This window comes from Coptis chinensis, chromosome 9, assembly GCF_015680905.1.
Source record: "Coptis chinensis isolate HL-2020 chromosome 9, ASM1568090v1, whole genome shotgun sequence".
Lineage (NCBI taxonomy): Eukaryota > Viridiplantae > Streptophyta > Magnoliopsida > Ranunculales > Ranunculaceae > Coptis > Coptis chinensis.
Genome location: NC_141464.1, coordinates 48,873,483 through 49,002,500, shown reverse-complemented (window position 1 = coordinate 49,002,500; position 129,018 = coordinate 48,873,483). Strand labels below are relative to the sequence as shown.

At 37.2% G+C, this 129,018-nt stretch overlaps 5 protein-coding genes, 3 long non-coding RNA genes and 1 pseudogene across 9 annotated transcripts in view; 4 read left to right on the top strand and 5 right to left on the bottom strand.

Moving 5' to 3' along the window:
* LOC147476446 (uncharacterized) overlaps positions 1 to 7,051 on the bottom strand; it is a 10,256-nt gene extending 3,205 nt beyond the window's left edge. For both annotated transcript variants that reach the window (XR_015207888.1, XR_015207889.1), the window contains exons 1-2: positions 6,752 to 7,051; positions 3,807 to 3,888 (exon numbers count right to left, since the gene is read on the bottom strand). This is a non-coding gene — a long non-coding RNA (uncharacterized LOC147476446). The remainder of the gene's footprint in view (positions 1 to 3,806; positions 3,889 to 6,751) is intronic.
* Positions 7,052 to 13,820: 6,769 nt separating this feature from the next.
* On the bottom strand, positions 13,821 to 15,606 carry LOC147476445 (uncharacterized). Its single transcript, XR_015207928.1, has 2 exons — positions 14,303 to 15,606; positions 13,821 to 14,169 (listed from the first exon to the last, which is right to left on the bottom strand). It is a non-coding gene; the product is annotated as an uncharacterized LOC147476445 (long non-coding RNA).
* Positions 15,607 to 29,996: 14,390 nt separating this feature from the next.
* LOC147476444 (major latex protein 146-like) lies at positions 29,997 to 30,969 on the bottom strand. The gene is made up of 3 exons (XM_086585733.1): positions 30,849 to 30,969; positions 30,569 to 30,646; positions 29,997 to 30,277 (listed from the first exon to the last, which is right to left on the bottom strand). Exons 1-3 carry the CDS (start codon positions 30,967 to 30,969, stop codon positions 29,997 to 29,999), a joined length of 480 nt encoding a protein of 159 aa, XP_086441859.1.
* A 3,172-nt stretch (positions 30,970 to 34,141) lies between these two features.
* On the top strand, positions 34,142 to 34,684 carry LOC147476443 (uncharacterized). Its single transcript, XM_086585732.1, has one exon. The coding sequence runs from the start codon at positions 34,142 to 34,144 to the stop codon at positions 34,682 to 34,684; it is 543 nt and encodes a 180-aa protein (XP_086441858.1).
* A 10-nt stretch (positions 34,685 to 34,694) lies between these two features.
* Positions 34,695 to 36,467, top strand: LOC147476442 (uncharacterized). Its single transcript, XM_086585730.1, has 5 exons — positions 34,695 to 34,781; positions 34,882 to 34,959; positions 35,622 to 35,768; positions 35,812 to 36,198; positions 36,378 to 36,467. The coding sequence occupies exons 1-5, from the start codon at positions 34,695 to 34,697 to the stop codon at positions 36,465 to 36,467; spliced, it is 789 nt and encodes a 262-aa protein (XP_086441856.1).
* Positions 36,468 to 57,847: 21,380 nt separating this feature from the next.
* Positions 57,848 to 66,056, bottom strand: LOC147476441 (geraniol 8-hydroxylase-like; annotated as a pseudogene).
* A 1,336-nt stretch (positions 66,057 to 67,392) lies between these two features.
* Positions 67,393 to 68,407, bottom strand: LOC147476440 (uncharacterized). Its single transcript, XR_015208393.1, has 2 exons — positions 67,973 to 68,407; positions 67,393 to 67,618 (listed from the first exon to the last, which is right to left on the bottom strand). It is a non-coding gene; the product is annotated as an uncharacterized LOC147476440 (long non-coding RNA).
* Positions 68,408 to 91,221: 22,814 nt separating this feature from the next.
* LOC147476439 (trans-ocimene synthase, chloroplastic-like) lies at positions 91,222 to 95,469 on the top strand. Its single transcript, XM_086584677.1, has 8 exons — positions 91,222 to 91,489; positions 91,563 to 91,715; positions 92,417 to 92,678; positions 93,190 to 93,568; positions 93,690 to 93,908; positions 94,025 to 94,163; positions 94,271 to 94,519; positions 94,819 to 95,469. The coding sequence occupies exons 1-8, from the start codon at positions 91,340 to 91,342 to the stop codon at positions 95,122 to 95,124; spliced, it is 1,857 nt and encodes a 618-aa protein (XP_086440803.1). The 5' UTR covers positions 91,222 to 91,339; the 3' UTR covers positions 95,125 to 95,469.
* Positions 95,470 to 104,838: 9,369 nt separating this feature from the next.
* On the top strand, positions 104,839 to 107,405 carry LOC147476438 (uncharacterized). The gene is made up of 7 exons (XM_086585729.1): positions 104,839 to 104,961; positions 105,050 to 105,192; positions 105,255 to 105,411; positions 105,494 to 105,631; positions 105,715 to 106,190; positions 106,233 to 106,429; positions 106,924 to 107,405. The coding sequence occupies exons 1-7, from the start codon at positions 104,839 to 104,841 to the stop codon at positions 107,403 to 107,405; spliced, it is 1,716 nt and encodes a 571-aa protein (XP_086441855.1).
* The last annotated feature ends 21,613 nt before the right edge of the window (positions 107,406 to 129,018 follow it).

Here is a 129,018-nt window from a genome sequence, read left to right as displayed (position 1 = left end):
CTACTCGACTCGAACCACTACCATCTCCATGATCACCACCACCTCCTCGACTTTGACCACTAGCACGAACCTGAGCATGATCATCATCAAAACCAGGAGGACCACCACCACCTACTCGACTCGGACCACTACCATCTCCACGACCACCACCACCTCCTCGACAAGGACCACTGGCACGAACTTGAGCATGATCATCATCATCGCTATCGTTATCGTCATCAACAACATTGTAAGCATTATCGTGCTCCCCATCACTAGGCATTCTCCATGCATCAGGATCATAATATGTTTCACCATCAAGTTGAGTGTCATTAAGAGATTGAGCTGCTTCAAAGTTATCCTCAGGATTGGGATTCGGAACAGGTTCCCAATTTCCATCTATTGGCACACCAGATTGCTCTGCAATGTATGAATTAGGACTACCGCTTTCATCTAATAATGCCTCAGGGGTTCTCTCTCTGTCATCAATCCAATCAAAAATAGGACAGTCTGAGTCATTATCGACTGGGTACAATGATGTGAGGTCCAAGATCTTCTTCTCTTCTTCGAATTGGTTATTTAGTTAGACATGCTTGCTTTTCATTCGAAGGTTGTAGTGGACAAAAACTCAATCCTCCAGTGACTCGGTTCTCGAGCTACAACGTTTTGCCGAGTGTATTAATCCAAACGTGCTCCAATTCCTCTCACATCCAGATGATGAGGTAGTTTGTGAGAGGATCCGTATAGCTAACGTTTTCAAGTGGTCGACATAACCGTCTTCAACATTCATCCACCAATCAGCTGCGTCAATGACAAACAATATAGACCATATTATATAATTTTGTATGGACTAAAACTAAAATAGGCCAGTTACAAGTTCGTAGTAGGTTAACAATGAAACTAACCCGGCATGACTTTGGTTCTTCCATATACAAGAATTGGCGCAGAGAATACCCCAGAAGCCTCTCGATAAGCTTTACATTCATTTAAGCAAGCCAATTGATCTGATAGGTCTGGGATCAATTGGTTAATGACTGTCTGCATTGCTGAGAGGAACTCCCCATTGTATGCAACATTTTCACTATCAGGGCCGTAAATTACGGCAGGATTAAGGTAGTGTGCTACAAGTAAATTTGTAGCATATTAGCTTACAATAGTTATGGTACAATTAAATAAACCTCGAGTTAACAAAAATATTACCAGCTTTGTGTAATGGGTGCCCCAATTGGTTGTTCCACCTCCTCTTAATGATTCCAACAATCCATTCAGGCAAGCGAATCTTCCTCCGAACTTGCTCAATTGTTATTTCTACCCATCTGTGTAAAAATGGCATGGTCGGTTTATCATCCCTATCCACCTTCTGCAATAAAATAACAATGGGTTCTAATACAGCTACAATCCCCTTCACATTCTACCAAAATTCTCGGCCGTTTATAATATCCTCAACCATCATCATCTAGACCGTAGGATTATCATTCTTGATTTCAAGATATCCTTCAGAAGTAAACATTGACCGGAGCTTGTTCTTTTTCTTCAGCAAACTTTTCAATGCCATGTAATTACTGGCAAATCTAGTTGGACCAGCTCGAACTAAGTCTCCACCACACACTTCCCTCATAAGGGAAACAACTCGAGAGTGGTTATAAATGAAAGACGTGATATCCTTCGCCTGATCAAGGATTGCTTTCATCAACGGGGCTCGAGAAAATTCTTTCAAGATAAGGTCTATAGAATGAGCCGCGCATGGGGTCCAGAAAAGGTTATACCCTATTGTACATGAAGTAGTTTAGTAGACAGTTCATACAAAAAACCTATTTGCAAAAGGAATCTAAAATGGGAGAATAAAATTTATTTGTAAGTATACCATTTTCTCTTGCAAGCATCTCTCCAGCTTTCTTAAAATTCGCCCCGTTGTCCGTTACAATCTGAACAACATTATCCTTGCCAACCTTGTCAACAACACGTCTCATGTGTTTCAGTAAGTGGCGGTGATCTTTCTTATGTTTCGATAGATTAACAGACGAATCAAAAGTCATGAGCCCATCACAATACACCATGAAGTTCATCAAGACCGCGTTGGACCACCCGGGAATCACACATAACGGTGACACCATATGTAGACCATTTTATTTTCATATGGTCAATATACAATTTGCACTCTGCCTTAAGCCTCTGCAACTCTGAATTTAGTAGTTGATAGGCTGAAGGAGGGGTCACTCCAAGACTGACGCGACATGCCTCATCGAACATCATCTTGTAATACGGGTTGTTGGCCACTGCATTTGGAGATAAGTTTCCCCAAAGTACAAATCTAGCCACAGCTGTTCTAAACACCCCATCTTTTGACTTACCAGCTGGCGTCATCTGGTGGACAGATGGTTGATTAACATCAAGACTTCTCGGCGAATTGACATCAATAAGCTCGGGATGCCTAGTGCTTTTCGAACGAGAGAAGAGAGACATAAGACCTTTGCCTTTTCGAGAGCTTGTGCTTGCAACATTGGTGTTCTCTCTGGTTGGAGCCCTCTTATCCCACAAGCCCGTCTCGCAGAACCTCTGGTACTCATCCCTAGATTGTTGTCGTGCCATCTCGAACTCGTTGTCATCCTCGTCTGAGTCTTCTCCAGGAGGGTGTGCATGCATGGCAGCTCTATAATGTTCTTCAGCTATCTTTTTTACATTTCTCTTCTCAATTCCAGACTCAATTATTTGTCGGAACATATCTCGAATTTCTTTTCCACACTTCAAACATTTCTCAACATTTTTGTTCCCTCCACGAAGATGTACTTTCAGCCTTGTAATGCCACCTCCAGCTAAAATATTATCACAGTATTTGCACTGTGCCCCGTTTTTATTTCCAGGGATACGAATAGCTTGGTCCCACCCGATATCAAATCCCTTTGGCATTTCTATCCTCATTTATCACAAACGAGAATAATTTAATATATACATCAAACCAAAATATAATTAAATTTGATGATTTCTATTTAAAAATACATGGATCAAGTACGTGGTACGGTCCTATAACTCAAATTCCAATGTTGCCTTAATTGTGTCTGGCGCTTTTTCTACATTTAGTTCTAATAGTCAAGCATCAAAATATTAACAATATCAAACAATTACAGTCAAGTTCGAAACCGGCATCCAGGCTTGTGATCGAATTAACCAATCTTTAAATAAGTAGGAACTCTCAGATCACCCGTAGGTGCACCGTGTTCTGGAACCAAAGTGTACTTTGAGTGATATCAAGAATATTCCAATGTTGCCTTAACTGTGTCGGGCGCTTTTCCTACATCTAATTCTAATATTCATGCCTATACCAATGCTAATTAATCGTATCTTCCCTGTACTTAGAAATAACTGTATAAATTATTTAGACAATTTTACCATTGCATTATATTTTTAACACTTACTTGCTTGTTTATAAAAAAAATGATCTAAAAATATTTTGACAGAGTTTCCTTTGTTTATTCATCTTTTTGACCACCTGTATTATGCCTAAAATACTCATTAAAAAAAAAAAAACATAAATTCTATAACACTATCAGTTCATCCATAGAATCTGAATACCAAGTTAAATTACATTAGCCATTCAAATTAATTTAAAATCATGCACAAATAAAATATAAAAAACATATAACCTACACACTTGATAACTAAACCAAGAATAAATCCTAATACTACCTAATATACAAACCAAATGACTTTACCATGGCACACAACCAAAACATATCTCTTATATGCATACAAACACCCACAATTTCAGTTATTGCAAAAAACAACAAGCAACAAATAAAACTAGTATACGAAATGGGTAGAAGTTTTACCTTAAGAGAATCAGAAGCCAACTTCACTGAGACAACACGACGTACCTAGAGCGCAACAACTAAGTTTTCAACTGTGCTTATGCTGCAAAATAGAAAAACAAGCAACCATTGAGAACATACTTGTACAAAAGACAAGGAAGAGTTCATGGAAGAGTTTGCTCTACCCTCAAAGACAAGGACCAAAGATGGGTACAATCCTCTTCTAGATGACTTCAAGAATACAAAATATCTTATGATATACATAACTCAAATATAAAACCATCACTTCACATCACATTCTAAAAAAAAATCGGCAGAGTTTCATTTGTATTTTCAACATTTCATAAATTTAAAACCTGTCATAACCTGAAAATCAAATAATATACTTCCATAACATATATTAAAACCTCATACCTCATAAACCCAAGTACCCAACTACTCAAATATATATTGATTCGTGGAAAAAAAAACCAAACAAAAAGTAGATGATCCCTGCTGCATTTCGACATAAAAACATTATATATGGTGGAGCTTGATATCCAGGGTCGTCATGGTGCAAGCTGGCTATGACTGTCCTGGTACGTAGCCTGACTTGACTCACTTGAGAAGCTTTTTAGTAGAGGATTGTAAGTATTTAAATAAAAAGACAACTTGCAATTTAAAAGAATGAAGGAGACCCTAATCGTAATGTCTTCAAATGAAAATTATCCCTTTCAGTTTAACTCTATACAACTTGCATTTTTTTATGTTACAGTCTTGACCAAACACAAAAAATGGAGAAATATTATCTAAAGACAAAATTTCTTCCACCACTATGTCTATTTCTAATATTCCATCACTGTCTTTGACAAAACATATCAGGAATGATGAAATCTTCAAATGCGCTAAACTGGTACGTACTAGGTATTGGTCCTTAAAAGATGTTCACTGGACAGACCCGAAACCCGAACTCAATTTAATTCCCACTTGGAATTGAATAGAGAATATTTGAACCTTATTTCTTACCCTTGTCAAATGACTAGATTACACTTGCCGGCAACATCTATTGAAATAGTCTAGTTCCATTACATTCCCTTGCTACAATCAAAACCCCTCTCTTACAAACATATATCGTCAGTGTCATACCTATATTCCATCATAAATACCCCTACGTAAGGCTGGTCATCGAGTCGAGCTATTCGTGAGTAACTCGAGCTCGGCTCGTCGAAGGCTCGACTCAAACTAGTTCGCACAAAAGTATGAGTCGAGCTTGAGCTTAATTTAAAGCTCATTCTAGATAGCGAGTAGTTCGAGTTCGAGTAGCTCACGAGTTACTCGTTTTATAAGCCAATACGTAGTATATAATTTATAATTTATACCCAACTATAATTTACAATTTATACTAGTTTTAATGTTTTATATACATTTTTTTCGAGTTTGAACTCGAGTTCGAGTTCAAACAAGCATAACTGAACTCGAGTTCGAACCTGAGCTCGAGCTCGAGCTATTAGTATAACTAGGCGAGTCGAGCTTGAGCTTCAATATTAAGCTCGAATCGCGAAGTTCGAAATTCGAAGCTTCGCAAGTCGCGAAGTCGAGCTCGAGTATAACAAAACTCGACTCGGGTAGCTCGATGACTAGCCCTACCCCTATGAAAACTACAGTTAAAATAGAGGTCAATCGGCCACAACTGTAAAGATCTAAAGCTAGAACATAAAACGGAAGGTCAGAATTCAGAAATACCACTTCTGGCTGAGTGCTTCTTCGCCGAGATATATAATAGGATAGAACTACTTTCTAACTGATAAAGATTATAGAAACCCCTTCCTAGAAGAAAATCGTCAGTTTTCCCTCGCAAACATGTCTCACACGCCGCATTCTAGCTAGTAGGAAAAACTTGCGCCTCAAAGTACTTCAGACATTGTCACACCATTTTGTAACTAATGCCAAAAGTGAATGTATTGGAACTAATGCCGAAAACATCTAGAATGCATCAACATAAGCATGCTGAAGTAAGTGTGCTATTTATTTTCATCCAGTTGAAACCGATACCTTAATAGATTTTTAAAGCTTTTGCAAGCTCAAGTTAGAGAACTGAATTTTGACCAGTTCAAGTTACTATCACGGTAGTGCTTGTTGAAATTCTTATTGTTGGTAAGGTGCCCTTGCCAACTTTTTGTATCAGATTGGGCAAATAGGTGCTGCAGGTATTACACAGTATAAATATTTCATTTAGAGATGTGAACATTATGGATCAAGTTTGACTAGTCGCAATAGATAAGTTTATAATCTTTTTAACTGGACTAATTTCAATCCGAAGAGAAAGGAAAGTTGAAGCATGCCTCGACCTTCACCTTGCTAAGTTGCTTCTTCCTCTCTATTCTCTACCATGGCTCCCTTCTTTCTCTTGTTCACCACTTTTCAAACTTGTTTTTATTTGTACAGTTGTTTTATTATCTTTTCTTACATTCTGTGAGGTTTCGAGAAAGTGAATACAATAAGCATGCTGAAGTACTAATGCCGAAAACAACATAAGTGTGCTGTTTCGAGAAAGTTTGAATGATGCTAAATGAATACAATAACAGTACATTGTTTTCAATTTTCTTTCCTTCTTTATCTTGAGTGCAGAACAAAAGCTTCACTACTAGCTTGGTAGCTAAACTAAAATAGTTTTCAACTTCTTTCATGATATGTTTAAACAATGTTAACATGTCAAACTAGGTTCACTAATTACTAAACTAATTCTTTTAACAAAATTCATATGCATTTTCTCTTACTTTAAAATATTAACAATTCAATTTTGTCAAGCAACAGTTGAAAAGAAACAAAAACGACAACAATAAATATAGCAAGATTAATTAAAAATCTCAATTTCATTTCTACAAAACAACACATTCTAGCTGATGACTAATCAAATATCAGATATTTAGATCATACAACATAAATAGCCATGTTTAACTGTTAAAAAACAATACAATTAAACTCACTTGTTAAGTTTGAGAGGTGTGTGAGAGACCGAGAGTGGAGAAGAATGAGCTTTTATAGCCGTCTTCATTTCGCGTGGGAGAGGGTAGGACTGTAGGAGTAGCCTATTTTGATTTTCCTTCGTCGGTTTGCAATCACCAGCACCAATTATCTCCAACAATATCGGGTACAAAACATATCATTGAAATATCACGATATATCAAAAAATATCGTCGATATTTGCACTGGTATGTATCCAAATTAGTATCGTGATATTTCGATGCCCTTCTCTGAAATCTCGATATATATCGCGATATTTTGTACTATGGCTCCATTCTGGAATTTTGACAGCTTGAGAAAAAGATGCAGGGAACAACTGAATAAGACACTTTAGACAAAAAAGCTTTATGACAAATAGAAAAAATAGTGTCAGAAACATAAAAAACCATAGGATATGGAGTGGAAAACCGTATTACCTGAGAGTTCGATTGGAGGAGGTTGGCCAAACGAGGGACTGTAGGTGCCCTAGTGAGACTAGGACAATGATAATCTTTGATGAGAAGTGGTGAGGGGTGTCGCACTCTAGTAGATCAAGATGAGGTAGGAGGATTGGGGTGTGGTGGCTGAGGGAGTTCCAAAATTGCGGGTGACGGAGCTGTGGGAGTTGGAAGATTGTCAGGAGGGAGGGCGTGTGTGCGCTCGATTTGTGCTGGATCAGGGCACGGGCGCGCTCCGTCCTATGGAATTACAAGAGAGGAAGGAATGTCGAAAGTTTTATTGTCTGGGATGGGTAAGGGATAAACTGGCAAATGTGATGGTGGGGAAAATAAATGTAGGTAGGGAAATACATTCTCATGGAAAATCACGTCACGGGAAGTATAAATTTTCTTGGAAGATAAATCATAAATGCGATAGCCTTTCTGAGCATAAGAATAACCAATGAAGAAGCCAGGTTTCCCGCGGTGATCAAACTTATTTTTAATGGAAGTGTTGTGAGCAAAACATAAACAACTAAAAACACGAAGATGGGCAAGAGTGGGAGGTGTCGTAAACAAAAGCTCATGTGGTGATTTGCCATTTAACAAGGTGCTAGGAATTTTGTTAATGAGATAGCCTGCGGTGAGAATTTATTCACCCCAGAAGGATAATGGGAGTTGAGCTTGAAAACGTAACGCTCGTGCAGCGTTGAGTAAGTGATGATGTTTTCTTTCAACAACAGCGTTTTGTTGGGGAGTAGCAACGCAACTACGTTGGTGGATAACCCCATGTTTGGAAAAAAATTGTTGCATGTTATGGGACATAAATTCGGATCCATTGTCGGATCGAAGGACTTGAATTTCATGAAAATGGTCATCAATGTTGCTATGGCCAGATATTAGTGAATGTATTGTAGAATGAAATTGAGTATGAACCATGGCAATAAAAGATTGTAAATGCATGGCAGTTTCAGATTTGACAGTCATAAGATAAATCCATGTAGCACGACTAAAATCATCGACAATAGTTAAGAAAAAACGAGCATTGGAATAGGATGATAAATGAAAAGGACCCCAAATGTCATAATGAATCATTTGGAAAGGTCTAATAGTTTTTATTTAACTATGAGAAAAAAAAAAATGTGTTTGCTTAGCTTGCGGACATACATTGCAAGTAGCATTATTGGAACTATAAATGAAAGGAAACTGCTTAGCTAAAATCTGCAAAGGCGTGGAAGAGAGATGTCCTAAGCGATAATGTCATAAATTATTGGTGGTAGAGTTGTGGGATGAGCAAACGGAAGCTAGTTGGAGATGGTAGAGTCCCCCATTAAGCCATCCCAATCCAATCTTCTTCTTCAATAACTGGTCTTGAAAAAGGCAAGAATCATTAGTGAACATGACAGAGATAGGGTGAGATTTGACTAGTTCACTAATGGAAAGCAAGTTAAAATGAAAGGTGGGAACAAACAGAACGTTGTCAAGATGCAAAAGAAGAGAGCGAATAACACTACCAACATGAGTAATTAAATGGTCTGTTCCATCTAGAAGCTTTAGAGTAGAATGTGTTAAACAAGTATGATAATGAGAAAACATATGTAATAATGAACATACATGATTGGTAGCACTAGAGTCAATGATCCATATGGATTTAGAAAAACATGAGAGAGATATACCTATCAGGTTTGCTTTGTGAAGTGGTACTACCTGAATCAAGCAAACTGAGAAGTTGGTTGTATTGTTCTATGGAGAAAACAGGAGAATGGGAGTCTGTAGCAACCGAATTGGCTTGATCAGGCTTAGGTGGATAACTGTGCAGTTTGTAACATGTACCAATATGATGTCCAACTCGATTCTGATGGTTCGCGAGAATGAACGAAGTGTGCGCTCTCGGTTGCCCCCAGATCGGAGGGCTGGCGGCGAGGAAGGCTGTTCGAACGAAAGTGTTTTGCTGCGGAGGCTTAGATGGGCCTGATTTCAAAGAAGAAGCCCAGTTGGTCTTTTGAAAGTGGGTACTCAAGGCAGCAACGTCTAGAGCAGAAGGAAAAGAGAGTGCATGGATCTCTTGTTCCTTCTCTTCCTGTCGGATTAAAGAATAAATCTTGGACTTACGAGGAAAAGGATCCATTAAGAGAATTTGACGTACTATGAATGGATTGAAAATGAGCATCTAGGCCTTGCATGAATTTTATAAAACGTCCGTCTTTAACCTCTTTGGCAAAAATAGATGCATGACCACAAGTACAAATAGGCATAGTAGACAAAGAACTTAATTTATCCCATAAAGATTTATGTAAAGTGAAGTCAACAGATACCGGACGATTGTCTTGTTTGAGAAGAGTGATAGAATCCTTCAGTTGAAAGACCATGGGTGCATTAGTTTGTGAAAAAAGGTCACCTAGATCGTTCCAGATTTCGAATGCAGAGTCGGCATAGAGGATGCTTCCACGGATATCTAGAGTAACAGAATTGAGAATCCATGAAGCAACGAGATCATCACATAGCGACCACTTGGATTTTTCTTTGGGAGTAGTGGGAGAGGTGACAGAGCCATAAACAAAACCAAACTTATTATTTGCTCGAAGGGCACTAGAAATAGATTGTAACCAAGTCGGATCATTGTCACCGGATAATAGAGGAGAGACGAGAATAGCCGTGGGACTATCTGAGTGGTGTACAAAGAAAGGATCATCGGAACCTGGAGGAGAGTCATTATTGATGTTTGAGGCGTCGACTATTGAGAATTGAGAGGAGGCGGAAGCTTAGAGCGGTTAGAGTTAGGGTTTGGACCGAAATTAGACTGATACAATGATAAATTAGAGAGAGAGATTTAAGAATATTTACTTGATTGATTTCTATAGAGATTACAATGGTTTATAATGAGATTACAAGTTCCTAAAATAGGAATAAAGACAAATGGTGCGAGTCTGTACAAACACAAGCGTTGGGTTTCTAAACAGGACGCGAGGCACGGGCGCGCTCTAATTATGCTTTGAATAGAGCGCGTGCGCGCTCTGCACTCTGTCGTGAAGAACAACTTCTAATAGTTTCCCCTGCTTCACTCAAAATCACTACACCGCGGTTTACTAATTAATATATATCATATCGAGCTGAGTAATTGTGCTTTTTGTGAAAAAATGCTACTGAGTTGAATACCTAAATAATAGTGGTTGGATTTTAACCTCAAACGAGAGGAATGTGGGAATTAAAGAGTAAAAATACAAATGAGATAAACTATCAAACTAAAAGGAGCGTCTCTAATGTGAAACTACTCATAAATCATAATATACCTGGGAGGACATAGTTCCAGAACTTAACAGAACCAGCACTTAAACCATCGCCTTTGAGTACTTCAGCACTCTTGTATGTCTGAGGGAAGATAATTGGGTATTCATGATGCATATACTTCATCACTTCATAAAACTTTTGTGGATTACATTTTACTTCCTTCGTGATCTAGAGTGATCTCGAGCTTACGAATTTCATATGTCATTTTATTCTCGAAAGAAATCAAAATTATTAGAATTTAGATCCTTCCCAACTGTTTTAACTGTGGTTTACAAGTCTTCCATATATAAAAGCTTATGGAACATGTTACAATGATTCTCGTGTGGGCGGTAGTCAGTAGACCATTAAAACTAGCAAAACTAAGAGAATTAGGGTGCACCATCACCCTCAGTCCCTCCCATAAAAAAGCTCGTGGAACATGATGTTACAATGATTCTCATGTAGGCGGTGGACCATCAAAACTAAAATAATTTGAATGGGCATCATATCGCCCTCACAAGTTGTCACTTTTACATTCAAGAAACATTATAGCTTGCAATTACCACTCAGCACTTCAATTTTGGTAATTCGGTAAAATCTTAACTTGGTATAATGTCCTAATAATCCATCACAGTCGACAACACCTCCGAACGCGTACTCTACGCCCGCACCTTACTAGCTACTTTTTTTTCACGAGCTGCAACTGACCCAAGTTCTTTAAAATACTCAGCAATCAACAACAACAACACCCTATTTTGATCTCTACCGAGTGCCGCAAAACCCGAAATCTTCCCACAACGCTCTACCTAAGGTACTGTATATTTTGGTATCTTTGCAAAAGAAAAAACAAACATCAAAAACTCAAGACAAACCAGACCAAAATAACAATAATCTTTCCTTACCATCATTATTACAGGCCCTGTTCTATAACAAACCCCCTGCCTCAAAAACCAAACCAGTAATCAACACTGAATGCTCCCACCATGACTCCCGGTTAGGCAAATCCAAAATATCCACCATACCCGCCTTCAAACTCAACACGCACGTCAAAACTTTCCTACACTTTGACCATGTCGACCTCACATACATATATTCCAACACATCCTTCAACACTATCCAATATCCTTATTTCGCATTTAGCAAATCAAAGATTCTCATATACTGCCAGTTGTTCACAGAGAACTGGTATGGTGCCTTAGGACAAAAGTTCATAAAAGACAACATTAATTTCGAAAATGGGAATCGCAACCCAATTCAAATATGCCCTGTGCGTATCACAACAGCTTGCAACAACGATTTATAAGTAGGAGTCCTCACAAAGAACACATTCGACTTCAAATCCGCAATCGCTCTGAAACCAAGTTTTTTCACACAAAGTAACTCCCTCAACAATCCCTCAACAATCCCAACAATCCAGCGGCTCACACACTCGGTGAACTTCAATCAACCGATACAACACAAGCCACCCCAGATGACTCATCCCCCATACTAGAATAGTTATCGCCATCATTCGACTCATCACCCAACCCATGATTACTACTACCACTACCCTCCTCCCGATTAGAAGTCAACTCGTCCATACTGACAATCTCCTTACAGACACGACCTCTCCCATAAAAATTCACTACAAACATTATCTCTTCAAAACAAACACTTTTTCTTCACTAAGAGATTTTTCCTCTTATACATAAGTATTATCAGAACTACCACTATTTATAGCACAACCAAAAATCGAATCATATCTCATAATCACATTTACACTATAAAGCCACAAAAACTCATATTTTACAAAACCCTAACCCAGGCTTTCCTAGTGAAAACAAAATAGACAAAATTTAAAGCAAGCAACCTATGACGGAGATCAAGAAACACACCTTTCTTATTAAAGCAGACTTCACTCCTTCTCGCAAGCTTCCTTTAGACCAAATTGAAAGCACAATCCCTTTTACAGCGCTTAAAAACTCCTGCTAGTTCCAAAATAAACCCTTTTCCCGTAAACTTCTTTGCTTTATATATTATTTATATACTATACCAAATGAACCCCAACTGTTAGATGGAAAATCGTCATTTCCATCATCAACGACTCACATACACGACCTTTCGTATAACCGTTTTAAGTGCGCACTCTCAAATCAAATGATGCATATCTACAGCCTAGAAACCTTTCATCCAACGATTCAACATCAGTATGGCCCATGCAAAACTACACCAGCGCTTTGACCACCACGTACCCATCTCCAGCTCCACAACCTTCTTTTCAAATGAAAAAAACAATCATAACCGCAACAATTATTGATCCAGCCATTCACCACTAATCCACATAACCGTCCCATCATGCGACCACGATTTTCAAATTTCTCGTCAGCACACCCTTTTCATTGAAGTACTAACGAGAGAGAGCTATGTAAGGGACACCCCATCTCTCAAGCACGTGACACGCACACAATCCACATACAACGACTCCGCCAACTCAACTCGACTCTAAACATACAAGCACTCGCCCACTTGCCAAAATCAGTTCGGCACCAATGACTCGTCACCCGACCTTATCTCGTGACATCATCACCTGCCACTCTCATCATTGCTATCATTAGTGTCAGGCATTTACTCACTGCAACATTCAAATCATTGTCATTATCACCTCCTTAACCACTCTATTTCTATATAAGCTCAAACAACATAATATCAATAATCGCCATACAAATACATGTGTAGCTTGTGAGGATGTGTCGCTCATCTTGATAGCACACCTATCCATACCACTACACGTGTCCTACTTGCTACTTGCTCACATCGCCTATAAAAACCAACCCCATAACTATGTTGGCTTGATTCCAGTCTCACTCTAAAAGTGCTGGATACGTTGACATTCTCTTACTCATAAAGAACAACTATTTCCATCCACCAAAACACTCCCCTTTCTCCGTTCAGATTAGAGCTAAGTCATAAATACTTGGTGTAATGTCTCGTTAATCCCCTAGGATAAAAATAGACATTTACACTCGCCTATTAGTTTTGAACCTGGGACTTGTCTCGTTGATATGCGTGTGTTTTCTCTTATCTTTACATTAAGAGATTGCAGGTTCTTAAGTCGTCCACATTGAATTTACTCATCTATTTTAGCTAAATCAATAAAGTGGCATTATCCGGCCAGCTCGATTAAACTTGGAAATATAATCCAAATCAAAACATTTGTAATATTCGCATAGCACCCATTCATGCATTCCCATTCATGCATTCCGGTAGAACATGGTCATTTCTAATTCCAACATGAACTTAGTTAGTGTTCTCAAGTTTCTCCTTTGTTTCAAGCATAAGCTTCTTGTATTCAATCGGAGTAATAACTACATTACAAAGAAATTAAATGACATTAATAGAACAACAAAATTATGGGATTTCAAAGTTAAACAACTTTTACTGAACCATATATAGATAGATGCAATTCACACGCGCAGAATTTGAAATGAGATGCAGCATTCGTCGTGCAATACAAATAGAATCCTAGATTTAGAAACAAGTGAAACACGTGTGTCAATGGTGTAATATTCATTACAATCACATTGAAATGTAAGTTTATGCTTGGATGGGGATAGCATAAAGTGGCTTGGCTTTCTGCAAGGTAAGCCCGAACTTTTCTTCTATGTCGATATCCTTAGGCTTCACCCCATCTTGGAGCTCCCAATGAAATGAATGTAGAACTGGAAAAGTTGCTTGATCAAAAAATGCCTTTTCAAATATCTCTTTCATTCTACCGTACTCTTTTTTTCTATTAATGATGAATAAAGTAAGCATATATACACTAGTAGACAGTAAAAGATCAAATGTTCAAACCTTAAGTAAGGCTCTGATATCAAGAGGACCAAGTTTGAAGCCATTTTCTTCTGTGTAGTGGAGAAGTATATCTAATAAGTCACGTGAGGCATCCTGCTTCTTGGACTGTAATCTCTGATCAATAATTGTATCAAAAAGTTTGTCTAATTTTCGAAAATATACTGACATACGCCGCTTTATGCCTTGGGGATCAAAGGGCCTTAGCAATGGGAAGTAATTATCAGCAAAACTCCCCATACAATTGCCTTGAATTCTCGACTTTGATTGATAAGGAGTCAAGTCAATAGAGAACAGAGCGTTTAATATCATGTTAAGAATGGTAGAGAAAACAGTTTGGCCGATATTAATTGTGTGCTTGGATTTGAACTCTTCTCTAATGTGATCAATGAGATCTTTCACCTTAGTGAGTCGAGTTCCTTCATTGTCATTGAGTCTTTGAGCAGTGAAAATCTGAGTGGCACATATCTTTCGAAGAGTACGCCATTGGAGGGAGGATGGTAACCATGTCATTGAGACCTCATGGTGATTAATTGCCTGTGCCACATGTGGAATGGTTCGCCACAAAAAGGTTTGGTCATGCTTTTGTAGAACTTCTTTAGCCATATTTGCTGAAGAAACAACCATAGCGGTTACACTGCCAAGTTTAAGAGTCATAAGAGGGTCGTACGTCGCGGCTAACTCAGCAAGTGACTCATGTGGTTTGTTGCCAAGTTCAAAGAGATTTCCAAAGATAGGGAGAGGAAAGGACCTGGTGGAAAGTTGCAAGGAAAAACTCTCCTTGTGAAAACAAGAAGGCATGCCTGGGCCCATGTAGAGAAAAAACACAAAATAGCAGTTGAGATATCCATATTGCTTACAGCAGTAATGTCCATGTACAGAATGAGCTAAGGAAATTTAAATGAGGTGTCACCTCAGAGGTGAAGTGCGAACAAGAAGCTAGAGATCAGAGATGGGTGGGCTGTGGGCAAGAGAGAAAACTAACATAGTCAGATGAGTTTTTTTTTTTTTTTTTTTTTTTGAGCTTGAAACTTTGTTAATAAGAACGAGAAAAGTTTCGTGATTGGTGAAGGAGAAAGTAAGATGAGAAAACAAGATAAAAGGGAAAAACCTACATAGAGGGGACTACATCATTGTAATGGATATGACTTCCCTACTAGATAGATCCTCCATACCATTACCAATCATGTGCACTACCTCTAGTTCACAAATTGAAAATGTGCACTACATAGTGAGCTGAGCTAGGCAGGGACAGATCTAGGGGGGGACGAGGGTGTGCTGCAGCACACCCAACTTTTCCGTTGAAAAAAAAAATAGTAATTATAATAGTGTGTATAATTCCCCCAAAAAAATATTTGTAGTGTATGTTAGCTGTAGCAGCCCCCTTGAGTAGCAATCCTAGATATTTGTGGTGTATGTTAGTTATAGCAGCCCCCTTGAGTGGCAATCCGGGATCCGGAGCCCTCATGGTAGGTATGGTATATATGTGGATGTGACTGCTGACTACTGACCCAAAAGAAATTGAAGAGCAAGAGGTCCCGGTCCCCACACTCGTTAGTTAGTTGGGTTTAATCAAGGACGGAGACGTGACTCTAGGTTTAGGGGTCCAAGGTGGGGGCAGTAGTACATTAGTCCAAAAAAATTTGGAAGGACGAATTTGGAGTCCAATCCTTATAGTTTCAAGTGTTTTTCTACTGATTGTAGTATAACGTATGGGTGTTTTCCAAATGTTGGGTGGGTCCTCCATCCTTGCTACACTGCCTGCATGTACATGCTCATGCAATATATGTTATTCCGATCTTGTTCAAGAATTATTTCCTGGTGGTCTTTGCTCCTTATATATTCCATTTCTCGCCAGGTCCTTACAGTTTTAAGTACAAGTAATTGGGCTGAGAGCCTAATTTTCTAAAAAAATTTGCCTCAAATCCACTTCAATTTTAATTTTACCGTAAGTCCAAAACCGGGCTGATGTCATTATATGTAAATTTAAATTTACATATGCAAAATTGAATTGACACATGTAAATTGAAATTTGCATATGAAAATTTGAATTTATACAGCTTTATTTTCATATGTAAATTCAAATTTGAAATTTGCATATGTAAATAAAGTTGTCTAAATTCAAATTTTCATATCTTTATATATATATATATACTAGCTCTACCCTTTTCAATTGAGAAAACGTTTCTAGGATGTCCACGTGTCATGGTTAATTAAGAAAAAGTATGAGATAAAATAGAAAACAAATATTTATCTTTATCCTTAAATATATATTATAGCTATATATATCCTCACCAATTTATTTTTTGGAGCACTCCAGAGACTCCAGTTTTTTCTAAACTCTATTATTATTATAAAAAAGTAGGATATAAATAAGGAAACAATCCCATCTAGAGTTTCACAGAGTCTCCATTTTTTCTAAACATTATAGCTAATTACGAAAAAAAAACAACCTCATCTAGAGTTTCACAGAGTCTCCATTTTTTCTAAATAATATAGCTAATTAATGAAAAAAATATGAGACAAAAAACTAAATTGCTAAAAACAATAGTTTCCACCAAATACGATTTTTCTAAAACCATTTCGATTTGATGCTCCATCCACTGTGGGATTTAGACATTTATTCATAGTTAAGGATTTCAAAAACCACAATTTCAACCACAATAATTACAACATATTCCAATTCTTTAGATATATATATATTATAGCTATACCCTTACCAATCTATTTTTTGGAGCACTCGAAGAGACTTTAACTTTTCTAAACTCTATTACTAATTATAAAAAAAAAATATGATATAAATAATGAAACAATCTCATTTAGAGTTTCACAGAGTCTCTAACTTTTCCTAAACGTTATAGCTAAATATGAAAAAACAATCTCATCTATATAGTTTCACAAAGTCTCCAACTTTTCCTAAACAATATAGCTAATTACGAAAAAAAAAATGAGACAAAAAACTAAATTGCTAAAAACAATAGTTTCTACCGAAAATGATTTTCCTAAAACCCTTTCGATTTGATGCGCTATCCACTGTGAGATTTAGACATTTATTCATAGCTAAGAATTCCAAAAATCATAATTTTGGCACAATAATTATGACATATTCCGAATTTATAAGTTTTCAACACTATAATATAATTTTTCAACTCTATAATGTTATATATTCAGCGAAATAACGAGATTTAGTTAAAGTGGACATTGGACTTAAATAAATTATGTACCAAATCAAAACAAATTACATGTGGAAAATTAAATTATACAAAAAATAACATCAAAAAATATATAATAGAAAATGAAAAAAAAATAAAGGCAAAACAATAATGACAAATATTTTAAAATATATATAATACTGAATGAAACTAACGTCAAAAAACAATTAATGGGGAACCGAAAACTGGATACAAATGCATCGAACTAACCTCAAATAATATTTAACGGGAAATTGAAAACTGGATGCAAATGCAAGCATTAAACTAATCTTAAAAAATAATTAATAAAAAATCGGAATATAGATACAACTGCATTAAACTAACATCAAAGAATAATTAACGGAAAATCAAAACTTGGATGCAAATACATCAAACTAACATAAAAAAAATAATTGTCGGGAAATCAGAAATTGGATGCAAATGTATTGAACTAACCCTCAAAGATTTAATTAATGGGAAATCGAAAATTGGATGCAACTCCATTCAACTAACCTCAAAGAAAAATTAATTGTAAATTGGAAACATGATGCAAATGCGTGGAATTAATCTTAAAGAATAATTAATGGAAAATCAGAAACCGGATGCAACAACACTGAACTAATCTCAAAAAATAAACTAGATGCAAATAAATTGAACTAATCTCAAGAAATAATTAACAGGAAATCGGAAACTGGATACAAATGCATTGAACTAACCTTAAACAATAGTTAACGGGAGATTGAAAACTAGATGCTAATGCAACCTTATCAAATAATAAACGGAAATCAAAAATAAAAAACTAGATGCAAATGCATTAAACTAATCTCACATAATAATTAACGGGAAATCAGAAATTGGATGCAAATGCATTGAACTGACCTCAAAGAAATAATTAACAGAAAATTGGAAATTGGATCCATATATATTGAACTAACCCCAAAGAATAATTAACGAGAAATTGGAAACTGGATGTAACTGCATTGAACTAACATAAAAAAACGGGAATCGAAAATCGGATGCAACGGCATTGAACTAACCTCAAAATATAAATAACGAAAAATCAGAAACTGGATGCAAATGCATTGAACTAACCTCAAAACATAGTTGGGTTATATGTTGTGGGAATGTCTCGATAAGTACATTTTTTAATTTAAAATAGTGTTTATCTTATCTCTTTCCGTATGATTGGAAAATCCTTGCTATTCAAGTAGCTTCAATATATATGAACTTCGTCTTACCACTACAACATCAATATTGCACCAAGAATTACCACTACAACCAGGGGCTGATGCAGGATTCAACAATAAGGGGGCTACTAGCACTAATTCTCACTACTATATATATATCAGTCATTCTCTAAAAAGTAGCTACTTAAGTTAACTTAAAATAAGTACGTAAGTAAAACTTCACCTACAAAATGAACTCAAACCCAATTTTTTGTGGATATGATATAAATAATATTAAAATCATCTCCATAAAATTTCAGCTCATTTGTAAACCTCTAACATTGGCAAAAAACGATTACAAAAAGTCGACATTTCTAGACAATTAGATTTTTTTTTAAAGATGACAACAATTTTTATCTATGTTAGAGGTTTCCAAATAAGTTGAAATTTTGTGAGATGATCTTTATGGTGAGTGTTTCATCAAAGACCATTAATACTGAGTAGTTGAGAATGCTCCCAGTGACCCACGTCAGCTCCCTTTTTTGCTCTGAGACTGACACATCAGATTTTTCATAAAAAAAGTAATTCTATGCTCCTTTTCTGGCGATTTCAATTGTTCTTAACCCAAAATAGATAAAAACCTCTTTATATACTTTTTTTTCAATTCTACAAAAACACTCTAATCTCTTAAAAAAAAATTCATCTCTTTAAATCCTCTCTCTTATTCTTCTCTTCTTCCAAAATTAAACTAAGAGAAATTGTTCTAACACCCAATATCCCCAATATCCTGTAACAAACTTCTATTCACAACCAAACCGATCCTTTAGATCAATCAACCTTGCAACAAGAATGCGCATAACTCAAAAACTTGGAGCTTCATAATCCACCGGTTCAAAGGATCCAAGATTCTCAATTGGATGGTCGAGTTCTTGGTTATCTAAGAAGAAGCATTAATTTGACTTTCCAGCTGTACTAGAAGGTTATTCCAATGCGAGTTGGATAACTAAAGCTACCCACATTAATAAATCCCCATCTGGGTGGATATCCACACTCGCAAGAGGAGCGGTTTCGTGGGCATCCAAGAAACAGACATCCATGTATCTCTCATTCAACTATAGAATCCGAGTTTATTTTGCTAGCAGCGGCTACAGAAGATGCTGGCTGATTAAAGCTGCCTACCACTATTTGCGGCTAAGATTGAAGCATTGAAACAGTGCAAACGATGGAGAAGAACAGGGCAAACGATGATCTCCCTAATGAGATAATTGAGAAGATACTCTCAAGGTTACCGGTCAAGTCTATTATGTGATTCAGGTGCGTATGAAAATCATGGTGTTTTTTACGATCCCAATTTTGTTGATAGGCACTTTAGGGGTAGGCAAGTTCAGAAACCAAAGCCTGGAAATAGTTTAGTTGATCCCCAGCCTGCCATGATGAAGATGCAGGAATCCTCCAAACCATGTGACGAAATTATTACTAAATCTAGGACTGCTTGAACACCTCGAAACTGCAATGCCACTGTAGGAGGTAATTTTGGAGTGCAAACCAGATTCACTGGAATTATTAACCGGGAGCAACCGTGAATCTGGAAATGCACATTTGTAATGTTGCAATGGATGGTGGGTGTTAATGACTGAGAATAGTCCAACTGGGGAAACATTGCAAGTGAAATCAACAGAAGATACTTGAAGCATTGAGTGAAAATGCAAACTGTGCAAGGCTTTATGGTTAGCCATTGGTTTGCAATAACTACTATTTCGAATTCAAGTTCAAGGTATGTAGGAGCATAGGCGCAAGTAATTTGCTAACTTCAAATTTCATAGAATAGTATAATATGAGATTTGTCTGGAAAAATATTTAATTAGTTTCTCTTTTTTTCTACTTTTTCTTAAAAGATACTGAAAATATACAATCAAAATTATAGTTTGGTTCATTTTCTTGAACCAAATGTTGCCAACGTTTTGTTGGGTTCTTAGGAGTGATTGTACTGTTTATTGTTCTTAATAACTATTTTTGACAGAGTTTAATTACAACTTTGAGTGGAGAGTTTAGTCAGGATCGGCCCCTTTAAACTAGAACATAAGCTTTGCTTTCCTATAGTACTCACATATCTGGACCACTCCTACGCCGTCTTGAATCTCTAAATCCTACTTTTATCCTTTTGAGTCTTACCACTGATCCATCTCAACATGATAACATTCTCATACCAAGTCTTTCAAGACCTTGGAGATCACATATTGCCCGCCATCTAGAGTATTTTAATTATTTATTTTTGAAATACTTAAAGGTTTGGAAGACCCTAACCTATATTAATAAAAATCCTAAGTACATGTGTAATTGTGTATGCTCTGAGAAATATTTTGAAAGATCCTTCTAGAGGAGCAGTAAAGTAGAGATATCAAATTCAAAAGGGTCATTTTGTTTCCTTTTTGCCAAGCGATCCTGCAGGCAGCAGCTCTATTACACTCTCTGATGGTGTGTGGGACTGTGGGTGATATAGATCTATTAATATCACATAAGTTTAGCCTTTTGCACTTTTATATGCATTGACCAACACCGAAACCAACACCAGTTGAGCAACTATTATCAGATCATCGGATGTACCAGAAGCCATTATGAGTTCATCAAAAACACTTAGAAAATTTGAAGTTGTATCTCCAGTTCCAGCAGATATCGATATTGCCAACTCAATTGCACCTTTTCACATCTCTGAAATTGCCAATGAACTTAATCTGAAGTCTCAACACTATGATCTATATGGTAAATATAAGGCTAAGGTATTTAACTTTATATCAAGAACACACCCCATTTTGTTTTGTTTTGTTTTTCATTAGATGGGATGGTTTTTCATTTTTGAAGTTTTTGGTGCATGTGCAGGTGTTGTTATCTGTGATTGATGAGTTGAAAGAGTCGGGAGATGGGTATTATGTGGTTGTTGGTGGGATTACTCCAACCCCACTTGGAGAAGGGAAGTCTACTACTACTGTTGGTCTTTGTCAAGCTTTGGGAGCTTTTCTTGATAAAAAGGGTACTTCCTTTTATTTCTAATTTTGTTTTATTTTTGTTTCTGTAATAGTGTTCATTCTTATTTGTGATAAATTCTTACTACAATAGTTGGAGTTGTGTGTTTGTGCAATCATAATTTAAAAAGCATTTATTTGATTGGGCGTTTTCATTCCTTATGCATTGTGTTGTGCTAGATATTATTCTGTAAGACTATATGACAAAGAAGCTCAAAATTCCTAAGCCCATGTCTGTAAGGCTATAAGCAATAGATACTTAACATGTTGAGATTGATAGGCACCCACGTCAGCCCCCCTTTTTTCTCTAAGACTGACACATCAGATTTTGCAAAAAAAAAGTAATTCTACGCTCTTTTTTTGCCAATTTCAATTGTTCGTTGTTCAAAATAGCTAAAAACCTCCTTCCATATTCTACAAAACACCTCCAACTCTACAAAAAAAATTCATCTCTTCAAACCCTCATAATAACAAAAGAGAAATCATCTTCTCCATAAAAACATCAACAGAGTCTCATTAAACTAAGAAATTGTTCAAGATATGCGAAATTAGATAATCCCACTGGAGTTCATGAGAAGAAATTGCTTGAAGAGATGGGGCAGTCCAAGGAGAGAAAAAGAAGAGAAACGGTTTTAAAAAGAGAAACAGGTTCTACTTCCTATTGTCTCCCCTTACTTTCATCAGTCGACAACAACAAAGTTGTGTGACCAAGAGGTACAGGTAAGCCCCCCTTTTTTCTCTGAGATCGACACATCAGATTTTAAAATAATTAGACATAAAAAAAGCAAATCTACGCTCTTTTTTGCCGATTTCTAAAAAACAAAACCCCTTTTTCCATACTCTCTTTTCAATTCTACGAAACACCCCAACTCTGGAAAAAAAAAATCATCTCTTCAAACCCTCTCTCTTGCCAACATTATTGAAGTTTCGAGTCTCTCTCACACAAAAAAAAAAGATGCAAAAAGTCAACCGTTGTTCGCCCTCCCAACCTCTCTTCCTCTTATCTAACCTCTTCAAACTTCACCAGACTTAATTTAAACTAGAAGCTTTTCGAATCAATCATCGAGTCGAGAAAATGGGAAGTCAACATATAATGATAAGATATGAGTTCATGTTGCTCTATAGACACATTGAGCTCCCAAAATACGAGGTTACTGCTACTTTACAGGTAAGTTGCAAAATGCTTATAAAAGTGCTTCCTTCTTTGGTTGAATAAGCTGGGTTTAACTCCTTGAGTATATATCTTTTGTATTTTCTGAATGCCAGCAAAGCAATTTTATGTTATACAGTGTGCATGTAACAAAAGGGCCTTATGAGTAAAAACGAAAACAAATTGAAAGGTGTTGGTAGGGTGTATCTCGCTATTGAACCGGTGTGTATATTTACTTTGGATTCCCACTTACTTTTCTAACATCATGATGAAGTGAAGAATTTCTTTTATTAGAAGAAAATGAATGCAACTAACAGTCTTGCATTAGCTTTTGGTAGCCATTTCATTGCATAATTTGCTTTAATAATATACAAGACGCCTTGGAGCAAGTCCTAAATTATAGTAAGCCCCTTGTATGGAAATTTGGGTTTTTCATAAAAGTGGTGAGGTAGACGCTGCATACAAAAATATGTTGCAAATCTATCCTTTCTTAAGCCCTTTGGTGTCTAGGCCGTAGTCCCAATATCCAGTGTTTTTTTGTGTAAATATGAAAACTTACATGATCAGGGTGGCATTGGTTTATTGATCAATGAATCCGGAAAAATAACTATCTTTTGTAAGTTAATAATATAAGGAATTAAGCTTAGCACCAGTTTCTCAATTATGATTATGTTGTGACTGCATAACGCACAAAATTGAATGAAATTATAGAATATTTAATTATGCTTTATTTATTACTTAATCTAGGTTGCTACAGTTTCTTTCCTTTTTTGGATTTCTGGGCTCCTTCCAACTGAACCCTTGCTGAATTTAACTTGATTACTACTCTGTACCTTTTTGGCAAGTCCTTGACGCTTTTCATGTGTACAGTTAATTTGTTTATTCTCCAGACACGTTCATCTTATTTGTGAAGCCCAGTACAAGTGTACAACAGTCTACAAGGCTCAGCTTCATCCTCTGTTTTTTTTTTATAAATATTTTAGGGTTAGGCTTAACCCTTGCCCGCATTAATTTCCAGAACAAACGTTCCCATTTTGAGGTCTAATGTTATTAGCTGTTTTATGGGGGAAGTTGGTAGAATTTAGGGAAAGTGTAAAGGAAGCTCTTGAGGCTTCTGGAAGTCCTGCGGCCCTAATTGGAGCTAATCCTATGATTCCTGTCCATCAACATTTACGCAAAAAGGTGGTAAAGGATTAATGCAAACACACTCTCGAGAAGGAGTCAACAGCAACAAGGTAAGCATGGTTGATTTGGTTGGGGAAGTAGGTGTGAGGTTCATATTGGTTATTGAGGAAGTGAGGTGACAACCAAAAGACTGGGTGGCTCTGTTCATGGCGACGTATTATGGGGAAATGGTGTTGAGCTATCTAACAGTATTGCACCTGCACCTGTAGAGGCTGGCTCTTTTGACAATACCGTGTTGGGAACGAGGGCATTAATGAAGAAAATGTTAGTGAAATTGCAAAGAGAATGTACAATTGCCAAAACACTAAAGACACTCGCGATTGGATCAAATACATGGTGGTGCCATTAGCAGCCAACTTGGGGATATCATCTGGTTTGGGAAGAAGGGGCCTTGAGAAACTCTTCGGGGAAATACATGGAAATAACAACAAGGAGTGCGGGATCGAGCAAAATATGGCGCTCAATTTGGACGAAAATCAGCCTATCATGGAGGCGTATGAAGATAATCATGTAAACTAACTTAATGTATCACTAGCGATGGTGTAGTTGCTAATGATAGGGAAGAAATGTGGGATCTCTTTTTTTTACTCCTATTGATCTGTACACTTCTTCCTTGAGTGTTCTATTTTGTTTCCGTTCATTTTAACAAAGGATTGTTTTTTGGCGTTGCTCAAAGTTTCAATTAATCACTTTTGAACAAACCTCTTGCAAACTCTGAAATAATATTATTTTTTACAACTATGACGCAAAGCCTTTGTTGCACTTAGAATTGTGTCGATTTCCTTAGACTCGTCTTTTTACAGAAAACATGATATCGCATAATTGACCATATCGATTTGTCGATTATAAGTGTGTTATTCTCCATGAATGGAAAGATCATTTGATTTATGGGTTGAACAGACATTACTACTCAATCAATATAATTTCGGGAAGAATTAATGAATTTGAGGGTAAGATGCCAAACCTACATAAGAAGAAGTGGACTGATGGGCTGGCCTTCCGACGATTTGATACCCACTCAAGGTATGTATAATTCACCTTCTCTTTTTACTGAATTTGTTCCATTCGTTTGTCGGTTTATATTTTAATAATCGTTACCTTGAAGCAATACCAAGATGATGTGTCTTGCAATTTTATTTTAGTAAACTCAAGATAGAGTTGTAAGTTTGCATAATAATGGATTGTCTATACTCTATAGTGATATTAGGATGTTATCTTATAGGTAAAAATCAAACACATATGAACCCTTATTGAAGCGTGCTGTTGTTAGTGAACTTCTAGCTACTAACTTTCATTTTGAAGCATCTACTTAGTAATTGAAGTGCTAGATTTATGTTAGTGTCAAATTGATGTAATCAAGTGGCATGGGTTTTTATCCATAAGTGAATCAGATTAATATATTGGGTTCGGCCTTCAGTATACGAATTCAGTTGAATGATTGGCAATGCCCAATAGCAAGATATTAGAATGTCCAGTGCCTAAGTCTACATGATGGACTGATAGGTAGCATTGAGATTGGATGTCCAAGCCAATCATTTCCGATAGGTTACCGTCAAGGCGTCAATAGCCTACATGGAATATGATAATGTCAACGTGGATTTGTTCATGTTACTATTCTCTCTTTCTATTTGTCGAATGCATTGCATAAATTTCTCCAGTAAACTTAAAATTTTATATTAATCCAATGGTGACGGACTATTTTGATTTCTCGAGAAGAACACGTTTAGCTACAAACCAGTGTAGATGATTTTCGTAGCTTCAGAACGGCATCTATGCATGATTAACCAATGTATCCATTATCTTTTACTGTTTTAGCTAAATAGGAGTATCAGTTGTGTTGCATCTTTCTTGACTGGTACTTTGCAATTACTTATATTAGATTCAACGTTAGTAGTTACTGGATCAAACCAATTAAGGCTCACAATAAGAATCCCTGGATGATTTGATTGTCTCTTTAAGGCGTCATGAACCCATAATTTCAGTATTTAACTTTCACCTGTTGTGACTTGCTTGCAGCAGGTTCACATAGCTCTGGAACCACCACTCTTCAGTTTTCCAATGGATTAGAAGTGATATGATGGTAGATAATTCACCAGCCAGACATCGCGATTCAACCTTAATCGCCTATTAACACAGTGATTGATGATTACCTCTTGTCGCCTTCGAAGAACCAGCCTCTACCAGCCCATGGATGACAAGGAGGATGTTCTTGAGGAAAACACGAAAAAGATGGCATTGAAACAGTTTCCTAAAAGAAGAATCGAAGACAAAATCCTGCGCAGAACCAAGTTCGAGCACAAAAAGAAGTAGGCAAATCCACTTTTGATAAACTGAGTTGTTGCTCATCATTCGCCAACCCAAAATAAAGAGGCGGAATAGATCTAAAAACGAATGTTAGGGTTCGCGACACGGAAACCTTAACTTCGGTTACCGCGAGTGCTATAATTTGCTTTTGCCTCTCCCCCCGCTCAGGCGTCTCATAAAAGCAAAGAAACATATCAAGAAGAAGGGACTACAATGTTTGTGGTAGAGCAAGAGCTGGCAAGTACTAGACTCGAGGAACTCCATATATCATGGAAATATGCCACCGAACCAGCATTTAAGTCACAATCAATGTTCATTGACACTCCATGAAACAAAAAAATGGAGACAGAGAAATAATAAACAAAAGTTAGTCATTTGAAGCCAACACTAGGACTTGTTGCTCTTCAGGCATTTCATACAAGGAATTGGGAATGTGCCAAGGCAGGCCTGACCCACAAGTGTCAAGAATATCTGAAGACAAACTCCAAACTTATAACCGCAGGATTTGGGTGTTCAAGCTTTACTGAAGCAAACGGGAGAGCAACAACACTTGAGCTAAAGAACTCTGGTATTTCACCACAACTTTCTATAGATTCTTTGTTACTTCAAGTAAATGTTGGAAACATGAATGCGAGAAAGAAAAGTCCTACATTGTTAGAGGTCGACAGAGCATTGGAAAATGTAAGTTCATCCGAAAACACCAACAATATTTCCAAGATTCAACAGGAGCTTAAGGCTTTAAAGAAGGAACTAAATGAGAAAGCAGAAGAAATAGAAGACTTGATTAACCTGAACCAAACTCTTATAGTCAAAGAGTGTCAGAGTAACCAACAACTGCAAAGCGCACAAATCATTAATTGAAGTAAGATTGTTAAGATTGATTGAACACGCTCATATGTATAATATTCGAATACTTTTATCAGAACTCATAAAACTATTCATCAATTTGTTTATACTTACTACTCCTTGAAATAATCATTATACTTCTCAAAAGAATTAGTATAAAGGAAAATTAATTTCATATGGCAAGTTTGCTATTAATTTTTGATGCTACTGATGCATCAATTATATTTCAGTGGAGGAAGGTTAGTCAATACTCTGCCAATAGTAGGTAATGTATCTAAATGTTGTATTGCAGTTGTTAATAGTTTGACAAAAGTAAAAACACGTAATCGTGAACTATCAATGTAGTAGGCCCAGCCGTAGGCGGTCACCTCGAAGTTTTAAGTCATTTGTTAAAGGAACAAGTTGAAAGAGTCCCAATAAAACATGGGAAACTATAATTTATTTTAAATTAGTAACAAATTTTCTTTTTCCACATTGTTTGCATAATGAAATTATTGGGTCAAAGGTCTAAGAATAGGTGCTTCTTTTTTCTATTTTTTTTTTGTTTCCACATGTTGAGATATGCTCTTAAGCTCTCCCAGTGAAGTTGACCACTAACTTAGGGAGCAGCTGTTGTTGGCACCATTAAACAAAATGTATTCGCAGCAGGAAAACTCTATGAAGCTATTTCCTACCGATGCAAGCATGAAGATGAGATCTCAGTTCTTGGGGCATTAGTTCTAGATATGATCAGCCCAAACCACCTTTTCAGGGAACTTGACTACCTTCCACAACCCAACAAGTAAAGATAAATACTTATGGTTGCAGGGAAAGGACTAGGCTATGGAAATTTGTAACAAATCACGGGGCAGAATGTGTTGCTATTTTGAAAAGTGTTGAACATGCAGTGACTCATAGGTGGAGCCCAATGCTGCACAGCAGTCACTACTTTCAAAACATAATCAGTACCTTGGAAGCTACAGGGCAGATGGAATTTTATCCAACAAAAGATGCAAACTATTTGTATTACCCACATTTGGAGGGAAGCAAATGTATCTGCAGAGTTTATCGTTAATATGAGTTACAAACTGTAATGATACTCCACCCAGAAAAATAATAATAACTTATTGTATCTTATTTTATAAATATGGGCAACTGTGCACATTTAGTATATAAGGTACAATACTGATTTGCAGATATAGATTTAGAACAAAAGAAACAGTAAAACGACACCTAAGCAAAAGTTTCAAAGACAAAAACATGCTAGGTTACCTTAGTGAAATAGATAAATTTTGTATTCAAACAATTTGTTTCATTCAATTTGAGCCCTCTTTTTAGTTCTTACTTTTGTTATTTGCCTACTTTTTATTCTATTGAGAGCGGGTCAATGTTTGGTTGCTGATTATATTATTCCCAAGATGCAAATATGTTGGATAACACGTTCAAGTGTTGTTATTGGGGGGACATTGTGCATTAAGGATTCGAAAAGAGAACAACATTATGTTGCCTTAAGTAATTATGTGTATAGGTAGTGGATTCACTTAAGTTGCTTGCATCCATATCCAATATATTTATTGGGTTGAACTTGGAATTGAAATAAAATTGCTTGGAATTTTGTCTAACAGATAAATTTTGGCCATTTGATTTATTTGATATTCTAATATATATTTCAAATGCTTATATATTACAATAATAGTTCAAAAAAAAATTAGAAAAACATAAACCTATCAAACAAAGTATATATATATTATAAGTAGTGAATGATCTATCAATATACATATGTTATTTATTCAAGTGGATTTTAGGTTTTTGAGTCATTAATTATCTATGTAAGAGTCGGCCAAGTCGGCCATAAATGGCTAATGCCAAAAAATTAGGTTTTAATTAAGTTTTACTTTTACTTAAGTTTAATTTAAGTGTATATATACATATATATATTTTTTTTTATTTTTTTTATTTTTTGGAGGTGAATAGTTACCATTGTATTTATGATTTTTGAGGAAAATTAAGGGGGGGGGGGGGGGGGAGGTGGGGGCTACAGCCCAGGTCAGCCAACTCATAGATCCGCCCCTTACTGTAACGTCAATATTATACCATGAAAATCACTATAAAATCAATGTTGCATCATAAAAAATCAATGAAATTGATGGTTTGCTATGACGAAAATATGATAATGGGAAGAGAATAAGTGCTTTGAGTGAGAGAAGAGATTTTTGGCTTTCATTTTCACTACCGCACCATCGATGTTGCAACATGCCACGTCACTAACTGTTTCATTTTTCTTATGTCAGTGTAGTATTATTTGTGAAAATATCTAGATCATCTACTAGTTTACTAGACGTCAAAATGGACTCAACAGACTTAAATTGGTAGTTTACTAGTTTACTAGACGTCACATTCACTAATATGAAACATACTTAATTGGTATTCGCAAAAAATACAAAATAAATTAAATGAGTTAGACTTGTATCAACGCGAAAGCCATAGATGATCTTCCACTAGTATTCAGTTGGCGTGTAATATTTTGACCATGTTTTATATCTAGCTTGGCACATGTGAAATTTCAGCTTGTTATTAACCGGCCATGGCAAATAGCTAAGCTATGCGAATCCTACTCTAAGAAACAGACCAAATTCATAGCAAATTGATCAAAAGAAGTATGTCTTAGAATTTCGAACAACCCAATACATTGAGGTCCCTGGTACAGTGGATGCTATCACAGATCAGGATCATACACAAACTTAAAAAAAATTGACGCCAAACAAACAAGCAAATACGAATTGAAATGAAGTAGATAGGTCCAGCAGGGTGCCTAAAGGTACTGCCACTCCTTGAGAAATAAGCGATCCAACAAAACTAGTTAAGGCGTTTGGAAACAAGGTAGGCATCCAACTTGTTATTCTCCACAGAATACAGGTCCATATAATCATGTGGATCAGGCATGTCCTCATTTTCCTTCTCATACTCCACTGTCCATTTAACCATGTTCCTCTCCTCCCCTGGAGTAACTTGAACCTTAAAAATGAAAAGTTTATAATAATTCCTCACATTTCCTTCATATACGTTGAGAACTAGCAACATCTTTTCATCGTCGACTTCTTCTATCTTTTCCGTGCAAGTAAAAACTTCAGAATTCCCTGTCGTGATTATCAAGCATAAGTAAATTTTTATTATTACGATAAACAAAAACAGTATCATTACAAATTTATAATAGACTGACACTATGAGGGCTTTTGGTTCTGTGTGTTCCTCCCCCTTTCTTCAATTCTCAATCTGTTTCTCCTTAAGACAATCTCTCCTTTTTCGATCTTCCCCTACGAGGGTCGATCGTTTCACGCTATACTTGTTATTTGTTAATATTGGATAATTCTAATCCATAGCCAGAACACACACAGACACACTCTTTTAGTCTCCCTCGCAAAACTCACCATCACGAATCTTTCTGGCAACAGCCCAACCATCACCCGTTTCCCCTGCTTCACTCAAAATCACTACACCGCAGTTTACTAGTTAATATATATCATATAGAGCTGAGTAATTGTACTTTTTGTGAAAAAATGCTACTGAGCTGAATGCCTGAATAATAGTGGTTGGATTTTAACCTTAAACGAGAGGAATGTGGGAATTAAAGAGTAAAAATACATATGAGATAAACTATCAAACTGAAAGGAACGTCTAATGTGAAACTACTCATAAATCATAATATACCTGGGAGGACATAATTCCAGAACTTAACAGAACCAGCGCTTACACCGTGGCCTTTGAGTACTTCAGCACTCTTGTATGTCTGAGGGAAGATAATTGGGTATTCATGTTGCATATACTTCATCACTTCATAAAACTTTTGTGGATTACATTTTACTTCCTTCGTGATCTAGAGTGATCTCGAGCTTACGAATTTCAGATGTCATTTTATTCTCGAAAGAAATCAAAATGATTAGGATTTAGATCTTTCCCAACTGTTTTAACTGTGGTTTACAAGTCTTCCATATATAAAAGCTTATGGAACATGTTACAATGATTTTCGTGTGGGCGGTAGTCGGTAGACCATTAAAACTATCAAAACTAAGAGAATTAGGGTGCGCCATCACCCTCAGTCCCTCCCATATAAAAGCTCGTGGAACATGATGTTACAATGAGCGCTCAGATTGGCCTTGCCTAAAGCGCGCCTGTGCCCTTGCTTGGAAAAAGAAGATAGTTTTTTTTTCAGCCTCTCACAAAACATGTCTATTGGAAGTTGGGAAAAGTGGAAATAAAGGGACACGTGATATAGTTGGCCTTGCCCAAAGCACACCCGCGCTTATGCCTATACATATCGGGTTTCGATATTTCGCCAGAAAATCGAGATCGCATTTTTACACTGGAATTTGACCACAATATAAATAGAAGAGTTTCGGATTTTGGAAAACCAAGTCTTGAATAGAAACCCAATTTTGAGAACAATTAAAATTGAGCGGAAACCATTGCAAAGAGAAAAAACTTGTAAGGAGAGAAGAGTGATTTAGTAAGTTTGGAGAGACTTGAGAAGAGTGATTGTAGTCTTCTTTCCCACACTTATAAAATGATTTGCTCTTGTGGAAGTAGGCATCATTAGCCGGACCACATTACATCTTGTGTTTTCATTGTGGTAAGTTACTTTATATTACTATTGCTTATTTGTGATAGTTTTATCCATAGCTTAGGTTGTGGTTGTTAGTTGTAGTTAAAATTTAGATTTTTTTAATTGGAGTAGTAGATTGTCCAAGTACAAACTATCTCAGTGGGGATCGATTAGTATCGCTTTCCCCAACATCATCAAGATCAGTTCGACATCAATGACTCGTCACTCGACCTTATCTTGTGACATCGTCATCTCCCACCCTCATTATTGATATCATTAGCATTGAGCCTTTATCCACTACAACACTCAAATCATTGTCATCATCACCTCCTTAACCACACTATTTCTATATGAGCCTAAAGTTCATAATAATATTAGGAATCACCGCACATGTGCATACTGAAGACGACTCACTCATCTTGATAGCACACTTGTCCATACTACCACACGTGTCCTACTAACTGTTTGCTCACAACACCTATAAAAACAAGCCCCAGAACTAGGTTGGTTTGATTCCAGTCTCACCCTAAAAGTGCTGGATACGTAAGCATTTTTTTACTCATGAAGAACAACCATTTACATCAACCAAAACACTCCCTTTTCTCCGTCCATATTAGAGCTAAGTCATAAACACTTGGTCTACGTAATGTCATGTTAATTCCCTAATAAAAATAGGCATTTACGTCTTAACATTTAGAAAAGTTTGATATCTTGACTTTTTTTGCTTTGGACCTTTTTAATTATTTGTTTGATATCTGGGGGACCAAAAAAAACACAACAACAAATAACTTCCAACAAGGGAATGCCGTTAAGTATGTATCATGCATTCATGCTCACCCTCAAAAAAATTCTGGCTCCGAGCCTGTTACCCAACATTGTTGGCTTTTCAAAAATCAAATATATGAAAAAACCCAAATTAGTTAGGTACGTGTGCATGAGAAAACCCCATACAATCTTCCATTAGTACTAAATTACAAAACATTGGAGTGTACTAAACAAATTAAGCGCCACATAATACAAAACTAGAAATTATTCACGTCACGTAACTTATTTTTGCTTTACTTTGTCTAATTTTGCTTTACTTTTATGATAGTTTAGTAATAGGGCCCAAACAAAAAGTAAAATGTTAAAAAGTCAGACACTCATAACAGAAAAATAGAACAAAACAAAAAATCAAAATTCCAGATGGCTAACATTAGACACATGTCAATAAAACAACACTTGTTAGAACCAAGTTATAGCTCAAACGGCTCACTTGCCCACGACCCTTATAAGTAGTAGAGATATACTTTGCAGCTAACACATGCAAATAAACAAGCCAAGTAAGACGCATATACTCATGAAAATCCTAGTTCCAGGGGTGGCTCTAACCCATAGTCAGCATAGGCCACTGCCTAGGGCCCCCACTTGTTGCAAAAAATTAAGGGCCCCAAATTGGATCTTGCCCACTACCCACTACCCACTAACCCACTATTTTATTTTTATTTTTTGTTTACAACATAACATGTTCGGCCCAATTAGCACTCAAGCCCACCAACTAAGCCTCAACACTTAACATAAACATAAAACACTCGTCTCCTTCAATTCTTTTTGTGACTATTCGTTGGGGTTTGCTCAAAAAAAAAAAAAAAAAAAAAAATACCACTATAATTATTTAGCTTGGCCAAAAATCGAAATAGGACGTTTACATACACCACTCACCACAGTTTGCATTGTTAGATATTTTCAAGATATTATCTCAAATGCAAAATTACTTGAATTATTTATTCAATTATTTTATTCAAAATATATATTGAGTGTGGAGTGATAACTGATAAAATCTATTCTTTCTTTTTCATAACATTCTTAGACTCTTAGTTGATTGGGTATCGTCATGAAGAATACTAGAAAATATTTCTTTGGCAGTAATAAGAGAAAAAATAAGCAAAGCCTAGACCAACTCACTCAATCTCAGGTTGGAAATATTCGAAAGTTTTTTTCTAGCAATAGACAAGCAGAAAGTTCTAATGAAAATTTGGTCAATAACGAAAGTGAAGATATTTTACTTGGAGAACTTGATGATACAATGAATGTTGAACATGATGAGAGAGTAAATATTGAAACTAAAATGGAAGTAAATGTTGAACACGAAGAGTAGGTTGATGTTGAAAATATAGAGAGGGATGACGCTGAAAATGAAGAGGGAGTTGATGCTGAAATTGAAGAGAGATTGGTATTGAAAATGAAGTTGAACGTGATCATTTTCTTAACGAAGAAATCGATCAAGCTTTGAATGAGAATAAAGAATATGGTCCGATAAACTTATTTGATCCGGGGAATTGGAATAATATTGATCAGAAGTGTAGAGATTTATTGGTTGAGAAAGGTCCAGTAAGATATGATGCTATTAAATTTCCTAGAAATGGTGAAGGCAGGAATTTTTCCATTGTCCATTATGTTCGGCATATGGATTGGTTTGAAGCAGGATAGAGACTGGCTTGTCTATTCACATTCGTTGGATAGGGTGTTTTGCTTTTGTTGCAAGTTGTTCAAGCAAACTGTAAAAATTTCTCACCTAGATAGAGGATGCTCTACATGGCACAACCTTAGTCGGAAGCTTAAAGATCATGAGAAAAGTGATGACCACAAAAGAACATGGAATACATGGTATGAATTGAAGAATAGATTAGAAAGGAATGAAACAGTTGATAAGAGTGTGCACGACCAAATAAATAAAGATAAAGAACATTGGAGGCAACTATTACTGAGGATACTTCCTATTATGAAAACTCTTGCTAAAAAGAATATAGCATTTCGTGGAAAAAATGAGAAGATTTATGAAGAAAACAATGGTATTTTTTTGGGTATTATTGAAATGATTGCGGAGTTTGATCCAATATTGCAAGAGCACATGTGGCATATTAAGAGTTCTGAAGTTCATTATCATTACCTTGATTCAGAATGAACTAATTGAAATGTTAGCAGCCAAGGTTAAAAAAGTGATTCTTCAGAAAATCCGAGAGGCAAAATACTTTTCAGTTATTCTTGATTACACTCCAAATGTAAGCCATGAAGAAAAGATGTCGCTTATAATACGATGCTTGCGTAGATATTTCGATGAATTCAATTAAGATTGAAGAGTTCTTTCTAGAATTTATGAAGGTGGACGACACATCAGGGTTGGGACTCTTTAGTGTGATGAAAGCTGTTTTGAGTACTCTTCAACTAGACATTGGTGATGTAAGAGGACAGGGCTATGACAACAATTCTAATATGAAAGGCAAACACAAAGGTGTTCATAAAAGATTACTCGAAATAAATCTTAGAGCTTTCTATACTCCATGCTATTGGCATAGTCTTAATCTTGCATTGTGTGATTGGCCAATTTTTGTTCCAAGGCTGTCTTTTTTTGGAGTGGTGCAACGTGTATATACACTATTTTCTTCTTCTACAAAGCTTTGACAAGTTTTCAAAGGCCATATGAAAAGGGTTCCAAATCTTACTCTAAAGTCATTGTCGCCAACACGTTGGGAAAGTCTCGTGGACAGTGTTAAAGCTATTAGAAGTCAAGCTCGAGAGATAAGAGATGTTTTAATTCACTTGGCTGATACTAGTGATGATCCGAAGACAAAGAGTGAAGCTGAGTCCCTAGCCACATATGAAATTGAGAATTTTGAGTTCTTGGTCGGCATGATAGTTTGGCACACTATACTGAGTGTTGTTAACTCTGTTAGCAAACTGATGCAAGCAAAAGATATGTAGATAGATGTTGCTATTAGTGAGCTTAAAAAGCTCATTTCTTTTTTTTTGAAAAGTATAGAGAAACTGGATTTGAAGAAGCCAGGATAGAAGCTAAAGAAGTTGCAACTGCTATGCAAATTGAACCTGTTTTCCATTAAAAGCGTATAATTCATAGAAAGAGACAATTTGATGAGAATGTCAATGAAGAGGTTCCACAGTCAGCTAAAGATTCCTTCAGAGTCAATTACTTCATTTTCACTGTAGACCAAGCTTTTTCTTCACTTAAGATCATGCTTGAACAATTTCAAGTATATATATGAGAAAACTTTTGGGGTTTTGTTTGATATATAGAAGTTAAAGTCTGCATATAGTAATAGTTTAAAGGCTTTTTGTCGCAACCTAGCAAAGTTTCTAAAACATGATGGCATCTCTGATATTGATGGGACAGAGTTACTTTTGGAGTTGCAAATCTTGAGAGAAGTTTTACTAGATGACACAAAGAAGGCAGTTGATGTGCTAACTCATTTGAACTCGAGGGCTAGTTGTTTTCCAAATGCATGGGTTGCTTATAGAATTTTGTTGACTACACCGATTACAGTTGCCTCTGCAGAGAGAAGCTTTTCTAAGTTGAAAATGATCAAGTCTTACCTTCGGTCAACCATGTCGCAAAAAAGACTAAATGGATTGGCTATGTTATCCATTGAAAAAGAGTTGGTAGAGAAGTTGGATTATACAAATGTAATTAGTGATTTTACAGCTAAAACTGCGAGACGGGCGAGCATATTTTAGGTGATAATTTGCTTTTGTAAATAATTGGGCACTAGTTTTGTTTTACTTTATCTTGCTAGTGGGTTAAGTTCCATGGTTTTTGTCTTTGATTTTTCTTAATGTTTGAATTTTCTTTTGTTATTTTTCAGGTTTCGGATGGAAGTGGTTATTTACCTGGATCTTTCTGCAACATGTACCCACCTAGTGTAGCAGGGTACATTCTCCATTTCTCCATTTAGTTTCACTTTCTTGGAGTCACTACTCAGTACTCCACTAACAGAAATGCTCAAACAAATAGAAGGTACATTTTCCACCTAGTTTCACTTTTTTTTTTCCTTGTTTTGTAACTGAATTAGTTAAAATTTTCACTTGTTAAATAGCTTTATATATAAGTATATGTCTTTGGCATAAATGTTTAAAGTAGACTTGTAGTGATTACAAATTTAAAAAATGGCGTGTTTTGTTTTTTTTTTGGGATACAAGGGCCCATTTTTAGGAGCTCGCCTAGGGCCACCCAAAACTCAGAGTCGGCCCTGCCTAGTTCAAAATATACTTCGCACCTAACACGTGCAAATAAACAAGCCAAGTAAGACGCATATACACGTGAAAATCCTAGTTCCTCTTCCACTAGTACTCAAAATTGGTGAATATGTATTGGCAGTTTGCAGTAAGGTGAAAGTCCAACTTGTCATTATTCATAGCAAATAGTTTTCACTGCTGCCAGATCATATATTTCAATAGTTTATAGCTTGAGGTATATACTAAAGGCTCTCACTACGGGCACCTTCCATTTCGTGTTGGGCAGACAAAAAAAAAGATTTATTACAAGTTTGTCATTGACCTAAAAAACATGTTTTGTTTGGGCACTCCTCCTAATACATCAAGGGGACCTATTGCAACCTTCTATTTCCCTTACCTTTTTCCCCATCATCATCATACACCCCTTAAAACCCAATTCTCTTTCCCTCCATCTCTCAAAGCTCAACCCGTTTACTCACTCTTTCTATCAACCCTAAAAAATAAAAATTCATCTACTAGTTCATGATGAAGAACATTTTGAAGTAATTTTATTGTATTTCTTTAAAATAAAAATAAAAATAGTTAGTTGAAGTAATGAAATTGATGAACAAAGTAATGATTATCCCATTGACGTAATTGTGTTTTTTTAGTTGTATGTGCTTTTCAATTAATGTCATTTTTATTAAATTTTATGTGTGGATGAATTTGGATTTGAAGTTTATACATCGGTTTAATTGAATTTGAATTTGGATTTGAAGAAAAAAAATCACATGATTTCAGGAAAATTTTGGGCCAAACGACCAAGATGGGTCGCATAAATCACTACCAAACGACCCCGGCCAACATGCTGCAAAAATTGCTATAAATCGATGCGACAATGGTCACCCCAATATCGACACCATAAGATCATTTGGAATTGGGTTATGCGACCTCATTTGGGTCATCGGCATATAACTAATTAAATCGCCCAATCAAGTCGCTCGAAATGGTTTTGTGGTGCTGCCTCCACAAGTTGTCTAGGAATACTAATGCCGACTTCCATAACTCGATTGTGAGCCTTCCTCTCGATTTTTTTGGGAATAATTTGTGCATTCAACAAAATGGCTATGCTTAAATCTGAATTCAACAAAAATGGCAAACACTTCTCAAAACGATCTTGTCTCTTCATTAATCTCATAGACAATATAAAACAGTACAATGGCAAACACCTACTTCTTACATGGCTTCAGTAAGCAAATACCCATTTATTCATTTCCCGAATTTCTTCTTTCTTGTACTTGATTGTTTTATAATGGCTTGTAAATATTAGCATATTAGAACTTCAGTGGTAGGAATGCAGGATTTGATTTGTGAATTATTGACTTAAGCATGCATGCTAACACTGAAGATTATATTCTTGTGTTTACGTTTTGAAACTGTTAGTCCTTGGCACGTCCATTCTATATATGATTGTCCTATGTGATTTGAAGCTTTGTGTGGTCTGTCCAGTACAAGTATTTGGATGGTGGCTGGTGGATGGAGACGAAGGGTGGAAAATTGTATGTAACCGGGAGTAACCGGCTTCGTTTCTTTTTCTGGTCGGGCCATTTTTGGTGGGGGTGTATATATAGATCGACTTTATGTTGTGCCCAACATAAGTACATACCCCAAGTTGGGTCGGGGTCTGCCCAACGCAATTTGGGTTCTGTCAATAATAGGACCCATACAAAATAATCGAGTGATCGAGCGGAGTGAATGATTCTTGGGCCTAGGGGGGTCCAGAATGTTACTTGACCCCGACTATCTTCCATTAGTGCTAAATTACAAAATATTGGAGTGTACTCAACAAATTAAGAGCCACATAATACAAAATATACTTCACATCTAACACATGCAAATAAACAAGCCAAGTAAGACGCATCTACACGTGAAAATCCTAGTTCCTCTTCTACTAGTAGTCTAGTACTCAAAATTGGTGAATATGAATATGTACATATTGGCAGTTGGCAGCAAGGTGAAAGTCCAACTTGTCATTACTCATAGCAAATAGTTTTCACTACCAGATCATTTCAGTAGTTTATATGTCCAATTGTTTGAGGTGAGTGCCTCCCCCAAAAAAATAAAAAAAATAAAAACCTTTCCTCCTTCCCTTAATCAAGATAACAGTATTGTAGTACCTAGACAAAGGCTAGCTATTGTTACCAGCCTAATGATTAAATGAATGACAACTCCAAAGACAAAGTTAATGAGTTTTAAACCCACAACCTCGCTATAAGGGACATCCCATCTCTCACCTGACACGCACACAGTCCAAATACAATGACTCCACCAACTCAACTCGACTCCAAACATACGAGCACTTACCAAGATCAGTTCGGCACCAATGACTCATCACTCGACCTTATCTCGTGACATCATCACATGCCACTCTCATCATTGCTATCATTAGCAACATGCCTTTACTCACTGCAACACTCAAATCATTGTCATTATCACCTCCTTAACCACACTATTTTTATATCATCTAAAACAACATAATACCAGGAATCATCATACACATGCAGCTTGTGAGGACGTGTCAATCATCTTGATAGCACACCTATCCATACCACCACACGTGTCCTACCTGCTACTTGCTCACATCGCCTATAAAAGCCAACCCCAGAACTACGTTGGCTTGATTCAATTCTCACTCTAAAAGTGTTGGATACATATATAGGCATCTTCTTACTCCATTTTCTATGTTCATAATAGAGCTAAGTCAGAAACACTTGGTGTAATTTCATGTTAATCCCCTAGGATAAAAATAGACATTTACATTTGGCGTCATTTGTGATAGATTTCTTGAAAATCTGATCACTCACACAACTCTCTTCTCTAGTAATCAACCTTCCTTTCCACTCAAGCTTTCATAATAGATGTTGATCTACCTACCCCACCTACCATCACTAAACTTGATGCTCAGCTACAATCACTTCAAGAGTAGTACGATGCATTTCGAGCTACAGATCCCGATCCACCAATCAACGGTTCTGAAGCAGAAAACCATGGTTATCCAATTAACATCCAAGCAAACATTGAAGGTGCCACTCAGCAATAGCACAGCACCTCCCTACTATCACAAAAATCCACAGAAGCAATGACATGTCTCAAGCGATCCTCCATATACTACAGAAATTCAATGACTCTCCCCTTACCAAAGAAATACAAGAAACTGTCACACCTCTACATTTCCAGCAACCAAATTTTTTTATGTACGACAACTCGACCTGCCCTTTCGAGCACATCAAAAGCTTCCTGCAATGTTTGACAATGTACACTCACCTCGACGGGCTGTTATGCCGTCTCTTCCCATCAACTTTAAAGGGACCTACTCTTAAATGGTTCTTCTACTAGCCCGTCGCTTCCATTGCAAATTTCTACACATTCAAAACCATCTTCGCACAAGAATTTTTTCACAATCGACACTACAACAGAAAGGCTCATCTGCAGCGCCATATACCGTTGCAGAAAATCATGAAAAGTGTTGCAATAGACCAATTGCAATGCCAAACAAGGCGTCGCAAAGGCACTGCTAAAAAGTGGGTCACAAAAGCTAAATTGTGACGCAAAATAGGGCATTGCAAAAGCTTTCAATTTTTTTTTGCAATGCCATTAGTCGTTGCTACTACTTTATCCTCGTCACTACTTATTTTTTTTCAAATTTAATTGGTTTATTTGAAAATATTTCAACTTTTTAGCAACGACTGGCGTTACAAAAGATAACTTGTAACAACACATCAAGCGTGGCAAAAGGTGTACCTTTAGCTACAATTTGAGGCGTTGCAAATAGGAACCATTTAGCAACACTTTGTTCGTTGCAAAAGGTTTAAGTCATTATTTGAATCTAGAGCGTTGCAAAAAAAAAGTGTTTATAGCTGCAAAAGAGTGTTTTTAGCCGCATTAGACATCTCACATTTTTTGCACAATTTTGATTTTTTTTATTTGCAAATTATGCCAAATGCAACTTACGTAGATAAATATAACAACCCCATATCAATTCACAATTATCATAACAAAATATATTAATTTCAGTAACTAAGATCATCAACTACAAAAGTATTTCACACAACCACACATGTCTTTGCCAATACACCATCTTACAAAATTTCCACAACTATCAAATTATTTGGGCAAATTTCTTCAAAACGTACTAGAACTTAGCAAAATCAACAAATGTATATATTCCACGAATTTGATCCAACCTATCCAAGCTAGTGTTCTTCATTAATTATATGGCGCGCATCCGATCGACAATCTAGCACCTAAGAAAAAGAAAATAATTAAAGAGAGACATTAGAAAGTAATTAAAGACAGTAAAGCTAAAAAGCACTAAAGTATGCAATGCAAAAATATTTTCAACAAGTCAAACCTATGGACAGCAACCCATCACAATTGGCCTACCCATGTGCTCAACTATATTAATGCCATAAAAATACCAAGCAAATACCAACTTAGAAATTTAAAAGTATCACGAGAAGTCAAAACAAAACTGCACCGTACCATGTGAATCCAATGTATATGTCAGAGGAAGAGAAAGCTCGCCAGCGACATTCCAAAACACTCGAGTCGTACCTCCAACGCTTCAAAAAAGTTGTTTTATCACTCGACAATACTGTCCCCAAATCGGTCATCATCATTGCCTTCCACAATGGCCTAACACCCACATTTAACCTCAGTCGATCACTATTAAGAGGTGATCCCGTCCTGGATAACTTGTACAAAAAAGTGGACAAATACATCAAAGAAGAAAGTGGACTCGTCGCACTAGTAGAGAGAAACGAATTAGTAGCAGCAACATCCACTCACAATCCATGCTCCAAATGCCCTAGAGAACTCGATGATAAACCCTTTAGTAACCACATCAAACAACTGCAATTCGACAATCGGTCCCAACCTCGAGTATTCACACCTCTAGCTCGATCCCTGTCCCATATTTATAATCAAATCAAGAATGACTGCGTCAACCACACTATCATCCAAGCGGACGAGCCAATAGCAAACCATTCTCATCGCGACAAGCGTCACCAGATCGGTGATAAGAATTATTGTTTCAAACTCACCCACACTAGAGCTTCAGTTATCGCCCCCCCCTGTCAAAGGCCTCAATCCGGCAATACTCTACTTCACATATGCCAATCTCAACAAAATCTACACACCACACAATGATACACTCGTAGTCTAACTCCATATCAAAGGCGTTTGAGTCCAGAGAATCTTAGTCGACCCTAGAAGTTCTTGCGACATCCTTTACTACAACACCTTCAAGCAACTCAGATTACTTGACTCTATCCTAATTTCAACAGTTGTTCCAATCTATGGCTTCAACGGACTACGCACCGACCCCAAATGCAATATCTTCTTACTACAAGTGTCCATCAAAGATAACACAGGTATTGAAGTTACAATGAGGACCCACTTTAACATCATCGATATCCCATCTTCATACAATTCCATCTTAGGGTGTCACTAGATCCACAACAAGAGCGTCGTTCCATCAACTTTACACCAAGTCATTAGATTCCCTAGCACGAATGACATCATGGAACTACAAGCACAACAGTGCAGTCGGATCAACACTGACACCCCCACCGAAGAAACTTTTTATCAAATAGTGTTTACTCATCCTCCACTCCTTACCACTCCCGCTGACTCAACTCCAGAACAAGGTCAAACTTCAACACCCCAATCCCTAAGTTAAGCACCGATGTTCTAGGCGTCCAAGTCAACATAGGCACAAAAATAAACCTTCAACATGATATTTATCGGATGTGACCTAGGACAAACCGTCCATGACCAGCCTGTAAAACTTCTAAGTGATAATAAAGATGTTTTTGTTTTCTCGTATACCGATATGCCTGGTATAGATCCTTCAATCGCATGTTATCGACACAATGACAATTCTAAATATCGACCTATCACATAGCAACCCCGCACTTTGTCACTTAGATACAAACACAATATAATGTCAATGAAGAGATAGAACGACTGAAAAAAGTAGGGTTCATTAAACCCGCCGTTATGCCCCAATAGGTAGCCAACATTGTTCTTGTTCCAAGAAAAAACAGATCCCACTCCACCCAGACGACCAAGAAAAAATCGCCTTCATCACTGAAGAAGGTTTATACTACTACATCATCCTTCCATTCGACCTCAAAAATGTCGGAGCTACATTCTAACGATTTGTTAACCCTATCATCAATTATATGCTCAGGAAAACCATGGAAGTTTATGTTGATGATATGCTCATCAAAAGCATGGAAGTTGCTGAGCACATCATACACCTACAAGCTGCCTTTGATCGACTCCAAGTACAAGATGAAACCAGATCCTACCAAATGCCTTTTTAGCATCACTTTAGGCAAATCAAAGCTATAGTCGACATGCCAAACCCTACAACCAAAAAGCAAATACAAAGACTCAATGGACAAGTAGCAGCTCTCAATCAGTTCATCTCCAGAGCATCTGATAAGTGTCGACCTATCCTCGAAATCCTCTGCAGAAGATCCCTATATATACACATGGAATGACGAATGCAACGAAGCCTTCTCCAAACTCAAAACCTATTTTTTAACTACACCAGTAATCTCCACTCTTGTCGGCAACGAAAATCTCTATCTATATCTATCCACATCCAATTTTGCAATCAGTTTTGTACTTCTCAGAAATGACAATAATGTCAAAAAGTCAGTCTACTTCACAAGCAAAACACTACTGCCCACTGAACAACAATATACTCCACCCGAAAAAGTCGTCTTTGCTCTCCATTATTCTGCTAAAAATTTCAGACCATATTTTCAAGAGTGCACCATCAAGGTCATCACAGAATATCCATTCAAACACATCCTGAGTAACAAATCCAAACCCGCTCGCATCGCCAAATGGGTAGTCAAGTTAGCAGAACATGACCTCGAATTCCTGCCACAAATAGCTCTCAAAGCTCAAGTCATTGCAGATTTTCTCACTGACTTCCCAGTCGAAGATCCACATTAGCAACTAGAATACGAGGCCTGACCACCAAAACCCACAGAGCAAGATGTATGGTCTCTTTATATGGACAGTTCCTACAACAACGATGGTAGCAGCATCGGTGTGACACTTCACCCACCAGAGGGCTCCATTATCGAAAAATATGTCTGCATGGATTTTACCACTTCTAACAACAAAGCAAAATACGAAGCTTTCATTGACGGTTTACGTACCGCCAAAACCCTACAAGCTCAAAAAATCAAAGCCTATAGCGACTCTCGGATAGTGGTCAAACAACTCAACGGTGACTACCTTACCAACACTGACAATCTCGCTCGCTATCTCTACCTGGCTAGACACTTGGCCAATTAATTCAAAAACTTCAACCTTGAACACATCCCTCGAGAAGGCAATCGACATGCTGACTCCTTAGCATATCTAGCCACTCGCACTAATTCCAACTCACCTCGACTCGTCTCTATCAACATCCGAATTATACCAGCATACCTTGACCATCAAGAAACCGTTAACGAAGTATCAGATCTATTCCCCACAATGGAAGAAGATATACAGATCTGCTGGATGAAACCAATCATTAATTACCTATAGGGCAACACATTACCCTCTAATTCCCATTAAGCCATAAATCTCTAATGCAAAGTACGGATGTACACCCTCATCAACAGTCGACTGTACCGCAAATCTGCAAGCGAACTATATCTTCGTTGCCTCACCCCATTTCAATCTCAACTTATTCTAGCTGAAATCAATGAGGGTGAATGTTGCAACCACGCAAGTGGACGATATCTGGTTCACAAAGCTATTCAGCAAGGTTACTTATGGCCTTACATGCACTCCGACGCTCGCACATATGCTCAACAATGCGTCAAATGCCAGACATTCTCTTGTGATATTCACCAACCAGAACAATTGTTGCACAGTATATCCAGCCCATGGCCATTTCACATGTGGGGTCTCGACATAGTCGGTCCATTCCATAAGTAGCCAAAGACAGGCTATCGTTTCATCCTCGTCGCAACTGATTATTTCACCAAATGGATTGAAGCAATTCCCTTACTCAATGTCCGAGAATATGATGTCCAAAAATTCGTCTGGGACAACATCATTACTCGCTTTAGTTTGCCAAACACCATCATCTCAGATAATGGTACTCAATTCAACGACCATACCATATCATATCAGCATTCTTCCATAAATGGAAAGTTATCCGCCCCTCGCTACCCACAAAGTAACCACCAAGCCGAAACATCTAACAAATCTATCCTTGAAGTCTTTTAAAAGAAACTAGAAAACAAAAAGGAACAATGGCCAAATTAGCTCGAAAATGTCCTATGGGCTCTACGCACTACCGCTCGATCGAGTACCAGCGTATCTCCTTTATCTTTATGCTTTGGCACAGAAGTTGTCATTCCTTTTGACCTCACTGTTATGACAACCCGCTCTGAATTAGTTGAATCTAGACTAAACAACAATGTTCTTTCATGCGACGTCGATTTCTTCAAAGACGATACGGCCAAGCTGCCATCCACTTGGCCCGTTGTCAACAAATCTTATGCAAATCATATAATCAAAAAGTCCACCAGCGACACTTCCAAGTTGGTAATCTCGTTCTCAAACGAATGCTAGATGAATCCAAACTATCACCCAAATGGGAATGACCTTATCTCATCCACAAAGTCGTAGGCAACAGATCATATTGGATCCAACATTCCACATGCGAACTCCTACCATGATCAAGGAATATCACCAGACTCAAGAAGTTTTATGCTTAACTTCCTTGTAATCTTTTCACCAATTATCAATACAAGGCAATTTCACCATACCATGTATTACAACAAACTAGTTCCCTGGCAAAAGAGCATCTTTGTATGCTAGCCTAAGAGCGACTCCTCTATCAGTTCGCTAACCTCAACTCATTGCCAAATGATTGGTCTAAGAGTGACTCAACATCTTATACGCTAGCACACAACATTTATGCTAAGCCATAAAAGCATCTCATCCTTGAACGTTAACTCGGCCTAAGAACTTCATTGAGACTGTCCACACAACGTTTCAACCACTAGTTCCCTGGCAAAAGAGCATTCTTGTATGCTAGACTAAGAGCGACTCAACATCTTATATGCTAGCACAAAACATTTATGTTAAGCCATAAAAGCATCTCATCCTTGAACGCTTAACTCGACCTAAGAACTTCATTAAGACGGTCCACACAATGTTTTGACCACTAGTTCGCTAGCAAAATAACATCCTTGTATGCTAGCCTAAGAGCGCACGACTCCTCTATAAGTTCACTGACCTTAGATCATTGCCAAACGACAGGTCCAAGAGCGACTCAAGATCTTTCACAGTGGCATACCATATCTACATATGTTAAGCTCAACAGCATCTCACTCTCAAGCACTCACTCAACCTAACGAACTTTGTTGAGACGATCCAAGCGACATCTCAAACTCAGTACATTGATCAAGAAACATCCTCGTATACTTGCACACATATGACTATATTATCAGCCTACTACGCCTCCAATCGTTACCACATAACAAGTCTAAAGGCGAGTTCACAAGAACTCCAACGGTATCCTCATACATTTCATCTACTCAACACAGTCTAGAGAAAATGTCACAATTTTTTACAATGACCACAATGTATTTACATATGTCGGTCGGATATTTCACTACGAATAGATCATCCCCACCAACTGGGTATTCTGCACGCACATTATTACACTGAGGGCTACATTCTTTATTCCCTCAAACAATTGATCAATACCACAGGCTACATCCTTAATTCTATCTACACATGATAGACTACTGGCGACATCATATCTCATTGATCTAGTAATCAATGATATCCATCCACTGAGAACAGACATGAGTATTCCTGCAATATATAATCAAACCTACACAACACCAAATGCAGTTTCTAAATTGATTCGACTATCAACAATCATCTCAAATATTTGACACTCACACACTCCAAAGCTTTTTTACAATTCATACCTAGGGCTACAACAACAATATATATATATATATGCAAATAACATCATACGAGGAAAAGAAATATTTTATTATATTTTTCCTAAAACGTTACCTTCTCATATCACAATATTACAGCAATATATTCTCTCAAATTTCAAGGTTACAATCGAAGCCTCCACGCTCAAATTCAACAGAAAACGTCTGAAAACTTCATTCATAAAAATAACTTCAATTCTGAGTTCGACTACATGTATCACCAAGCCTACCAAAGCATACAAAAGGTTGACACCCTCTCCCTTCAATAATCTGCAGGACACCATCGCCGTTGTGTGAAAAGTCCAATAGCATCCGGCGATGATTGTCGTCGACAAAGAAAGGTCAAAGCAAACCGTCCTTTCATCATCTCATGGATGACCACATGTATCACCAAACGACTTCTGAAACATTTGAGTAATCCGGGAAGTAACATAGCTTGAGCCTCACCACCACCGGGTAACAACGAGCCACTAACCGGCACACTCTGCCTTCCTCAAAAATACATACCAGTGCATGTAGGGACAAACACACAAACCACACCAAGCTCAACAGGCCGGTGCAGCAAGCCGTCATCCCCATCTGAGGTCACCATCACGCTCAATGGATCCAAACTCCCCGGTGCTAGAAGGTCTATTTACTGCCGGTGCCAGGCTAATTCCAGCACGAGAACCACACCGACATCAAACAAACAGACATCTAAGGCACTCGATCAGAGGATACTTGACTGCAAAACACCTCGTCCACGATAGAGTCAGGCATGATATCGCTGCCCGGTTGGATCCACGCCTCTTTAAGCACCATGACAACTAAGCCCGCTTTGAAGAACCATACAACAGGACATCTGTATGGCTCATCACGAGCATAACTTCCTTGATCGATGTAACCATAGCCTTCACATATGTGGCGCACCATTTCCCCACACAGCCCAATCCATACATCGCCTCCTCAGCATGGCTTAGAAAAACAAACTTAACCAAACCACACCTCAAAGCCACCAATAAACCAGTCCTCACCCTAAGGAACTGCATCATGACCGATAACCTCAGCAACCATCTCCTCCAGTAACATACTACCACATCTAACAACCTCCTCCAACCTAGAACAACTTTCCACCACAAGAACCACGCCGCCACATTTTTCTCCGCCTCATTTTTTCTAACTACTTACGACAAACACTTCCTACAAATACTTTCACATACCCTACCAAAACAACAATGACAACACCACCTACAAATGGTAATCAAACAACCAGGAGAAAATAATTGGAAGAAAATTGTCAGCAAAAAATGGCAAAAACAATAAAGTATGAAAATGACAATGACTAAAACGCCAATTTAAATAGGCGACCTCAACACTCCCAGACCCTTCGATCAACAAAGAGATCAACAGTCATGATTGCCATAAAATCAGTGCAGAATCTGAGCAGCATATGTCAAGTCCAACTATCTTGATCTTCATATATATACATACCATCTACGGCTCCCTGCTGACTATACATCTCATCACCGCATGTTTGTTGAGAATTGTAAAAACATTGGATTACTAAATATCAATGCTAAAAACACTAACATATAATCCTACCAATTCTTACGTTTTAAATCAAGTATTATTACTCTCTAAACATTATCATGCAATATACAAGTAAGGATTTCATTCCACTCTTAACTATTTAGAAGCTATTAAATTTAACTAATTAATTCTAAGGGAAAACAAGAGAGTAATGATGTGATGTGGATTATATTATATGAATAGTGCTGAAAATTATGATTTAACTACTAAACTACTCGAAATAACAATTAATTTGATGATTAAAGGAGGTATAGAGAAAGCAAATAAAACAATATGAATCATACAACTATTTATCTTAGTGATTGAATTAAAGGTCAAACCTTTACAATAAAACACAAGGTTTCGTAATAAAGACTGAAGCTTGAAGATCCATAATTAACTCCTAGTTATCTTTAAGCAAATAACTAACTAGCATGAGAGATTAACACCTCCACCAAAATCTTGGATGGAGTTCTAATCTCTAGTTTGTTTCCTATGATTCTAGCTATAGATATCACAATAAACAAACTTGAAACACAACACAATATCTAAGTAAATACTTATAATCCTCACATAGGCTTCATAAAACTCCATCTATTTGGAGTTTTAGCATTGCTTCATCGGATTTAACATATCAAGACAATAATCATAAGACATAATTAAAGGAATAACTTGAATTGAATTGAACTTAAGGTTGTTTTAATGGAGTTGAAAGCTAAAATAAGAACCCTAAATTCTATCAAATAATTGGGGGAAAAGAAGATAGAAGTGTTTTTTCCCTAAAACTCTAATTAAAATTTCATGCATGAGCTTGGGAGTTATGTTTTGGGCCACTAAGTCAAGCCCAAAACCTAAATACTTAAGTCCAAAAAGGTCCTAACTATTAGAATTCAATGTAATACCCTTGTTATCCACTTTTACTACTCTGATTGGGTCAAGACCTGAACCATTAGAAATATCTTTCTGGGCCGGTCGTTTTGACATAAAATAGGCCCAATTCGGAGGTCTAAGTCTAAATATATGTCATGTTGAAGTTATGTTGACTTTCTATTCTTTTTCTGCCCGAATTGATTTTGACTTTCCAGCTTTGACTAGACTTTAAAAAGTTTTTTCTCCTTGATACTTGGGCTTTAACCATAGAACTTTTCTAGCAATCATTTGACTCATTTCCCTTGCAAAAGTGATATCTTTATGCACATATTTTACTCCAAGACCTGAAATACACAAAAGAAAGTAAACAGTAATAAACTCCCATTATTATAAACATAATTGGCCTAACTGGAATACTATTAAGGGCTTTAAACTACAGTTTTTGGTGCTTATCATCTGTCACTTGTATTGGGCAAGTCAAATCATGCGTGATCAATGCTATAAAAGCCTGCAAGTCTCAAGAAACAACTGTTTTTTCCAAAAAAGTCTAACTTCATTCAATTCAAAACAGGAAAAATACAAGTCCCGGTGCAAAGGAATATTCTCCACACAAGCACAACACAATGATATACATATCATATACAAGCAAGACACTTACTTTCAAATAGATAACAATAATTCAAACAACACATCCTACAATGAGCCCCACCAAGCCATCCCAGGTGGAGAACGACTCATTATTTCTACATCAATATAATTCAACAAGCAAACGAGCTGTACAAAGCACACTCTATTATATCAAGCCACCAACGGCCATCAGTTTAAAAAAACAACCTCACAAACACTCACAACAAATCAAGGCAAAGGAAGATCGACAACCCCACCCAGTGTTTCGATATGATCAGCTGACATCGATTGTCCAGCCCTCCCAACACAATTTGCATCAAGAGCCGGAGTCACACCTTGGCCATCCTACCGATCATCAATAGCAAGACTCGTGCTTGCCACAAGATTTCGATCTTCATTAGCTTCCACAACTGTTTTACCTTTGTCATCACTATGCAACACAACAATCCTCAATGACACCTCTTGTCCAGCCTATTCATCACCCCTCTCACTTGGGTACAAGAATGACTCGGATGATTCACAATTTTCACTTTGAGAGCTTTCTTCAATTTGAGCACCTGGAGCCACAATTAGACGCCCATCTTTCAGATAGCCAACAAACTAATTCCACCTATCAGAAATTTTACCAGCTAACTCAAAATACTTATACATACGCTCATCTGCACACTCCAATCGCCCTTCCTTGTCCCTAAGCTTGGTAGCTTGCTCGTCATACATAATTTGGAGATGCTTCCACATATCACATTCAGTCGAATGCAAGAGCATATACTCACACGACTCACTCTTGGCCTTCGCCAACAAACCTTGGGTCACCTCAAAATCTGAACAAACGGTCTTATTCACAACCTCCAGCTCCCTAACGCGATCCTTCAACTTGTTTATCTCCACCTGTTTAACAGTAAACTCCGCATCTAACGTCGCACCAACAAAAGCCAGCATACAGGGGCGGATCTATAGGTTGGCTGACCGGGGCTACAACCCCCCTCCCCTTACGAAAGAGAAAAATGTAAACAAGCCCATACAAAAGAGAAAAATGTAAACAATAAAACGAGAGTTGCACCAAGACATTAAACACAGCCCATATGAAATATTTGTGACTCGTTTCTCACAAGCCCATGCTGTAAAGAAACCCGAGACTTCTAGAGTTCCAGTTCAAAACAGTAGAAAAGAAAACATAAAAAATAGCACTCAAACTTTTTAGTTTTCACTTTTCACAAAAAACAATCAATTCTTGTCTTCTTCCGCCAAGATGCCCAATCCATTTATCCACTATTCATTGACTAAGGTAAATTGCATCTCTCTTATTTTTATTAAAGTGGGCAAGTTCACTTGTAAATAAGCATAGAAGAATTTAATAATTAAACCTAAAAAACCCTATCTTTTTTATTTCATTTTTGTTTTCCAATTTTCAAGTACTAATGTGTTATCTACTTGACTTATTGCCTTGTTAACTTGTAGTTTATGTTGGAGCATTTTTAATATATTTATTAGATTCTCCAATAATCCAATTGACCAAATGAGATGTTGCATTTATTATTGTGATATTTTATTTGTTTTTTTTAGTATAGAGCAAACTATTGATTACGAAATTATTATGATCTATCTTAGGTAAGAATGTCCGAACATCAAGCTCGCAAAAAAAAATGAAAACCATGTTTTCCTTCTTTAAATCCAAAGATGCCACCCCTGAAATTATGTAACTTCTACATCTAGTCTTAATATTTCAAGACTTGGTGGAGATGGCCAACCTCCTTCACAAGTTCAAGTTGTTGAATTTGAGCAAGTTGAACCTTCTCCTCAAGCCCAAAAAGTTAATGTTGAAGAAGTTGACTCCACATCTTTATTTGAACGTGATCCGGGTAAACGTACTCCAATATATAATTACCTATTTAATCAAGAAGATGATGTTCGATGAGCTTTTCTTGGAAAGGGGCGTTGGCTACTTAAACTCAATGAGAACGAGTATCCATCCACCATATTCGAAAAACAAACTCACCAGTTTAACTCCTCTTGGTTCACACTTTTTCCTTGGCTAGAGTACTCACTCCATACGGATAGAGCTTATTGTTTTCTGTATTTTATATTTGAAACAAATCGGCCGAAGCGTCCTGCATTCACCGTTGAAGGTTTTAAATGTTGGAAGAAGGTTAATAATGGAAAGAAGTGTTCCTTTTTGTAACATGAAGGAGGTCCATGCTCACCTCATAGGTCGGCAATGATAGCTTGTGAAAATTTTATGAATCCTTCTCGACATATAGATAATGTGTTAAATACACTATCCAAGAAGAGGTTGTTAAGAACCGTTTGCTAGTCAAAGCTATTCTTCAGTGTATTCAATTTCTTGCACTATAAGGGATTTCTTTTAGAGGCCATGATGAGTCTAAAAAGTCAAAAAATGGTGGAAATTTCAAAGGAGTATTGGGTTTTACAGCGATGTTGAATGACAAGGTTGTAGAATTATTAAAATATGCTCTGAGAAATGCAACATATACCTCACATTCAATTCAAAAAGAACTTTTACATATCTATGCCGATAAAGTAAGAGAGAGAATTTGTGAGGAAGTTGGTGATGCAAAATTTTGTGTCCTTGTTGATGAAGCACAAGATAATTCAAACAAGGAACAAATGGCGATTGTCTTAATATTTGTTAATAGAGGTGGTTTTGTTAGAGAGTATTTTCTTGGAATTGTTGGTGTTAAAGACACTTGTGCTTTAACTTTGAAAGAAGCTATATGCAATATCCTTGCTCACCACAATTTGCATATTATAAATATGAGAGGTCAAGGTTATGATTGTGCTAGCAATATGCGTGGTCAATGGAATGGATTATAGGCATTGTTTCTAAGGGAGTGTCCATATGCATATTATGTGCATTGTTTTGCACATCGTCTACAACTTGCTCTAGTTGCGGCTTCTAAATATGTTTATGATGTTTGGTTGTTTTTTTCTAAGTTGGCTTCTATTGTTACTCTTCATGTTGCACCTAAACATAAACAAGAGTTGGAAGATACATGGAAAAATGAAATTGAAAAGCTGGTAGCTAGTGGTAATATAAACTTGTTACTAGAAAAGGAGCTAATCAAGTTTCTACTTTGCAACGAGCAGGAGATACTCGATGGAGTTCTCATTTTGCTTCAGTTTGTAGCCTAAAAGAGATGTTTGATTCAATTTGTATAGTTCTTGAAAGTGTCATGAAGAATGGGTAAAGCAACTCTATGCGTAGGGAAGCTAAATATGTTATTCTTGCAATGAAAAGTTTTGAGTTTGTCTTTATTTTTCATTTATTGTATAAGACTATGGGAATTACTAAGGACTTGTGTAAAGCCTTGCAAGAAGAGTCCCAAGACATCTTAAATGCTATCAGCTTAGTCTCAAGTACAAAAGCACTTCTTCAAGAATTAAGAGAATCTTCTTTGGATGTTTTCCTTAGCGATGTGATTTTATTTTGCAAAAAACATGTCATTGATATGCCTGATATGGGTGCTCAACACATGGCGGGTACAGGTCATTCTTTCCAGCATAAAGATTACATTACAATTGAGCATCATTAACGCATCGAGTTATTTAATTCTATAATAGATTACTAGTTGGTGGAATTAAAGAACATATTTCTAGAAGAAACAATAGAGCTTTTTTCTCTTAGTTCCGCTTTGGATCCGGAAGATGCTTTTAAGTCCTTCTGTATTGATGACATTTGCAAACTTCGCCGAAAAGTTTTATTATGGAGACTTCCGCGAAACAAAGAGATACATCATTTGAGAAGTCAACTGCAACATTACAAACTTGATGTGTCAAGCATCCTCTTTTTCCGAAATTGTCTACCATCTTCGAATTATGTCAAAGACTAGCTGAAATAAGAAAGACAAAGATCTATTATTTGATTGATAGATTGATTCGTCTTGTCTTGATACTTTCTGTTTCTACGACAACTACAAAACGAGCATCTCAGCTATGAAATTGCTCAAAACATGCATGACTTCGTAACAAGATGGAGAATGAATTTCTTACAGATTGCATGGTTGTCTATATTGAACGAGATTTTGCTAAAGAAGTTGATTTGGATGCAATAATAGATGTATTTGAGAAGAATCCATGCAGGTCAAAACTTCACTAGTGTGATGCTAATGTATTATGTTATTCTTGCACATTTCTTTGTTATGTTTGTCTAGGTCTATAGTGAAAACACTCTTTTGTCCATTTTAGGTAAGGCAATAAAAGCGATAACTTTTTTGTTTAACAAGGCTAGCTAATTATGAACTCAGATAGATAATCCCCATAATTTTCTGTAGACAATGATTATTGGTTCCTAAAAAAATCTTTATAGGTTAACTCCATGGCAGCCCCCCCCCCCCCTATGTAAAATCCTAAATCTGCCCCTGCCAGCATAGCAAGTTGTTGCACATAGAGCATGTTCTGCACAACAAACAACGTTACTTACATTAGCCAAATAAGAAAAGAACATCACCAATCACAAGAAACACAAGATACTTACGCGATAACTCCCAACACTCATTTGCTCCAGCAGCTCGTTCAAATCTATCGGCTCCACCCTCTTACGATCCGCTTCCAAAAGCACCGATTCCATCAAACCCTTCAATATCGAAGGATGATTATACGTTTCACCATCACGCTGCACTCGTTGACAAATACGCGCATCAACATATTCAGCCTTCCCCACATACATATCTTCAGTCACCAGTTTCAACCTTGTCTACGAATGTTTCTCAATATATCCCTTCCTCTTCCCACTCGACTCCCTCTCCCTCACAACCGGCACAAGCGCGCACCGAAACACTATCGTCCACAACAGTCCCCTCACCTCCCTTCCCCAACTCATGATCAACACTTTCCAAAAATGGATCCACAGTTGCTTCCTTCGAATGCACCTTCACTCCTGCTTCGGCATCCCCAACACCTTTTCCACCAACACTAGCATCACCTTCCACCAAATCCACAACAGGGACCGCAACCCCCTTCATCTTCAGCTGCAAAAAATTGATTAGTATCTTCCACCCCTCCCTCTTTTATGAGTCAAGCCATCTCCCTTCAGTATCTCTCCCTCCCTCCCTCTCTTTTCACCTTTTTTCTTCCCCATCCCTACAACCACCGGTGAATTACCTTTCTCCATATCGTTAGCCCTCCCTCATAGTCGACAATACCTCCGAATGCCTACTCTGCGCCCGCACCTTACCAGCTACCTTCTTTTCACGAGCTACAACCAACCAAAGTTCATCAAAACACTCAGCAATCGACGACAACAACACCCTCTTTTGATCTCTACTGAGTGGGTCACAAAACCTGAAATCTTCCCACAACACTCTACCTGAGGTACCATATATTTCGGTATCTCTGCAAAAGAAAAGCAAACATCAGAAAAACTCGAGACAAACCAAACCAAAATAACAATAATCCTTCCTTACCATCATATATTATTACAGGCCATGTTCTGTAACGAACCACCTGCCTCACAAAACAAACTAGTAATCAACATTGGATGCTCACACCACGACTCCCGGTTAGGCAAATCCAAAATATCCACCATACCCGCCCTCAAACTTAGCTCACACGGCATAACTTTCCTACACTTTGAACATGTTAGCTTCACATACATATATTCTAGCACATCCTTCAACAATATCCCATATCCTTGTTTCTTATTCAGCAAATCAAAAAAATTCATATACGGCCAACTGTTCCCAGAGAACTGGTATGGTGCCTTGTGACAAAAGTTCAGAAAAGACAATGTTAATTTGGATAACTGGATTCGCAACCCAGCTCGAATCTACCTTGTGCCTATCACAACATTCTGCAACAGCGGTTTATAAGCATGAGTCCTCTCAAAGAACATATTCGACTTTGAATCCGCGATCACTCTAAAACCAAGTATCTTCACACAAAGTAACTCTCTCAACAATCCCTCTAACGGCTCAAACACTTGGTGAACTTTGATCAAGCGATACAACACAAGCTGCCCCAGACGACTCATCCCCCATACCAGAATAATCATCACCACCATTCGACTCATCACCAAACCTATGATTACTACTACCACTACCCTCCTCCCGATTAGAAGTCGACTCGTCCATACTGACAATCTCCTTACAGACACGATCTTTCCTACCGAAATTCACTACAAACACTACCTCTTCAGAACAAATATTTTCTTCTTCACTAAGAAATTTTTCCTCTCCTACATAAGTATCATCATAACTAGCACTATTTATAGCACAACCAAAATCCAATCATATCTCATAACCACACTTACATAAAGCCACAAAAATTCATATTTTACGAAACCCTAACCCAGGCTTTCCTAGTGAAAACAAAACAGACAAAATATAAAACAAACAACCTATGACAGAGATAAAAAAAAACACCTTTCTTACTAAAGCAGACTCTACTCCTTCTCGCAAGCTTCCCTTAGAACAATTGAAAGAATAGTTCCTTTTATAGCGCTCAAAATCTCCTGCTAGTTCCAAAATAAACCCTTCTCCCGCAAACTTCTTTGTTTTATATACCAACACCAAATGAACCCCAGCCGTTAGATGGAAAACCGTCATTTCCATCATCAATGACCCACATACACAACTTTTCGTATAACCACTTTTAGCGTGAACTCTCAAATCAAATGATGCATATCTACGGCCCAGAAACCTTTCATCCAACGGTTTAACATTAGTACCGCCCATGAAAAACTACACCAGCGCTTTGACTACCACGTACCCATCTAGCGTTCCACAACCATCTCTTCAAATGAAAAAAGCAATCATAACCACAACAGTTATTGTTCCAGCCGTTCCCCACTAATCAACGTAATTGTCCCATCACGCGACCACGATTTCCTAATTTCTCGTCAACACGCCCTTTTCAATGACGTACTAATGAGAGTGGGCTATGTAAGGGACATCCCATCTCTCAAACATGTGACAAGCACACAATCCACATACAACAACTCTGCCAACTCAATTCGACTCCAAATATACGAACACTCATCACCCACTCATCAATATCAATTCGACACCAATGATTCGTCACTCGACTTCATCTCGTGACATCATCACATGCCACTCTCATCATTGCTATCATTAGCATCAGTACTCACTACAACATTCAAATCATTGTCATTATCACCTCATTAACCACACTTTTTCTATATATATCATCTCAAATAGCATAATATCATGAATCACCATACATGTGCAGCTTGTGAAGACGTGTCGCTCATCTTGATAGCACACCTGTCCATACCACCACACGTGTCCTACCTGCTACTTGCTCACATCATCTATAAAAGCCAATGCCTAGAAATACGTTGGCTTGATTCCAGTCTCACTCTAAAAGTGTTGGATTCATAGGCATCCTCTTACTCATGAAGAGCAGCCATTTCCATCCACCAAAACACTCCCATTTCTCCATTTAGATTAGAGCTAAGTCATAAACACTTGGTGTAATAATGTCCGGTTAATCCTCTAGGATAAAAATAGACATATATACTAGCCTATTTGTTTTGAACCTATGACCTACTGTCTCGTTGATATACGTGTGTTTTCTCTTATCTTTTCATTAAGAGATTGCAGGTTCTGAAGTCGCCCACATTGAATTTACTTATCTATTGTATCTAAATCAATAAAGTGGCATATCCGGCCAGCTTAGTTAAACTTGGAAATATAATCCAAATAGAACCATTTGTACTATTCACAGGTCACCCAATCATGCATTCCGGTAGAACATGGTCATTTCCAACATGAACTCATTTAGTGGTCTCAAGTTTCACCTTTGTTTCAAGCATAAGATTCTTGTATTCAATCGGAGTAATAACTACATTACAAAGAAATTAAATGACATTAATAGAACAACAAAATTATGGGATTTCAAAGTCAAACAACTTTTACTTAACCACTTTATAGATGCAATTCATGCGTGCAGAATTTGAAATGAGATGCGGCATTCGTCGAGTGCAATACAAATAGAATCCTAGATTTAGAAACAAGTGAAACACACGTGTGAATGGTGTAATATTCATTACAATCACACTAAAATGTAAGTTTATGCTTCGATGGGGATAGCATAAAGTGGCTTGGCTTTCTCTGCAAGGTAAGCCCAAACTTTTCTTCCATGTCGATATCCTTAGGCTTCACCCTATCTTCGAGCTCCCAATCAAATGAATGTAGAAGTGAAGCCAGCATCAAATGTACCATTCGAAAAGCCAAAGGCAATCCCGACAGATCCTCCTACCAAAGACCAAAAGGAATGAACTCAAAATCTTGACCTTTAAAATATATAGTTGATCCAGAGAACCTATCAGACAAAAACATAGTCGGATTTATCCACATTTCAGGACCTCGGCTAATAGCCCACGCATTTACTAACACTTGTGCATGTCTAGGCGCAGTGAAACCACAAATATCTACATCACATTTAGCTTTGTGAGGGACTAAAAGTGGAGCTGGTGGGTGCAAGCGCATAGTCTCCTTTACAATTGCTTGCAAGTAAGGGAGTCGAGCAATATCAGATTCTTCAATAGGCACATCTTTGTTGATTTTTTCTTTAAGCTCCAATCTAGCCTTTGTCATTGTATCTGGATTGCAGAGTAGCTCTGTCATTGCCCATTCAAGTATGCTTGAGCTAGTTTCTGTCCATGCTACAAATATGTCCTGGAACAAATTCGTTTGCATCAAGAGGACTTCTAGGACCAACAAATTCTTATTATGAAGTAAATTTGTCTGATTCATTATTTTTTAATTAAGATCCCACACAGAATAACCCCATTGAAGGTCCCCCTAATGTGAAGCTAGGTATTTCAATAGTTTCGTTAAGAAACAAAATCCCAGCTCAACTAAGAGCATCTTTAGGTGAGATACTATCCTAGCATCAAACACCAAATTTCCAATCATTTGGTGTTTTTTCATCTTCAGGAGAGACACATATTGATGAAAACACCAAAAAAACACCAAACCAAACACCAAATCGGCCAAAATTTGGTTCCAGCTTTGGTGTTGTATCAAATCTCTCTCGCGGTTTTGGAAAAACCGCGTGGTTTTTCTTACACCGCATGGGCTTGGGCTAGACAGTAGGCTTCTATGGCGCGGTTTTGCCAACACCGTATGGGCTTGGGCTTCTATGACGCGGTTTATCCAAAACCGCGTGCGTGATATGAAGAGAGCCACGCAGGATTAGAGGGTTAAAAGATTATAGCACGCGGTTTCTGGAAAACTGCTTGGGCTTGGGCTTTTAAGATGGGATTTAGTGGCGCGGTTTTGAGAAAGCCGTGTGGGCTATATGGCGTAGTTTATCCAAAACCGTGTCATTTGATGTCGAATATTTGATGTTTCTCCTAAAATTGGTTGGTGTTTGGTTTGGTTCAAAAATTTGGTGTTTTCGTGATTTCTCTCCTAAAAATGCTCTAAATTATATTTATTATTTCTAGCAAAATTAAGTTTTACTTAGAGAAATAATGCGGTGATTTATACAAAATGGTGCATGACAAAGTCCTTTTCAGTCGAAGGCAAAAACTATATATCTTGATCGGCAATGCCTTGAATTTCAAGAGAATGTGATTAGTCGAACTTGAAAAGTTGCTTAATCAAAAAATGCGTTTTCAAATATCTCTTTCATTCTACCGTACTCTTTTTTTCTATTAATGATGAATAAAGTAATCATATATACACTAGTAGACAGTAAAAGATCAAATGTTCAAACCTTAAGTAAGGCTCTGATATCAAGAGGACCAAGTTTGAAGCCATTTTTCTGTATGGTGGACAAGTATATCTAATAAGTCACGTGAGGCATCCTGCTTCTTGGACTGTAATCTCTGATCAATAATTGTATCAAAAATTTGTCTAATTTTTGAAAATATACTGACATACGCCGCTAATGCCTTGGGGATCAAAGGGCCTTAGCAATGGTCAATGGGAAGTAATCAACAAAATTTGGTCTTCCAACCTCTTCGAAAACTTCCCATATAATTGCCTTGAATTCTCCTCCCGAATTTGATTAATATGGAGCCAAGTAAATAGAGAATAGAGTGTTTGATATCATGTTAAGAATGGTAGAGAAAACAGTTTGGCCGATATTAATTGTGTGCTTGGATTTGGACTCATCTCTAATGTGATCCATGAGATGTTTCACCTTAGTGAGTCAAATTCCTTCATTGTCATTGAGTCTTTGAGCAATGAAAATCTGAGTGGCACATATCTTTTGAAGAGTACGCCATTGGAGGGAGGATGTAACCATGTCATTGAGACCTTATGGTGATTAAGTGCTTGTGCCGCATGTGGAATGATTCGCCCTGAAAAGGTTTGGTCATGCTTTTGTAGAATTTCTTTAGCCATATTTGCTAAAGAAACTGTTGGAATTACTTTAATCCAACATATTTAACATGCTAATATATTATTGATCAAAAAGAAATTAACATAAAAATACCTTCAAAGCCGGAATTGGAGATTGACAATAAAGAAAAACTTTCCAAAGCTGAATCCAAAAACTTAGTCTTCAGCCTTCTAGTAGTATTCACCACACAACACACCACAAAACACTTTTGCTTTTCTCCTACTTTTAGTTGTACTTTTCCTGGAAAGACTAATCGTCCCTTTCACCAAAAAGTCATTCTCATAGAGAAACTTTGAGAATACGTAAGTGTGTGTAGTGGGATCCACTTAGGATTCTAAGTCTTATCTTAAGAGGACAAGTCCTTGTCATACAAGTACTTGTACTTGATATACTAAAACACTTTTAATATATATCTCTTTAATAAGGAAAGTGCCCATTAAAAAATATATATTTACAATAAGGCCCCTAGAACTTCCAAGAAAGTCCTTTCCTACCATTAATTATATCTAAATCCCTCCACCTTACTTGTATTCATAATTAGACCATTGGGAATTTATTCTTCACTGTCACACCCATGTCTAATTGATCCAATGTGACATTTAACATCAATTAAGCATTAAGAAACTATTTCTTATACCGGCCGGTTTTGAACTCAATTAGTTATGTCACAATTTCCTAATACATAACTCCGTAGAGTGGTGGATCCTTTAATAGAATTCGTGATTCAAGACGTCCTACATTTATTACCCAAAACATTAAATCTAGTCTATGAATAGACATTACTTTTTAACGTCTCTCAAAGTTATAAATTTGAAACACAATGAATTTTCACAATTCCTCAAGTCTAGGGATTAATTGGTAGAGTGAGATTTTCACACTAACCTTAACAGCAAATTTATAGTGTGTTCTCACTTTGATCCCCTCAGTGTTAGTCATGTGACTACACCAATATACAAACTTAGAGTCATACTCAAATAATTGAGATATCATCATCCTATCATATAGCAGTTATGTATATTACAGTCTTATAAGTAAAGCGTCCGACTTCACCCCTAACTGTGAGCATTCTAGGTAAATAAATACAATCAAATCTCCCGTACATGACTCTTCATATGCTTGATTGTTCTAATTCTATTACCTATGGAACTTATGGTTTCATCATATGATATTAGTTCACCCATATGCATAATAATAAGATTCGTGTATTTAATTAAACATCATCATGTATAATCAATAAATGTTCATTGGTTTTGTAAAGGCCAAATATCCCAACAATCTCTCACTGGCCTTCAAAGCCATTTAGTAACCATTCTAAAACCCATAATATTTATATAAAGATCTGCACATACATATATACCAATATATATAGTATTTGGTCCTCATTGACTATATCATTCATAATGACTAGTGTATCATATACATATGAGACCAAAAACATAGCCATCTTACCTTCAACCTTCTTGTAAAACATAAGGTCAAACATTCCAACTCCTTAAAGCTTGTAGGAACTGTAAAGCCTCCAGGTTCTAAAACGCGGTCTTTACATCCATTTGCCAAATCATATAGTCATAATGAGCAGCAATCACTAGAAAGACTCTAATGGACTTGTCATGGCTACTAGTGAAAAAGTTTTCTCATAATCAATACCCTCTTTTTGAGTAAACATTTTCTCCACCAGTCTTGCTTTAAAAGTCTCTACCTTAGCTCCTCTTTTCCTTTTGAATAACTATTTATTCTTAAAAGGCTTAATATTTGGCAGTGGATCAACAAGTTCCCAGACATTGTTGGAATTAAAAAGACTTCCTTTCTTATTTCATTTATTCAAACCATTTTCTCAAATCAATGTCAGAAATTGCTTCTTCGTAGTTTATGGGATCTACATCATTGTCATATGATGTAACAGATAAAGTTTCCCTTAATAGGGTTAACTTTCCTGGAGGTCTAATTGTCCTCCCACTATGACGAAGTACTGGATTAGGTTCAGGTAATTAATGCTCGAAACTTCATTTGGAAGGTTTTCATCTAAACTAGGAGTTAATTCAGATTGAACATGACCAGGAATATCTGCCGTCATTTCTTCAATGACCATGGCACTACGAGGTTTTCGTTTCACAATATAATCTTCCTCGAGATACTTAACATTTGTATTCACAAACACTATTTATTCTCTTGGATTATAAAATAAACCACCTCGAGTTTCTTTTGGATACCCAATAAGCAGACATACTTCAGTTCTTGATTCTAATTTGTCATTTTTTCCTTTTAGTACATACGCAGGACAAGCCCATACATGTATGTGGTGTAAACTAGGTTGTCGCCCTGACCATAACTCCCTAAGAGTTATAGGAACTGACTTAGAAGGAACCAAGTTCAAAATATATATCGTTGTTTCTAAGGCATATCCCCAAAAAGATATAGGCAGAGTGGAATAACTCATCATAGACCGAACCATATCCAATAAGGTTCTATTCCTTCTTTCAACAACCCCATTATGTTGTAGAGTTCTTGGTGCACTTAATTGAGACAAAATCCCATTTTGCATTAAGTACTCTTTGAACTCATCTGAGAGGTATTCACCGGCCACCTTGATCCGATCGAAGTGTTTTAATTGGTTTACCAGTTTGCTTTTCAGCTTCTCCTTTGAATTCTTTGAACTTTTCAAAAGATTCAGACTTTTTGTGCATCAAATACACATAACCATACCTTGAATAGTCATCAATAAAAGTGATAAAATATTCAAAGTTACCTCTTGCTTTCACATTAATGGGTCCACATACATCGGTATGTACTAACTCCAATAACTCTGTGGCTCTTGACCCCTTTAGCTTTAAAGGATCTCTTAGTCATCTTTCTTTCTAAGCAAGACTCACAAGTCTGTGGCTCTTGATATGAAATTGTATCTTGGAAAGACACTGCAATCCGTAAAGGAGAGCCATGAGTTGCGGGTGTTGCTACGAAGGCTAGGAGTCGAAGGAAACTTCAAGCAGAATGAGGAACAATGGGTTTGCTGGTCAAAGCCAAAGGATCAGGTACTTGTGCTGAATGCAGATGGTTTGTTAAAGCTTGGCAATGCAGGGTATGGTGGGAAAATTAGAAATCAAAATGGTACGGTCCTCTTGGGGTTTACTGGATCATCAAACTCTCCCTCAGTGCAATACAATCTGCCTGAGCTTACATTGAATGGCTGCCCGAGCTTACATAACTCCTAACAAAGAATACTTCCCGAGCTTAAATTAACAAAGAATACTTCCCGAGCTTAAATTAACAAAGAATACTTCCCTAACTCTAAAACATAACAACCAAAAAACATATGTTTGAAAAAACTAACTTATGAATCAAAAAATGGAATGAGTGCAAATCACAAGTGCTTCACTTTGGTATTGCTCTACTTTGGTAGTGCTCAACTAATGGAGAATCCACTAAGTGATGGGCCCATGTGCTTTGACCAATGGTGGGCCTATGTGGGCCCTAGTGATTTTTACAACTTCACGTCTTTGCGTAGAGCTTGCCGAACTTATCGTTTTGACAGTTCACGTGCCGAATTCAAAGTCCATAATCAAAAGATATGATCGTCAGAAGTTCCACAACTTTTCTGCATCGTTGTCTTGATTTGACCCAAAAATGGTTGGTGTTGAATACACAGGCTTTATTTTGGCCTTTTTGAGCTTTAAATGGGCAGAGAGAGAAGACTTCAAGCTCAAGCACTATTTTGTACCACTTTTTCATACTAAAACGCAGGTTTTGTTATAATTTTGTCATTAACTACAGAAACCTGTGAAAACACGAAAATATAATTAAATTACAATTATTAAACACATAATCTACCAATATATAGTGTCTCTATAGGGTTTATAACATAGTTTTGTGTGCTTATCAGGCACCATGGGCATTGCTAAATCAAGAGCAACATATTGAAACATTTCTTGAGAGACAATCTGACTAAGTTCGAAGGGATTATTGAATACATTTGACTGCAATAACTTATTGTATTAGGTTTCTTTTAAGACAAGGTTTAGCTTTACATGGCCATGATGAATCAGAGGAGTCGATCAATAAAGGCAATTTTCTTGAACTTATATGATTTTTGAAAGATTATAACAAAGTCATTAAGAACATTCTTGACTATGCTTCTAAAAATTGGAAATTGACCTCGCCTGATTGATAAGTGCTCATAAAGTACATTTTAGCCCTCGATTATACCTCTTGTTTAGCCATCTTAGTGGACTAATAATGCTTGTAAGTCATGTTTTATGATTCTACAGGTGAAAAAGAGAGTTTTGTAGAATATTAGAGAAAAAGGAGCAAAACATAGCAATTCGGAGCATTAGGACCATATGGAAAGCCCGTGGATAATCATGGAGAAGGCCAAGGATTTGAAGCCATGAAAGATGTGACTTGGACCTATTTTAAAGCTTATTTGGAAGCCCATGGCAAAAGGATTCGTTGCTTAGAGCAAAGCTTGCAAAAGAGGAAAGAAGGATAGAGCAAAAAAGGGAAAACAGACTCTTGCCTCTGGGACACAAGGAATTGCACTAGCCCGTGTGTCCAGATGCATGAAACCAACACTATAGCCCACCTCTTTTATAGTTTTGGAAATGAAGTTGGAATCATAAAGAGGTTCATTTGTAATAGGAAACAAGCCACGGTTTAAGATGTTTCTAGTACTACCTATAAATAGATGACCTAAGTGCCTCATGAAACTCGCCAATTCATAATATTCTTGTCTCCAGAACTTGAGGCAGAGAGATTAATAATAAAAGATTCGGTTTTCACTAGTCGAGTCTTAATAAATTAGTCTTTCTAGTCTTATGTTCTTCGACTCTTATTCTTCTCGTTCTTCGTGTTCTTCCTTCTTCATGGAAGGCTAATCTTCTTTTACAAGAGAGAAGATGAAGCCGGTGCTTAGGGTTCGGTGATTCTTTTGGTTCATGGTGTTCTCCAATCAAGATAGATCTTTATGTTTTTAGTTATTAGTTCCATTGCCCATACCAGGGGATGGAAGTATAGAATAGGGTTTATGTTTTGCAATATTAATATCATGCTAGTGTTCTTTACTTTTCTTCTAGTAGTGTATATTTTTAGAGTTAGGGAAGTATTCTTTGTTAATATCATGATAAGTACTCCTTCATGATACTTCCCGAGCTTACATATTAATATAATGATATTTTTAGAGTTAGGGAAGTATTTTTACTGGAGTCTTGAAAGGCCTTCAAGGAGCTGCCCAGATGAGAATAATGAGGCTACATATACAATCTGATTCTATACGGGTTATGCGAATACTTAACTTAAAGGAGGAGCCACCTTGGACTGATAGGAACATCATAGCACATATCAGGCGACTTATTATAGATTTTGAATTGGTGGACTTTGAACATGTTTACAGAGAAGGGAACCAAGCTGCAGATTATTTATCAAAACTTTGTAATTCTAAAGATGAAAGAAAACAAGAATACATACACATACCTTTGGCTTGGCGAGATAAAATAGTTCGATAAAATCAACAAGCTCCATACGAATTTCAATAAGCTTAGTGGTGGTATAGGTGATAGTGTTGGCCAGCTCCATTAGCTACATGAGTACGTCAAGTCAACAAAGAATTTAGTATGATCTACGCTTACAAGAAAGAATTACATAGATATTTTATAATATATATATTAAAAAGAAAGACTTGCTAACCTTTGTCTTAATTGATTGACTATGATCCATCATAAAGTGTCTCATGAACCGCAAGACATAATATCCACATACGTATCCTCCTAGTTGAATTGGGCACTACACAAAAACATAAACAAATTGTCAAAACACATTCAATACACTAAGTAAATCTTTCACATTCAAGTATTGTATATTTACCTTGACATAGTCCCACTCTGGTTCCACACTTTTTCCTTCACTTAATGCTAATTTTTTCATCCCACTAAAAAAAAGAATTTTACAATTAAGTTACAAGTTGTTTTCATATATGACATACAAAATAAAAATAAGATTTATCAACTCACGTGTTCACCATGCATCTTAGCTTTATATCAGGGACACCTCCAATTAAATCAATAAAATATACTTTTTTTGCACTTACGTCAATAATTACCAAAACCAAGCTACTAGAAGAACTTTTGCAAAATAGGGGACTACCCAAACAAACTCTATGGTGGACAAAACTGTACTAATCAACCAAAAGAATTATACAAATTCGACAGTAAAGATGCTTTTTGTGAACACTAAAAGAAAGACTCAAAAACTTCCAATTTATATATATCTTGAGGGATAAGTACATAAACAGTGTTCTAAAAACTTGCGCTAGGCGGTGCCTAGCCGTACTGATTTTCACCCTAAACGGTTGATAAAACGGTGGACCGATTAATCGGGACTAGGCGGCGGATTAATCGGCCTAGGCGGTCTAGACGCGGTTTATAAGGTCTAGTTTGTTTTTTGGGCCCAATTTGTTACAAGCCCAATTAAAAAAACAATCGGTCTCTATGCTTAAGTTAAAAAAGCCGATAGGGCTTAGAAACAATCGGTCTCTCTTCTTCAACAAACAAACAATCGGTCTCTCTGGTCTCTCTTCAACAAACAATCAACTGCTCTTCTTCTTCTTCTCGGTATGTATTTCTTCTCTCCAATTCTGCTCTCTTTTTTTCTTCTCTTTTTTTTTTCTTCTCTCCAGCAACCAAAATAAATTAAGTTGTAGTGAGTGTGAAAGAATCCATCTTTAATATTATAATGGGAATTTCAAAAAGTTGGAAATCATCAAATCTTAAATGAGGGGAAGAAGTCTTAAACGGTGACCCATTTTTCCATTTTGTTTCGCCTTTTCAATTCCAACAACTTTGATATCAAGCTAAGTCTTGAGGTCTTGCCAGGTATCAAATAACCTGTTCTATCCAGAGAAAAAAAAAATTAATTATACATATATATTTAAATAAATAAATAATTAATTAATTAATTAATTAAAACCACCTAGCCTAGCCCCTAGGGCCTTAGGCCCTTAGGCGCCTAGGCTAAGCCTACCGTCCGACTACCGCCTAGCGTTTTTTAGAACATTGTACATAAATAAACCAAAATAACTCAAAAAACAATTTAAGATACCATACACATGAAGGGAACTATGTCTGACCACTTATGTGCCTTAAATTTAATAGCTGGATGCTTTACCAACTTATGCTCAGACATGCTCAAGAAAGAACTAAAGCAACTGTAAGTAATAGATTGGAGAGAAGCTTGATAGAACTACTCCACTTAATATATGACATTTTCTTTTCTTTTTTTTTAAACCCCTAGAATAGTGAAATGTCATTGTAGGTGAAAAGTATTTATAATACTGTACAACAATGAACAATGTTACCTTAGACTTAGAATGGTATAATGCAAACTAACAACTGTGTCTGAGACCAACCTCTATGATCTTGAAAAAAGAATATAAACCCCTCAGAAGAATAGACACTACTTCTTCCACATAGTACCTGATCCATGTTACCCTGCAGATAGAACAAGTACAACCTTAAAAGGACATGATATTCCATTTTACACTAAACGTTGAAGTATCAAACATGATACAACACCCTAGACCTTGTAAGAAAGGAAACCTTTATTGCACTTCATGTATAATCCATTCAGTCGAAAGCAAAAAGAATAAACTTTTCTCAAAACATTAATAGTATCTCGCACAATAATCACAATAACATACAAAACCAAGCCTCAACTACCAAAATCATATCATAGATCAAAATAACACCTTTCAAACAATTCCATCACCTTATTTGAGGAAAATTTTAAATCAAAAGAGCATTTAAACCTAAAAAGATAACAAAAAAATTCAAAGAAAATCTTACTTGATAAGAAATCAAGTGCGCTGGTATCTATCTGTTGGCAAAAGCAACGAACTCCACTCCAAGTTCGACAGTAAAAGAACACATCTACGATTTTGAAATGAGAGATGAGTTAAAACGACGCAGATTTCAAGTGATGTGATCTAAGTAAGAGGTTACCGATACTATGCCAGGGTCTCCAAGATCGAGTACCCAAGAATCCGAGTGAAAATAAGTGGGAATTTTTACCTCTTTCGCATGGCGTTGAAGATCATTGAGGATCCAGGAATTAGATTAGCAAGCGCGCGAAGTCTATTTGTCAAACCAGGAAATCTTTTATCCATATCGATTTATATTTTCTCCAGTATTAGTTAGGGTTTTAAATATATTTTTGTTTTTTGTGAATTGGGCATACGTATATTGGCTAAAAAGGAAAAGGCTATACCGACCCGAGACTTAACCCTGTTCAATACGGTTCCCTCACTCTACCAGTCACAAGGGGTGTTCTTTTTAGCGCTTCTCTTTGTTGTTACTAATTAAAGCATTAACCGATCTTTTTTTTATTGTTACTAATTAAACCATTAAATTAACCAGTCTTGCTGATGCGTAAAGTTAGACAAATTTTGACTTGACGCTTGTAAAATAGAACTCATAAATTAGACATCAAACTTGACACTTCCATAAAAAGAGTCAAGAAATTTACCTGACGGCTCGCCTATAACCATCAATATTGACGTCAAGTGTCATAAACTAAATGGTAGGTATACAATTGTTAGACACAACCTTGACACTTAAATAAAAAAGGATCAAGAAATTTATGATGTTTATTCTATAACAGTCAACATTTGACATCAAGCGTCATAAAGTTATTGTGAAATACATATAATGACGGCTTATACGAAAGTCGTCAAGGTAAAAAAAAATAGCCGTCATAAAAAGTCCTTTTTTTTTAGTAGTGTTACTAAAGTACCAGAGTTAATAAACTTTCCATTTAGTCTGATTACAACTTTTGAATCAAACGAAATGGAATATCCTGACTTATTAAGTGCAAAAATAGAAACCAAATTTCTCCTTATCTCTATAACATAGTAACAGTCTTCTAAAACCAACACTTTCTCACCTAATGCTAAACAATAAACTACTACCGATACTGCGACAACCTTTGCCTCTATACCTAGTGTTAAGTACACCTCTCCTTCATTTAACCTTTTTTTTATTTTCCTGAAACCCGTGTAACATATTACAAACGTGGTTAGTGGCCCCTGAGTCCACACACCAGGTGTCAAAAGGAAAAACCAACAAATTCGTTTCAAGCTAGAATAAAGGATTGCATACATTCTTTATCTATTTGTTTCAAAAAGCAAATACTCCCTACAATTCCGCTTCCAATGACCAAGCTTTTCACAATGGCAACAATTACCCTTTGTTTTAGCCCAACTTTCAGCAGTCTAGACAGATGCTAAGGGATTGAGACATATCTGAAACATTTACATATACATAAAAATTATTATAATGCATTTAATATTGGTTTTGGGAATTTAATAAACCAACTACCCGCTTATATATAATAAAAATACAACACCCTCCATATTGTATCAATAAGACAAATATAAGCAATAGAAACCTAATACTTATGAATAATCTCTTATCCGTAAGGCATCAAAAATATTCAACTTAATCAGGCGAGTTCTACTAGACCCATCAATTTTACGTACATACATGTAATATGATTTCTATTATTATTCATTTTGCTACTAAAATATAATTGCACAAACCATAGGGTTGTCAACTATATTTCAGCCAAGTGTACCATCATCATAATTCATTAATGTAACCACGAGATAATGAATCCGTAAGGGAAAACACTCTCAGTATCCATATATAAATTTTTCTTCTTAAGAATAGACAATATACAAAAATATTTTAGCATGCAATTAATTTATCAGTAGGGATCATATTAATCACATCTAAAAATATAATTCATATTGAATTGATAACTGTGTAGCAAGGGATTAAATTCGTAAATTAAATGCTTTTACCACTTGCTTTATATCATATACCGAGGGTATTAATGCTTAATGATCAACATATATCGACAAAGTTTCAATATGAATGTAACATCATGTATATGTCACTAATTAACAATGATATATTTACTACCTATTTTAACGGACCATGCATCTCATGCCAACAATAAATAAGTGTAAATATTTCATAGTGATACTAAATCAATAGTAGATTAGCTAGTCGCCAGTATCATATACATGTTGAAATCCTCTGGTACAGGTCATGTATGCATCTAACCGAAACATCAGATTAATTAGCATGCAATATGTGTACCTTAAAATTGCTAATAGTAGCATATCATAGCATATGAACTTCAACTGTTACTTTACTGTTAATATATTGATAAAAGCATATTCAGTTATCTCAATAACGAAAAAAAAAACGTTAGTCATGTTTACTATACAAACCTTAGAAGCCTTACAAGCATCTCCTGCATGTGTTAATAGATAAAAGTGTGTTGACCAAATAGTCTACTAACTAATCACTATTTCCGTCCTTGTGTTTTTTCCTTTACTAAGAATTAGTACACTTTGTATGCATGTGAAACAGTGCATGGAAACTTTTGGCTTAAAGTTTAAAAGAGGTCCTTGTCACTATTATTACATGTCAAGTCTCCACCACAAACGTAATTACTTACTATTGCTTTATTCCTTTACTAATAAAAGGTTTTAATTATGTATGCATGTGCTAGAAAAGAAAAGAAGTTCACATATGACTTTATTCCTATCTCTTATAGTAAATACACATACTTTATGCATCTACTATGTGGCCCACAGTACCAACTCAAAAGTTACTATTCACACAAAATATGCCAAAAAGATCGTAATCATAAACAAAATTTAACCGTATGTAATATAGGTCTTCAAAAGCCCTTTACTTAATAATAGCAAGACCACATACTTCAATGTCATGACAAGACAAAAGTAGTGTTCAACACTAATATTAGCAAAGACTAAATATTAAATTATATAGTTAGTTCATGTTTTTCACAAATTCAACACGTACAATATATAGCAATACTTGTGCTCCACCTTATTATTAAGGGTTAACTAGTATTAACCCCACTAGATGAGCCAATTAGGGTCCCCCACTAGATGAAATTAGGGTCTCCCCTAAATACACACAAAAAAAAAAAAAGTGGGGGGCTGACCAAATTTTTTTGTGTGTATTTAGGGGGGAGACCCTAATTTCCCATCTAGTGGGGGGGGAATCCTAATTGGCTCATCTAGTGGGGGTAATACTAGTTCACCCTATTATTAATTTAATATTCAAACAACGTCACTATGTTACACGTTACTAATTATATATACATATACATATACAGTAAAAGAAACGAGCACAATCATATTAATTAAAAGTTACACTTTAATTACTTAGATTATGCAGATATAAAATTAGCATATATCTTATATATTTGTACAAACAAAAATGTTCAGATCTCATTATTCTAATAAATCAAGAGTAGATTATAGCATGACCCGCTTTGATACCAATTGTTAGAATTACTTTAATCCTACATATTTAACATGCTAATCTATTATTAATCAAAAAGGAATTAAAAGAAAAATACATTTAAAGCCGAAATTAGAGATTGACAATAAAGAAAAAATTTCCAAAGGTGAATACAAAAACCTAGTCTTCAGCCTTCTAGGAGTATTCACCACACAACACACAACACACCACAAAACACTTTTGCTTTTCTCCTACTTTTAGTTGTACTTTTTCTGGAAAGACTAATCGTCCCTTTCACCAAAAAGTCATTCTCTTTGAGAAACTTTGAGAATATGTAAGTGTGATTAGTGGGATCCACTTAGGATTCTAAGTCTTATCTTAAGAGGATTACAAGTCATACAAGTACTTGTACTTGATATACTAAAACACTTTTAATATATATCTCTTTAATATGGAAAGTGCCCATTAACAAATCTATATTTACAATAAGGCCCCTAGAACTTTCAAGAAAGTCATTTCCTACCATTAATTATATCTAATCCCCTTCACCTTATTTGTATTCACAATTAGACCATTGGGAATTTATTCTTCACTGTCACACCCATGTCTAATTAACCCAATCTAACATTTAACATCAATTGAGCATTAAGAAACTATTTCTTATACCGGCCGGGTTTGAACTCAATTAGTTATGTCACAATTTCCTAATACATAACTTCGTAGAGTGGTGGATCCTTTATTAGAATTTGTGATTCAAGACGTTCTACATTCATTACCCAAAACGTTAAGTCTAGTCTATGAATAGACATTACTTTTTAACGTCTCAAAGTAACAAATTTGAGACACAATGAATTTTCACAATTCTTCAAGTCTAGGGATTAATTGGTAGAGTGAGATTTGCACACTAATCTTAACAACGAATTTATAGTGTGTTCTCACTTTGATCCCCTCAATGTCAGTCATGTGACTACACCAATATACAAACTTAGAGTCATACTCAAATGATTAAGATATCATCATCCTATCATATAGCAGTTATGTATACACTACAACAAACTGGTTCTTTAGCGATAAAAGTTTTAGCGACGCTGGAAAAACGTAGGTAATGATTCCCTTTGGCGACGTTTACAAGCGTCACAAGTAAACTTTTGTCACGGTGTTTAAAACCAATATTTGGCAACATTTTTAATGTCGCCAAAAGTCATAATCCAAATTCTATAAAATAATAAAATTGAGAGTTAGTTTTCAGCGACGTAATGAGCGTTGGCAAAATCTTTTAACATAAGGCAACATTTAAAAACGTCGTCCACTACAAGAGATGGGCCTTTTTGCTACGAAACTTTTTGCTATGCTTTACAACTATAGCAAATAGCATCATTTGCTACACTTAGTAGCATAGCTAAACTAATTTTTTAGAATCAAATATTTGGTACTATTAGCAACGGGTTGTGGGGTGGCAAAAGATATTTTGCATTTCATAAAATATTTTTTTATTTTTATAAATTTCATTGATACAGAATTTGCAACACTTTTAAGCGTAGCAAGTAGTTTATTGTTTTTTCCACACTTTCAAGCGTTGTTAAATACTCCAAATAGTTGGAAGAATTTTTTTGAAGGGACTACCTCTACCCACGACATTAGTTATGTGTTGCCGATGTTACCTGCACAAATTGCGAAAAAGCAGTTGCCCACCCTTTAAACCATAGTAGATACTCTTTACAACCCACTTATTTTTATTGGACTCCAGATTTTAGACTTTGGGTTTTTTAGCGCTGAAATTTTTCGACGATGGCGCCCAAAATTTAATAAAAATTAAAGAAACAAAAAAAAGAAACACGTTTCACTATTTTGTATTTTTTTTTCCATAGCTCTAAATTTTCTTCGTTTATTATCCAAAAAAAAAAAAAAAACTCTTCTTCGTTCTCTACCCACTGCCACTCATCTCCGCCTCCACATTTAGGTCTCCACCACGGCACCACTACCAGGTAATGAAACCCTAAATTTCTCCTCATCTGTTTTTTTTCCAAAATTCCAACTCTTCACTCTTTTATATTTTTTGGGTTGTATGTTTTTCTTCTTTTTATATGTTCAAGCTTTTCAAGGTGGTTCATTTATCGGTGTTGCAACTCAGATAATTCATGTGACTAACGCTTGAAGCTTGACGCTTTCAACCCATGTAATTTTCAAAATCTTTCAAGGTGGTTCATTATCTCTTCGATGAATTTCTCATGATAGATCTTTGCAAGTTCTTGTTTGTATGGGATTGTTAAACTGTTATGGGAGAATGAACAATTGGGTTGTTTGACATGTAATGGTATTGTTTAGTTAGAATGAATAGTTTTCTTTCGTCTGGGTATATTTTGTTTTGAACTGCTAATAATGATGAAGTTCTGCAATCAATAGATTTTTGCTATTAGTTAATATGGCCTGGTTTTCACCTTTCTATAATTGGAATTGGGATGCTGACCGGCCTTTTAGTAATTTGGTAATTTTGCTATTAGTTAACATTTTGTAATTTTGTTGGTCTTTTTGAGTTTTCACTTTTGTTGCATATGGAGTTCTTGACGTATCTATATCTTTTGCACATTCTGTTTGATGTATGTGCTCCTACTGTAACATTGGAGGTCATACATCCCATATTTGTTTGCAAGTCCAGATTTATTTTTGAGTCTTTTTCTTTCCTATATTGCTATCCCCCTTGGCTATGTATGCTATGAGCATCAGTGCATCACGTGTAACTTTAGGGTTCCTGATTTTTTTATGCGGTTATGAATCTTCGATCATAATGAATTGTGATATATGACTAATTTATGATATTTCATCGGTATGTAATAGAATTTATGATGTTTCCTGGAGTAGTATTAACCGGTTGAAGAAGACCTGAAGCTTCCTGTTATCTACCCTCACCAGAGGAACCTGCTTCTTAATAAGGGCCTCAAATATGACTGAATATAAGGCTGTAAGATGCTAACATCACTGTTAGCGAAGACACCTTTGTAGGTAGATCTGGCCATTACCACGACTTCAACATTCTGTTCTATGGAAATTATTGTTCCCATTTTTTAAGCCATTTCTCACTCTAAGGATCCATCATCCTGCTTCATATGAGATATCCCTTGGTAATGTGGAACTATAACTGTATAATTGGCCAGCCCCAGAGCGTTATTTGTTTTTTTAGACTAGGAAATGGTGAAGGAAGATGCCTCCACATTATCAAGTTTAGGTTCACCTTTATCTAGGTAGGCATGATTAACAATGTCATCACTTCCTGAAGGAGTGGATGATGGCTATGTTACTGTTCTACACTAGTGGGATCTGATGTTGAATGTGCTTGTTCAGTTTATTGGCTAAGTGAACTCTCCTTGATCAGATGCTATTAGCCTGTAGTGTGTATGCATTATGAGGCAATGGGCTATATGTATTTAGTTAAATATGCTTGAGAGATGCCTAATAAATTGGCTAAGTGGGTTAAGGCAGTCTCGTTTTCTTATTTGTTATAGGAGTTTGTCATGTGGTTGTATGTGAACTAAACACGTATTTTAGGAATCTTAATAGTTTGGGATATGGGGGACTTGCTTAAGGTGTAATTTTCTACTATATTGCATTATGTTTTATTTCACATGACTTGTCCTTGATCTGTACGAGATAACCTATAAAAACTCAACTATATTACTCTAACTTTATTCTTACGGTATCAATTATTTATTTCATACTCTCACATATATATTCATTCAATATATAGAGTACGGAAATCGTTCCACTCTTAATCTATCTATACTTAAACGTATTCAATTAATCAAACACAAGGAAACAACGGTGAGAATAATGAGAGTAGTGTTGTGATTTATTTAAACTAAAACTAATTATAAATTAAACTAATTTAACTAAGCAATTAAAAAGTGAATTTAATGAATTAGAAGAATATAGAGGAAGGATTAATCCATCTATGTGAAGCTATGATTATTCTAGCTAGTTTCTCATATTTTAATATTAACCTTTATTAATCTACACAAGGTAAAATAACAAAAGCCACAATTTATTATTGATCCCTAACCAATCCTAGCAATCTCTGTACTAAGATATGATTAGCATAACAGAAATTCTCCTCCACAAATCTCTTTGTGGAGTTTCCTTTCTCTAGTTCAATATCTATAATCTCTATCTCTAGACAACTATAGAACTTGAAAATGAAGCACATAAGACAATAAGAAAACTAAAGAAGAACAATCATAGCCCTCACATAGACTTCATAAAACTCCTCTAATGGAGTTTTTAGCCTAGTCTCATTGAGTTCATTAACAATAAATAATAATAATAAAACATAATTAAATTAAACTAAACTTGATTAAAATAACTTGAATTGAATTGAATTAACTAAATCATTTATTGAAAGGTTCTAATGGAGGCTACAAATTAAATCTAAACTAAAACTTGAAATACAAACTAATTATTGATTTTAAAAACTAAATTGATGCTAATTAACTAGATCTAAAACTAACTATTGGATCTAGACTAAGTAAAACTAAGTAAAAACTAAGTATCTTAAGAGCTAAGTCTTTGTCTCTTCATATGGAGGAAACAAGATCTACAAATTCGTGCATGGGCTGAGGAGCTATGTTTTAGGCCAGAAAATCGAGCCCAAAACCCAATTTCTTCAGTCCACAGAGGCTTTTTCAGCTAGTTTTGACTTTAATAGACTTTTCGTCCACTTCTTCTCTTCTTATTGGGTCAACACTTGGACCATTGGAAAGCTCTTTCCGAGCCGGTCGTTTTGACATAAGGTAGGCCCAATTCTGAGATCTGAGTCCAAAGATATGGCCTTCGGAAGTTCTACTGACCTTTGTGCGCTGTTTCTGCGTTTGTTAACTTTGACTTTTCAACTTTGACCGGACTTTAAAAAGGCTTTTTTTCCTTGAATCTTGGTATTTTATCATAGAACTTCTTAGCAACCAACCCTTGCTCCTTTATCTCGCAAAAGGGGCACATTTCTGCACATATTTGACTGCAATGCCTGAAATACATAAGAACACAATAGCAGTACTAACTCTTACTTATTAATCACATAATTGGTCAAAGGCTATATTGTTAAAGGGGTTAAAACTATAGTTTTGGGCTCTTATCAAACCAACCCCAAACAACATTTTACTTGTCCTCAAGCAAATATGAGAAATTAGAATAAGTGACCAAAAATGGAGTTCAAACTAATCTTGTTTTGCCGAGTACGATTGCATTGACCATATGCAACAAGGCCTTAAACCACTAAGAATTCTCTAGTGGACGAGTTATACCTTCGTGAGAGTTTTCCAATGAAGGTACTCACAAACTTCATCTATACTACAACGACTAAGAAATAAAACTATTGTTTCCTTATTTATGTCTCAATGATCTATACATCTTACTAGTATTTAAACAAGAATGATCATTCTAAAACTTAAACTAATACATACATAATAATCAAATCATCTTAAGATAAACAATTATACAATGAACTATGATATGAAATGTAATGGCAGGTCCATTTCTGAAACTTTTGGGTAGCGTGCCTAAGTAGGTTCTCATAAGGAATGTGTCAAAACACATAACACTCTAATTTTTCCACTCAAGTTTGCTAACTCCAGTGTGCAGTGTGCAGTGGGATTCGGCAACAAATGGATTCAATGGTTGAAGGGAGCATTCGAAAGCAATACTTTATCTATTTTGCTCAACGGGGGTCCACAAGGTCATTTTACTGCAGAAAGAGGTCTTAAACAGGGCGACCCTCTCTCTCCCATGCTTTTTGCCCTGGCGGAGGATTGTTTAAGCAGGTCCATCAGCAAACTGATCCAGAAGAAAGAGCTCTCACATATGGTGGTCAATACAAAGTACTGTAGCCCTTCACACTTGATGTTTGCAGATGATGTGTTTCTATTCAGCAATGCTAATATGAAAGGTATTGATAACCGTAAAAATAATAAAAGACTAAATATTAATGCTACAAGAACACTAATACGTAATCCTACCGTTCTTACGTTTAAATCAATTCTTCTTACTCTCAAAACATAATCATGCAATATAATGAGTAAGGATTTCGTTCCACTCTTAAACCCTCAAGACTTAAATAGAATTCAATTATTCAAACACAAGGAACAGTGAGAGTGATGTGTTTAGTGTGAAATTTCTATACTACCATTCTCAACACAAGAACAATAATAACAATAAGACATAATTAAATTAAACTGAATTTAAAACTAAGATTGTGAATAAAGATAATTAACTTTATTGATCTAATAAAAAATAACAATGATATCATTGAATGAATAACAACTATTTTATTTATCTAATGAATGATATTCAATGATTTAAATAACTAAGCTAAAACAAAGAATGAAACTAATTAATGGAATGAAAACTAAGTAATTAACTAATCTAGATCTAACTTTTTCTAACCCTAAACTCCATTAACATTAGCTTCCTAACCTAACTGCCATTAACAAAGAGTCAAGCTTTTGTTTTTATACTTCTAGATCCAGAAATCGTGCATGGGCTTGGAGCCATGTTTTTGGGCGGAAAAATCGGGCCCAAAACCCAATTTTTAGTCCAAAATGGGCTCTTCAGCTGCAGTTGGCTTCGACAGATGTTTCGTCCACTTCTGCTCCTCTGATTGGGTCAAGGCTTAGACCATTGGAAAGCTCTTTCCGAGCCGGTCGTTTTGACATAAGGTAGGCTCAATTCAGTGGTCCGAGTCTAAAGATATGGTCTTCGGAAGTTCCTGGTGACTTTGTGCCTTGTTTTTCTTTTGCGCGGGACTTTGACTTTTCATCTTTTGACCAGGCTTTACAAAGGCTTTGTCTTCTTGAATCTTGGCCTTTAATCACCGAACTCCTTAGTAACCAACCATTGCTCCTTTATCTCATCAAAGTGGCACATTCCCCGCACATAATTGACTTTGAAGCCCGAAATACATAAAAACACGGGGTCTAAAAGTATGATCGCTAAGGGGTTAAAACTACAGTTTTGGGCTCTTATCAGGTATCAAGAACCCGATGAAGCTTTGATACCAAGACTCCTCCTTTATTAATAAGGAAAAATGCAAGATTTTTCTTAGCCCTATGCCCAATAGAAGAAAGGCCCGTATACTGGGGGTGTTGAACATTAATGAGGGTCTTCTGCCGGAGAACTACCTGGGTGTTCCTCTTATCATGGGAAAAGTTACCAAAGCGACTCTTGCTCCTTTAGTGGATAAGATCAGAAAGAGAGCGGCAGGTTGGGCAGGCAAAATGCTATCCTTCCAAGGAAGGGTGGTGCTAGCAAAGCATGTCCTCAATAGTATACCGGTTCACAATATGGCTATCTACAAATGGCCAAAATCGGTGATAAAGGAATGTGAAACCATCATCAGGAACTTTATCTGGAGTGGCAACCCAGCGGAAAGGAAAGCTATAACGGTTTCTTGGGAGAAATCTTGCAAACCAACAAAGGAGGGAGGGTTAGGAATCAGGAGGCTCCAAGATATTAATCTTGCGATGTTAATGAAGCAAGCTTGGACGCTGCTGTCCGGAGATGGAGACTGGGCAGATTTCATGAGGGGGAAGTATATCAACAGAGTTGGAGGATGGTCAAACTACAAAACCTCAACAGTTTGGTCTGGCATCAAATGGGCCCTCAATGAAATGCACCTCTACATGGTTGGAACGTCGGTAATGGTGAGGCGATAAACATTTGGAGAGAAAATTGGTTGTTGCAGAGGCCCATATGCGACTTTTTTCAGGAGGAAAGGAAAGAAATTGTTAAATTCCAAGCTAGACTCTGTGATTACATACACGAGGATAGATGGTCCTTCTCCAACGAGATGACGCTAGTACTCCATCAGCTGGGCATCGACATCTCTAAGCTACCCCAACCTGACAGTTCCAAAGAAGATTCAAGAGTTTGGATCGATTCTATAAATGGGCACTTCACAGTGGCAGCGGCATTTGAAAGTATCAGGAAAAAAGCTCCGAAATCAGCATGGAGTAAGTTCATTTGGAGCGCCGAAATTCTGCCGAGAACACAGGGCATTGCGTGGAAACTAGCGCATGGTGCGGCTAGAACGGATGACCAGCTGCAAAAAGGGAAGTTTCACCTTGCATCTAGATGTTGTATTTGTCAAAATTAGGAAGAAACTCTGGAGCACATCCTATTCCATTGCGTCTTTGCTAAGAAGATTTGGCAGTTTGCACAGCAAATCTTTCAAATTCAGCGAAAACTGGAGTCCTTCTCTGATGTGAGGCAGCAGTGCAAGCATTACAGCTCACTCATCTTGGATATGTGGAAAGCTTGCTCCTTGACGATCATGGTCAGTCTTTGGAAAACCAAGAACAAAGCCCTCTATGACGACAAAGCTCCAAGCTACACACACGTTTGCTTCTTGGTTAGGAGAGCGATTACAAGAGCGCATCATAAGTCCTTGGGGACTATGGACAACTCGATGCATGACCTCAAGATTCTAAAGCATTTCCAGCTACAACTCAAAATTCGCAGGTCCCCAAAGATCTTTGAGTGCTTTTGGCTACCTCCTCCTCCGGGTATACTAAAGATAAACACTGACGGATGTTCGAAAGGAAATCCGGGAAGATCAGGGTGGGGATATATCTTCAGAAACTACAGAGGAGATTTTTTGGGAGCGGCTGCTGGTGGGATGGGTATATCCACTAACTACATGGCGGAAACAATGGCTATTATACAGGCCATTAAACAGGCGATTGATTTGGGTTGGCGCTATATTTGGGTGATTCTACTTTAGTTGTCCAGGCTTTCCAGAACAACACAACACATTGGAGAGTCAAAGAAACCTGGCAATCTTTGAAAGATAAAGCGGCATGGATTAACCTCACTCCATCTTGGCGAGAGACTAATCTGGGAGCGACACCGTACTGCATGGGAGTCGGAGTTAACAACAGGGAGACAGTATATGGTGGATTTCTCAACCCTCATTCATGATTCATCTGGAGTACCATCATACGACTTATTATCGTTTTGTTCACTAGATCTTCTTTTCTAGTGCAGGCTTGTATCTTTTTGTTTACTCTTTTCTGCTACCTTTGATATCATGTAATCCTTATTCTTTATTATTAATCAATTACCTTTAACAAAAAAAGGGCACACGTTTCCTCACAATCTCAATGACAATCTAAGAAAGCCGAGGTCGATCAAACACATCTACCACTTACTATCACACCAACCTATTTCTAATTGAGCTAAAAGGTCTTTATTAGGTGATACGGGGCATAGGTATTGGTTAAAGAAGGAAGGAAATGGATATTCAAAAAGACAAGTCTGAGAAAATAGGGTCTTCATATTATGTAACTAGAGAAAACTTTGTTCTTTTGCTTCTACACTTTGTTTCCATCCTTAACCTTTTTATTTTGGCTTTTTGACTCATTTTATTCTATTTTTGGAGTTTTTATTTTATTTCTATTTTTCTTTTCTTAAGATGGAAACTTCTTTTCTTTTTATTTTCTGAAGCAACTAACTAATTTTTGTTTACACAAGTATTTCTCTTCTCTTTTCTTCACTCATCCTATTTCTCCGACTTATCCAGATAGGTAGGCTGATTATTATTATTATTATTATTTTGTTTTATTGGGTAAAGAATTTTTGGTTTATGAAAAGGCTAATGAAAAGCTCAGTGGGGCAACTAGCGAATAATAAATTTCATATAAGTGTGAATTTCTGGCTATATATATCGATCCAAAGAGGGCCTAAATTCTCGCTTAGGATATGGTATGGTGATCAATCAAGTGGATGTGTGATTTCTCTACTCAGAATTTACTTCTCCTTTGTGTCATCACTCAGATATTTTACTCTTATGAGGCTTTTAGGCTAGATGCTCACAGGATATGTATTAAGTACTCTAACCTAGGTCTCAGAAAAATACTGCCAAGTACAATCAAAGATGCTCATGCAAAATGTTCGTTAAAAGATGCAATTACTATTACCTATATATTAATCTAAGTTTCAAAAATTAAATCCTAATTTAAGTACTACGTGAGATTTCTAGACTAATATCATCATGGAGAAGGGAACAATACCATTATCACTAAGTGCCTAGTATAAACAATATTTATGATTTTTAATATTTTATAAAGAAAAATGCTTAATTTACATCCTAAAAGTGCCTAATTTTTGTAAATATTTCTATCCTACCCCCCAAACAATTGAACACTTTTTCCTCAAAGTGTAAAGAAATAAGGAAAGAATTTACCATAGAAACGTAGCAAAAATTGGCAGCACCTGTAACAGAAATATTGTAAAGATGATATGATAACATGAAGCACAATTAAATTGTTACGTACTAACTAAATTGGAGTAAACATGACAGACAATGGGTGGCAAAACGTTTTGAAATGAAATACCAAAATATGCCACCCCCAAACAAAATTGGAAAACTTTTTTTAAGTTTGAAAATTTTTGTTTGGCCTATACTCCAGAAAGGTGGTATTGTACAAAAACTTGGGTCTTTTAAAGTCAGATTCCCTAGACTTAATGTGATATATATATATATATATATATATATATATTAACTTGCAGTTTATCATATATCAATAATCTAAATAATTGTAGATCTTTCTATAAATACTTAACATGGAAAGCACCATCAAACAAAATTAAGCACCAAGATTTCCTATGACGTGGCTTAGTGGAATGAGAGCGAAGCCTGATAGATCTAGAACCTAACAGAGCATACAATTTCTTCTTTGTCTTCCTACGAAAGGGATGCCAAGTGAATGAACGTGAGAAAATAGATGGTTGTGGAAGATACGTGGAATGTGGATAATTTTGAGAAGGAAGGAATGGAAAAAATGAAAAAGTGTCAGGTGGCTTGTCCTTGCGTTTTACTTCTTCACCAGATGGGTTTAGAAAGTTATGAAGCATAGGAGAAACAAGAAGCTCAAGTATAAACTCAATGGTTCTTTGAAAAGGTAGAGGGCGATGAACATTCATGATGGAAGGTGAATGAGTGACATGAGGATGTGAGGTGGGTGAATGGTGCTCAACTAGTGTTCTTAGTTCTATATCATCAGAGGCCTTGAGATATGCAAGACATTCCTCAATAGGTGGGTAAGAAGAATCACTGGGATAAAGGGTGAAAAATTCTTCTTCCGTCATGGCGTCAAGAGATGAGTGGATGTCAATAGGAGGGGACTCGCGAGGTGGCAAAGAAGGGTTACAAAAGAGTCGAAGGACATCTTCCTCGATGTTATCAGCATCGAGGGAGTAGAAATTGTGAACCTCATCTTCTTCTATAAGAGGGGTATCTACTAGTGTGGGGACTAAAGCGTCAACCGCACTAATGTGAGGTACAAAACTCTCAATGGACTTCACTCCTCCTTCTACAGGAAAACTTAGTTGTCCCTGCTTTTGTCTAAACATGTTAACTTCCATAGAAAGATTCCCAAAAGAAAGAGTCATTGAGCCATCCCGATAATTGATTTGGGCATTGGCAGTTGCCAAAAAAGGACGCCCTAAAATGATGGAAATGGAATCATGAGCAACTTCTGTGTCGAGAATAACAAAGTCGGTTGGATAGTAAAAATCCTTAACTTTAACGAGAATATTTTCAACTACACCCTTGGGATACTTAATAGAACGATCGGCTAACTGCAAAATCATTTTAGTTGGTTGAAGTTTTGTTAGACCTAGTTGTTTATATAAATAAAAAGGGAGTAAGTTAGCACTCGCTCCCAGGTCTAATAAAGCAGTTGTTATGAAGGTATCACCTAAGGTGCATATGATAATAATAGATCTACCCGAGTGGTCTTTGTACTTAACAATTCTGTTATGTTCAGATAAAAAATGATATTGTTCAGTTAAGAAGGCTTCATTGGGTATGTTGGTTTTCCTCTTCTTGGTGCACAACTCTTTTAGAAACTTAGCATGTCTAGGTAGACTTTTTATAGCATCTAGAAAAGGTAGGTTTATAGTCAGATTTTTAAACACTTCCCCAATCTCATCAAAATTCTCGTCCTTTTTAGACACAACTAGTCTCTGGGGATACGGTGGTTTATCTCTATATTTAGCATAAGGTTCAAAATTATTATTAGTCTTTGCATTATTTTTAGTCGTTTTCCATCTAGGTGTTCATATTGGAACCTCTACCGGTGTAGGGTCTTTAATTTCTATTATTGGGTCTTGTAAGGTTTTCCCTTTTGGTTGTGGTTTAACTGGTACTTCTACAGTTGTAGGATCTTCAGTTTCTATTACAGTATTTGGTATGGTTTCATTTTCAGCTTCTGTTTGCGGGTGGTCTTCAGGTATAGTTACTTTGTTATCAACTACTCTCCCTGAACAAAGTGTAGTGACTGCCTGTAGGTCCCCTTGGTTTATATTACAATTACAGTGAATACTGTTTATTTCAAAGGCAGTGTTTGTTGACTTAGGATTAGGCATTGCTTGACCTGGAAACACGCCTGTTTGGTTATTATTTTGGTTATGAGACATATCAACACCTTTTGGCACAAAGACTGCATCATTTGCATAGTTTGTTTCATCATATTAGAGTTTTGAACATGCTGATCTTTTATCAAGTTGGAGTTTTGTTGCATAATTTGATTTTGTTTTTCCAACAAGGTCACTACTACTATTTCTGTAGATGGTTGAATTGGAATTAAGGCTTGTTGAGCATTCATGTCTTGATGTTGATAGTTCTGGGTCATGGGCACTAAACCTCTATTCTGGTCACCTAAGTTTCCTTATCCTTGATGTTGAGTTAAATGGTTGAAGTGTGATGGTTGTGGCGGTGGTTGTGCATAGACAAGAGGACAATAGAAGTCGGAATGCTCAAGACTAAAACAGACATTACAACGAGTAGAGTTAATGTTCATGACAGGAGTGGGTTATTGTTTAACAGAGATGGCATCTACCTTTTTAGTGAGGGCATCAATAAAAGTTTTAAGCTCGAGATCAGGTTTAACCTCAGAAAAAGGAGTGGAGTGGGAAGAGTCATTACCTCCCCAATTGTTGTTCTTCTTAGATTGATCTTCTAAGAATTTCTAAGCCTCCAAGGCTCCTTTATTAAGAAAACTACCCCCATTCATGATATCTAGAACCTCCTTATGACAATGTAAAATCCCCTTGAAGAAGGCACGAACAAGCGTGTCTTTCGCAAGATTATGATGCAGGCATTCAATGAGAAGATCAGTGAAATGATTCCAGGCCTCTGAAAAGGATTCATTAGGATTCTGGCAGAAGAAATGAATCTTTTGAAGAATTTCATCTATCTTCAGTGGTGGGTAAAATTGTTCCATGAACAATTGAACAAGATTAGCCCATGAGTCCACCGAGTTTGGCGTTTGGGTAGTTAACCAAGACGCCGCCTTGTCGGCTAGGGTGAAAGGAAACACCCTAAGTTTAACTTGATCCGGACTTTCGCTAGGATGATTGAATGTAGTGAGAACTTGTTCTATCCTACGCATATGCTGGTAAGGCTTCTCATGGTCTAAACCATGAAAAACCGGTAACAAGTTAAATATATTAGGGGGAATTCGAAAATCCCTTACTAGGTCTGCAAGAACAATGCACGACTTAGGGCCATCATTTAGGGCTTTATAAAAATCAGAGAGAAGAGTCTCTTGTTCTTTAGCCATTGATGCAGGTGTAATGTGTGAAATTCTAGATAGGCGTGTGGTATTTATGTCTACGAAAAATAAGCTTGATTATACTAGAATTAAAACTCCTCTGATAGTAGAGGCGAGGAGTGGAAGAAGGAGTACCTAAATGCCTCTTTGCTATGCGTTTGAATAGCGTATTGTATACGCGATCTCAGTGTTTGTATGATGTTAGAAACACTGAATAACTTGAAGAAATGAAAACTTGAACTAACCTGTGAAAAATCGGGCTGGTACACAAGAGGGCGCGGGGTGCGCTCCGAATTATCCTAAGTAGGGTGCGGGGTGCGCTCTGGTCTTACTCGAGGTCCAGGCACTTCAGCATAGGGTGCGCTCAAAATTTTCCTGACATGGGCGCATAGGTCGCGCTCTTTCTTGAGGCGACTTCCAGTGAGTTGAGCGCGGGGGGCGCTCATAATTTGCCTGACACGGGCGTAGGTCGCTTTCTTGCCTTTGGCAATGTCCAATAAGTTTATTTTGCTCCAAAAAATTTGAAATGTTTACAGTAGTTTCCTAAGATGTCTATCAAGTAGCTTGTAAAATTTCAGATAAATCGGAGCTATGAAAGTCCTTCTACTGCCCTTCAAAGTTTGTGAAACAGTTTTCAGACACAAAACAAACAACCGAATGGTTAACCAATCAAAACAGAGCTAAAAATCGCCAAAATTTTACTGGAGACTCCTAACAGATCCTACGTGTTCCTGTAAAATGTTTAGAGCAATTGGAGTTCTACAAACCCTCCTTATCGGCTGGTGTTTTAGAAATTAAGTGTTTGCAAAACTGCATAAACACACTGAAAACAATCCACTAGTTAGGTGATCAAAACAAATCAAAAACTCATCAAATTTTTACTGAAAAATCCTGACTTATGATAGATACTCCTATAAATATTTTAAACTTTTTGAAACTGCCTAAGTAACCCTACTCGTCTGTTTTTCAAGAACTTACGGTTTGAAAACGGAAATGCAGCACTGTAAAGATCGTATTAGTTCACAAGGTAAAACGATTAGAAAAATTCTGAAAATATTCCAGTAAATCAATAACACCTTAAATATTATACCTGAAAATTTTCAGAATTTTTCGAAATTTAAAAATACCTTTACCACAGTATTGTTTGCTGTGATTCCGCAGACACAAAGGAGGGCGGGCGAGCTCTGAACAAGGCAAAATGGAAGGCGTGCACTCTCGTGGGCCTACCTTTTTGTCTATTTTTGCTCCTCTGATTGTTTCAAGGCTTAGACTATTGGAAACTTCTTTCCGATCCAGTCGTTTTGACGTAAGGTAGGCCCAATTCTGAGGTCTGAGTCCAAAGATACAGCCTTCGGAAGTTCTGCTGACTTTTGTGCGCTGTTTCTTCCCGCGTTGACTTTGAATTTTCAGCTTTGATCGGTCTTTAAAAAGGTTTTTTCTCCTTGAATCTTGGCCTTTTATCATAGAACTTCTTAGCAACCAACCCTTGCTCCTTTATCTCGGAAAAGGGGCACATTTCTGCACATATTCGACTCCAATGCCTGAAATACATAAGAACATGATAGCAGTACTAACTCTTACTTATTAATCACATAATTGGTCAAAAGCGATATTGTTAAAGGGGTTAAAACTATAGTTTTGGGCTCTTATCAGTATGTTATCGCATTGAACTACTTGTAACTTTTGTTTTTGCCTGTAAGATTGCTATCAGTCAATGAGCACTTAACTGACACTATTCCAGTTAGTATATGGGCAAAACAAAAAAAATAATGTAATCTTTAATCCTTCATCTTTTTTTATTTTGCCGATTGGATATCAACATTGACAAATGGGTGTAAGTGTATTTATATGTCTCTTAGTAGTGGTGCTGCATCATGTCTAGTGGCCTATCTTAGTTGAATTCTTGCTTCCTTAGTTGTGTTCACTGGATTATAATTTTGACGTGACGAAACTATTATATTTTTGGTTTCACATTTTTTTTGGGTGATCTAATGGATAACATCTTAATGTGCAAATAATCTTATGTCAAAAGAGAAGTGGTATTATTTTTTGTGAAGAAATGGTGATAAGGAATTGTAAGAGGCTTCCGATGAATCTAAATGCTATTGGTCAATTTTTTATTTTTTTGTGAAGACGGTTTCATTCGCAATTTACTTGAGAGATGTTTAGAATTGTGTTTGTTTAAGTTAATACTTTTATTAAGATGACTTTAGAAAAAATTTATGAAAATGGATGATGCAACTCTCTTTTGTTTCTAATTAAGTGAATTGACTCATTTTTATTTATTAAAATTTTGTTGTGTATTACATATTATTAAATAATTGATGTTCTAGTTGTTTTATTTTAGGTTTATTTGTTTAATGGTAATTGGATGGTAGGGGGGACAGGTGAAAATTGTACAAATGGTGCAAACTTAACGACAATATTAGTAATGAAAATAGTCTCATATCTATTGCCTCTAGCGACGATTAGAACGTTGCTTAAAACACTCAAAATTCAAATATTTTAGAGCTTTGACGACGATAAAAACGTTGTTCAAACACTCAAAATTTAAATATTTTTAGACCTTTGACGATGATAACAATGTTGCTAAAAACACTAAAAATTCAAATATTTTAGACCTTTGACGATGATAAAAACGTTACCAATTTTTCAAATTTTTTAGACTTGTAGCAATGATCAAAATGTCGCCAATAATACTAAATTTTTCAAAAAAATTGGGCATTTACTGACGATAGAAACGTTGCTAAGTAAGGCCTCATTATCGATGATTTGGTAAACGTCGCAAAACATTCACCTTTTGCGACGTTATTGCATTGAGAACGCAGAAATAAATTAGCAACGAAATTCGGACAATAGCGACAGTTACCATCGTCATCGAAGGTGCCACATTTAGCGACGTTAAAAAAGCGCAGCTCTATATAATTGCCAACTATATCATTGGCTATCATGTGGACACACTCCAAAAATCGTCGCTAAATATCATGGGTGATGTTTTCTCAATATTCAGCGACGTTTATTTTTGTCGCTAAAGACCCTGCTTCTTGTAGTTATATTACAGTCTTATAAGTAAATCGTCCGACTTCACCCCTAACTGTGAGCATTCTAGGTAAATAGATACAATCAATAAATCACCCGCACATGACTCTTCATATGCTTGATTGTTCTAATTCTATTACCTATGGAACTTATAGTTTCATTATATGATATTAGTTCAGCCATATGCATAATAATAAGATTCGTGTATTTAATTAAACGTCATCATGTATAATCAATAAATGTTCATTGGTTTTGTAAAGGCCAAATATCCAAACAGAAACAACTATAACGGTTACATTGCCAAGTTTAAGAGTCATAAGAGAGCCGTACATCGCGGCTAACTCGGCAAGTGACTCATGTGGTTTGTTGCCAAGTTCAAAGAGGTTTTCAAAGATAGGAAGAGGGAAAGGACCTAGTGGAAAGTTGCAAGGAAAGACTCTCCTCCTTGTCCTAGTGACAACAATAACAATAAGGCATGCCCATGTAGAGAAAAAAAAAGCAAAATAGCAATTGAGAAATCCATATTGCTTACAGCAGTAATGTCCATGTACTAAACAAGCTAAGGAAATTTAAATGAGGTGTCACCTCAGAGCTGAAGTGCAAACAAGAAGCTAGAGATCAAAGATGGGTGGGCTGTGGGCAAGAGAGAAAACTAACATAGTGAGCTGAGCTTCTATTTTTTTTTTTATTTTTTTTCCACTAAGTGAGCTTGAAATTTTATTAATAAGAACGATAAAAGTTACATGATAGGTGAAGAAGAAAGTAAGATGAGAAAAACAACATAAAAGGGAAAACCCAATATAGAGGGGACTGCATCATTGTAATGGATATGACTTCCCTACTAGATAGATCCTCCAGCCATACCATTACCAATCATGTGAACTACCTCTTGTTCACAAACTGAAAATGTGCACTACATAGTGAGCTGAGCTAGGTATGGTATATATGTGGATGTGAGTGCTAACTGTTGACCCAAAAGAAATTGAAGAGCAAGAGATCCCGACCCCCACACACGTTAGTTAGTTGGGTTTAATCAGGGATGGAGACGTAACTCTAGATTTACGGGTCCAAGGTGGGGGCAGTAGTCAGGGCCGGCTCAAGGCTGGATGTGGCCTTAGGCGACGATCCAAAGTGAGGCTTTTTTTCTAAACTAATTGACTAGCTTCCAAATACAAAAGTATTAGAGACAAATTTGTGAGAATGTGAGTTTAAGATGATCAATGGTTGGGAGTAAAACATGGAAGGGACAGTGAGAGAGAGACGTTTAGAAAGAGATGATTGATATAGAAATTGATAAATTTGTCTTTAATTAACTTGAGACGAAGTGGAAAGGCGCCATCGAATATGGAGATTTTGCTTTAAATGTGGGATTTACCATTTTCATTTAATCTTTTCAATTAAGAGATTTAACTAGATAAGGACACTCCCACAAAAAAATGAGACTAGTTCGTGTTTGTAACCATTATATTTGTCATATAGTTTTGAGATGCAAATAATGTAGTGGACTATTGGATATTATTTCTTTTAAACCAATTCAATTCCCGAAATTTAGTGCGGTGGGGAGAATTGGAGAAAACAAATTGACCACATTATCCTTTTGTGTTTTGTTTTGCATTTAAAAAAATAGTAATATCAAATATGTGCAAGGACAAACAAGGAAATTTGAGGCCTTAGGCGGCCGCCTAAGTCGCCTAACGGATGAGCCGGCACTGGCAGTAGTACATTAGACCATAAAAATTTGGAAGGACGAATTCAAAGTCTGATCCTTATAGTTTTAGGTTTTTTTCTACTGATTGTAGTATAACGTATGGATGTTTTCCAAATGTTGGGTGGGTCCTCCATCCTTGCTACACGGCCTGCATGTACATGCTCCTGCAATATATGTTATTCGATCCGGCCTGTCCAAGAATTATCTCTTGGTGGTCTTTGCTCCTGATATATTACATTTCTCGCCAGGTCCTTACAGTTTTAAGTACAATTAATTGGGCTGAGAGTCTAATTTTCTAAAATAATTCGCCCTAAGTCCACTTCAATTTTAATTTTGTCATAAGTCCAAAACCGGGCTAACGCCATTATATGTAAATTTAAATTTACATATGAAAATTTGAATTGACACATGTAAATTGAAATTTGCATATGAAAATTTGAATTGACACAGCTTGAATTTGAATTTGAAATTTACATATGCAAATTTGAAATTTACATATATAAATAAAGTTGTGTAAATTCAAATTTTTCATATATAAATTGATGACGTCAGCCCTATTTGTCCTTGAGCCAAAATCATTAATGAAAATGTGTCATTAAGCCCAAATTATAAGTAAAAAATGATGATGTATGATGACGTCAATTTGGTTTTGAACTTATAGCAAAATTAAAAATCAAAGTGAACTTATGGCAAAATTATTATTGGGTTTTGTTCTTGGGCTGTAATTACTGTTTTAACTATCTGGGATATGTGGGTATAGATTTGATGATAATCAAGTACAAGCCATTTGAGCCACACAAAAGTCAATACAAAAGTCCCGTCTGTGTTTTTTTTTTTTTTTTTGATTGAGTAAAACATAGTACACATACATAAAGTACTGACTGGTTTTTTATTTGGAGGAAAACATGGTGAGCCTTGGGTCAAAATCATAAACACAAATGATTACCTATATTTGCTTAGTTATGTGAATTATCGATAGGTTTATGTGGACAGTTCCATGCACATCCCTAACTCTAAAAGTCCTAACCAAAAAAAATAAAAGCCAATGGAACGAGTGTAATTTTTAAATATTATAGAAGGTATACATGCTAAACACATATACGGCTAATTTAGACAACAACTAGATTTTGAACCCGGGCATATTTAGGTCAAAAAAGCATGCTACTCTGCACACTGCGTTAATTTATTTATAAATAATTTTGCATTAGGAAATCCAAAATGCAAAATGACAAAGAAAGAAGGGTACAAAAGACAATCGTTGTTCTGCACTTTTGCTTGACTTGAGAAGACCCGACATTAAAGATGCACTAAAATTTGAATATAAAAGCTATGGGTTATAAAAAGTCTTCCCCTGAGGATCATTTTCCTATTTTCGCTGGTGTAAAACATGTTTTATTTGCCTTTGCTTTTTTATAACCATGTTTTTTATATTTTGTGTTCACTTGCAGCAGTTATACTTCAAATTTATAAACATGTTTTCTTTGCCTTTGCTTTTTTAATGTTTTCTTACCTGTACCGTGCTATATAAGTATGCATTTGGGTTACCCAGCTCTGTACCAGCACTCTTTCCTCTCACTGCTAGCGATGAATCTGATTAATTTGCAGTTCTCAACATCAGCCACGAGACTCAATGATCACCAATGCACTGCAAAACGAGCTTATGCGTTTGGGAATCTGCAGGTTAGTATGTTCCCTCTGCAGTTCTCATCATGTACAGAAGTTTTTTCTTGTTTTTTATTTTTCTCTTGTACAGAAGTCACAAACCAAATGCAACTCAAGAGGAGCAAATGTGAAAGGACATCGTTCAATAATGTCCCCTGATTTGCAAAAGGAACGACGATCTGCTGATTACCACCCGACTATATGGGATCCTCAACTTGTTGAATCTCTAAAAAGTTCCTACTGTGTAAGACTAAGACTATTCATCTGCTGATTCTAGCGTTGTATATGAATTGTGATAACGACAAGTTAAATATTTTGAATTTGACAGTGTTCGTATAATCATATTTGAATGTATATAAGAGGATATGGCCAAAGAAACATATCAAGCAAGGCACCCAATACCTAAGAATTAGGGACACCAACCACTTTCTATCCATTAACCACCATCTCCACCATCATGGCATCATCCACCACCCAACGAACTAGCATATATTGGCAGCGTATCCCAAATGGTATCATAAGGATCGATCTCTAACAAACCTGGTAAAGTGACTAATTTATCATAGGTAAATTAGTATCATTTCAGAGGCCAACTGTTTTTCGGCAAGACCGGTGAGCCAAATCTTGCCAATGACTCTTTTTATGGTTTGTAAGTGGTAACAAAGTTTAATTATGTGTTTTCCGGTTAATAATATAGTCCATAATTGTTCTTCTTTCACAACATAACACGGTTTTGATAAGGTTAGAAACATCCAAATGAGCTGATTTTTCCAGTGGATGTTCTCCGATCCATGACGGAGAGAAACTCTCCACAGAAGTTCATTTTAATTTCTTGTGAGGGTCCACATTTAGGTAGGATGTCTATTAGAGGTGGCTAGCTAACGTGCCAATTAATGTGAATTCTTGTCAACAAACTTAAGTTTTTCAATGGTTTATCCCCTGCAGTATGAAAGATTTAACAGCAACTTGGAGGAATTGAAGAAAGAATGCAGAAGGCTCCTCAAAGAAGTCAAAGAACCGATTGCTCGATTAGAACTTATAAGTTCCATGCAACGGCTAGGAGTGGCATACCACTTTGAGGAGGATATCAAAGAGGCACTTGATATCACTTATTACTCTGAAAAATATTACAGCTGTGACGATCTTCACACAACTGCATTGCAATTTTATATTTTACGACAACATCAATATTATCCAGTTCCTTCAGGTATCATTTTACTTTTCCAATTGAAACTAGCACATTGTCATGATGTTTCATATACAGAAACCTTGCCTTTATAGGTCGGACGGTCGGTGAGGAAATATGCACAACTCGTTAATTATATTTATCATGACAGTAAAGGGGTAACAACATGTTTACTCCTCTCCCTGTTCCTGCCATAGTACACTGCCGTTACATTTTCCATCTCAACAAATAAACCATTTCAACTAATAACCAAATATGGTACTTCAGGATTTTCCCACCTGACGTTAGGTCCTATGTAGTTCAACAACAACAATAAATAATTTGTACAAGCTAGCGTGGAATCGCTAATAGTACTTGTTAGCAGAAAAAGCGCCCAATATATATAATTTAATTACTAAAGGACGTATTGAACATGAATACAATACGAAAATGGACCAAGTAATAATAATGTTGTTTCTAATTTACAGTCATTTCATTATATTATTCTCACTTTTTCTTCATTATATCTTACCTTTGTTATTTTGCTATAAAGCGGAATTGTGCTTTGAGAAATTCAAGAATGTAGATGGAAGATTCAAGGAGTACTTGAGCCGGGATACAAAAGGGATTTTGAGTTTTTATGAAGCTTCGCACCAATTTTTACATGGGGAGGATTTGTTTGATGAAACCAAGAAATTTACCTATAGGTGTCTGGAGTCTTTGAAAGGTCACACGAATATCGACCAAGCAATGCTAGTCCAGCATTCACTGGAGACACCTTTACACTGGAGAATGCTAAGGCTTGAATCTCGGAATTATATCGATGTTTATGAAAGATATGATAATAAGAATTTGGTTCTTCTTGAATTGGCAAAATTGGATTTCAACTTGGTGCAGTTCGTACACCAAACAGATTTAATTGAGCTATCAAGGTGTTGTTTCTTGACTAAATAAATTTCAATCCAGTCTAGGGCGATGAACATAAATAAGTTATTGAGATCTGAATATGAACTTGTTTGAAGCCATGACAAGAAAATGCTCATGAATTTGTAGGTGGTGGACAGAGTTGGGCTTCAAAGAAGAACTAGCATTTTCAAGGGATAGATTAGTGGAAAATTTCATCTGGGCAATGGGGATTATCTATGAGCCCCAGTTCTCAAAATGCAGGATAGGCCTCACCAAATTCATTTGCATATTGACAGCCATCGACGACATCTATGATGTATATGGGTCACCAGATGAGCTTGAACTCTTTACTGAGGCAGTGAGTCGGTAAGATTGATCTGAGTAGTTTTAGAACATCATGGGTATCATAGTTTCTTTAAAATGTACCTTATTGGTCAGTAAGATTATTAATAATCGATACTTTCACACTTTCCTTTCCTTAGATGGGATGTCAAGGCCGCAGAGAATCTCCCGAAGTACATGAAGATATGTTACTTGGCTATGTTTAATTTTGCCAATATGATCACCCATGATATCCAACGAGATCAGGGGATATGTGTCTTACCCTACATAGTGAAAGAGGTAATAAAAACAAGTTTAATATATGTATCTTATATCTCCTACATTTTTTTCAGGTTGATTTCAGTTCATTAGTGTACTGAACTATTTTAACATGCATATTACCACAGTGGATTAGCCTTTGTAAGTCATACCTAGTTGAAGCTAGGTGGTTCTATAATGGGTATACACCAACACTGGAGGAGTACTTGGGAAATGCATGGACGTCTGTGGGAGGTCCAGGGGCCATGGTCCATGCATATATTCTTCTTGGTGAAACGATAACTACTGAGTCACTTGATTGCTTACAAAATGGGCCAGAGCTAGTTTACTGGGCATCAGTCATAACCAGAATCAACGACGATTTGGGAACATCAACTGTAAGTTACTTATCTACTGTATCTCTATTGCATGCATCATGTTATTTTCACCTGGTGTACGTTTTGGGTCACAGCATTAAGTGGTTTCTTTACAAAAAAACGTTAAGTGGTTTGTAAAAATACAAAAACCATACCGAATGAGGGGTGTGTGTGTTTGATTACACATGGGATCTTATTCAGCGAAATGGAGATTCTAGTATGCAAGTTAAGGGAAACTATTATAGATTAACTCTTTATGAGCAAATATGTGTAGAGCTAGTTAGCAAATCTTTTGTGACTAAACAATCTTACTATTGAAGGCTGAAATGAAAAGAGGAGATATACCGAAGTCAATCCAATGCTTCAAGAATGAGAAGGGTGTAACAGAAGAAGAAGCTACAGAGCACATCAAAAGCTTTAGGAGCAACTGCTGGAAAAAACTCAATCAAGAGTGTATGAAAACTTCCCTTCCCAAATCCGTAGTAAACTTGGCTGTAAACATGGCAAGGACTAGTCATTGCATCTTTGAACATGGAGACGGCATTGGTACTTCACATGGAGTGACTAAAGATCGAGCAGTTTCACTGTTTATAGAACCAATTGAAATCAAATTCAGCTCATTGTGATTACAAAGGGCCTTAGTTAACGGAAATAATTACCTAATTAGTATGCTCTTTCTTTTTGCTATTGGTATGTTTTCAAAAAAAATCGGCAAAGACACAACAGAGGGTTCCAAACTTCACAACACAAGCTGGAATGTTTAAGTAAACTTCTTAGAAGTTGATAGAGCGTGCTCTCTTCGCGCACTCTCTCGAGCGGGCCCGTGCCTCGAGTCTTGTTTGCTATACTCGCACCGCTTGTATTTGTACAGATTTATCTTTGTTATTTTAGTTTCTATTTTAGGAACTTGTAATCTCTATATAAACCATTGTAATCTCTATAGAAATTAATCAAGTAAATATTCTCTCAAATCAATCTCTCTCTCTCTAATTTATCATGGTTTCAGCCTAATTTCGATCCAAACCCTAACCTTAACCGCTCTAAGCTTCCGCCTCCTCTCCATTCTCAATGGTCGACGCCTCAAACACCAATAATGACTCTCCTCCAGGTTCTGATGATCCTTTCTTTGTACACCACTCAGATAGCGCCATGGCTATTCTCGTATCTCCTCTGTTATCCGGTGACAATTATCCGACTTGGTTACGTTCTATCTCTAGAGCCCTTCGAGCAAAAAATAAGTTTGGTTTTGTCGATGGCTCTGACACAGCAAAATTAGCTTGCGTCCATGTAGATGAGATTTTAAACTTCTCTAGCTCAGTCCTCAGTCTATTCCATCTAGCCTAAATGCTCAATAGTATAGTAGTTGCTCTGTGCCAAATGTAATCGGGCAAGAGTAAATGAAGTCGCTTCCGATGACTAAAATTCCTCCTATGGAAAGAAAGAAAGTAGAGGAGGTTTATGTTGGAGTTATCCCTCACATGAGGAAGAAGGAGAGAATCTGGTATTGTTTGTGTGAAGAGGTTTGAGCGAGCGCACGCTTAGAAATGGTCTTGCCCAAGGCTCCCTTGGAGTTTTTTTCAGCCCACTTACGAAACAAGTCTATTGGACTTTACTGAGAAAAATCGAAGAGGGTGCGCGCGCTCGAATTGGTCTTGCCAAGAGCACACACGCGCTCATGCCTAAACTTGCAGACTTCTATTTTTCTACAGTAACCGCAAAATTATTTTTACTATAAAAGCAGAAGTTAGGTTTTGGAAAATCAAGTCTTGAATAGAAACCCAATTTTGAGAACAATCAAAATTGAGAGAAAACACTTGCAAAGAGAAAAGCTTGTAAGGAGAGGGGAGTGATCTAGTAAGTTGGAGAGACTTGAGAGGAGTGATTGTACATAATCTTCCTTCCCATACTTATAAAAGGATTAGCTCTTGTGGAAGTAGGCATCATTGGCGAATCACAGTACATCTTTGTATTGTGGTATGTTTTACTTGTTTTATATTTTTATTGCATGTTTGTGATAGTTATATCCATAGATTAGGATTGTGGTTGTTGGTTGTAGTGAAAGATTAGATTTTTTATTGGAGTAGTAGATTGTCCAAGTACAAGTTATCTTAGTGAGGATCGATTGGTATCGTTTTCCCCAACAAGTGGTATCAGAGCCAGATTGGATTAAACCCAATAAGGTTGTTATCCAAACCTTGCCCAGAATGTATTTGAAAAAATTCTTGAGAGGAGGTTTGAGTTGAAATAGCTTGTGGAGATGGACCATTCTGTAAACACTCGCATGACTAGTCTAAATAGAGGTAACTACACTATTTGGAAAGCCAGGATGGAAAACTTGCTCTATTGCAAGGACTTGGCACAACCCATTAAGAATGAAAGAGTAAAACCAGACACAATTGCTGCGGCTGAGTGGAAAACGCTTGATGAAAAAGCGATTGGGTGCATTAGACAACGGATTGACAACAATGTAATCCGCCTTGTATCCCAAGAGACCACCACTTTCAGCCTGTGGAAGACATTAAAAGACCTCTACGAGAAGACAAGAAAGGATGCACAGAATAGCTCCTATCACTCAAAGATCCTTGTTACAGAAAAGCAAGAGAGAAGCAAAAACAGAAAATCATCTCATTATAGAGGTGATGACAAAAGAAAATTTAGGTGTGCGAGCAGACCTCCTAAGAAAGACTTATCGTGTAATCATTGCGGTATCTATGGCCATTTCAAGTATGAATGCATAGAATTGAAGAGGGATGAGAAGACTAGTACCATACATGAAGACAAGTTAGAGTTTAAAGAAAGCACCACCGATAGAGACGCCACAGACATCGCTTTAGAAAGTGAAGTAGGAATTATGTTAGACTGTGATGAGTTATGCTTTAGTACTTCATGCCAGGGTACAGAGTGGGTGGTAAATACAGGTGCTTCTTACCACATCACACCCCACGAGAGTTTCTTCACTACCTACAAATCGGGTGATTTTGGTGAGGTGAAGATGGGCAACAATGAAGTCTCGAAGATTGTAGGTATTGGGGATGTTCATGTAGAAACCAATGTTGGCTACACCTTGACACTCTAGGATGTAAGACATGTCCCTGACATTCGGCTAAACCTAATTTCCGCTGGGAAGTTAGATGATGATGGCTTTCAAAACTCGTTTGGTAACGAAGTATGGAAACTAGGCAGAGGTTCCATTGTAGTAGCCAAGGAAAGAAAACTTGCTCGCTTTACAAAACACAAGATAGTTTGTGTAAAGCAGAGCTAAATGTGCCATAAGAAAAAGCTTCCTCCGAACTATGGCATAAGAGACTGTGTCATATGGGAGAAAAAAACATGGAAGTTCTTGCCAAGCAAAAGGCTTTGCCAAACATCAAAGGTACGCATTTAAATAGATATACTCATTATTTGGTTGGAAAGCAACATAGGGTGTCTCTCCAAAGGTTCCCCTCTCACAGAAAGGACAATGTCCTTGAGCTTGTACACACAGATTTATGTGGTCCTATGAAAGTGAAGTCCCATGGAAGAGCTTTGTACTTCTTGACTTTCATTAATGATGCGTCAAGAAAGATATGGGCATATAGTCTGAAGACCAAGGATGAAGTACTTAGCGTGTTCAAGATTTTCCATAGCATGGTGGAAAGAGAGACAGGGAAGTCTTTGAAGTGTATTCGCTCAGATAATGGGGGTGAGTACATTGGGCCGTTTGAAGAGTATTGCAAGAGTCATGGGATTCGTCATGAGCAGACCGTTCCCAAGACACCGCAAAACAATGTTATAGCCGAGAGGATGAATCGTACCATTGTAGAGAGGATGAGATGCATGTTGTCTCACTCTAAGTTACCTAGAAGTTACTGGGTAGAAGCAATGAGCACAACCATACATATGATCAACTTATGGCCTTCGAAGCCTCTGAATAGTGATTATCCAGAGATAGTATGGTCAGGTAGAGATGTTGATTATGGATACTTGAAGGTATTTTGGTGCAGTGCATTTGTTCATAATCCCAAGGATGAGAAATCCAAGCTTGATGACAAAGCTAAGCAGTGCATTTTTCTCGGTTATGGGGATGAGAAGTTTGGCTACAAACTTTATGATCCGATTAACAAGAAGGTAATCTAAAGTCGAGATGTTGCGTTCTTAGAAGACCAAACCATAGCAGACTTTGAGGATGGTGAAAAGCTAGAAGCTTTCACTAATGATCTTGTTGATTTAGAACCAGAAGTTCTTACTGTGGAATGTGCAGAATGCAGAGAACCATGAGTTTGAAACTCATGATGATGATCTTATTGCTCATGATTGGATAGAACCTATTAATATAGAAGATGGAGATGAAGTGCATGAACCACCACCTAAGCAAGCAGAAGTGCATCCTCCTGAGGCACAAGAAGATGGGGCAAAACTTTAACCAGGTATCCATCACATACGTATGTTTTACTATTTGATGGTGGAGAACCTATGTACTATCAAGAGGCTCTTGAAGATACAGACAAAGAGAAATAGTTGAAGGTCATGCATGATGAGATGGATTATTTGCATAAGAATCACACTTATGACTTAGTTGAGAAACTGAAAGGAAGAAAAGTTCTCAAGAATAAGTGGATCTTCAAAGTCAAGCATGAGGAGAATAATCCACAATCAAGGCACAAAGCTCGCCTTGTTGTGAAGGGATTCGGTCAAAAGAAAGGTATTGACTTTAATGAAATTTTCTCTCCTGTAGTTAAGATGACTTCTATCAGGGTGGTATTAGGTCTGACCGCAAGTATGAACCTAGAGGTTGAGCAACTAGATGCCAATACAACTTTTCTTCATGGAGACCTTGAGGAAGATGTCTACATGGACCAGCCAGAGGGGTTTAAGGTCAAAGGCAAGGAACACCTAGTATGCAAGCTGATAAAGAGTTTGTATGGGTTGAAGCAGGCACCGAGACAGTGGTACATAAAGTTTGATTTTTTTATGGTGAAGCATGCCTACATGAAGTCCACTTCCGATCATTGTGTATTTGTTCAAAAATTTCCAGATAGAGATTTCATGGTGTTCTTGCTTTATGTGGATGATATGTTGATAGTTGGCTAGAACATCAACAAGATATCCAAGCTAAAGAAAAACTTGAGTAAGTCTTTTGAGATGAAGGATTTGGGTCAAGCAAAGCAGATACTTCGTATGCAGATCACTCATGAAAAAAAAGAGTGAGAAGTTGTGGCTTTCTCAAGAAACCCATAAAGAGAAGGTGTTAAAGAGATTCAACATGGATCAAGAGAAGCTAGTCAGTTGTCCGCTTGGTGGCCAGTTCCGCATGACCAAAGATATGTGTCCAAAGGGTGAGCATGAGCAGAGTCAAATGGAAAAGATTCATTATGCATCCGCAGTGGGCAACTTGATGTATGCAATGGTGTGTACAAGACCAGATATTGCTTTCGCCGTTGGTGTTGTAAGCCGTTTTCTGTCAAATCCGGGTAAGGAGCATTGGGAAGGTGTTAAGTGGATATTGAGATATCTCAAGAGCATGTCCAAGGCATGTTTGTGTTTTGGTGGTAGTAAGACCTTGCTTGAAGGCTACACAGATGCAAACATGGCAGGTGATGTTGACTCAATGAAGTCCACCTCCGGTTATCTGTTTATTTTTGCAGGGGGAGCAGTTTCTTGGCAATCTAAGTTGCAAAAGTGTGTTGCTCTCTCCACTATAGAAGCCGAGTATATTGCAGCCACTGAGTGTTGCAAAGAGATGCTATGGGTGAAGAGGTTCTTCAATGAACTATGGCTAAAGCAGAAACAGTTTGTAGTTCTATGTGACAGTTAGAGCGCCATCCATTTGAGCAAGAATCCGAGTTTTCATTCTAGATCCAAACATATACATGTGTGTTATCATTGGATTAGAGAAGTTCTCGAAGACAAGCAATTGTGCATTGAGAAGATCCATACCGACAAGAACGGGTTGGATATGACGATGAAAGTTTTACCGAAATGTAAGTTTGATGTTTGTTGTACTACTGCCGGACTGGTAACACACTCCTCCTATTGATTTGGGAATGCATGAAGGTATCTGTTCTCATGGCTCGGGAGAGGGAGATTGTTGGTGTTATCCCTCACATAAGGAAGAAGGAAAAAATAGGTATTGTTCGTGTGAAGAAATCAGAGCGTGCTCGCTCAGATTGGTCGCGCCCAAGGCGCTTGCTATGAAAAAGAAAATAGTTTTTTTTTAGCCTCTCACGAAACATGTCTACTGGAGTTTGGGAAACTGTAAATATAAGAGGGTGCGCGCGCTCAAATTGGCCTTGCCAAGAGGGCGTGCGCGCTCAAATTGGCTAAACATGCCAGGTTCTGATTTTTCTATAGTCAACACGAAAAATTTCAACAGTAAAACCAAGTCTTGAATAAAAACCCAATTTTGTGAGAAACCAAAATTGAGAGGAAACCCTTGCAATGAGAAAAAAACTTGTAAGGGGAGAGGAGTGATCTAGTAAGCTTGGAGAGACTTGAGAGGAGTGATTGTAATCGTCTTTCCCATACATATAAAAGGATTTGCTCTTGTAGAAGTATGCATCATTGGCCGAACCACGCTACATCTTGTGTTGTGGTATGTTTTACTTTCTTTATATTACTATTGCCTGTTTGTGATAGTTATATCCATAGTCTAGGTTTATGGTTATAGTGAAAGATTAGATTTTCGATTAGAGTAGTAGATTGTCCAAGTGCAAGCTATCTTAGTGGGGATCGATTGGTATCGTTTTCCCCAACAACTAGGGGTGCCATTTTTTCCCGAAATTCTGATTTTTCTGAATTCCGATCCGATTTTTTTTCGAATTCAGCATCAATATTACTCATATGATTTCCAAAAATCCAATTTAAATTCGGATTGGCTTCGGATGATTTATGAAATTCTGATTTTCCAATTTATCCGATCCAAATCCACCATCCGATCCGATTTTGCTGAATTATATCCGATTTTACCGAATTATTATTTGGAATTACATACAATATATCTAAAATTCTAATGTAATTAGATCGAATTGTTTTAATATAACCCCACTTTTTTAGCTCATTTACAATGGATTAAATTGCATTAATCAATATATAGTATAAACAAACTAAAAACCCTAGAATTAGTATTTATTGTACAAGTTATAAAATAGATTTAACATTAAGATATTTGAATTTTCAATAATTTCTGATTTTTCATCCAATTTCTGAAAATTCGAAAAAAAAAAAATTGGATCGGATTGGATTCAGCACAACATATCATATTTCAAAAAATTTGAAACCGAAAACTCATATTCTGATCCGATCCGACCGAAACACACCCCTAGGTTTGACCCACTTGGGTTGGGTTATTTTTCACCCATTTAGACATTATTTAGTCTTATCTGAATTTTAGAAATGTTATGCTATTTCCAACTCATGTAAATCAAACAAATATTAATGCCACATAAGAAGAACTTTGACGTCTGTTAAATGGGAATTAACATAAGCACCAAATTGAAAAAAGCTGAAAGTGGAGGTCAAATTAAATGAAAAAAAAAAAAAAATTACGTACCAAATTGAAAAAAATTCAACAAGTTGGATCACTAGATACATAGTTAGTTCTTTAAAGATTAAGGAATTATAGGAATTGGGTTGTAGTGATCCACCGGTTTTGGTGAACAGTGGAAACTTATTACACTAACCAGCATAAGTGCACGTGCTCCACACGTCGAGGGTAAAATAAGCTTGTGGCACTATACACTAAAAAAGCATGTATTCCAAAATTAATTTGCTATGATCTATTTTAAACGTGTTTGAGTTGCATATATAAATAAGTAAACATACATATTATATTAGGAGATGTACATAAAAACAACTTAGGTAAGAGTTTTTAACTTACTAGAATGTAAATATTAAAATTATTAAATTTTATGTAAGATACAACTGATAGTTAAAAAAAAATATGGTCAACTTAATTTGACATTTTTTTTTTGTGTGTATTTGGGAGGGAGACCCTAATTTCCCATCTAGTGGGGAGGGGGGGGGGAGGGGGAGGGGGAGGGTTAATACTACTTAACCCAAACTACTATATATTATCAGCTAAAATTGCATTCTTGCAGCAGGGCATGTAGCGAAATCTACATTTTAAGAGGCAAAATGTAAGAAAATAAGGTCGAAAAGAGAAAAGGTAAGCACATGATAAATACAAATTTCTGCAAACAGATTATAATTTGAATGTAGAGTCGTGTGTTACGACAAATTTAATATGAAAATGTTAGCACCAACACCAGTGTGTTACTGAAAAATTGATTTGGAGTGGCGAAGCTAATTGATTCAGTCATATCAAAACGACAATGGATGGAGGATGCACCCACTATCACACATGCATTTTTACAAAATAAGGGCACTAGTAGAAAAAAGGGTTTTTGTGGCTGTTTTAAAATGTTATTTGTGACAGTTATGATCATAACGGTCACAAATGGCAAAAAGGGGTTTTGTGACTGTTTTTAAAAGTTTTTTGTGACGTGCATTTTTGAAACGGTCACAAATGGGGGGGTTTTTTTATTTATAAAGAAGGCGTATATATATTTGTGACTATTTCACTAAAAGAGTTATATATTACCCGACCTTAAGTGTCCGTTTGACCCATCTATTTGACCCAATTAGTTTTTGGTCCAGCGTGCCCACAACTCCATTAAAAAAAACTAATTCGAAACATAACACTACTGCCCACGTTCACTCTCACCTCCCTCTGTCTCCCGCTTCCTTCAAACTCTAAGTACCTGCCTCTTAAAAACAAGAAAAAAAAAACACTTCACGACTTTCTCTTCACTCATTCTTGACCTAAAATAATTTCTCACGACTCTCTCTTCACTCATTCTCGACCTAAAACAATTTCATTGTTCATTAGCTCTCTGAAATTCAGTGGGTTTGTACAGTAATTGAAGACAAGGTTAGTTCTTTCTCTCTCTTTGATTTTGAACTTGTTGCACTAAATAGTTTTGGTTTTTAAGTTCTATGACATTTTCATTTTTCAGTCAAGCACGAAAACTAACCCAAGCCATTTGTTGCCACTATTTGCCCAAAACTTGTAAAAGCCCATAAGCCCACAAAGATAATCAGGTTCTTCTTAAACTACACCATCTTCACTCATGACTCTTAATGCTTTTAAATGTTCTTTTGTCACGCTCGTTGTCGAAAGTGTGACAAATAACATTTTCGTTTTTCGCTTAGCACAAGTAATGACCCGGGCCCCAATCTATTCTAACTCTACTAAAGCGTTGTCCTTTCCTGTTTTCTCAGTGTTCCACGTCACCATTTAATTTCTGTTTTTCAAAATAAAAAATAACCGCAAAGTATAAAACAAAACAAAACAGCTCACCGTTTCACTCTCTCTCAATTTCTTTTTCAACCGTTGCAGCGCTCAAGAGAAAACTTCTCAATCCCTGTCTCTGTAAATGTCGTGTTTATGAAAAGACAATAGATTTATTTATAGCAAAGCAACATCAAAAAGTTTTAAGGTACATATTTTCTTAATTCCATTATTTCTATAGATATTAACTCACCAAAATGGCCAAACTATATGTTTGAACGTTTTCATTGACTCTATTAACAAAATATATCATCTTCAACACTCAACATCAGGATTTGTTTGTCTTCTTCTCCTGATTCTGTTCGGTGAAATGCTAATCATTATTTTGAATGATTTTCTTTTTCTTCGCCATTCATGTCGACTTGCAGAATGAAGATATTCTTTTGAAATCATATGAGTTCTCTGCAAATACAATATACTCATTGACCTTTTTGCCATCGTTAGATTTCTCCTCATAAGAACGGTAAATGCCCCCTCCCACCCTTTCTTTTTACTTTCTAATTATTCATTAAAGGAAATTTATTGGTTACAAAACCATTGGCTGTAACTTCACTTCTTTCTCCTAATTCCTTACTCAATTTTTGTATTTTCTTACGCTATAATGGTGGTTTCCTTAGTTCTATAGCGCATTTGAGTTAATTCTTTTATGTTCAGTTCTTTGTCAGTTTTATCATTTGATATTTGTGTTTCAATATTTGTTTCTGAATCCAGGTTGCTTCAAGCAGCAACGGTCTATGTTACAAGGGAGGAGGCAAGAAAGTCAGGATTCCTTTGAAAAAGTATCCTTGGGCAGAGTCTCAACAAAAAAAATTCTTCAGGCACAAATGATTACTGTTACAAGGGAGGAGGCCAGAAAGTCAGAGATTTCTTCACAAAAGTATTCTTAGGCAAAGATACAACAAGAGGAAGATTGAGTGTCTACCTAATCAGTTCTTAAATAAAAGGTCGAGGTCGAGTTTGAATTATTTTACGCCTGTGGTTTGCTTACATTCACATATTGTTGTTCATACGGATGGTACAAGTACACCAACCACAAGCTAGACACATGGTTGCACCTTTGCAAATGAGGAAGTTAATGTGTCTTTGCGAGATGAACAATTTCATGGATATTCACAGAATAGTGAAAGGGACTCAGGTATGGAGAATGGGTTTTGTACTTTTTATACAATGAATTTTATATATAGGTAACATATAAATAACTATAATCTTTCTTTTCATTATAGGCCATCTGTTGGGGACGCACTATTTGGGAACACCGGATCAAATCTGTTGTCATTGTGGAGCATTTGTTTGGTATGAAGAAAGGAACTAAAAGGCGAAACGGTCAAGTCGTCCATCTTTTTCGATCTGTTGCCAAGCAGGAAAAGTACAGTTACCATTACTCAGAGACCCAACTTACTTTTTGGGTAACCTTTTACAATATGGCAGGGGAAGAAGGACGCAGGAATTCAGGAGAAATATTCGTGCTTACAATATGATATTTGCCTTTACATCAATGGGCGGGAAGGTTGATAGGAAGATAAATAAAGGCGGGGGACCCTATGCCTTTAGGCTAAAAGGGCAGAATTATAGGCTTGGATGCTTGGTACTTTACTGCCAAGTGAAGGATATAAATGCAAGTTCGCACAGTTATACATATGTGATACACAGAATGAGGTACAAAATAGACTGAATTCATTCAGAAGAGAAGAGATGATAGGGAAGGCAACTTAGATCTTGAAATTATTGAAGGTTTTATAAAGATATTCGATGACAACAATCATCTTGCTAAACTCTTAGAATGGCACAAGATAGGTTTCAACAGTGTGATTTTTTGGATGTTAGGTTGCAAATTATTGGAAGTCGTTAGAGGGATGCAAGGCAATATAATTGTCCAACTTTGTCTTAGGTTGCTGCTATTATGGTGGGCAACAGTTTAGAGTACAATGACGGTCGGGATATTATTGTTGATAGAAAAGATACCGGCTTGAAAAGAATAAGTGTTTTGTATCCAAGTTTTATGGCTATGCAATATCCAGTACCGTTTCCTTGTGTGGAGGATGGGTTTATGGTCAAACTCCCCTATCGTAACACTGGAGGAGGAAGAACTTCTAAGCGTAAAAGCAGCATGAGAGAATTCTATGTATATAGGATTCAAGAGAGGTTTAACGAAGGTCAGACGTTGATTTGTCGAGGTCGATTGTTTCAACAATATGTAGTATATGCTTATGCTTGCATTGAAGAAGATCGCTTATTTTGGTATAGATATAATCAATCCAAAGTCAGAGCAAAGCTATACAGTGGACTGATAGATGCAATTGTTATAGGAGACACTACAGCTGCGGGAGAGAGTCATCTTTCCTTCAACATTTACAGGCAGCCACGGTATAAGATGCAAAACTATTAGGATGCCATTGCCATTTGTAGGTGGGCAGGCACACCATATCTTTTTATTACATTTACCTGCAATCCAAATTGGTGTGAAATAAGAGAGGGGTTGAAATGTATAAGTGGACATAAGGCAGAAGATAGACCAGATGTTGTTGCACGTGTTTTCAAGATGAAACTGGATGCACTTATGAAAGGCTTAAAGCAGGGTCGGCGCTTTGGTTGGGTTATTGCAGGTATTACATAATCTCTTTTATATATTTACTACACTCGCACTTCTTAAGATAGCATACTATATTAACAGTAGAATCTATTTTCATGTTGTGGTATACACAGTAGAATTTCATAAAAGGGGACTGCCGCATGCGCACATCCTACTGTTTCTTCATCGTGATGATAAGACAACTACCATTGCAGATATTGATAACATACTTTCAGCATAACTACCTGATAATACAACTGGTCCAGTGGGATATGAACATGCTCAGTTCATGATGCATGGGCCATGTGGATTATTGAAGAGTGATGCACCTTGCACGGTAAAGGGAAAATGTACTAAGCATTTTCCAAAGAAATTTTGTAACATCTTTTGATGATGTCGGGTTTGCTCTTTATAAAAGAAGAAACGATTTGAGAACAACTACGAAGAGTAGGGTTCAGTTGAACAACGGTTTTGTAGTGCCCTATAATAGAGACTTGGTCATAAAGTTTGATGCTCATATCAATGTAGAAATCTGCAATCAGGGGAGATCTGTGCAATATTTATTCAAGTATATAAACAAAGGCAGTGATAGAGCTACAGTTGTGGTTGAAGAGAATTTGCCTAATGTTGAGCTAGCAGAACAATCTACCATTCAAGAAGTGGATGAAATCAAAACTTATCTTGACTGTAGATTTGTATCTGCTCACGAAGCATGTTGGCGAATATTTGATTTTCCGATTCAGTTCCGTGAACCGGTTGTAGAGAAACTTTCCTATCATTTAAAAGGTGAACATATTATTATCGTCCATGATAGAGACCACACATTTGATGTAGTCACAAGGCCAGATGTCAAGAAAACTATGTTTATAGAGTGGATGTATATTAACTCTTTGTATGAAGATGGTAGGGAACTCACTTATGTCGAATTTCCAATCAAATGGGTTTGCCACGAGGATGGAAAAATATGGACAAAAAGGGAAAGTGGGATAAAAATTGGAAGATTATATTAATGCCCATCCAACATCTGGAGAAAGATTTTATTTTCGTTTGTTATTAAATGTTATTAGAAGTCCACGGTTCTATGAAGCTAGCTATATTTGAACAATAAATGGTGTGACACATCCTGATTTTAAATCGGCTTGCTTAGCTTTGGGATTGTTAGAAGATTAATAGGAATGGCATGAAACTTTGGTCCAGGCAGGTTCTTGGTCTACAAGCAGTTCTTTGTGTGAATTGTTTGTCACGTTTTTATTATTTTGTGAAGTCACAAATCCAGTTGAACTTTGGAGTAGGCATTGGGAACTGTTGTCAGATGATATTTTGCATAGAGAACGGAGGGAATAAGGGGATCTTTCTTTGCAACTTAGTGAGGCTGAAATAAAATTTTTGGTGTTGAGAGATATTGAAAGAATTATGAGTGGCCATGGAAAAAAAACTAAAAGACTTCTACATGCCATCACCAAATTCTTTAGCTTATCAACAACTGCATAATAGATTGTTGAGAGAGGAACTAAGTTTTGACAGAGATCTTCTTGCATATGAATTTTCTCAATTGCACAATGGGCTCAATACTCAACAAAATATTGTTTTTGATGCTATCGTTGAAGCTGTTTATTCAAAAAAAAAAAAAAGACATGTTTTTTGTCTATGGGAGTTGAGGAACAGGAAAAACTTATCTGTAGAAGACAATAAATCAAAGTTACGTTCTGAAGGAGACATAGTTCTGGTGGTGGCGTCCTCGGGATAGCTTCTCTTCTATTACTTGGGGAGAACTGCACATTCAAGGTTTAAAATTCCGGTCATAGCTGATGACAATTCATGTTGCAACATTCCAGTTAAGTCACAATTAGCTCACCTAATACAGAAAAGTAACCTCATAATATGGGATGAAGCTCCTTTAAACCATAGAAAATCCTTTGAGGCAGTTGATAGAACTTTAAGAGACTTGTTGCGTGGAATAAATCCTAATTCAGAAAATAGGCTTTTTGGCGGGATAACAATTGCTTTCGGTGGAGATTTCAAACAAGCTCTTCCTGTGTTTAGGAATAGAACCTGAGAAACTGTTGGGTTTGTGGAACCGTCGAGCTTTGCTCCGGTGATGGTAGCGAGGAACTAACAGTTGTGAAACATAGATGGCTGGATTAAGCCAGTTTTTCACTCTTGGACGCCCGTCAGCACTGTCCCACCTTTGTGTAGTTTTTTCTCTCCTGCATCGAAGTCAGCTTGATCTGACCAACTTTAAGAAGTTTGGACTGCCCAAGAGAACCAACTGAGATCCATGCACATTTCTTCCTTCCTGTTTCGAAGTCGGCCTGATGTGACCAACCTTGAGAAGTTTGGATGGCCCAGGTGAACCGACCGAAATTTGTCTTGACGAAATATTATGAAATTTTGACAGTTTGTCAAAATTTCAATAACCAAATCCACTTTCTCATGAAATTTTCTCCCCACCTATATAAAGAAACTTATGGTTAGGGTTGAGACAACTTTTGAGAGATTCATTTCTTGGGTATTGTGGGAGCTCTATTGAGCTAGGGTTTAAGTGAGGCCTCTTGTTCTTGATTCTTAATATCTCTTGTAAACTCTCCAATCTTTGCTATAAAGGAAACTCAGCTCTTGTGTGGATGTAGGTAATATTTACCGATCCACCTAAATCTTTGTGTCTCTTTTCATATTTACTTCCTTATTTATTGTTTGCTTGTTATGGGTGATGATAAATTAGTGGTTTTGCTTGTTTGAGTTTGTTGTGATAACTACCAAAGTCTTGGGTGGGTGATTTCCTTTGTGTGATCTCCAAGTTGAAATCATTTGGGATAGAAAGTACATAGATTGAGGTGTGAATTTCTAGTGAAATCTCCCAACAAGTGGTATCAGAGCACGGTTTTGAATCATTGGAACAAGGTGTGTGAGGAAAGACTCCACCTTTAGCATTGAGAGCTAGGTGTTTGAAGAAATTCCTCTGAGAGAGTCTCCACCGTTGTATTGGTTTAAGTGGAAGTCATGACGACCGAAAAGGAAAGCTACAAGATAGAGAAGTTTGACGGAACAAACTTCGGCTATTGGAAGATGCAAATCGAGGACGTACTCTATCAAAAGGATTTGATGGAAACATTGATAAGTGAGAAGCCCGATGAGATTCCACAAGACAAATGGGATTTGCAAGATAGAAAGGCATTGGCCACAATCCGATTGAATCTCTCGAAGTCGGTAGCCTTCAATATTAAAACTGAGAAGACGGCGAAGTCTCTCATGGAGGCACTTACTACGATGTATGAACAACCCTTGGCCGCAAACAAAGTCTATTTGATCACCAAGCTATTTAGTATGAGAATGTCGGAGGGGACCTCCTTCAAGGATCACCTAAATGAATTCAACCAAACTAAGGACCAATTGGAGTCGGTTGAGATTACATTTAGTGATGAGGTGCTAGCTTTGGCGATACTTGGACAATTGCCTCCAAGTTGGAAGGCGACTATGGCGGCTATTAGTGGCTCTGCGGGAATGACCAAGTTGAAGTTTGAGCATGTTGTTAGTATGGTACTAACTGAGGAAATCTAGAGATAGGATTGTGCGTCATCTTTGGGATCAACTTCAGGGTCGGCATTGAGCACTGAAAGTAGGGGAAGAAAGTCAAACAGGAGTCGTAGTAAGAAAAAGTGGAGGGGGAGACCGAAATCTCAAGCCCCCCAATTGCAAAGTGTTGAACACAAACCTCGAGACTTAAGTAGAGTTGTATGCTACAACTGTGGTAGGCTTGGCCACTATAGTCCCAATTGCCCGGCACCAAGAAACAACAACAACATTAATAAGAACAAGAAAAAGAATCAAGAAGCTAATGTTGTTGAGATGGTAGATGATGCCTTGATATGTTCAATGGAGCAAAAGAAGGAGTCTTGGGTACTTGATTCTGGAGCATCTTTCCATGCTACCTCACATCGAGAGTTCTTTGAGAACTACGCCGAAGGTGACTTTGGAATGGTCTTTCTCAGCGATGACCAACCTTGTGACATTGTCGGCAAGGGTGACGTGCATGTCAAGATGAATGGCTCGTCATGGTTATTGAGGGACGTCAGACATGTTCCAGATTTGAGGAAAACTTTGATTTCTGTGGAGCAATTGGCAAGTGAAGGATTTGTTACAGTCTTCACCAGTAACACTTGGAAAGTCTCGAAGGGTTCAATGGTTGTTGCAAATGGTAAGAAAGATGGTACTCTCTACATGACTACACATGGGTGTGAGTCGATTGTTGTGGTACATGGCAAAGAGGATCCGAATGTTTGGCACCGCAGACTTGGTCACATGAGTGAGAAAGGAATGAAAATCCTTCACTCTTCTGGTAAACTCCCAAAGTTACAAATCGGAGAAATTGACTTCTGTGAGAACTGCGTATTTGGAAAGCAGAAGCGGGTGAGTTTTCAGAGAATGGGTCAGACTCCGAAAGCTAGAAGGCTTGAGTTGATTCATACAGATGTCTGGGGGCCAGCTAATGTCTCTTCACTTGGCGGAAAGTTATATTTTGTGACTTTCATTGATGACCATACTAGGAAGGTGTGGGTCTATTTCTTGAGACACAAGTCAGAAGTATTTGAAGTGTTCAAGACTTGGAAGGCCATGGTTGAGAATAAGACAAGCGTGAAAGTAAAGAAGCTGAGATCCGACAACGGTGGAGAGTATGAGGATTCAGGTTTTAAGAAGTAATGTGCTGACAATGGCATCAAGATGGAAAAGACTTTGCCAGGGACACCTCAGCAGAATGGGGTTGCAGAGCGAATGAATAGAACACTGACAGAGAGAGCTAGGTGTATGCGTACACTAGCAGGCTTGCCCAAGCAGTTCTGGGCAGAAAGTGTTAGCACAGCAGCTTACCTGATCAATAGAGGACCATCAGTACCTTTAGACTTTAAGATTCCAGAGGAAGTGTGGAGTGGGAAGGATGTGAACCTTTCCCATTTGAAGGTGTTTGGTTGTGTGTCCTATGTCCACATTAGTGACCAAGCTAGAAGCAAGCTTGATGCTAAGTCACTAAAGTGCACCTTTATCGGCTATGGCGGTGATGATTTTGGGTATCGCTTTTGGGATTATCAAAATCGGAAAATCATTCGTAGTAGAGATGTTGTGTTTAATGAGAAGGTGATGTACAAGGACAGAGATGAAGCACAAACCAAGGAATCGGGTACAGAGAGCGGCACAGAGTATGTTGAGTTGGAAGACTTCGATGTAAGTCGTGGTATAGTGGGAGCCCCACAGGCAGAGGATGACAGTAGTAGTGACTCAGAGAATAATAAGGATACTACACCACCGAGTCCATCTCCACCTCGTGCCCCAAGGAGGACATCCAGGCCACATGTACCGAGTACGAGATATCCGCCCTCCACCTATGTGAATTACTTGCTACTTACTGATGGTGGCGAGCCTCAATGCTATGATGAAGCATTGGAGGCGAGTGATGCAAGCAAGTGGGAGCTTGCTATGCAAGATGAGATGAAGTCCCTCATCTCTAATGGCACGTGGGAGTTAGCCAAACTACCCATGGGCAAGAAGGCTCTACAGAACAAATGGGTGTTTAGAGTTAAAGAGGAACATGATAGTTCCAAGAGATACAAAGCGAGGCTAGTAGTCAAGGGTTTTCAGCAGAAAGCAAGCGTTGACTTCACAAAGATATTCTCCCCAGTGGTGAAACTAAATACTATTCGGTCAATGTTGAGTATTGTTGCAGCGGAAGATTTGTATCTTGAGCAGTTGGATGTTAAAACTGCCTTCCTCCATGGTGACCTAGTTGAGGAAATTTACATGCTGCAACCAGAGGGTTTCAACAAGAAGGGTAAAGAGAATATGGTATGCAGGCTTAGAAAGAGCTTGTATGGTTTGAAACAAGCCCCTAGGCAATGGTACAAAAAGTTTGATAACTTCATGCAAGGAAATGACTACTATAAATGCAACGCTGACCATTGTTGCTACTTCAAGAGGTTCAACTCCAACTACGTCATCCTATTGCTATATGTTGATGATATGTTAGTAGCGAGTTCTGATATGTCAGAAATTGGGAGATTGAAAGAGAAGTTAGCAAGTGAGTTCTCTATGAAGGACTTGGGTGCAGGGAAACAGATTCTAGGGATGAGGATCAGAAGAGATAAGCAGAAAGGTATTCTGGAGTTGTCTCAGGCTGAGTATGTTGAGAAGGTATTGAAGAGGTTCAACATAGGTTGTGCGAAACCAGTTTGCACACCTTTGGCAGTCCACTTCAAGTTGTCCAAGGAACACTCTCCCAAGACTATTGAGGAAAGCAACTTCATGGCTAAGGTACCATACGCCTCTGCCATTGGAAGTCTTATGTATGCCATGGTTTGCACACGTCCGGATATAACCCAAGCAGTGGGAGCTGTCAGTAGATTTATGTCTAATCCTGGCAAGCAACATTGGGAAGCCGTGAAGTGGATATTGAGATATCTGAGAGGTACTACAGAGAAATGCCTATGTTATGGAAGGGGTGTTGTGAACCTGCAAGGATATGTGGATGCCGATTTTGTAGGTGAGGTAGATCGCAGAAGAAGCACTACCGGTTATGTCTTTACAGTAGGTGCTACTGCAGTGAGTTGGATTTCTCAGTTACAGAAGATCGTTGCTTTGTCTACCTCAGAAGCAGAGTATGTGGCTGTTACAGAAGCAAGCAAAGAGATGATTTGGTTACAGGGATTGATGGAAGAGCTTGGGATGAAGCAAGTGAGAAGTGTGTTACACAGTGATAGTCAGAGTGCTATACATCTTGCTAAGAATTCCGCCTTTCATTCTAGGACCAAGCACATTGGTCTCCGGTATCATTTTATCCGATCTCTGTTGGAGGATGAGATTTTGGCACTTGAGAAGATCCGAGGGAGTGAGAATCCGGCGGTTATGTTGACCAAGACCGTGCCTACTGAGAAGTTGAAGTTGTGTTCAACTTCGGTGGGTCTTCTTGCTTGAAGACCATGATGGATGAGCCGAGTGTTTCATTAGTAAATTGGATTTGGATGGAGTTTTTACAATTGAGATGTGATGTGCTTGTAGAATCTCGACAGGTTCCAAGTGGGAGATTGTTGGGTTTGTGGAACCGTCGAGCTTTGCTCCGGTGATGGTAGCTAGGAACTAACAGTTGTGAAACATAGATGGCTGGATTAAGCCAGTTTTTCACTCTTGGACGGCCCGTCAGCACTGTCCCACCTTTGTATAGTTTTTTTCTCTCCTGCATCTCTTTGGACCCCAAAGAGAACCAACTGAGATCCATGCACATTTCTTCCTTCCTGTTTCGAAGTCGGCCTGATGTGACCAACCTTGAGAAGTTTGGATGGCCTAGGTGAACCAACTTTAAGAAATTTGGAAATTTCGACAGCCCAAGAGAACCAACCGAGATCCATGCACATTTTTTTCCTTCCTCGACCAACTTTAAGTTTGGCTGCCCATGTGACCAACCTTCCTTCTGTTTGGATGGCCAAGGTGAACCCTAGGTGAACCGGACAATTGCCTTGATGAAATATTATGAAATTCGTCTTGAGAAGTTTGTCGAAATTTCAATAACCAAATCCACTTTCTCATGAAATTTTCTCCCCACCTATATAAAGAAACTTATGGTTAGGGTTGAGACAACTTTTGAGAGATTCATTTCTTGGGTATTGTGGGAGCTCTATTGAGCTAGGGTTTAAGTGAGGCCTCTTGTTCTTGATTCTTAATATCTCTTGTAAACTCTCCAATCTTTGCTATAAAAGAAACTCTGCTCTTGTGTGGATGTAGGTAATATTTACCGAACCACCTAAATCTTTGTGTCTTTTTGCATATTTACTTCCTTATTTATTGTTTGCTTGTTATGAGTGATGATAAATTAGTGGTTTTGCTTGTTTGAGTTTGTTGTGATAACTACCAAAGTCTTGGGTGGGTGATTTCCTTGATGTGATCTCCAAGTTGAAATCATTTGGGATAGAAAGTAGCTAGATTGAGGTGTGATTTTCTAGTGAAATCTCCCAACAGAAACAATTGTTGGAGCATCTATAAATAGATCCTACATTTGGGACTAGTGTTGAGTTTATACATTTACCATGAATATGAGATTAAGAGACACCGGAATTGACAGTGTTGGCGCGGAGTTGATGCAAGAGTTCAGAGAATGGATACTGAGACTTGGAGACGGAAAGTTGCCTGCAATTCGGATGTTTGAGGATGAGGATGAACCATGTCGTCGTGTGATGGACTGAAAATATTGATCAATAATTCTAACAGTGAGCAACTGGGTTATACAAAAAATATTGTTTATAGAGAGGTTTTCAATAATTTGCCTACAGGTAACGCATTAGATACAGTACAATGATTTTTAAATGTTTCGTTTATGAGCTTAACAGCCTAACATAGTAATATTGTAATACTACATTCGTGGATTTTTTTTGTTTTACATTCGTTTGTTTTGTTTGAAATCCCATAATATGTCTCAAAGGTATATAATTCACGTTTTAGATATTGTAATCTTTCTTGCAACTTATAGTGAGGCTTCATTTTTTCGGTAAATAGCCGGCCTGTTGTAATTTAGCTCACCTAATTTATTAGTGATTACTCATCTTAGGAATGTGAGTCATCAAATACTGAATTTCTATTGCTTGCAGAAACTCTGGGGATCTGATTTCAAATAGTGCAAGAAGACAAATAGTATTGGATTTGATTAAGTGACAGAAGTATTAAAATTTTGGAAAAAGTGAGACCCATATGGAAATCGGGATGCAAGACACTTATACTCCAATGATGTGGTGTCCTTTTTTGGTTTGTCATACGGTGCAGAACTGAACCTATGTGTTTACACAGGTTATTAGTCACTCATCATCTTGGTTAATTATTATTTTTCGCCCAGAAGGCTGAAATTTTTTATTCCTTCGCAGATGGCAGAAACCTTACGATCCTAAGGTGTCACCCTCAGAGTCACCTTTACGATCATGAAGGTGTTCAATATGATGCGGATCTTGAGATAGCTTGCTTTAATGATCTCATTCAAGAGGCTTTGGTCTTGCTTTGTGGGGAAGAGCACGAGCATTTTCTTTGTCTCTATTGTCGCCTTACAATTTTCATCTAGGGTGTCTATTGAAATTCTATTTATATAATCTGAAAATTTTATTTGTCAAGTTCTATATGTCGTCTAATGAAATATAATTAGAAATCAGGTGACATAGGATCATTGACGCAATATAACTCGAGAGATTGCCAGAGGTTTACCACGAGAGGATTCCAATCATCAGTGAACGAGTGTCTGGTGTTGAATATAAGGCACCCCTCAATTCTAGAAAGGCAGTCGCGATCAAGAGATGCATTGAGATAAACCAACTCAATCCCATCAATTACCATTTCAACAAGGAATTAGCGACAAATGTGGATCGCTTCTAAAGTTATAATTGATTCGACTTACGTCCTTTTGTTCTGCTGCAGCGCAAGACCACTCCGCCATTGTTTTCACCCTTGCAGACACTATACTTTCACAATCCATTGTTTAAAATATGTGTGGTGCTCCAACATCATTTCTTGGAAGGTAGTGGAATTATAACATCTTTCTTGGTAATTAATGATGTTTGCATTTCCTTTTACCGAATACTTTCAACTATGTTGCCTGGTCCGACAGTCTTTACTCTGTAGAACATTTTGAACGATTGACCCAAAATTTAATTTCAAATAGATTAGTATGAAATATATTCATTAAAAAGGTACTTTGAGATACCATAGTATCTATATAGTCTTCATTTCAATCAATAACATATATATATTTTTTTCAATAATACTATATACGCCTGTTACTCTTCTATGCTTAGGGCATCTCCAATGGGGGGTGTAAAATTACACCTCCACCTAGGCTCCATGTAGGTGCTATTAGGATTTTACACCTCTAATTGTATAGTATTGTATAGCTTATAAATATCCACACTCTATACTCTCCAATGGAAGAGTGTAAAAAAAAAATAGATTTTAAACTTCGGACGCCACTCCAAGTGACGCCCTTTTTAATTTAAATCGGGGCGTCACTTGGAGTGACGTCCGAGTTAAAAAATTACTTTAGAATTAGAAAGTGACGTTACTCCAAGTGACGTCCAAAAATTATTTCACTCAGACGTCAGTTCGAGTGTCGCCCGGGTTTTTTATTAACTAATAGCGAGAGGGAGAATTCCCCACCCTCTCTATTAGCTAATACACTATTACCTACGGTATAGCACCCTCATTGGAGAGAGTTTTTTTTATATTTGGAGTGTAAAATTTCCACTCTATACGGTTTACACCCCCATTGGAGATGCCCTTACGTGAATGTTTGCTCTACTAATCCAAATAGACTGGTACGTGCAATGCACGGGTGAAAAGACTAGTTTGTTACTATTTCCCTAAACCGGAATGACCTATTGGTATTTCTCATCACTGTTACAATTTACGAAGGCTAGTGAAGTCATTTTGCCAAAAAAAAAAAAAAAAGAAAAATAGGCCCGTGAAAGTCAGTTTCTTCTTTTCAAAACTCACAATTGTTGGGTTATCTAAAAAAACCTCACAAATGTTTAGTTGTGCACCTAGGGTACAAACTACAAAGTTTTTATCTTCACTTCCAATTCTTAGTTGTTCGATCAAAATACTCTCCCTTTCTCCTGCCATCCGTCGTAATTCTTTAATTGAAATTTAATTTCCATTTCGATCAGAAATAACGCATCATCGTTTCAACATCACTTTAAAAATTGTCCAGATTTTCCAGATACGTCTGATTATTGCTTGGTTGATGATGAAGCTTGCATGGTCAAGTACTGAAGAAGCAACAACAAAGGTATCAATTCTTCTTCTACCCTCTATTCTGCTTATAAGTTGAAATATAATTGTTGTTGTTTGTAATAATCATGAATAATTGTATCATGTAACTTTCAATGTCCCTGAATATTGAATTACAGTTTACTGAGTAATGCCTTTCAACCCTAAATTATGCTTTGTTGAACTATGAATACGTTCGAAAGTTAATTCCAATTTTGCCAAGTGATATTTTCAGATACTGAGATAAGTGCGAAAGCATTGATATTCAAACTGAGTGACCATGGACTCATTTGAATGATTTACGTCTTTAGAACTTTAAATTTAGATATGTTGAACATCCGTTTGACCCTTAGCTTCAGTTTTATTAGTGCAATTCCTTATACCCCACTAATTCATTTGGGGGCCTTATTAAGTGGTCTAGATCTTGCAAGCTTTTCCTGATTTTGGATTGGCGTAGATGCTCGATGTTAAGGTTCAGGTATGGGTCCTTTACAAGTATTGGGTAATCTAACCTTGGAATATAGCAAAGTTTTGGACTTTTAGATTCAAAATTATTGTCAATTTATGTTATTTTTTACATGATCTTGTGTCTCATAGTATAAAGTAGTTAGGTGCAATGTCACGTTTATCCACTTGATTTCCTGGCAAGAGTCGTTTGTTCTTTTCCTTTCAATTTGTAGGTTAAATATTTGAGATTCCGTATTTATAACATCTAGTTTGTTACAATTAGGGAAAAACATTTATTAACTAAAATCATTTTGGTGTTGATGACCTATATTTCTTGTTAACTGAAATTATTGTTAACATTAATGTCTTTGATTCTAACAAGAATCCTTTAAGAAGTAAATTTCTTACTTGTTTGAAAATATGGTTCTATGCTTTCGTATGACACAACATTTTGAATCGAATAGTTAATTTTTGTTTTTAGTTATAGACTTGCACCTTCTTAAGTCTTTGATAGAATTTTCATCAGTTATATGTCTTGTATCAAATGGTGGGGCCTTCACGCTTTAACCAATGCTTAATAGGTTGTCTTGCATTACATTCAATATAACACACCCGAAATGTGCTACTACAAATCTTTCTTAGTTTATTTATTGGTAGAAGTGTGTAAAATGAAGATGATATCGCTTGTTGATTGTCAATGTTACATGTTGTAGCTTCTTATTCAAACTGTGCTATGTATCAGTTGCAATATAGCACTAACTAGATGCTTACTAACCCAATATATTATGTTCAATTAATTGTGTCTAGTGTTGTCATGGTACTCTTGATGAATGCAAAAAATTTAAATGATGAGGTGTCACAACACTTGGGTGGAGATTGCCCAATGATAAACGTAAAATGACTAGTTTTACCTACGAGATAAATCGATGAAACTTACCAACGCAAGTAAAACTAAACTTGATCTAATACGTGGTTTATCAAAGATTTATTCTACTCTCAATCCTATGAGATATAGTGGAGTAGATTAAGTTCGTTCCACTCCTAGTGCTCTAGCACGGATGTTTTCTAATCTAACTAGTCGTTTTTAAGTCTATGAGAGTTTTACAAAGGGAATTATACTACGATGCAACTACCCACAAGATGCAACTAGTCGGTTATCAGAATACTAAGGGAATGCTACGTTGATTCTATGATAAGGAGTTAGAGGGGGATTGATTCCACCATAACTCAACTTAATCCACTAACGACGAATCGTCGTAATCCGAATTGAATCGCTTCAAGCAAACAATTGGTTATTCCTAATCCCTAATTATACATGGCATTTCTACCAATTCATAACTAGCATGTGAACAATTAAACCCATTCTCATGGTGAACTAATCATTTCTAGAGTGGAATAGAAAATAATACGACGATTCTAATGATAATCGAATCAAGCTTTCATCAAGGCTTCACAACCCCCTCTAATGGAGGTTTAGCCTTGAATCATTCCATAATCATTTCCATTTATATTAAAACTAAACATAATATAAAGCATTGAAATTTATTTAATTAAACAATAATGAAATCTAATTTAATGACTAAATTGAACTAAGGACATGAATTGAAATTAGATCTAGAATTGGAATTGACAAAATCGAAATGGATAACGAATACTACTTTATTGATCTAATCAAATGAAGAACAAGACTCAAAGGTTTAATCTAATAAGGGATTTGAAACTAATTAAAGAAAACAATTAAATCTAGATCTAGAAGCTATTTTAATGGCTACTTTCTATTCTAAGCTATGAACCCTAATTCTCTACTAATTAATCTACCATTAACAAAGACTTAAGCTTTTGTTCTTATACATTCAGATCCAAAATTCGTGCATGGGCATGGAGCCAGGGTTTGGGCCAGAGAATCAGGCCCAAAACCCAATTCTTTCAGTCCAAAAAGGCCTCTTCAGCTGCAGTTGACTTCCACAGACTTTTCGTCCACTTCTGCTCCTCTGATTGGCTCAAGGCTTGGACCATTACAAAGCTCTTTCCGAGCCGGTCGTTTTGACATAAGGTATGCCCAATTCCGAGGTCTGAGTCCAAAGATACGGCTTTCGGAAGTTCTACCTTTTTTTGCTCCTCAGATCTCGCTAAAGTGGTACATTTCTCGCACATAATGGACTTTGAAGCCCGAAATGCATAAAAACGCTGTTCGGTGTTAACTCTTACTTATTATTCACATAATTGGTCTAACAAGATGATTATTAAGGGGTTAAAACTACAGTTTTGGGCTCTTATCAAACCACCCCAAAACAAAGATTTTGCTTGTCCTCAAGCAAATATGAGAAATTAGAATAAGTGACCAAAAATGGAGTTCTAACTAACTACTCGTTTACTGAAAGTGCGATTGCATTGACCATATGCAACAAGGCCTTTAAACCACTAGGAATTCCCTAGTGGACGAATAGCCTAGCCGTGAGAGTTTTCCAATGAAGGTACTCACAAACTTCATCTATACTACAACGACTAAGAAAATAAAACTATTGTTTCCTTATTCATGCTCAACTATCTATACATCTCTCTAGCAATTACATAAGAATAACCACCAAAACCCTAAGTTAATATATGCATAATAATCAATCATCTACAATAAACATATATACAATGAGTAGTACTATCAAATGTTTAGCGAGGTTTGTTTCTCGAGAACTTCGAATAGCGTCCTTAAATAGGTTCTCACAATAATAGTCAAGAAACAACACTCTGATTTTTGCACTCAAGTTTTTATTACTCCAATGTACAAGTGGGCACACTTTTTACCTTACAATCTCAATGACAACAAGGAAGCCGGGTCAATCAAACACATCTGCCACTTACTATCACACTAACCTATTCCTAATTGAGCTAGAGGTCTTTATTAGGTGTTACGGGGATTAGGAGATGGTTTAGAAGGAAGGAAATGGATATTCAAAAGGACAAGTCTGAGATAATAGAGTCTTCAGATTATGTAACTTAGAGAAAACCTTGTTATTTTCTTTTTGCTTCTACACTTTGTTTCCATCCCAAATATTTTTTCTTTTCTTTGGCCTTTGACTCCCTTTTATTCTATTTTTTTGGAGTTTTATTTTATTTCTATATATTTTTTTTTTTTTTTCTCTTTGGATGGAAACTTCTTTTCTTTATTTTCTCAAGCAAGTAACAATTTTTGGTTTACACACGGGTTTTCTTCTTCTTTCTTCACTCATTCTATTCTCGGACTTATTCTAAATTGGGTAGGTTGATTTATTCTCTTTTTTTTTATTTTGTTTTTGTTTTTGTAAGGGTAAAGGAATTGTGGTGTATGGAAGGCTAAAGAAAAGGCTCGAGTGGCTTACTAGCGGAAAATAATTCATAGGTTTGAATTTCGGCTATATCGATCCAAAGAGCGCCTAAATTCTCACTTAGGATATGGTATAGTGATGATCAGCAAGTGGACGTGTGATTTCTCTATCCGGATTTTACTTCTCCCTTGTGTCATTTCTCAAATGTTTCACTCATATAAGGCTTTAGGGCTATATTCTCACAGATTTGTAGAATAAGTACTCTAGCCTAGATTTCAAAACTTATCGCTAACAATCATAGATACTCATGTAATAAATTTATAGATAGATGCAAAGATTATTACCTACGTATTAACCTAAGTTTCTAACAATTATTCTCGATGCAACAACTATGTGAGACTTCTAGATTGTTAAGAGCATGGAGAAAGAAAACAATACCAATATTCCTAAGTGTATAGCATAAACTTATTTATTTATATTTTTAAATTTTTTGAAATTTTAACTAGAAAACAAATGCATATTATATATATCTATATCCTAGCAGATGTCTTAATTACACGTGTTTTCTATGCCCCCAAACAAAAGCATGCATTTTTGTCCTCAAAGCATTTAAATAAAGAGGGTAGGAAAAAATACCATTGAAGCGTGAAAATTCGTAAACATCTGCGCAAAACAAGGTTAGAACGCATCAATATAGGAAATAAAAACCGACGCTAACGCTTATAAGAGTTCCACCCATTATGGGGTTAACATAATTAAATTGCTTGGGACATAAGCGCACACTAACAGAAACTAAAACTTACCTCCACTCCCGTTGTTATTCGTCATCTTCGCCATCCTCTACTTCTATAAAGAAGTGAGGTTCCTTCGCGCCCCGCCATGCTATGATAATTTTGCCGCTTCACGCCATTTATCATCTATGGTTGCTAACCTATTAAGTGCCACTTGGTCCGATGGGGTGTAGGGTGCAACCTGGTGAGGTCAGATCCGCCACCCATGCCAAGTCATTGCACGGAAAGATCGGATAATACTATTGGTGGGTCGCACCGTCTACCTTAATCCAATCCGCGAAACGTGTACAAAAAAGGAAAAGAAACATAGCATAATACGAAATTAGAACAGGCATAAGAAGGTACTTATGCCTCATAGTATAGGCTCGTGCTAAACTAGACATCAAAGTTCTGGAAGGTCATAGAACCGGGCGCCCCATTGGCTAAAGCAAGGAAAACGCCGCAAGTGGCGCCATTCACGTAAGAAAACGCCATTCCCTAAAATGTTTAGCATTATCCAAAACATAACAGTTCCTATGTTCATGGACAAAGCTACCAAGGGCAACGTTATAGTCCCCTTGGTCCTCAATACGAAAAATGCCCGCCCCATAAGCCTCGTGCAAAGACTCATAGGTGTAGACATGCATATTATCGACCCAATAGCACCACGGGTCTTGTATCTCAAAAGGCATAGCAAGTCCAAGAACAAATGCTAGCAAGAACCCGGTAATCTCCATTGGTTCATCGTCAATGTTGATGGAGAACACTTGTTCTCCATCCGGTCTCTCAAAGAAAATGCAGTTATTATAAAAATAATATGCAAGTCTTTGGAGAATAAAGTTCACCGGGTCTTACCATAAGAGGTTCCCAACATATATGTGATCACCTCACAAAACCAAGTACCGTAAGTAGTGCTTTGGAACAAATCTTCGAAAGACTGTTCCGGTATCAATATTGGAGATGTCATCTCAAAATTACGCTTTGGAATAGCTACTTAATGATCCGAAACTACGCCAAAAACTGGAAAATTTCTGGTCCGAGAAGTCGTTTGGCGCGCCAAAACTTAGGGCACGGGCGCTCTTTGTATTTTTGATTTCCAAGAACTTAGCGCTGGTCGCCGACTAGGCGCTGGCGCCCTCGATAAATTTTTCCGACAGAATTGTAGGGCGCTGAACCAACTAGGCGGCGCCGCCGCCTCCAAGTTGCGAAATTGGGAAAATGAAGTCGAAACGGGGGAATCGCGGGTTTGAAAGGGTGAGTGATGGAGTTTAGGTGTAGTGTGAGTTGTGAGGATAGATTGTATCAAGTTTATATAGGCTTAAAGTTGCTAGAATGGATTGAAAGTTGCCAAAACTAATTTCGCAGCTTTAGAAATCCTAAAATTTCCAAACTTCAAAACGGAAACAACTCATATCCCGGATTCTAATTCAAACCCAAAGATCTCTTATTTGGATATTATGACCGAATGTACCTATTTAATCTAGATTTCATCCTACAATGATTCTCAATCATAGATATGCCTATACGGCCATATTTTCACCTTACTCCGCAGTAAATTCTAACACTAGGGTTTTTATATAAAAAATACGCTTTGAAATAATCAAACCACCCCCAAACAAGTTTGGAAGGTGTGGTCAATATGACACAAGCACTCAAAGTGAAAATAAACCCTTATATTAAAATGTCATTCGGAGTATCACTACAAAATTCACATTACTGAAATAAAAATTACATTACAATAAAGACAACAAAAGTAAATAAAACAACAACTACTAAAACAAAATAACAACAGACTATCACTCCTCATCCTTCTAAACACCTCGCCATCGGTGGCGGAGGGCACTGAACTTCAGTGGTGGCTCCCCGGCTCCGAAGGTCCAAAGCAGAAGAGTCGCCCTTCGCCGACGACGCCATGCCTAGGAGCCGTGTCCTCGTGAGGCGAGTCAGATGAGGTGGGAAGCGTGCTAGCATCTCTACTCCGAAGTGGCGGCTGGCTTCTATCTCAGCCCCTCGCCTTCTCTCATCCTCTCCTCCGGTGCGGAGCTCGAAGGTTGCGATGAATAGTCGCGTCGTCGCCGAGTCCGGAGGTCGCACAGAGTGTTGAGTGAACGATGCCCCTATGAAGCATAGCCATGCGCCAAAGATCGCACCAACACCTGAACGATCCGATCAAAGCAGGTGCCATCCTCCTCATCCTCCTCCCAATCATCCCGCCGTCCCCCTCCTCCTCCTCCTCACCGTTCCCCATCCTCGGCAATTTCCAGACTTGTTGGACACACTCCCTATAGATACGCTGGTTCCCGTGCGTGGTAATGTAAATCCTCCTCGTAAGCCGGAGTTGCCTTCATCTTCAACATGATCTTAGTGATAAGCACGGAAAGAGGTGCCAACGACCGTCCCAACCTCCCCGATCATGTTCAAAGAAAACTCCGTGATACAGAAATCGCATTCCGCCCCCCGGAGTATCCATAGGACGGGAGGCAGGTCGGACCGATGTCACCGACCTTGTCCTTGCCTAGGACATTCCGACCAATCCACCGGGTAGAGCCTTTTGATTGTAGCTCCCATTGATGACAAGAACGCCCATCAACGGCTCAACCCCGTCAAAACCGGGATCCCGTAAAACGGCATCCATTGATTCTAGGCGGAATGCCTAGAATCTCATCAACTCCTCCTTCTTCTTCACCAAAACAAAAATCCGACTCCCTCCAACTCCCCGGTGTTGTAGAACCGCCCCACCAAGTCTTCATGGTAGAAGTCTTCGGTCGAAAGTACCGAGACTATTCCAGTCTCTACTAGCCATTTCGTCACCGTAAAACGGCGCGAAATGGTCGGGCGGAAAAAATCTCCCGGATAATACTGGCGTTGAGCCATTTCGCTTTGATTACGGTTTGGGGTTTGTAGAGGGTGTGGTAGTGGTGGTTTTACTTGACCGACTTGAAGAACAGTGGAGGTGGTGGAGTGGTGGCGGCAGCACCAATTGGTTTGATTTTTCGGTGGTTTTTCGAGTTTTAAGTTGGTGGAGTTTGTTTTGATTGGTGTTTGCAAACAAAAATGGGGTTTGGATTTGCTTTTTGGCGTGGGTTTTTTTAGTTTCTTTTTATTTTGATTTTCTTTTTAGGTTTGGAGCTTGTTAATGGCGGTGGAAGATGAAGAACGCGATGAACTGTAGCTGAAAAGGTAAGAGCGCGAGCGCGCTCTCCATGGGCGCGGGTGGGCGCGAGTTGGGCCCAAGCCCAAAATCGAAATTTTCGATTTTTCGATTTTTTTCGCGAATTTCAAATCAAAATTCCCGCTTCGTTACAGGTCCGATTTGTGTGAATGAGATATGGAAATGATCAGGAGAGAATTTCCTATCCAATGATCCATAAAACACTCTATTCCGACTTCGGATGACATATGAAATAGTGGGAAACGTCTCGAAATGCGTGCATGACGTAAGTTATGCGAACGAATGAACTCTAAATTAATAGATCATGTCAATCTGAATCGTAAAACAATTAAACGGCCTAAGCAACTCTAGTGGGACATAAAACATTTATTACGGAAACACGAACACCCCACCCCCAAACAAATTTTTTAGACAAGAATTTTAGAAAATTTGTTTTTAGCAGTGGGTCTTTTAAAGTCAGATTCCCGAGACTTCGTAGATTACTATGTTTATTTTATTTTATTTTTTTTTTAGTTTTAGAAGGAAAAACAATAAGCAATAAAGACATAATTCACACCATAGAGAAACATGACTCAAAAATCCGAGAAAAACATGCAAGAGTGGAAAACGTGAACTATGTGAACCGTGGACTTAGGATCCGTACTTACAGCCACACACCCATAGGGAGGGCCCGGTTACCTTAATGGTGCACTCACCAATATATTGGAATGAAAGGGAATGCACCAACACAGAAATTTGAGTCGCTTATAGTCGATACTCAAGACTTTATCTAAAACATATGTATGAACATGCAGTTGATCATATATCAACAACCTAAATAGTTGTGGATCATTCCATAAATAAATATCAGAGGAAACATATCCAAACACAATGAAACACCAAGATTTCCTACGACCACACTAGTGGAATCCAAACGGTCGGATAACCCTATTGTGTAACCTATCATGCACCTTTCTTTTCATTTTGAATGAGTGGGTGTACTAGTAAATAAGTGTGGAAAAGTGAATGGTTGTGAAGGATATGGTGGATATGGATAAGTTTTAGAAAGGCAGCCCGCATAATAATGAGGTTGTTGGTTTAGCACCTAACTCATTCATTGTGTGTGTAGGACCGCCTCAATTCTGAAAATGAAGGTGTCACAAAGTTTATCCTTCCTGAAGTATCCGTTTGCTAGAGGATTTCAAAATTATGAAGCATAGAAGAAACAACAGATCGAAAGTGCAAACTCGAGATTCCTTTGAAAGGGTGGAAGGAGGGGCATCGAGGTGGTTGTTGTGCAAGTTAGTTCTTGATAGGGTGAATTGTCACCTACTCAAGAAACTCATCAAATTCCTCATTTAGATTGGTCATATCCACATTACTATGGTAGTCCTTTACATCTTTGAGAAAGTCATCTATCCCGGCCCTCATCAATAATATGTGTATCGACTAGTGTAGGAATGAAAATATTGAGTCCGACCGTCCAAAGGAAAAGAATTTTGGGCATATGACTATCGTGGAACGTGTTGTTGAAATAATCTCGAGCAAAGCTCGATCATGCTAACCTCTCCATCCATAGACGAATCGGGTAACTGTGTCCTTGTTTTAAAACATTGACTTCAACAAAGAAGATGGCCAAAAGACATGGACATTGAACCATCACGGCAATTAATGAGCGATTGGCAGTTGCCAAGAAAGGAAGGACTTTAAAATGATCGATCGACAGAGAGTCGTTAGCGACTTTCATGATCGAGGACTACAAAATCAGCCGGATAGTAGAAATCCTGAACTTTTACCAACACATTTTCGACTACACCCTTAGGATACTTAATAGACCGATCGCCTAATTGCAACGCCATTTTAGTGGGTTGCATTTTGTCTAGACCTATTTGTCTATACAAATAAAATGGGAGTAAGTTAACACTAGCCCCCGTGTCTAATAATGCGGTGGTCGATAGGAATCTCCTAAGGTGCATTGTCAGACAAAGGGATCTACCGGGGTCCTTGTACTTAACAATTCCATTATGTTCGATAAGGTTGGGAATTGTTCCTGCTAAAAAGGCGCCTTTTGGTATATTTGTCTTAACGCCTAGTAGTACACAATTCCTTAAGAAACTTAGCATGATGTGGTAGCTTTTAATAGCTTCGAGGAAGGGAAGGTTTATAGTTAGATTCTTAAAACATCCCTAATCTCCTCATAATTTGTATCCTTAGTTAACATGGCTAATTTTTGTGGAAACGGTGGTTTCTGTCTATATTTTAGCAATGGTATCACCGGATGTTTTACCGTAGCTTTCTCGTTTCTTTGGTTGTGTTGTAACCGGTACCTCTACAAAGTGGTAGGCTCTTCAGTTTCTATTTCAAAGATCTAGTAATATAGCAGTGTAGGGTTATCGGTGGGGTAACTATAGGCATAGTTACTTTGTTATCAACCACTCTGCCGAATCCGAGAGTGGTGATGGCATTTATCTCACCTACATTTTCATATTCATTACTAGTATTATCGGTGACCTCAAAGGTCGTGTTTGTTGTTTTAGGATTAGGTATTGCTACTACGGAAACACACCTTTGGTTGGGCTTTATCTTGAGCCAACCGTTGGGTTAAATTATTTACGGATTGTAGAAGCCGCTGGTTAGATTGAGCCATGGTTTGAAAAAGTTTTTGGCTCACTTGTATAAAGGTGTCAAGACGATCCGGTTGTGTGGGTGTAGTAGTCACGCGGGTGTTACCGAACTATTTCCGTGAATTATTTATCGGTGGATTTTGATAGTTATTATTTACCTAACGATACCTCTATTAGCATTATAATTATTATAATTACCTTGACCTTGTGCTTGACCTTGTCGAGGTTGCACTTGGTTGTTATAATTATTAAAATTACCCCGATTTAGTCCTTTGTCGTTGTGGGGCTTGGTTAAAGCTTCGTGAGGCCTAACATATTGATTATTGTACCCTCGAGGTGTGACGTTTGGTTATTCCTCCAACCGGGTTGGGATTTTGTCTCCAAGGGGCTTAGGTTCACTATTAATGGAACAAGCCCGTTCATAGGCTATAGGATGCAAAGGAATCGGGATGCTCGTGACTCCAAATAAACTACATGGATTTGAATTTACATTCATAACGGGATTGGCTTTTGTTGTACGAAATGGCATCTACCTTTTAGTGAGGGATTCAATTAGAGTTTTAAGCTCAGGATCTGATTTAACCTCAAACATACTGGTAGCCTTAACTGTGGAAGAAGAACTAGCGGAGCGGGGGATATCATCGCTACCCCCCCCGTTGTTATTTCGCTTAGTTTGGTCCTCTAAAAATTTATAAGCCTCCGAGGCTCCTTTACTTAAGAAACTACCCCATTCATTATGTCAAGGACTTCTTTATGGTGATGTTGAAGTCCTTTGAAAAGGCATGAACTAACGTGTCTTTTGCTAAGTTATGGTGTGGACACTCTATAAGCAGATCGGTGAAACGATTCCAAGCCTCTGAAAATGATTCATGAGGATTTTGTCGAAAGAAATGAATCTTGGAAAGCATCTCATCCGTTTTTAGGGGTGGGTAAAAATGTTCCATAAACAAAATGAACAAGTTTAGCCCACGAAGTCCACGTAATTAGGCTTTGGGCGTTAACCAAGACGCCTTTATCGGCTAAGGTGAAAGGGAATACCCTTTAATTTAATTTGTTCAACCAACCGTAGGATGGTGGAATGTTGTTAGGACTTGTTCAATCCTACGATTAAGCCGGTAAGGTTTTTCATGGTCTAAACCATGAAAAACGGGTAACAAATTAAAAATATTTGGAGGATTTCTGAAATCCCCCGGGTTTGCTAGAACGATGCAAGATTTGGGGCTATCGCCAAGGCTTTGTAGAAGTCCGAGAGAGGAGTCTCTCTTTCCTTCCCCATTATATCGGGTGGTGTGTGTGGAATAGTAGCTAGAGGTGTAGTGTGTGGTATACTAGATAGACTTGATTGTTGATGTTGTTGTGTATTTACGCTCGGTGTTTTTGTACCGACTGCACCTTAATCTCATGCAAGACTAAGTCGAGCTTAACTACACATGCAACACTCCAAACAATTCTAATATACTAGTATAAACCTCTAACAGAGATGCGAGGTGTGGAAGAAAGGAATACCTGATTGGCCCTTGCTTCGCTTTATGAATAGCGTCTTGTTTACG

Excerpts from the sequence above, each read along its gene's own strand:
- LOC147476444 (XM_086585733.1), bottom strand. The coding sequence starts at position 30,969 with ATGAAGTATATGCAACATGAATACCCAATTATCTTCCCTCAGACATAC. Across the intron at positions 30,647-30,848 it reads CTGGAATTATGTCCTCCCAG|TAAACTGCGGTGTAGTGATT; the intron begins GTATATTATGAT and ends TATATTAACTAG. Across the intron at positions 30,278-30,568 it reads TGCCAGAAAGATTCGTGATG|GGAATTCTGAAGTTTTTACT; the intron begins GTGAGTTTTGCG and ends TAATCACGACAG.
- LOC147476443 (XM_086585732.1), top strand. The coding sequence starts at position 34,142 with ATGGTGAAGGCAGGAATTTTTCCATTGTCCATTATGTTCGGCATATGG.
- LOC147476442 (XM_086585730.1), top strand. The coding sequence starts at position 34,695 with ATGTTAGCAGCCAAGGTTAAAAAAGTGATTCTTCAGAAAATCCGAGAG. Across the intron at positions 34,782-34,881 it reads TTCTTGATTACACTCCAAAT|GTGGACGACACATCAGGGTT; the intron begins GTAAGCCATGAA and ends GAATTTATGAAG. Across the intron at positions 34,960-35,621 it reads TTCAACTAGACATTGGTGAT|CGTATAATTCATAGAAAGAG; the intron begins GTAAGAGGACAG and ends TTCCATTAAAAG.
- LOC147476439 (XM_086584677.1), top strand. The coding sequence starts at position 91,340 with ATGCATTTGGGTTACCCAGCTCTGTACCAGCACTCTTTCCTCTCACTG. Across the intron at positions 91,490-91,562 it reads ATGCGTTTGGGAATCTGCAG|AAGTCACAAACCAAATGCAA; the intron begins GTTAGTATGTTC and ends TCTCTTGTACAG. Across the intron at positions 91,716-92,416 it reads CTCTAAAAAGTTCCTACTGT|TATGAAAGATTTAACAGCAA; the intron begins GTAAGACTAAGA and ends TATCCCCTGCAG.
- LOC147476438 (XM_086585729.1), top strand. The coding sequence starts at position 104,839 with ATGGTACAAGTACACCAACCACAAGCTAGACACATGGTTGCACCTTTG. Across the intron at positions 105,193-105,254 it reads TCTGTTGCCAAGCAGGAAAA|GGGAAGAAGGACGCAGGAAT; the intron begins GTACAGTTACCA and ends ACAATATGGCAG. Across the intron at positions 106,191-106,232 it reads AACATTTACAGGCAGCCACG|GTGGGCAGGCACACCATATC; the intron begins GTATAAGATGCA and ends TGCCATTTGTAG.